At 43.8% G+C, this 142,559-nt stretch overlaps 8 protein-coding genes across 8 annotated transcripts in view; all 8 read left to right on the top strand.

Moving 5' to 3' along the window:
* Positions 1–5,322, top strand: part of LOC117044964 (vitelline membrane outer layer protein 1-like) — a 7,614-nt gene extending 2,292 nt beyond the window's left edge. The window contains exons 2-3 of the mRNA XM_033145757.1: positions 574–677; positions 5,028–5,322. Of these exons, the coding sequence (XP_033001648.1) occupies positions 574–677; positions 5,028–5,322 (399 nt within the window). The remainder of the gene's footprint in view (positions 1–573; positions 678–5,027) is intronic.
* Positions 5,323–11,896: 6,574 nt separating this feature from the next.
* LOC117045074 (vitelline membrane outer layer protein 1-like) lies at positions 11,897–14,858 on the top strand. The gene is made up of 3 exons (XM_033145856.1): positions 11,897–12,067; positions 14,098–14,198; positions 14,567–14,858. The coding sequence occupies exons 1-3, from the start codon at positions 11,897–11,899 to the stop codon at positions 14,856–14,858; spliced, it is 564 nt and encodes a 187-aa protein (XP_033001747.1).
* Positions 14,859–33,460: 18,602 nt separating this feature from the next.
* Positions 33,461–35,815, top strand: LOC117044962 (vitelline membrane outer layer protein 1-like). Its single transcript, XM_033145756.1, has 3 exons — positions 33,461–33,631; positions 34,730–34,827; positions 35,518–35,815. Exons 1-3 carry the CDS (start codon positions 33,461–33,463, stop codon positions 35,813–35,815), a joined length of 567 nt encoding a protein of 188 aa, XP_033001647.1.
* An 11,825-nt stretch (positions 35,816–47,640) lies between these two features.
* LOC117044961 (vitelline membrane outer layer protein 1-like) lies at positions 47,641–50,485 on the top strand. Its single transcript, XM_033145755.1, has 3 exons — positions 47,641–47,841; positions 48,897–48,994; positions 50,191–50,485. Exons 1-3 carry the CDS (start codon positions 47,671–47,673, stop codon positions 50,483–50,485), a joined length of 564 nt encoding a protein of 187 aa, XP_033001646.1. The 5' UTR covers positions 47,641–47,670.
* A 10,096-nt stretch (positions 50,486–60,581) lies between these two features.
* Positions 60,582–67,755, top strand: LOC117044960 (vitelline membrane outer layer protein 1-like). Its single transcript, XM_033145754.1, has 3 exons — positions 60,582–60,752; positions 65,689–65,786; positions 67,397–67,755. The coding sequence occupies exons 1-3, from the start codon at positions 60,582–60,584 to the stop codon at positions 67,689–67,691; spliced, it is 564 nt and encodes a 187-aa protein (XP_033001645.1). The 3' UTR covers positions 67,692–67,755.
* A 13,440-nt stretch (positions 67,756–81,195) lies between these two features.
* LOC117045072 (vitelline membrane outer layer protein 1-like) lies at positions 81,196–100,559 on the top strand. The gene is made up of 4 exons (XM_033145855.1): positions 81,196–81,411; positions 92,290–92,481; positions 98,348–98,442; positions 100,187–100,559. Exons 1-4 carry the CDS (start codon positions 81,196–81,198, stop codon positions 100,479–100,481), a joined length of 798 nt encoding a protein of 265 aa, XP_033001746.1. The 3' UTR covers positions 100,482–100,559.
* LOC117044959 (vitelline membrane outer layer protein 1-like) lies at positions 91,619–111,453 on the top strand. The gene is made up of 4 exons (XM_033145753.1): positions 91,619–91,751; positions 108,057–108,248; positions 109,794–109,897; positions 111,156–111,453. The coding sequence occupies exons 2-4, from the start codon at positions 108,078–108,080 to the stop codon at positions 111,451–111,453; spliced, it is 573 nt and encodes a 190-aa protein (XP_033001644.1). The 5' UTR covers positions 91,619–91,751; positions 108,057–108,077.
* Positions 111,454–112,507: 1,054 nt separating this feature from the next.
* On the top strand, positions 112,508–119,956 carry LOC117045070 (vitelline membrane outer layer protein 1-like). The gene is made up of 4 exons (XM_033145854.1): positions 112,508–112,525; positions 115,519–115,710; positions 117,748–117,851; positions 119,635–119,956. Exons 2-4 carry the CDS (start codon positions 115,540–115,542, stop codon positions 119,954–119,956), a joined length of 597 nt encoding a protein of 198 aa, XP_033001745.1. The 5' UTR covers positions 112,508–112,525; positions 115,519–115,539.
* The last annotated feature ends 22,603 nt before the right edge of the window (positions 119,957–142,559 follow it).

Here is a 142,559-nt window from a genome sequence, read left to right as displayed (position 1 = left end):
AGTACCTGTGGGCAATTGATTGCACATGACTTGAGCTAGTACTGCTCATTGTGGATCTAGCTAGGCCATTGCAAGCCCTTGCACATAGGAAATTCCCACTGAAAATGTGATACTTTGTTCGTTGTTGTTCAGTCGTTCAGTCGTGTCCGACTCTTCGTGACCCCATGGACCAGAGCACGCCAGGCACACCTATCTTTCACTGCCTCCCGCAGTTTGGCCAAACTCATGCCAGTCGCTTTGAGAACACTGTCCAACCATCTCATCCTCTGTCGTCTCCTTCTCCTTGTGCCCTCCATCTTTCCCAACATCAGGGTCTTTTCCAGGAAGTCTTCCCTTCTCATGAAGTGGCCAAAGTACTGGAGCCTCAACTTCAGGATCTGTCCTTCTAGTGAGCACTCAGGGCTGATTTCTTTAATAATGGATAGGTTTGATCTTCTTGCAGTCCATGGGACTCTCAAGAGTCTCCTCCAGCACCATAATTCATACTTTACACATGCATAAATCTTGGCAGTACTGCAGACATGGACTGGAGCATCACCTTTAATTGCAGTCTCTTTTTCTGTTCTCCACCAGGTAGATCCATACAATCCGGAAAAGTTCTGGAAAGATGATACATCTCTGAATGGTATCCGTATCCACTGCACTGATGGCAAAGCTATAGAGTCTACCAGTGGATCGTGAGTAGCACTTTTTGGTTTCTCTTCCTTTATAACTTTGTTGCTTGGAAGTTTGGGGTTGGAGCAGGAAGGGTAGTTTCACTTGCATATGGAGGGTGGGGTGGGGGAGCGCACCGCCCCGGGCACCATTTGGGGGGAAAGGGTGCCATTGCAGCTGTCCCTGGGATGCACACCATGCGCTGTGCCCTCCTGGGATGTGTGTTATGCCCCCGCAGGTGACGCGCCCTGCCCTGCACTGCTTGCCATACCCCCATGGGCGATGTGCCATGCCCCCAGGACACGCATCAGCCACGTCCCCACTTGTTCTCCGCTCCGGGGGCTGCAGCATGTTGCTCCACCACAGGGTAGTTTGAATTATTTCATGCTAGATGAAAGGCAATGGTAATTTGGACACACTCCAAAACTGTCACAGAATTTAACTAAAAAACATACATGCCTACACAAAGGTAAGTCCCGCTGAGTTTAGTTGAATTTACTGCTAGGGGTAGTGTGCCCAACTCCATCTTTGTGCTCTTGTCTCAGCGACGTCTATGCTGGTTTGGTCATGTAGACAGAATGGAAGATGGCAGGATTCCCAAAGATGTGCTCTTTGCGGAGCTGGCTTCAGGCACCAGACCTGTTGGCAGACCAACTCTGTGTTACATGGATGTTTGCGAATGTGGCCTGAAGGCTAGCAACACCAACCCCACCATGTGGGAATCCCTTGCAGATGACCACGCTGCCTGGGGGCAGAGAGTCAGTTTGTGCATCCATAGCAGTGACCAGGAAGATTTCGTACAAAGATTACCACAAAGATGAAAGGAAGATTTCGTACAAAGATTACCACAATTAAGGACAAAAGTGGACAGGACCTAACAGAAGCAGAAGACATCAAGAAGAGGTGGCAAGAATACACAGAGGAATTATACCAGAAAGATATGGAGGTCTCATACACCCCAGGTAATGTGGTTGCTGACCTTGAGCCAGACATCCTGGAGAGTGAAGTCAAATGGGCCTTAGAAAGCCTTGCTAACAACAAGGCCAGTGGAAGTGATGATATTCCAGCTGAACTACTTAAAATTTTAAAAGATGATGCTGTTAAGGTGCTACACTCAATATGCCAGCAAGTTTGGAAAACTCAGCAGTGGCCAGAGGATTGGAGAAGATCAGTCTACATCCCAATCCCAAAGAAGGGCAGTGCCAAAGAATGCTCCAACTACCGCACAATTGCACTCATTTCACACGCTAGCAAGGTTATGCTTAAAATTCTACAAGGCAGGCTTAAGCAGTATGTGGACCGAGAACTCCCAGAAGTGCAAGCTGGATTTCGAAGGGGCAGAGGAACCAGAGACCAAATTGCAAACATGCGCTGGATTATGGAGAAAGCTAGAGAGTTCCAGAGAAACATCTACTTCTGCTTCATTGACTACGCAAAAGCATTTGACTGTGTCGACCACAGCAAACTATGGCAAGTTCTTAAAGAAATGGGAGTGCTGGATCACCTCATTTGTCTCCTGAGAAATCTCTATGTGGGACAAGAAGCTACAGTTAGAACTGGATATGGAACAACTGATTGGTTCAAAATTGGGAAAGGAGTACGACAAGGCTGTATATTGTCTCCCTGCTTATTTAACTTATATGCAGAATTCATCATGCGAAAGGCTGGACTGGATGAATCCCCAACCGGAATTAAGATTGCCGGAAAAAATATCAACAACCTCAGATATGCTGATGATACTACCTTGATGGCAGAAAGTGAGGAGGAATTAAAGAACCTTTTAATGAGGGTGAAAGAGGAGAGCGCAAAATATGGTCTGAAGCTCAACATCAAAAAAAGCTAAGATCATGGCCACTGGTCCCATCACCTCCTGGCAAATAGAAGGGGAAGAAATGGAGGCAGTGAGAGATTTCACTTTCTTGGGTTCCATGATCACTGCAGATGGTGACAGCAGTCACGAAATTAGAAGACGCCTGCTTCTTGGGAGAAAAGCAATGACAAACCTAGACAGCATCTTAAAAAGCAAAGACATCACCTTGCCGACAAAGGTCTGTATAGTTAAAGCTATGGTTTTCCCAGTAGTAATGTAATAATAATAATAATAATAATAATAATAATAATAATAATATTTATTATTTGTACCCCGCCCATCTGGCTGGATTTCCCCAGCCACTCTGGGCGGCTTCCAACAGAAACCAAATACAAAAATATCAAACATTAAAAACTTTCCTAAAAAGGGCTGCCTTCAGGTTTTTTCTGAATGTCAGGTAGTTGTTTATTTCCCTGACCTGTGATGGGAGGGCGTTCCACAGGGCGGGCGCCACTACCGAGAAGGCCCTCTGCCTGGTTCCCTGTAGTTTTGCTTCTCGCAGTGAGGGAACCGACAGAAGGCCCTCGGCGCTGGATCTCAGTGTCCGGGCTGAAATATGGGGGTGGAGACGCTCCTTCAGGTATACAGGACCGAGGCCGTTTAGGGCTTTAAAGGTCAGCACCAACACTTTGAATTGTGCTCGGAAACGTACTGGGAGCCAATGTACGGAAGTGAGAGCTGGACCATCAAGAAGGCTGATCGCCGAAGAATTGATGCTTTTGAATTATGGTGCTGGAGGAGACTCTTGAGAGTCCCATGGACTGCAAGAAGATCAAACCTATCCATTCTCAAAGAAATCAGGCCTGAGTGCTCACTAGAAGGACAGATCCTGAAGTTGAGGCTCCAGTACTTTGGCCACCTCATGAGAAGAGAAGACTCCCTAGAAAAGACCCTGATGTTGGGAAAGATGGAGGGCACAAGGAGAAGGGGACGACAGAGGATGAGATGGTTGGACAGTGTTCTCGAAGCTACTAACATGAGTTTGGCCAAACTACGAGAGGCAGTGAAGGATCGGCGTGCCTGGCATGCTCTGGTCCATGGGGTCACGAAGAGTCGGACACGACTGAACGACTGAACAACAACAAAAGCAGTGACCAGAAGGGGAATGACCACTGGGAGGAGAGCAGAAAGAAGAAACACCATGGTGCATCTGCATTGCCTCAACTGGACGCCATCATCTGCCCCAGGTGCAATAAGACATATCTTGCCCCTGTCGGTCTCTACAGCCACAGCAGGCCCTGTAACCTTCCAACAGTTTCACTTCTCCCCAAAAGGCGCACTCATTCATTGTCTCCTGATGCCAACCATTAATAGTAGGGGTGGAGGAGAAATTCAGTTTGGTTCCCATTTGAAAGCGAACCTACTTTATTCATTCTTTCTGAAACAATACGCAAACCAAAACACAGCTATACTATGAATTCCACACTTCTTCAGATTTTGCAGTACAGTTCTCCAGGCAAGTAATGTGTACTGAAATGGACATACTAGGGTAGAGTGTGCATAAGGTAAAAAGGTAAAAGGTAAAGGACCCCTGGATGTTTAAGTCCAGTCAAAGGCGACTATGGGGTGCGGTGCTCATCTCGCTTTCAGGCCGAGGGAGCCAGCGTTTGTCCACAGACAGCTTTCTGGATCATGTGGCCAGCATGACTAAACTGCTTCTGGTGCAACAGAACACTGTGACAGAAACTAGAGCACATGGAAACTCCATTTATCTTCCTGCCACAGTGGTACCTACTTATCTACTTATGTACTTATCTACAGAGCAGCAGGAGCTCACCTTGTTGCACGGATTCAAACTGCCAACCTTCCGACCAGCAAGCCCAAAAGACTCAGTGGTTTAGCCCACAGTTTTATTACAATCTAGTCATATATACATAGTTTCTTAGTTAAATAAGAAGGATTGCACTAAAATGCTCACAGCTCTTTCATGACACCTTAAAAAAATAATTAAAAACTGGCATGTGAATGTGGAGAACTTAATAAAAGACTGGAAAAAATAAGAAATGGAGCGAAACCAGAACTGACAGGTTCACCTATCTCTACTTATTCCCAGGTAAATAAGTTCAGACTGAGGCTTCATAGTGCTAGTTCTGTATTGGTCTATGTTTCTGACACAATGCAGCAGAACCCCAAACATTGTTAAAATATAGAAGCGAACAGAGACAGATAAAGAGACTCAGTATAAAATGCAAATTACAAAGGAGAATGGTAAATGCCAATGCAAATGGAGACTAAATACCTGCAATAGGGAACCAATATGGGTAGTTTTGTGTTTATATCTAATCCCATAGGCCAGAAATTACTCCTCACCCCCAGAAGGCCGCAGTAAGAGAATATTGTGTGTGCATGCAGGGGAATGTTATAACAACTGAGTAGGCTATGAACTTTGCTCTAATTTGGAATCATTTCTTCAGAAGACAGATCTGTAAGTTTATGTTTCTGACAAAGGGAAGTGTGTGAACTTTAATTTGGACATTGCCCTTGTTGTCTTTTCTTTTTACAGCCTTGGAACATGGAGTGAGATTGAGAAATGCAAAAGAGGCAACCTGGTGTCCTTTTCTCTGAGTGTGGAACCACCGCAAGGGGTACTTGATGATACAGCGGCCAATAACATTAAGTTCAAGTGTGATGATGGGTCTACACTGGAGGGCAAGTCCCCAACCTGGGGGAATTTTGGCCCCTGGAGCAGCAACTGCACTATGGGCTTCATATGTGGCATCCAAACAAAGGTGGAGGAAAACCAAAATAGTACTGATATGACAGCACTTAATGATGTAAAGATGTTCTGTTGTGACTGATCTGCCACCCTGCTGCACAGCCCTCTTCCCCTGGCAGTAGAGGATGGACAGTGTGCAGTGGTGGCCTCCTGACAGCTGAACTGCTACTGGTTGCTGGAAGGGAGAGGGGCAAGGCATTGGGGAACTTGGTGTGGTGCAAACACACTGGCAGAGCCAATCCAATACTCCTGCCGGTGTGTTTCCACTGTGCCGACTGCTTCTCTTTCTGTCCTTCCTTGTAAGCAGCAGTGACTCATCTGTTGGAAGGTTCACCAATCCCCACTCCCAATCAGATAAAGGGATTGTATTTAGACAGAATTTAGCATGATTTTGGAAATCTCTGGGGTCTCTTTCAACTTTCAAGCATATTTAGGGTGATTTTTTTTTAAAAAAATCGAGCTTACTTATAATGAAGTAGTCATGCACCAGATCATAAAAACCAGCTAAGTGATTCTCTTGTTTCAATTAAGTCCTAAAATATTACACACGCTAACCCTCATGTTAGGTTTGGGGGAAATGTTTGGTTAATTCTCTGTGTCATCTGATACTTTGTTACAGTTCATTTTTTGTTGTTATATTAAAACTCTTTTTTTTAAACAAAAATTTATTGGTTTTCCACATCAAAAAAACAACAAATACAACAAAGAAACAACAAATAATAACAATCATTCAAAGAAAAAACAAATACTACAAACTACATCAGCATAATAAAAGAAAACAAATACATACCTTACACACAGGAACACCAACACTCCAACTATTAATTATAATCTTCTTTCAAATCTAATTAAGGGGGACTTCCCCCATTCTCTCTCCTGCGTTCAATTCAAATTTACTTTAGTAACTTTTCTATCTATTTTAACAATTCATTCACCAATATTCATAATTTTCATCTCAACATCTTATGTCTTTTAACTTCTAAATATAAAAATACAACTTCATATTGCAAATCTTAACTTCTTATAACCTTTTCTATCTCTTATTCCCATAAAACTGCTGCTCTTATTACTTCTAATTCATACCTTATAAAATATTAAACCGACACAATATCATAAAAACAATCCAAGTATTTCTTCTTCCAAGTCCATTTTTACTCTCTGACGTCGGGGTACCGTGATAAGCCTTCCTGATTAATCATATATATTCTTTCACCCTACCCCTCTTCTTGCCATTTTCTCTCCTCCCATCACAGTCACCCCCCAGCCTTCCCCCCAATCTTTTTCCAAACCATAATCCAGAATGTCTTCTTTTCCTTGATATCCAAAAACCAAGACATTGTCCCTAAGCATCTTTACTGAACTCTTCAAAGGAAGTAATACATCACCGCCAAGCATCTCCACTTCAGTCTTCAAATCAGATCGTAATTGTAATTCCCAAAATTGTTGTTCCTGCTTTTCTGGGCTCCCACCCCAGAAAGCCGATATAACGTCACAAAAAACAGCCCTGGACCTCTCACGTCGACAGGACTTTTCATCTTTTTGGAGTTGCGTCTTTTCCACTTCAGATAAAATCCCTGAGGATCGCTCTCTAATTGTTTCTTTAAGTTCCTTGGCAATATTCTTCAAAGCAGTTCCAATCTCAGAAAATCTTTCGGTAACATTCTGGTTCAAAAGTTCTAGTTTCAAAAGAATTGTCCTTTGTCCAAAAGTCATTGCTGGGTCAGGAGACATTATAAAAACGAAACCAAAAAAGGCAGAAGTAGGCAGGAAATAACAAAGTTCAGTACTTTTCCATCTTCAGATCTCAAATTACAGCCGCCATTTCCCCCCGATCAGAGCGCAAAAATTTTTCACTTTATATTCCACATTCTCTAAGAGGAAATACCTCAAAATTCTCAGTCCACCCCAACAGGGGTTTCTTAGCAGATCAAACACAAAATCAGCAAGAACATTTGTATCAGCCAAAAGTAGCAACAGCCAGATACAGTGTTACATTCCTCTTGTCGCAAGGGAGAGAAACGGACTTCCTTTTTGACATTTCTCCCCAACAGCCAATTAAGTCAATTTTTACTGCCAATTAAACTCCGTACTTACAGCTTACGGGTTTCTTCTTATTTTTAATCCAAATAGGCAAGAACGAGGCACTCAAATATCGGCGGTGGCCGCCGCTTGGTTTCCCCGGTTGGGGACAACCTCCACAGCCCCGCGCCGTTGCCCATTCACTCGAGCGACCCTTTTACAAGGGAAGCCCGAGAATGGGGCTGCGCAATGGGGCCTGCTGGAGAGCCCAAACCGCGGGACGCTCTTCCCGCGGCTTACCGGACCCCGCTGCGCGGTTGCGGGACTCCTGGCCCCTGGGGAAACCGGGGCTGTCTCACTGCCGAGACAACACCCGACTGCCGACATTGGCGTCCTCGCCGGAAGTCCCTGTTATATTAAAACTCAATGAAAATATTATTAAAAAGACATTCACCAGACAAATTCATTGAAAGATGGAATGAAGTTCATTTATGAATCATTGGAATACCAAATTTTGTGACGACATAAACTATATATGTTATTTTCTCTTACAGAATTCCTTTTGAATATTTCTCTCATACACACAAACACACAAGAGACATATTTCTATAATACATTCGTTGACTGCCTGCTCTGTTCTTTCACTGTTAAAAAAGAAATAAACCAAACCGAAGCATATGTTTATCTCTTACACATCCTATGGAGTAAATGTAGGTCTGTGGATTGTAACAAGTGTTTCTTGTAAAAATAAAATCTGTCTTGGGACTTTTCCTCATTTGAGCTGTAACTCACTTGGAATCCATGTTTTATCACTTTTAATTTGCCCTCATTAGCCCACACAGTCAGGTATCTGGAGTTGACGACCCAGTCAGTGAATGTGTGTCTGTGTTGTCAACCATTTCCATTGTTTTTAGGTCCCTCTGAGTTTTCGTGTTCCTGCCTCCACATCCACTGCTCTTTTTGCCTTCATATCTTCCTACCTCCAGTTGAGAATGTCCATGACCCTCCCTTAAATTTTTTTCACTGAACAAATTTGTGAACATAAGTTATTTAGGAATAGTGAGAATAATAATAGAATCATAGAGTTGGAAAGGACTATGAGAGTCATCTAGTCCCACCCCCTGCAACGCATGATGTAGGGCTCAAACTCATGGCCCTGAGATTAAGCGTCTCATGCTCTCCTCTAAGCCAGGCATGTACAACATGTCAACCATGAGCCCCCAGTCAACCGCAGTTTCTGGTCAATCGCAGGGCCTTTCTCTGCAACTTCTAATGCAGCAGCGCAGGTGCAGGAGGCAGGCTTAGCGTGGTTTTCCAGATGGGGAAGGGAGTGGCTGCTGGAGATGGAGGGAGGCACGAGGTGGAGCCGCGTGGGAAGGCTCCCTTTGACAGGGAGGGAAGGATGGCGGGAGGGGGGAGGCCAGGCACCATTGGGATCCACATCAGCTGCACTGCACCCTTTGACAGGGGGAGGAAGGAGGGAGGGCAGACATTATGGGATCCACATCAGTGCACGGCTCCGGTTGCCGGGGGGGGGGAGATATCATACGCTGGTTTGGGCGTGGGGGTAGGAAAAGCTTTGCATGGGGCAGCTCCGCAGCCCAATTGGTTTGGGGGGGGGGGAGAGAGAGAGAACACTGCTGGGGGGGGGAGAAAGGGCTGGCTTGGGGGGGAGAGCTAGGTGCCGGCCCACCCTGCACCCACCCCTGCCACCCACCCTGCATCCATCACTGCCCCCTTGGGGGAAGCAGCCAGTACCTGCTTGCCCACCATGCACCCACCCCTGGGTGGTAGATCACTGCCTGCTTCTGATAATGGATCATAGAGCAGCAAGTTGCTGAATCATGTTCTATAGCAAAGTGCACAGTGCTGGTCTTTGGCACTGATATGATGTCCTCACCCTTCCGATAGCCCTCCCCACTCCCACAGACAAATGGGTTCTGGTTGTGGAGGAACTTCCTAAAGGTTACTGGCAATGGGGGTCAAGTTGGGACAGGACAAAGAAGATTTCATTGTCTTCCCAATGCTCTGCTTTGTGATGGCTCAGAGGAGGTGTTGCTCAGGAAAGAGAGTTCCTACATGCCCTGCCCCCTTTTAATCCCCTGCTCACATTCATATTTCATCATTCAGCTTAAGGACGCCCTCATTCTGCCTGGCAGCTGAGAAACAGTAAGTAGAACTACATTGCTCTGCTCTAAGATGTTTGGTAAGGGAAGACAAGGGTTGCAACTTGGCCAGAATTACAGAGGCCTGATCAGTAGTCAGTAACCAGTGGGGATTCAGTCAGGCATTCGTGTTAGCGGTATTAGGCCCTACCTTTTTGTGAAAGGTGTACCGTGTTTTTCACAAAAGATTTCAGGGTATTTAACGATGCATTCCTTTGGAAGTGTTGCAAATCTACGGCAGCATTTCCCAACCTTATAATCTCTAGTTGTTCCTGACTACAATTTGCATCAGCTGGAACCACCACCATGTTTGCTGGCTAGAGATGATGCAGTCCAGAGCACATGTAATTCATTGGGGGGGGGGGGAGGTTGGCCTAATGGGCACTGCAAGGCTATGTCCTTTCCATGTAAAAATTGGTAGATTAGTGTTGCAGCCTCTGCTGTGCATGCAGGAGGTCCCAGGTATATCCTCCAGCATCTCCAAGTAGGGCTGGGAAGTCCCCTGTCTGAAATTTTGGAGAATAGCTCTAGTGTAGACAGAACTAAGCTAGATAACCAATGGGCTGGCTTAGGTAAAGGTAAAGGTAAAGGTAAAGGTACCCCTGACCATTAGGTCCAGTCAGGGATGACTCTGGGGCTGCGGCACTTATCTTACTCTATAGGTCGAGGGAGCTGGCATTTGTCCACAGACAGCTTCTGGGTCATGTGGCCAGCATGACTATGCCACTTCTGGCAAACCAGAGCAGTGCACGGAAACGCTGTTTACCTTCCCGCCGGAGGGGTACCTATTTATCTACTTGCACTTGACGTGCTTTCGAACTGCTAGGTGGGCAGGAGCACATCCCGTTGTGGGGATTCGAACCACCGACCTTCTGATCGGCAAACCCTAGGCTCTGTGGTTTAGACCACAGCACCACCCACATCCCTATGGCCTGGCTTAGAATAAGGCAATTCCCTGTGTTCCTAGAGCAAAGCCCCTGCTAAAGTGTATATGTCTGATGTTGGAGGTACTTAGTCCAAGCTGAATATTTTTTTTTGTAGTCATAAAATGGCTATTATAAAGAGCTCTGCCGAATAAATATATCTACTCCCTCTCTGTTGTCTATCCCTCTCCCACCAACACCAGCCTTTAGTAAGCCCAGCAGAATACTGGTGCCTGCAGAAGCTCACTGGTATCTCCCACCGTGCCCTGCAAAGCCATGGGAAAGTGGAGAGGTTCATCTCTCAGCAGCAGTTTCCAACTGTTTTTTTCAAACTGGTGCTCTGGTGTGGAATTAATAATGCTGTGAGTTTGCTATAATAAGTTCCAAGATGCTGAAGGATGGGTTGGCTACAGGGTACCTCTTCCCTGTAGAGTTGGTGGGAAGGTGATTGGCTCTGCTAAGAGCCTAAGGCATTAGGCAGAGACAGAAGTAAGGAAAACTCACCCACCTTCAGTTAGGCACAAGTCTTTAGGCTTATGCACACATTACACTGGGGAGAGGTGTATCCTTTCTCTGCACTTATACAAGCGTGTGTACACCTCAGCTACAGTGCACACAGGTACACTTACAGGAATGCACTGAGGGGACACCCCTTGAGGTGAAGAATGAGAGCAGGCTGGAGCAAGAAAGACAAATGTAGAGGAAGTACTTTCCTCTTTTTATTTATTTACTTTGGCATCTGCCAAATAAGTTGTGATGATGTCAGGTAGCTGAGTGGAGTCTCCTGTCAGTTCTATTTAAATGTTTCACCTGTCTTCAACCTAAATGATTTTACTTTCTTGAGCTGTTTGGGGCTGATTGGAAGTATGTATCTGTTTCAAGTTAAATGACAATTTGGGATTCCTTCCCTGAATGTGGCAATTTCTCCCTTCTGTTTTACACTTGAGACCGTGTGTGTGTGTGTGTGTGTGTGTGTGTGTGTAATCCCTTAAGAAAAATAAAAACAGAAATTGGAGGAGGAGTTTTAATAGGAAGGCCAAATTGCCAAGACATAGGAAATACAGGAAATACAACAACTTGGTTGTTGAATACCTTGCGACTCGAAAGTTTTGTCTCCCGAACGCCGCAAACATGGTTTGCAAACGTTGTTTGGGACCCAAATGTCTGATGGGGCTTCCGTAGCTTCCGATTGAGTGCTGCTGCAGCCAATCAGAAGCTGTGTCTTGGTTTTTAAAATTTTTGGAAGATGAACGGGCTTCCGGAACAGATTCTGTTCAAGAACCAAGGTATGGCTGTACATTTTGGCAAGGGTGAAGGGGGGTGGTGGTTAAGAAATACACGTTTTAGTTAGTTAGAAATCAAAAGGTGCAGTCAGAAAAGCCACCAACTGATTTTACTACATCAACAAAAAGTAATCACACTTCCCACCAGAGGAAAATGCAAATTTGGGACCAGAGGAAAGAGAGCCACTATTCCTAAGGAGTAGATTCTCAAGGCTGTTATTCATCCACTAAGTTTTTGCAGCCAGATCTGGTGCAGATCACTTTCCATGGACCTCCCTATCAGTGCTGTGGTCTTCCTCTTCCTCTCCTACCATCTCGGTGATGCAGAAGACCGAAAACATAGTGCAGTCCTCACTGTGACCAATGGAGGGAAGGATGGTACATGGGGGAAACCTGAATTCTGCCCCACTGGATATGCAAATGGATTCCAAATGAAGGTAAATGCCCATTATTACTCTCAATATTGACACCCTGATGCTAAGGCGTGGTCACAATATTATATAGACATAGGAAAGGCACACACAAACACCTTTATTTAGAAAGAAGGGCAGGGAAATCAGCAGACAGAATGAAAAATGCAGCCTCTATCACAGAACCCATGCAGGGTCCCAGAAACACCAAGATGCCAAATTCTGTAGCATCTAATATACAGTTCAATTTACTAATTACTGAATCCCAGGGGTGCCAACAGGATTTTCTGGGACCAACACACAGTATATGGACTGGGTCCTCTGAGGACAGATTTTCATTAAATTGGAATATGCTTTGTGTAATATGCAAATATTGTCCTCTTTTGAGGGTGGAGTAGAGTGTAACAGGTAAAACTTTTCCCCATCATTGTATTTCCATACTAGAGAAGGCATAACCTGCTGGATTCCTGCCTGTGAAACAGCAGGGAAAGGCTCAAATACCTTCCCTTCCCTGCAATATTGTACCCATGTATTTGGGAGTAGCCCCATTAAACAAAGAAAGACTTCTGAATAGACCATTATACCATTATACTAAGTTAATTATACAGTGAATTCAAACATGCCTAAGCCTCTTTGCAAAGTACAGTTGCTGTGTGTGTGGTGGGAAATAGTTCACAACCCCTCTCAATGATCCTGCAGTAGATATAACTTCCAGGGAGTACCCGATTTCAGATGAACCAACCACAAGAAAGATCTATCCTGGTCGTTGGGAAGAAAGGAAGGGCAAACGGTGGAGATTCCAAGAACCAGAAAAAGAGGCAGTAGCAGGAGAGGAATATAACAGCTCCAGACCTCCACAGGCTCTTCTCACCTGGTGTCCAAACAGCTCATGCAACAATGACAACTTTGAGTTGTTAAAGGAGGGGAGTGGGTAGGCAGAAGGGAACAAATCTCAGTGGCAGGGTATATGCTTTTCATTTGGAAGGTCTCAAGGTTAAAACCTAATGATTTCCAGATTACAAGTCTGGGAAGGGCTTTGCTTTGAGATCCTGTTGAGCTATTTCTGGTCAGAGTAGGCAGAAATGGTCTAGATCAGGGGAGGCCAACTCTCAAGAGACTGCAATCTACTTTCAGAATTTAAAACTGGCAGTGATCTACCCCTGTTTTTGGGAGATTCAGCTCAAAGTTGTAGAGCTTTTTTTTGGGGGGGGGGTTCAGCTGAAAGTTGGAGGATCTAAACAGCATCACAGACAAAGCACTGTCTTCCCTTCCAGAGATCATATAACAAGGGAGGAGGGGGTGTGGCAGGAGTCAGCAACGCTAAGGAAAGGGAGCCAGAGATCTACTGCAATCTACCAAAACCTCACGGGGATCTACCAATAGATCGTGATTGACCTGTTGGACAGCCCTGGTCTAGATGACCAAATGGTCTGACGTACTAAATCTACGTGTTGGATTTTCTCCTTTCTCTTAAATAATAAAGAGAAGTAAGAACAGGCCTGTGTGGGTTTCATTCTGAGGGCTGTTACATTTCTCATAATATTTGCCCATCTGGATTGCACCGATGTACCTGTAGGTTGTCTATGCTAGCAAATAGGAGGGGCAGATTTAGGGGAGCGTGGCTGGTTTGGTCGTACATGGTGCAGAGTTCTGGGAGTGCCTCAGAGTGTGCCGCAACTATTATTTAGAATGGAAGTCAGGAAGTGGAGGGGCGCCAAATTTTGGCATTGTACTGAAATTTGAGACCCCAAGGTCTGCCACTGCTCAATAGAAAGGCCGATTCTCCTCCCCACATTTGTTCATCTCCATCCTACTGCTGGAAAGGTTATTGTCCTTTGAGGTGAATATAAATCTCCATTTATGTCCAGTACCTGCAGGCAATTGTCTGCACATGACTTGAGCTAGAACTGCTCGTTGCTAATCTAGTTAAGTTATTGCAAGCCCTTGCACATAGAAATTTGCACTGAAAACATGTTGTTTTGCTCACACATAAATGTTGCCCGTACTGCAGATGTAGATTGCAGCACCAGTCCTCCCCCCCCCCTGTTCTCCACCAGGTTCGCAAAGATGTAAATGAAGCCTTTAGAAAAGATTTCACTCTGAAGGGCATCCGTCTTCACTGCACTGACGGCAAAACAGTAGAGTCTAAAAGTGGAAAGTGAGTAACTTTTTCCTTTCTCTTCCATTAAGAACTTGTTGCTTGGAAGTTTGGGTTAGGAGCGGGAAGGGTAGATTGAAATATTTCATGCTAGATTAAAGGCAAATGGTAATTTGGGCACACTCTGAGTTTAACAGCCCCAAAGTAAACATGCTTGCACAAAGTCCTGTGGAACGTACTTCTAGCGATGGAGGCAAAATTCAAATTGGTTGACATTTGAAGGCAATATATTTGAAGTCCTATACATCCTTTCTGAAATAAATTGGAATTATATCTCTGGAGAGACTTTAAAAATAAAAATTCATTGAGAAAGTTGCAGTATATAAATTTCTATTGAGACATTGCCATCCTTGTCCTTTTCTTTACAGGCTCGGGGAATGGACTGAGGTTCAGAGATGCCCCAATGGCAACATGGTTTCCTTTTCTTTGACTATTGAATTACCACATCCGCTAACTCCTCATGCAGTCACTAACCTCGAGGTCCTCTGCAGTGGTGGGGCTAAAGTGAAGAAAGATATCTTTAAGCACATGGAAGAGGGCCGAATGAGCAAGCACTGCCCTAGTGGCTTCATATGTGGCATCCAAACAAGGGTGGCGAATGAGAATCAAATGCTTGGTAAAGTAGAACTTCGTGATGTAAAGATGTTCTGTTGTGACTGATCTGCCACCCAGCTGCACAGCCGTCTTCTACTGGCAATAGAGGATGACAGGGTGCGGTGGTGGTGCTTACCTGGCCTCCTGACAGCTGAACTGCTGCTGCTTGCTGGAAGGGAGAGGGGCAAGGCATTGGGGAGCTTGGTGTGGTGCAAACACACTGGCAGAGCCAATCCAATACTCCTGCTGGTGTGTTTGCACTGTGCCGACTGCTTCTCTTTCTGTCCTTCCTTGTAAGCAGCAGTGACTCATCTGTTGGAAGGTTCACCGATGCCCCCTCTCCCGAATCAGATAAAAGGATTGTATTTAGACAGAATATAGCATGATTTTGGAAATCTCTGGGGTCTCTTTCAATTTTCAACTGCTACAAGCATATTTCAACTGCTGTTTTTTTAAACAACAACAACAACACAAGCTTACTTATAATGAATTAAATATGCACCAGATCATAAAATTAGCTAAATGATTCTCTTGTTTCAATTAAGTCTTAAAATATTACACACGCTAACCCTCATGTTACGTTTTGGGAAAATGTTTGGTTAATTCCCTGGGTCATCTGATACTTTGTTACAGTTCACCTTTTGTTGTTATATTAAAACTCAATGAAAATATTATTAAAAAGACATTCACCAGACCAATTTATTGAAAGATGGAATGAAGTTCATTTATGAATCATTGGAATACCAAATTTTGTGACAACATAAACTGTATATGTTATTTTCTCTTACAGAATTCCTTTTGATTATTTCTCGCATACACACAAACACACAAGAGACATATTTCTATAATACATTCGTTGACTGCCCGTTCTGTTCTCTCACTGTTAAAAAAGAAATAAACTGAAGCATATGTTTATCTCTTACACATCCTATGGAGTAAATGTAGGTCTGTGGACTGTAACAAGTGTTTCTTGTAAAAATAAAATCTGTCTTGGGACTTTTCCTCATTTGAGCTGTAACTCACTTGGAATCCATGTTTTATCACTTTTAATTTGCCCTCATTAGCCCACACAGTCAGGTATTTGGAGTTGACGACTCAGTCAGTGAATGTGTGTCTGTGTTGTCAACCATTTCCATTGTTTTTAGGTCCCTCTGAGTTTTTGTGTTCTGCCTCCACATCTGTTGAGGTTAAAAGGGCAGCACTGCTCTTTTTGCCCTCATATCTTCCTACCTCCAGTTGAGAATGTCCATGACCCTCCCTTTCCTGAACAAATTTGTGCACATAGGTTATTTAGGAATAGTGAGAATAATAATAGAATCATAGACTAATAGAGTTGGAAAGGACTATGAGAGTCATCTAGTCCCACCCCTTGCAATGCATGATGTAGGGCTCAAACCCATGGCCCTGAGATTAAGAATCTCATGCTCTCCTCTAATAATAATAATAATAATAATAATAATAATAATAATAATAATATATTATTTGTACCCTGCCCATCTGGCTGGGTTTCCCCAGCAACTCTGGGCGGCTTCCAACAAAGATTAAAATACATTAAAATGTCACAGATTAAAAACTTCCCTAATCAGGGCTGCCTTCAGGTATTTTCTGAATGTCAGGTAGTTGGTTATCTCTTTGACCTCTGATGGGAGGGCGTTCCACAGGGCGGGCGCCACTACCGAGAAGGCCCTCTGCCTGGTTTCCTGTTGCTTTGCTTCTCGCAGTGAGGGAACTGCCAGAGGGCCCTCAGCGCTGGACCTCAGTGTCCAGGCAGAACGATGGGGGTGGAGATGCTCCTTCAGGTATACAGGACCGACGCCATTTAGAGCTTCAAAGGTCAGTACCAACACTTTGAATTGTGCTCAGAAAAGTACTGGGAGCCAATGTAGAACTCTCAGGACCGGTGTTATGTGGTCCTGGTGGCCACTCCCAGTCACCAGTCTAGCTGCCGCATTCTGGATTAATTGCAGTTTCCGGGTCACCTTCAAAGGTAGCCCCACATAGAGCGCATTGCAGTAGTCCAAGCGGGAGATAACTAGAGCATTCACCACTCTGGTGAGACAGTCTGCGGGCAGGTAGGGTCTCAGCCTGCGTACCAGATGGAGCTGGTAAATAGCTGCCCTGGACACAGAATTAACCTGTGCCTTCATGGACAGCTGTGAGTCCAAAATGACTCCCAGGCAGCGCAACTGGTCCTTCAGGGGCACAGTTACCCCATTCAGGACCAGGGAGTCCCCCACCCCCGCCCACCCCCTGTCCCCCCAAAACAGTACTTCTGTCTTGTCAGGATTCAACCTTAATCCAACCACTTCCAGGCACTCACACAGGACCTTCACTGCCTTCACTGGTTCTGATTTAAAAGAGAGGTAGAGCTGTGTATCATCCCCATACTGATGAACACCCAGCCCAAACCCCCTGATTATCTCTCCCAGTGGAACCCTGAGGTGCCCCACAAGTGAGAGCCCAGTGGTCTGAACACTCATCCCCCAACACCACTTTCTGGACATGGCCCCAGAGAAAGGAGTGGAACCACTGTATAACAGTGCCCCCAGCTCCCGGCCCCTCTAGACGGTCCAGAAGTATGTTTTGATCAATGGTGTCAAAAGCCACTGAGAGATCCAGCAGAACTAGGAAACAGCTCTCACCTTTGTCCCTAGCCCACCGGAGATCATCAACCAGCACGACCAAGGCAGTTTCAGTCCCATGATCAGGCTTGAATCCTGATTGGAAGGGATCCAAATGGTCCGCATCCTCCAGGCGTGGTTGGAGTTGTTCAGCAACCACCCAGTCAATCACCTTGCCCAAGAATGGTAGATTTGAGACTGGGTGATAGTTGGCCTGTTTAATGACCGCCTCTTTCAGCGGGTCTGGGAAGACTCCCTCACAGAAGGAAGCATTCACCACCCTGCGGAGCCCATCGCCCAGCCCTTCCCAGCTTGCATTTATAAGCCAGGATGGGCAAGGATCAAGGAGACAGGTGGTCGGTTTCACTCGTCCAAGCAGCCTGTACACATCCTCAGAGGTAACAGATTGGAATTGATCCTATGAAACATGACTAGACAGGGCTCTAGCACTCTCCCGCCCCGGCCCTGCTCCCATGGTGGAGTCTACCTCCTTCCGAATCTGAGAGACTTTATCTGCAAAAAACTTTGCATTGCAGGAGATCTTGAGGTCCGTACCAGGCCACGGTGACGCAGGTGGTTCTGATAGATTGTGAACCACCTGGAAGAGTCTCCTGCTGCTGTTTTCTGCAGATACAATAGAAATGGTGAAGAAGGTCCTCTTCGCCGTCACTACCACCACATGGTAGGCTCGACATTGAACTCTAACCCGTGTCCGGTCAGATTCAGAATGAGTTATCCGCCACCGGCGCTCTAGCCGTCTCAGCGACTGTTTCATTGCCCTCAGCTCCGGGAGAAATCACGGGGCTGTCCATGCTCCATGCAATCAGAGAGGGCGCTTCGGAGCCAGACAGTCAATAGCCCTGGTTAATTCCACATTCCAGCAGGTCACCAGGGAATCAGCTGAAAGGCCATCAACATGGAATAAAACATCCCCTACCACTCTCTTGAAGCCAATTGGATCCATTAAGCAGCGGGGGTGGACCATCCGAATCGGTCCCACCTCCCGGCAGGCATGTACAACATGTCAATCATGAGCCCCCAAACGACCGGGGGTTGTTTCTGGTCAATCACAGGGCCTTTCTCTGCAACCTCAAATGCAGCAGTGCAGGTGCAGGAGGCGGGCTTAGCATGGTTTTCCTGATGGGGAAGGGAGTGGCTGCTGGAGACGGAGGGAGGCACAAGGTGGAGCTGCATGGGAAGGCTCCCGTTGACAAGGGGGCAAGGAGGGGGGAAGCCAGACACTATCGGGGTCAACATCAGCTGTGCTTCTCCCTTTGACGGGGGGAGGGAGGAGGAGGGAGGGCGGAGGGAGGGCAGACAATATGGGATCCACATCAGCTGCACGGCTCCCGTTGATTGGGGGGGGGGAGATATCGCATGCTGGTTTGGGGTGGGGGTAGGAGAAGCTTTGCATGGGACAGCTCTGCAGCCCAACTCCTTTGGAGGGGGGGAGAGAATGCTGCTTGGGGGGTGTGATGGCCTGGGACTCAGGCTCAGACTCAGATCCGGAGGAGGCTCAGTCCACATAGGATCCTCTGCCGGAGGCATCACATCAGCAGAACCTAGTCTGGGGCCTGTTACTGAAGAGCCTCAGTCTGCTCAGGTTCCCCTGCAACAAGCACCAGCTGGGCCAAGTCAGGGGCCTGAGCCTGTCCTGGCTCCAGGTGCTGAGGATACCTCATTGGTGGCAGCTGGGCCATCAGAGGCTGAGGCAGCCCCTGGGTCTAGTAACCCTCTGGGGTCTCGGACTGACCCCTCATTGACTCCTTGGACTCCGGACCAGACTTGGACCTCACCTCTTGCATTACCCTCGGGAACTAGGTGCTGGCCTGCACCCTGCACCCACCCCTGCCACCCACCCTGCATCCATCACTGCCCCCTTGCGGGAAACAGCCAGTACCCGCTTGCCCACTATGCACCCATCCCTGCCTGCTTCTGATAATGAATCATAGAGCAGGAAGTTGCCGAATCATGTTCTATAGCAAAGTGCACAGTGCTGGTCTTTGGCACTGACATGATGTCCTCACCCTTCCGATAGCCCTCCCCACTCCCACAGGCAAATGGGTTCTGGTTGTGGAGGCACTTCCTAAAGGTTACTGATAATGGAGGTCAAGTAGGGACAGGACAAAGAAGATTTCATTGTCTTCCCAATGCTCTGCTTCCCAATGCTCTGCTCAGAGGAGGTGTTGCTCAGGACAGAGAGTTCCTACATTCATTGTCCTGCCCCCTTTAAATCCCCTGCTCACATTCATATTTCATCACTCGGCTTAAGGGTGCTCTCATTCTGCCTGGCAGCTGAGAGACAGTAAGTAGAACTACATTGCTCTGCTCTAAGATGTTTGGTAAGGGAAGACAAGGGTTGCAACTTGGCCAGAATTACAGAGGCCTGATCAGTAGTCAGTAACCAGTGGGGATCCAGTCAAGCATTTGTGTTTGTGAAAAGTGTACTCTGCTTTTCACCGCCAGAGTGATACCTATTTATCTACTTGCACTTGATGTGCTTTCAAACTGCTAGGTGGGCAGGAGCTGGGACTGAACAACAGGAGCTCAACCCATTGCAGGGATTTGAACCACTGACCTTCTGATCGGCAAGCCCTAGGCCCAGTGGTTTAGACCACAACACCACCCACATCCCTATGGCCTGGCTTAGAATAAGGCAATTCCCTGTGTTCCTAGAGCAAAGCCCCTGCTAAAGTGTATATGTCTGATGTTGGAGGTACTTGGTCCAAGCTGAATATTTTTTTTTTTGTAGTCATAAAATGGCTATTATAAAGAGCTCTGCAGAAGAAATATATCTACTCCCTCTCTGTTGTCTATCCCTCTCCCACCAACACCAGCCTTTAGTAAGCCCAGCAGAATACTGGTGCCTGCAGAAGCTCACTGGTATCTCCCACCATGCCCTGCAAAGCCATGGGAAAGTGGAGACGTTCATCTCTTAGGAGCAGTTTCCAACTGTTTTTCAAACTGGTGCTCTGGTGTGGAATTAATAATGCTGTGAGTTTGCTATAATAAGTTCCAAGATGCTGAAGGATGGGTTGGCTACAGGGTACCTCTTCTCTGTAGAGTTGGTGGGAAGGTGATTGGCTCTGCTAAGAGCCTAAGGCATTAGGCAGAGACAGAAGTAAGGAAAACTCACCCACCTTCAGTTAGGCACAAGTCTTTAGGCTTATGCACACATTACACTGGGGAGAGGTGTATCCTTTTTCTGCACTAATACAAGTGCTTGTGTGAAAGAGTGTACACTGATTTGTACACCTCAGCTACAGTGCACACAGGTACACAGAATTACACTTACAGGAATGCACCAAGGGGACACCCCTTGAGGTGAAGAATGAGAGCAGGCTGGAGCAAGAAAGACAAATGTAGAGGAAGTACTTTCCTCTTTTTATTTATTTATTTTTGCTTTCTACTAGCTAGTATGAGCATCTGCCAAATAAATTGTGATGATAGCAGGTAGCTGAGTGGAGTCTCCTGTCAATTCTATTTAAATGTTACACCTGTCTTCAGCCTAAATGATTTTACTTTATTGAGCTGTTTGGGGCTGATTGGAAGTATGTATCTGTTTGAAGTTAAATGACAATTTGTGTTTCCTTCACTGGATGTGGCAATTTCTCCCTTCAGTCTAAAACCTGAGACTGTTTGTGTGCGCACGTGTGACATCCCTTAAGAAAAAGAAAAACAGAAATTGGAGGAGGAGTTTTAATAGGAAGGCCAAATTGTCAAGACATATGAAATACAACAACTTGGTTGTTGATCACCTTGCGACTGAAACGTTTTGGCTCCCGAATGCCGCATATCTGTTTTGCAAATGTTCTTTGGAACCAAAACGTCCGACAGGGCTTCCATGGCTTCTGATTGAGTGCAAGAAGCTCCTGCAGCCAATCAGAAGCTCCTGCGACGAACCTCCCTGCCAAATTCCCGTCTGTTACTAAGTGTATTACTTCTGAGGTGATCCGGGTCACTTTTTTCTATTCACCCCCATCTCGATGCCCTGAGGTCCGTCTGTGTGGATAATCCCCTTTTATTATAACTAGGGATAACTTAGTAACAGGGTTCTCTTGTCCAGCTTCTGTGGCCTGTTATATATATATATATTTATATTGCTCTGGGCTCCTGGGTTAAGGATACCTCTCAGCTGTCAGTTCCAGGGCTCTCTCTCATTAGATCCCCCACTGCGTCCTTTAGCTAAACCCTTTTAGCAACCAAGGTTTCTGCCGTTTTGCCCCTCCTGAGTGAAACTCCAAGACACAAACTATCACCCTGCAGGTCAGTTTTGTCTTTTCCCTGAGTTCACCTCCTCATGACCACCCATATATCGCTGGGCCAAATAAATGCCTCTTTTCTCTTGGCTCAACAAAAACAAGTCTTTATTTATTTCAGAACATCATGTTTCAAGTACTTCAATAGTTCATCAGCTTAGTTACATCTAAAGAATAAACTCTTTCAGTATAACCGACTGATCTTCATCCTATCCTAGCCTAACCACCACTATCCAAGCCCTACACCCCTCTTCTTCCCTGTCTCCACACACACCTTCCCTCTTCTCAACTGCCAAAATGGCTGTTCCCCACTTTTAAACTGGGGACCGCACCGCCCCCAAAGGATGAACTGCCTAGGGCCAATCTGTCACAGCTGTGTCTTAGTTTTTAATGCTTTCGGAAGTTGAATGGGCTTCGGGAACGGATTCTGTTCAAGAACCAAGGTACGGCTGTACATTTTGGCAAGGGTGAAGGGTAGGTAAGAAATGCACGTTTTAGCTAGTTAGAAATCAAAAGGTGCAGTCAGAAAAGCCATTAACTGATTTTACTACATCAACCAAAAGTAATCACACTTCCCTCCAGAGGAAAATGCAAATTTGGGACCAGAGGAAAGAGAGCCACTATTCCTAAGGAGTAGATTCTCAAGGCTGTTATTCATCCACTCAGTTTTTGCAGCTAGATCTGGTGCAGATCACTTTCCATGGACCTCCCTATCAGCGCTGTGGTCTTCCTCTTCCTCTCCTACCATCTCTGTGATGCAGAAGACCGAAAACATAATGCAGTCCTCACTGTGACCAATGGAGGGAAGGATGGTACATGGGGGAAACCTGAATTCTGTCCCACTGGATATGCAAATGGATTCCAAATGCAGGTAAATGCCTATCTATAACCTCAATTTTGACACCCTGATGTTAAGGTGTGGTCACAATATTATATAGACATAGGAAAAGCACACACAAAGACCTTTATTTAGAAAGAAGGGCAGGGAAATCAGCAGACAGAATGAAAAATGCAGCCTCTATCACAGAACCCATGCAGGGTCCCAGAAACACCAAGATACCAAGTCTGTAGCAACTAATATACAGTTCAATTTACTAATTACTGAATCCCAGGGGTGCCAGCAGGATTTTCTGGGACCAACACACAGTATATGGACTGGGTCCTCTGAGGACAGATTTTCATTAAATTGGAATATGCTTTGTGTAGTATGCAAATATTGTCCTCTTTTGAGGGTGGAGTAGAGTGTAACAGGTAAAACCTTTCCCCATCATTGTATTTCCATACTAGAGAAGGCATAACCTGCTGGATTTCTGCCTGTGAAACAACAGGGAAAGGCTCAAATACCTTCCCTTCCCTCAAGCAAGGCCTGCAATATTGTACCCATGTATTTGGGAGTAAGACCCATTAAACAAAGAAAGACTTCTGGATAGACCATTATACCATTATATTAAGTTAATTATACAGTGAATTCTTCAGACATGCCTAAGCCTCTTTGCAAAGTACAGTTGCTGTGTGTGTGGAGGGGATTATTTCACTTCTGCTCGCAATGATCCTGCAGTAGATATAACTTCCAGGGAGTACCCGATTTCAGATGAACCAACCACAAGAAAGATCCATCCTGGCCGTTGGGAAGAAAGGAAGGGCAAACGGTGGAGATTCCAATAACCAGAAAAAGAGGCAGAAGCAGGAGAGGAAAAGAACAGCTCCAGACCTCTACAGGCTCTTCTCACCTGGCGTCCAAACAGCTCATGCAACAATGACAACTTTGAGTTGTTAAAGGAGGGGAGTGGGTAGGCAGAAGGGACCAAATCTCAGTGGCAGGATATATGCTTTTCACTTGGAAGGTCTCAATGTTAAAACCTAATGATTTCCAGATTACAAGTCTGGGAAGGGCTTTGCTTTGAGATCCTGTTAAGCTATTTCTGGTCAGAGTAGGCAGAAATGGTCTAGATGACCAAATGGTCTGACATACTAAACCTACGTGTCAGATTTTCTCCCTTCTCTTAAATAATAAAGAGACGTAAGAACAGGCCTGTGTGGGTTTCATTCTGAGAGCTGTTACATTTCTCATATTATTTGCCCATCTGGATTGCACCGATGTACCTGTAGGTTGTCTATGCCAGCAAATAGCAGGGGCAGATTTAGGGGAGCGTGGCTGGTTTGGTCGTACAGGGTGCAGAGTTCTGGGAGTGCCTCAGAGTGTGCCGCAACTATTATTTAGAATGGAAGTCAGAAAGTGGAGGGGCGCCAAATTTTGGCATTGTACTGAAATTTGAGACCCCAAGGTCTGCCACTGCTCAATAGAAAGGCTGATTCCCTACCCCACATTTGTTCATCTCCATCCTACTGCTGGAAAGGTTATTGTCCTTTGAGGTGAATATAAATCCCCATTTATGTCCAGTACCTGCAGGCAATTGTCTGCACATGACTTGTGCAAGAACTGCTCATTGCTAATCTAGTTAGGTTATTGCAAGCCCTTGCACATAGAAATTTGCACTGAAAACATGTTGTTTTGCTCACACATAAATGTTGCCATTACCGCAGATGCAGATTCCAGCACCAGTCTTTTTTTTCTGTTCTCCACCAGGTTCACAAAGATGTGGAAGAAGCCTTTACAGAAGATTTCACTCTGAAGGGCATCCGTCTCCACTGCACTGACGGCAAAACAGTAGAGTCTAAAAGTGGAAAGTGAGTAGCTTTTTGCTTTCTCTTCCTTTATGAACTTGTTGCTTGGAAGTTTGGGGTAGGAGAGGGAAGTGTAGATTGGAATATTTCATGCTAATTAAAGGCAAATGGTAATTTGGGCACATTCTGAATTTAACAGCCCCAAAGTAAACATGCTTGCATAAAGTCCTGTGGAACGTACTTCTAGCAATGGAGGCAAAATTCAAATTGGTTGACATTTGAAGGTGAACCTGTTCTATACATCCTTTCTGAAATAAAGCTTTTTGCTCTAAAATGGAATTATATCTCTGGAGAGACTTTAAAAATAAAAAAATCATTGAGAAAGTTGGGATATATATATATATTTCTATTGAAACATTCCATCCTTGTCCTTTTCTTTACAGGTATGGGGAATGGACTAAGGTTCGGAAATGCCCGAAAGGCAACATGGTTTCCTATTCTTTGACTATTGAAATACCACTAGCGCTAATTCCTCATGCAGTCACTAACCTCGAGGTCCTCTGCAGTGGTGGGGATAAAGTGAAGAAAGATTTCTTTAAGTGGATGGAAGAGGGCCAAATGAGCAAGCGCTGCCCTAGAGGCTTCATATGTGGCATCCAAACAAGTTTGGCGAATGAGAATCCAGTGGTTGGTAAAGTAGAACTTCGTGATGTAAAGATGTTCTGTTGCGACTGATTTGCCACCCTGCTGCACAGCCCTCTTCCACTGGCAGTAGAGAATGGAGAGGGTGGAGTGGTAGTGCTTACCTGGCCTCCTGACAGCTGAACTGCTGCTGCTTGCTGGAAGGGAGAGGGGCAAAGCATTGGGGAGCTTGGTGTGGTGCAAACACACTGGCAGAGCCAATCCAATACTCCTGCCGGTGTGTTTGCACTGTGCTGACTGCTTCTCTTTCAGTCCTTCCTAGTAAGAAGCAGTGACTCATCTGTTGGAAGGTTCACCAATTCCCCCCCCCCATCAGAAAAAAGAATTATATTTAGACGAAATATGGCATGATTTTGGAAATCTCTGGGGTCTCTTTCAACTTTCAAGCATATTTAGGCTGCTTTTTTTTTTTTTTTAAATCAAGCTTACTTATAATGAAGTAGTCATGCACCAGATCATAAAAATCAGCTAAGTGATTCTTTTGTTTCGATTAAGTCTTAAAATATTACACACGCTAACCCTCATGATACATTTGGGGAAAATGTTTGGTTAATTCTCTGTGTCATCTGATACTTTGTTACAGTTCGCTTTTTGTTGTTATATTAAAACTCATTGAAAATATTAATAAAAAGACATTCACCGGACAAATTTATTGAACGCTGGAATGACTTTCATTTATGAATCACGGAATACCAAATTTTCTGACAACATAGACTATATATGTTATTTTCTCTTACTGAATTCCTTTTGATTATTTCTCTCATACGCAAGTACAGGAGAGACAACTTTCTATAATACTTTCATTGATTGCCTGTTCTGTTCTTTCACCAATAAAAATGAAATGAAAAAAGAATAAGTGTGTCCCTTCTTATCAGCTGTGAGAGGAGCAGGAAGAGGAGATACAGGCACCATGTGTGTCAGTGTGTGTGTGAGCAAACTAGGGGTGACAAGGTGAAACATTCACCTGTTGTGGTCACGGCAGACAGAAGTGGGTTAGGAGGAGCTGCTTCCCATAGTGCTCAGCCCTAGGAAGATGCAGAGGTCACCTGGCTAAGAGGAGGATAAATGCAGCAAGCCGGAAGTTTGCACAATCACTTACTAAAGTGAAATGAAGAGGTGGGGGAAGGGATGTTGCCAAAAGAGAACCGGGGAATGGCGAATGCCCCACTTCATAGGCCCCTGGGATGCCCTCTAAGAAACATAGGATTGCTCCCTAAAATGCACTAGTGGTTGGTTGTAAGTCACTTTGTGTTGCTCTGGGCAAACACATTTAATCAATAAAAAAGAAATCTTAATAGAAGCAGCCCCCATATTCCAGCATTAAAAAGCAACAGTTTCAATAGTGAAGCATAAGACAATATAAAGATGAATATACAACATCACTAAAAAATGCACAGCATACAACTAAAACCCTGTGAATTCAAAGGTTCAGTTTTAAAACTTTGGACAATAATGACCACAAAGTTGGCACCAGGGGAGCCTTTCCGGGGAAGGCATTTCATAACCAGGCAGACACCATCCATAAGACCCTGTATCCAGGAGCACTGGAAGAGATCCTCTGATGATGATATTGGGGTCCAGGTAAGTACACCTGGGAGGAGGTGATCCTTGAGGTAAGCTTCTCCCTGGCCTTTTAAGGAGTAGACAATAAATCACTAGTGCAATTATACTGAAATTGTCCACAAGCCCTTTAACAGTCTTGATACCCCATGTGGAACTTTCTGTACTCTTTTCAAAGTCACCCCACCTATAACTCACTGCAGTTAATCTAACAGGAAGATCATGGATAATGGACACAAGACTGCCTCCAGCCCAGTAAGGTTATAGTGATTAAGCTGATAAAAATTCATTTCCATGGATGATTCATCAGCAATTTGTTTCAATGCTTACCTTCAAACAGCAGTTAGTTTCTTTTTCTTTTTAAAATATTTTTATTCATTTTATAAGAAAAATACAAAGAAAACACATACAAAACAAACAACACACAAATTTCTTATATACTCTCAACATTTTCCCACTAACATTGTAGGGTGACTACCCCCAATCTCCTCCTTCTGAAATTCATTAAGAGGAGCGGGGAGATGGTGGAAGAGATATTGGGGTCAGGTAAGTACACCTGGGAGAAGGTGATCCTAGAGGTAAGCTGCTTCCAGGCCATTTAAGGACTTTAATGGTCAAGAGCAGTGCCTTGAGCGGGAACCAGAAATGACTAGAAGCCAGAATAGACAATAAATCACTAGTGCAATATAGTGAAATTGTCCACAAGCCCTTTAAGAGTCTTGATACCCTTTGTTGAGCTTTCTGTACTCTTTTCAAGGAAGGAAGGAATGAACTTTACAGCTTACACTTCACTTAAAGAAAATGTAATGAAAATGATGTGTAGATGGTACATTACACCAGTAAAGTTAGCAAAAATGTATGAAGTAAATAACCAATGTTGGAAATGTAAAGGAAAAGAAGGTACTTTTACCATATGTGTTGGATTTGTAAGGAGGTAAAGGCTTTCTGGGAGATGATTTACAATGAAATTTAAAAAAATGTTGAAATATACATTTGTAAAACAAACAAACCCAAAGCCTTCTTAATTGGTATTGTGGGTAGTGAAATACATAGACATGATAAGAAACTGTTTTTATATGCAACAACCACAGCAAGAATATTAGTAGCCCAAAGATGGAAGCAGCAAGAAAAACCAACGAAAGAAGACTGGCAGATGAAATTGATGGATTATGCCAAGCTGGCGAAACTAACAGGGGAAATTCAGAACCAGCAAGATTGGAGTTTCCTGAAAGACTGGAATAAATTAATGATATATTTGAAAGATACAGTAATTGTAAACAATTGACTTTGCTAGTAGGGTTGCAGGTAGTTTTGTAGGTTAACAGCATAAATTATTGCGAAAAATAATTTTAAATTTGTTAATTTAAGATAGGGATATAATGTTGTTGTTCAGTCGTTCAGTCGTGTCCGACTCTTCGTGACCCCATGGACCAGAGCACGCCAGGCACGCCTATCCTTCACTGCCTCTCGCAGTTTGGCCAAACTCATGTTAGTAGCTTCAAGAACACTGTCCAACCATCTCATCCTCTGTCGTCCCCTTCTCCTTGTGCCCTCCATCTTTCCCAACATCAGGGTCTTTTCTAGGGAGTCTTCTCTTCTCATGAGGTGGCCAAAGTACTGGAGCCTCAACTTCAGGATCTGTCCTTCTAGTGAGTACTCAGGGCTGATTTCTTTGAGAATGGATAGGTTTGATCTTCTTGCATTCCACGGGACTCTCAAGAGTCTCCTCCAGCACCATAATTCAAAAAGGGATATAATAGTAATAATTAAAATAACAAGTGCAATAATAGAGAGTAAGTTGGAAAACCATGGTGGCGCTGCGGTCTAAACCACACAACGGGGTGAGCTCCTGTTGTTTGGTCCCAGCTCCTGCCCACCTAAGCAGTTTGAAAGTAACACAAAATGCAAGTAGATAAATAGGTGCTGCTCCGGGGGGAAGGTAAACAGCATTTCCCTGTGATGCTCTGGTTCGCCAGAAGTAGCTTAGTCCTGCTGGCCACATGACCTGGAAGCTGTCTGTGTACAAACACCGGCTCCCTCGGCCTATAGAGCGAGATGAGCACCACAACCCCAGAGTCATCCGCGACTGGACCTAATGGTCAGGGGTCCCTTTACCTTTACCTTTAAGTTGGAAAAACACTAGTCGAGGAAGAGGGAAGTCTCAGGCTGTGGTGGCCAGATGTTGATTATGTTATACGAAAGTTGGATGTTACGTTCTAAACCATGTGTAAAAACCAATAAAAATCATTATATATATAAAAAAGACTACCTCCAGCCCAGTAAGGTTATAGTGTATCAGATTAAGCTGATAAAAATTCATTTCCATGGATGATTAATTTAAGCAAACAATTGGTGAAATGGACAGTTCAGCAATTTGTTTCAATGCTTACCTTCAAGCAGCAGTTAGTTTCAGCAGTTAGCTTTGGTAGTTGGATTAGCCAGTTTTCTAGAGTCAATAATCCATTTTAGAAATTAAAGGTCATGGATGTACTCGAATGTAGAACACTCCCTTGAGCAATGGGACTTCCTTCCCTCCCTTTGCATCCTCTGCAGAAGCTCAAAATGTGCTCCAAAGGGTTGGGGAACCCCCCAGAGCTGATTTTTTGGGGGTGGGGTGGGGCAGTGAGGAGCTGGCAGAGGAAGAAAAGAAATGAGAAGTCCCATTGTACAAACAGATTTCTGATGTCCATGTGAATGGATCATTGTTTCATTATCCTCCACCTTTGTTTTTACATTCCCAAACTTTTCTTCCAGAATGTCCATCCATATATTCATATTATGGGACATAGAGTGTCAGGAACTTATTTTAGCTACGTAAAAAACATGTCCCCCTCTTTATATTCAACTCTCTTGGGTGCAGGAATCTAATCCCAATTATCTACAATTTCTGTTTAACCTGCAAGAAAGAAGGGCTTTTTCGCTGGCTAGGTTCAGTTCTAATCCCTCTAACCTCCTCTGGGGTAGGTTCACAGGGACGACAGAAGGAGATAGGATCGGCCCATGTGATGCCCACCTGGTGGAAACTCTAGCTCACATGGTCCTCAAATGCAAAATGTATGATGATCTTCACCAACAATACCTAGACCAACTATGTATCCCAAAATGGAAACCAGAGATAGAGGTTATATGCTTCCTATTACAGGGGAGAGACCAGGAGCTCACCAAGAAAGTAGCTAAGTTCCTCTATTTGATCTTTTGTTGCCGAAGTACATTACAGGACCCTGCCCTTGTTGGAGACCCACAGAGGTGAAATAGATTTGGCAAGTGACTGTACTGACTTGACTATGACAGTACTGATGATATAGCGATGAGATTGTACAGGCCTGTTTATTTTGAATGTTTGTAAGTGATGCCAATAAAGGTTTTGATATTGATATATTCATATGCTCCTGTTTAGATATCAATTGCAGAGACATTTCTTCCTTCAAAGCATTCACTAAAGCTGTTGCAGCTCTTGTTGTTCTGTTGGAGTGCTTTTTACCCAGAGTAGGCACCATGTTTTTCAGGTCTGCTTCCCTGTTGGGATGTTCAGAATTCTTTGGCAATCAGCCTTCTTTATGGTCCAGCTCTCACTTAAATACATTGCTACTGAGTAAACCATAGCTTTAACTCTACAGACCTTTGTTGGCAAGGTGATGTCTCTAAGTGTCCCCTAAGTGCCTTCCATTCAAACAAATATAGTGGGCAATATTGCTTTCATTCACTGAAGTGGTGGTTGCTGACTTTCCAAACCAAAAGGCATCAAGTGTGGTCTATCTTGGCCCATTTTTATGGCTAGTAGGGATAGTCATTTCTGCATCAGGACAGGAAGCGCTTGCCTCATGCCACCATCTCCCCACTCCTCTTAAACATTATTAAAGACTTTGCAGCTCTACATTGGCCTTTCTTCCTCGTGATTGTTTGTATCCTCCAACAGGTCTTTGCAGGTCTCTAATACACCTCACAGAGTGAGGCTTCCTGCAAGAGTCTGAAGGGTACTGTGCAGCTGAGGGTGAAATTCAGCAGTTCTGGTATTCTGTGGACATATCTACACCACAAAGTTATAGCAGATTTCTGTCAGATGAACTGTCATAGCTTCATCTGAATGGTTTTGTGAACAGCAGATTGACGAGGGAACTGTAACTCTCCCTTTGAGAAAACTAATCCACACATACAGTGGAACTACAGTTATCAAGACAAAAGACACATTCTTCCCCCTCTGACACCTTCTTCTGTATGAAGGAGCGTCTCCACCCCCATCGTTCTGCCCAGTGCTGAGGGCCGTCTGATACTATTGTATTTTAATATTTTGTTGGAAGCCACCCAGAGTGGCTGGGGGATAAATAAATTATTATTATTATTATTATTATTATTATTATTATTATTATTATTATTAGTGTCACCCTCCTTCTCCCCTTTCCTGCATGCCTAGTGGTTTCCCATGAGAAGGAAACATCACCTTTGCTCGAAGTCTGAACTCCCTGCTTGAGGACTTGTGGCAATTAGGCTGAGGAACCGCATGTGGCTCTAGATTAGCAGTTTGCCCAACCCTGTTCTAAAGCAAATTGTACAGTCCTGGTCTTTGTCCCTGAAATGATGTCCTCACCCTTCTGATAGCTCTCTCCACTCCCCCTGGCAAACGGCTTCTGCTTGTGCAGGCACTTCCTAAAAGCCACTGGCAATGGGGGTGAGGTAAGCACAAGACCAGGAAAACTTCACAGCCCTCTAGGTCTACTCTGCTCCGTGATGGATCAGTGGAGCATGGGAGGTGTTGCTCAGTACAGAGAGTTCCTACATTTCATTGTCCTGAACCCTTTAAATTCCCTGTTCATATTTATGTCTCTTTACTCAGTTTATAGACTCTCTCCATCTGCTTGTTGAGTAATTAGCAGCTGAGAGACGGTAAGTAGAACTCCAAGTGAGGGCAAAGAAAGGCAAGGCTTGCAATGTAGCTAGAATGATGTAGGCCTGGTCAACTGTCAGACTTGAGTGAAGTAGAGCTGGGTGGGTTTCAGCCAAGTATTCTTGTTCTTGGTATTAGGCCCTTTTTGTGAAAAGTGTACCCGACTTTTCACACAAGTTTTCAGGGTATTTAAATATGCATTTCTTTTGAAGTGTTGCAAGTCTATAAAACAGAAATGGAGGGAGTTTGCATAGGAAAGACATTTTTTGCAAGGGCAAAGAGTGGGTAATACAGTAAATGCACTTTTTAGTTAGTTCCCCCCATAATATTTTTATTAGTTTTCACTTACAATCCAATAATAGCCTCATTATAACAATACCAGTTTATAATACAATTATTGATATCAATAATTTAAATATCGAATTATATAATTTACATAAAGTGGCCCCCCCACATGCTAGAATTGTTGGCTTGATTATTTGCTTTACTTCTGCGTTCCAAAATCTTATTAATTTTCCTTACATTCTGGTCATAATAATAATAATAATAATAATTCCTTATACAACTGCAATATTAATAATTTCTATTAGTGTTTGACACATTAAATGATTTATAAAAGTACAAGTGAGGAACTCAAACTATATCTTTGTACTTTCTGTGCGTGGCAATTATTCTGTCCGTGGTTTTTCTTCCTGTCCTTGTAAGATCTTATGTCTTCCTTTCCCCCTGCTTTTGCTGTTATCCATCATGCCTTGGACAGAACCGATATCTCATTGTTGTTCTAGAAATTTCTCTATTGCTCTGCCCTGTGCTTTGTTGTTTTGCAACTTTTAACAACAACTACAAAAGTCACTCTGTCCCAACAAATAACCTGTCTTTACCATTTTCCCTCTCAGCCCGGGAAGAAAAGTGGTCTGTCGAACTGCAGATGACTCAGTAATGAACCTTATCAGTTCCTTGGCAAATTCACAGACTCCTTTCATCCTTCCTTCCGACTGAAGATATATGAGCAATTACACTTCCAATTAAATTAAATTCCAAGTCCTCTTAGCGTTATTCAGTTCACTTTGTAAATAATAAAGGATGGGGAAGAGTTAGCTCTATGTTTCAATAGCGTAAACCTTTTGCAAAATAGACCTTCTTTCCCCTTTTCCTTTTTTTAACACACACAGTTCCATCTAATGTTATATTCCATATCTATAATCAAATTTCTTCCATCCTCTCTTGTACAAATATAATTTGAACTAACACTCAGGGGAGGGTTGCCGAATCATAAATGTATGGAATTTAAATAAAGAAGCTGTAGGCTCCCCTCCCCCCACACCATCTTTTGCACCGGATGAAGTCTTCTCTCAAGTTTAAACCTTAAAGTCCTTGTAGTTGGTTTTGTTCTGCAGTTTGTGATCTTGTCTCTTGTAGCGTGTGCCTGTACTTTAGTCCAATTAAGCTCTAATTAGTAGGAGAACCCCTGCTTCTTAATGGAGGCATTGGAGGGTTTTCAGCAGGCAAAGTGCTTTGGCACTCAGTGCCTCCCTGCTATGCGAGAGCCAGGTACTGAGATGAACTGAGAGTGAAGCCTATTTCTCCCCGTCCCTGGGGGGAATTTGCAAGGATAATTACCCCCAATCATCTTTGTTTTTCCTTCACCAACAATCTCCTGCTGTCGTGGGGTCTGCCTCCATTAAGGCAGAACAGAACCGGAAGATGCACATTTTAGTTAGTTAGCTTACACCAGCCAATTCCTGCCATCCTGCCTTGCCTTTCTGTTTGAGGAATTGATCTAGCCCCAATGTGCAGCAACTCTGAGTTGTCTATTGAAATCAGAAGTGTAGTCAGAAAAGCCATTAATTGATTTAACTCATCAACCAGAAGTGATCACATTTCACTCCGGGTGGAAACACAAGATTCAGGAATAATTTGAGCAGAGGAGGCAGAACCACAATTTCTGGGGAATTAATTCTCAAGGCTGTTATTCTTCCATTCAGTTTTTGCAGCTCAATCTGGTGCAGCCCACCTTCCATGGATCTCTCTACCACTGCTGTGATCTTCCTGTTCCTCACCTACCACCTCTGTGAGGCAGAACATCGAAGCTATAGTTCAGTCCTCACGGTGGACAATGGCGGGCAGTGGGGAAAATGGGGAAAAATTGAATTCTGTCCCAAAGGACATGCATACGGATTCTCGCTGAAGGTAAGGGCTTATCTATATCTACTTTTTGATACCCTGATCCCAAGGAGTAGTCACAATTATGTGTGTGTGTGTGTATATATACTGCTTCCCGTCTTTCTTTCTGAACCCATTGCCTGTATATTGCTGCCTGCAAGGTGCTTTGAAGTGTTGACTGCCATGCTTAAAGATTTAATATCTCTAAAAAGTCTCCATGACACTTTGTCAATCCATACTGGAGAGGCTTAGAGTGAATTGCATTTTACATAAAAGAAAACTACCATGAATCTGGATGGGCTGGAGGAAAAAAAGGACAAGGATACAGAAATGTTTGGAATGCAATGAACTGGCAGTATTGTGGTCAGGTTTATCTCCCTGAAAAGTGAGCACCCAACTGGCAAATACAGACTAAACTGCTAGTGTGGAAGAAACCCAGGTAAGTTCTGGTGCTTTCTAGGAGGGTTAGCATATATCCAGAATTTCCCTGACATGTCCAGGATTTCAACAAGTTTCCCCAAAAAAGCGCAACAACTTTTTGTGTCCAGATTCTTACTTCTTGAAATAATATGGCAAGCCGAACTTCACAAACTGGTGGAAACCTGCTGTAGAATATGAAGACATAAGAGAGGGATTGAGGGTGCCTTAGCCAGTCATTAGCAAGATCAATTTTTTCCTATTAAGTTTGCTTACTTGGGGCCCATTGGACTGGTTGCACCAAAAAGCTACTGTCTTTTGATGCAGCTGGGAATGTAAATCTCAATCCATCAACAGTAATACATGTACACAAGTAGGGGCATGTAATTATGAACATATAAGTGCTTATTCAGGTTGCAAGCTAGTACTTTGTTAAATTGAGACAGCAGACGCAGTCTGAATGCGAGTGTTGTCAGAGTCCTAGCTTGGTTAACTACAATAACAATCCCCCCTTTTGTAACATACACAATATCTTTTTTCCGTTTTGTTTTCTACATGGGTACTATTTCTTTTTTTCTTTTTTTGTGTCTGGTCTTACTCTGTGCACTTGTAAATTTGTACTTTTTATTTTTCCAATAAAGAATATAAAACAGAGTCCTAGCTTGCAAAAACAGCTTTATTGCAGTCTCTTTCTCTCTTTTCCACCAGGTACAGGAAAAACAAGGCATGACCCTTGATGATACTTCCCTCAATGGCATCCGTCTCCATTGCAGTAGTGGTGGAGTTGTACAATCTACTGTCGGATCGTAAGCTTCTTCTTGATTTTTCTCTTTGTTGCTTGGAAAGTGATGGTCTGAGGGGCTGGCTGAAATCTATTATGCTTCAGCACCAGGACAGGATAATGTCAGGGTTTATCAGTCTCATTCTTAGCTCTTGGAGTCTAAGGATACCAACTCTAGGTTGCCTTCCGAATTTTAGAGGAACCCAGGAGGAAAGAGACTGCAACAACGGTCATGAAAAGCAGAGTTCCTTCCTGATGACCACACATCCCAAGAATAGAGAGAGCAAGAGGAAACCACCATATATCCTGAGAGTGGGGAACCTCAAGTCCAGGGGTCAAATGTGGTCCCCCAGGCTTCTCTGTCTGGTCCTCATGAATATCTGTGATTGTCAGGGGTCAGGACCTCAGGCAGGAAGGAGAGGCAGGCTGAGCAAAAAGGTTATATGAAAAGGCCTAGACCTACATAGGCTGTGCCTTCCTGATAAAAAGTAGACACAATACTCAAGCTCTCCTTCCTGCCGGATGCACTGGTCTAAAAGATCAATGCCTCCACTCAACAGCTATACCTGATGAGGTCTACAAAATATGCCTTTTTTAAAAAATCTAAGGATGAAACTGCCCTCTTGACTTTTGTGAGGGAAAGGAAATAATTCCAATTTGGATAGTATTTCCAGAGAGGCAGACATTACCACATTGTCCCCCCCCTTTTTTGCAGGTTGGGAAAGTGGACAAATATTGAGGAATGCCCCAGGGGCTACCTGGTCTCCTTTGCTCTGAAAGTGGAAGCCCCACAAGGGATCAAGGATGATACGGCAGCCAACAACATCCAGTTCAACTGTGGAGATGGGACTGGATTGGAGGGCAAGTCCACTGAGTTTGGTACTTATGGCCGCTGGAGCAAGCGCTGCACCACTGGTGCCATCTGCGGGATCCAAACAAAGGTGGAGGCTTACTCTGAATCTTCATCTGATAACACAGCACTTAATGATGTCAAGTTCTTCTGCTGTGACTGAATCACCTGGGCTACATCCTGCTACAACGCAGCTGCCTGTGTTCTAATGGTTTGTTGGCATGAAACTTAACCAACAATAAATCTTAACAAAAGAGTTGTGTGTACCTTTTGGAGCTTTTTCCCTTCCTGATCTCAATTCCTTAAGCAATGTAAAAGAGGGTTCCATCCTAGAGTCGTAGTGTGATATCTTTAGCCCATTGATCTACCCAGGCCCACCGGCCTCTCAGTTTGCCCCATGAGGTTGCTTTGAACCAATCACACCCACTTGCCAATCACCAGCCATCTCAGGCACAGAGATCTCTTATGTCTGATCTAAGCACCATGTGGTAAGATTTGAGGATTTGAAGGAATCTATTCTCTCCGATCTTAGCACAAAGCAAATCAGCCAACTCCTAGGGGCCGAGGTCCCTTTGCCTTCCCCATAAAGTATTTTAGGGGGTCATGCCTCCCCCCCAGGTTGATGGGCATTGCCATTCGAATGGTGTGCATCATGTGATCAATTATGTGGGGCAGAGCTTACTTTTCTTCCCCCCATATTGTATTCAAGTTGGCACCCCTGGCACCAACCACCACCAAGAGCTCAAAGTGCAAGCAGAGTCTTATGCTGAATTTTAGCCCTCTGCTGAACAGTGCTAAGTTCAGAGATAAGCCTTGGAGCTGTTATTCGAGAGTAGAAGACAACAAGAACAAGAACAAGAACAAGAACAAGAACAAGAACAACAACAACAACAACAACAACAACAACAACAACAATTTATTATTATTTGTACCCCACCCATCTGGCTGGGTCTCCCCGGCCACTCTAGGCGGCTTCCAACCAATATTAAAATACAATACAAAGTCACAGATTAAAAACTTCCCTAAACAGAGCTGCCTTCAGGTATTTTCTAAATGTCAGGTAGTTGTTTATCTCTCTGACCCTGATGGGAGGGCGTTTCACAGGGCGGGCACCACTACCGAGAAGGCCCTCTGCTTGGTTCCCTGTAGCTTTGCTTCTCACAGTGAGGGAACCGCCATAAGGCCCTCGGCACTGGATCTCAGTGTCCGGGCTGAATGATGGGGGTGGAGACGCTCCTTCAGGTATACTGGACCGAGGCCGTTTAGGGCTTTAAAGGTCAGCACCAACACTTTGAATTGTGCTTGGAAAGTGTACTGAGAGCCAATGTAGATCTCTCAGGACCGGTATTATGTGGTCCCGGCGGCCACTCCCAATCACCAGTCCAGCTGCACATATTCCTAAATCCATTTGCACATATTCCTACTCCAGGAGTGTGGTGGTGGAGGATGCAAATGCCTTTACTCTTAAAATGCAGGCAGCATTTCACTTCCCTTCAATCTATGCACAATGAGACTGTAGCGCTGAAACCAGAGAAAGGACTCTGCTTGCTCTTGGAGAGTAAAAAACTGTTTTTCATTCTGAATGTGTGTATGTATACTTGTCTGCCTGCCTCTTTCTCTCTATGTTTGTGTGCCTGTTGATTTCATTTATTTTCTATTTCTATTTATTTATTTGGATTTTTATTCTGCTTTTGGCCCCAACCACCCATGGAAAATTGGCCACATTCCAATCTACCCCTTGGGGCGAAATGGCTTCAGTGCTCCAGTCATATAGGGATTGACAAATGGATATGTTATGTTATTTTCTTCTGAGTCCTGAAGCACAGCAATCAAAACGATGGTTAGAGAGCAGTGGAGTAGTGGATCCATGATCACATCTGAGGTCCCAAATGCTCAGGTGGCCAGAATAGAAGTTTTCCCCTCTTCCATTTGCTGCACTGGTAAACGGCTGTTGTACAGTAGCTGAGTGACCCAGACTGCCACCCTCTTTGCAGAATGTGGCAGCTTTTGATCTAGTAGATCATTGCCTGATCTGCTCCACCCAAACTTCATTCCTTTAACATCTTGGACTTCATGCTTCCTACTACTGGACACCTTTACTCCTCCAAACAGCAAATAGCAGGAATTAGGATTGCTGTTTCATTTATGATGTCACTGAGCTAGATCCGTCTCTGTATTTTTCTAAGTAGAGAAGGAATTAAAAAATGGTTTTTTTATTTTAAAAAATGTCAGTTTTAAATCCACACGTTTACATTTTGATCATGAAAACTGAGTGCATGATCAAACTTACCCAAGCACTCAGATCAAAGTATCGTGTTAGACTGGAATGCTTCATCCAGGCGTCTCATGGGGAAACAATTAATTTAAACAAAAACCAAAAAACTGAAAGAGGACAAACAGGAAAAGAAACAAATGCAGAAAGGGAAAACAACAGAGGGAGGGAGGGAGGGAGAAAGCCCCTTCTGCCCTTAGAAAGGAGGGGGGTTGCGGTTAGCAAGAGCCCTCCATGTGTGCAGGGTATGCCTGCATCCCCTGGCGCTATTGGGCGAGCTCTGGGTGCAGTGCCCAGCTGGCTGGCCAACCGGTGCAGCAGGCTAGGGCGTGCCCACTGCACTTAAGTGGGCTCGCAGCCAGAGCTCGCCCTCTGTTCCTGGGCTCCTGACCATTCCTGTTTTCCCTTCCCACCCCCCCCCCTTTTTTAGGCTAGGTTTTCCTTGACCTTGCTATGGACCACGGTTGGTCGCCGTTGAGGGTCCTGGTAGGAATTTTTCCACCTGGCAAATTGGCTCCGCCTTGTGGTTTTCGCCTACCTCGTAGCAACTCGACACAACTTTGGTTTGGCGGTTAGGCATTGGATAAGGTCAGGAAGGTTAGGAGGTGGGGGGGAGGTCGGGCCATCACCTCCCCCAAATGCTGAAGGGTACTTTGATAAAGGAGTCCGGGGGGCGTGTCCGTGTCCGGAGCCGTGGGTGGTGAGGGCCTAAGGCACACCCCATATCGGTGATCACAGGGTGAGTCCTTAGCTGATGTTCAGCAGCACGGGCTCACCCAACAGCGATTATCCCTTCCTGGACTGCCAGCACGTCGTACTGGAGTCGGATATAGTCAGTTAGATCCAATGCCTAAAGCCAATACCGCTCAACATCCGGAACCAATAAAGTTGTGGCCTTTTCTTGCCCATTTAACCTTAATTACGGTGTCTTGTGTCTTATTTATCACGGGAGGGGTCGGGATATCGACATGCAAAGAAAGAAAGAAAGAAAGAGAGAGAGAGAGAAAGAAAGAAAGAAAGAAAGAAAGAAAGAAAGAAAGAAAGAAAGAAAAGAAGGGGCCAAGGGGCCAAGCAAAATGGAGGTTAATAAAAAAGGCATTCACCAGATAAATTTATTGAAAGATGGAATGAAGTGCATTTATGAATCACCAGAACACCAAATTTTGGGACTATATAGACTATATATGTTATTTTCTCCCACAGAATTCCTTTTGATTATTTCTCTCATACGCAAGTACAGGAGAGACAACTTTCTATAATATTTTCGTTGGTTGCCTGTTCTGTTCTTTCACCGATAAAAATGAAATGAAATAAAATGAAGAATAAGTGTGCCCCTTCTTATCAGCTGTGAGAGGAGCAGGAACAGGATACACAGGCACCATGTGTGTCAGTGTGTGTGTGAGCAAACTAGGGGTGACAAGGTGAAACATTCACCTCTTGTGGTCACGGCAGACAGAAGTGGGTTAGGAGGAGCTGCTTCCCATAGTGCTCAGCCCTAGGAAGATGCAGAGGTCACCTGGCTAAGAGGAGGATAAAGCCTCAGAATGCAGCAAGACAGAAGTTTGCACAACTGCTTACTAAAGTGAAATGAAGAGGTGGGGGAAGGGATGTTGCCAAAAGAGAACCAGGGCATGGCGAATGTCCCACTTCATAAGCCCCTGGGATGCCCTCTAAGAAACATAGGATTGCTCCCTAAAATGCACTAATGGCTGGTTGTAAGTCACTTTGTGTTGCTCTGGGCAAACACATTTACTCAATAAAAAAGAAATCTTAATAGAAGCAGCCCCCACATTTCAACATTAAAAAGCAACAGTTTCAATAGTGAAGCATAAGACAATATAAAGATGAATATACAACATCACTAAAAAATGCACAGCATACAACTAAAACCCTGTGAATTCAAAGGTTCAGTTTTAAAACTTTGGACAATAATGACCACAAAGTTGGCACCAGGGGAGCCTTTCCGGGGAAGGCATTTCATAACCAGGCAGACACCATCCATAAGACCCTGTATCCGGGAGCACTGGAAGAGATCCTCTGGTGATGATATTGGGGTCCAGGTAAGTACACCTGGGAGGAGGTGATCCTTGAGGTAAGCTTCTCCCTGGTCTTTTAAGGAGTAGACAATAAATCACTAGTGCAATTATACTGAAATTGTCCAAAAGCCCTTTAACAGTCTTGATACCCCATGTGGAACTTTCTGTACTCTTTTCAAAGTCACCCCACCTATTAGTCACTGCAGTTAATCTAAAAGGAAGATCATGGATAATGGACACAAGACTACCTCCAGCCCAGTAATGTTATAGTGATTAAGCTGATAAAAATTCATTTCCATGGATGATTCATCAGCAATTTGTTTGCTTACCTTCAAACAGCAGTTAGTTTCTTTTTCTTTTTAAAATATTTTTATTCATTTTATAAGAAAAATACAAAGAAAACACATACAAAACAAACAACACACTACCCAATCTCCTCCTTCTGAAATTCATTTTCAGTCTTCATTGGCAGTTACATACTGTTAGCAATCACCCGAGATTATTTCCCTAAAACATTCTTTCTTATACAACCCACCTCCAACATCATTACCGAAAACCTCTAGCCACTTCCCTAAGGAATATAAAATCTAAACATTACAATATTTTTTTAAAAAATACACTCTAAATTTCTTCCAATCTTCCTGCACCGTTTCCTCTCCTTGGCCGCGTAGTCTCGCTGTTAGCTCAGCAAGTTCCATAAAGTCTATCATCTTCATTTGCCATTCTTCTACTCTTGGTATCTCTGGATTCTTCCAATTCTTGGCGATTAGTGTTCTTGCTGCTGTTATGGCGTACAAAAAGAAAGTAATACCCTTTTTGGGAATTTCTTCCCCTATGATTCCCAGTAGAAAGGCTTCTGGTTTCTTCATAAAGGTGTTTTTTAATACCTTTTTCATTTCATTATAAATCCTTTCCCAGAAATCCTTCATCTTGGGCCATGTCCACCACATGTGATAAGGTCCCTTCTTTCTCTTTACATTTCCAACATTTGTTATCTGGTGTATGATACATTTTTGCAAGTTTTACAGGAGTTAAGTACCATCTATACACCATTCCCATCATATTTTCCCTCAACGCTGTACATGCCGTAAACTTATAGCCTTTTTTCCCACAACCTCTCCCAATCCTTAAGCATAATATTGTGCTCCACATCCTTGCCCAATCAATCATTACTGATTTCAGTTGTTCATCTTTGAATACCACTCTTGGAATAAACTGTACACTCTAGAAAGATTTTTACTCTTTGTATCCAACAATTCCATTTTCAATCTGGATTTATCAGTCTGAAAACCTGTATTTTTGCTATCAATGCTGAACATTTTATTAATCTGATGATACTGTAACCAATCACTTAATTTATCTTTAAGTTGTTCATATGACTTTAATTTAAATTTATTATCAACTTCCAACAGCAAATCACTGTATTTCAACCACTTTGTTTCCATATTTAGCTTTTTCTGAGCCTTGGCTTCCAATGGAGAAATCCACCAAGGTGTTTTCCTATCTAACAGATCCTTATATCTAATCCAAACATTGAACAATGCTTTTCTAATAATATGATTCTTAAATCCTCTGCGGGCCTTTATCTTATCATACCATAAGTAAGCATGCCATCCAAAAACATTATCATAGCCTTCCAAGTCTAGTACATCAGTATTTTCCAGCATAAACCATAATTTTAAATCTGGCAGAGAGAAACCACCTCTTTCTTTTACATCCATTAATAATTTAAACTTAATTCTCATCCCCCCCCCCCGCCAGATAAACTTGGATAATACCTTTTGCCATTCTTTAAATCACTTAACATTATCAATGATAGGCATTACTTGGAACAAAAACAACATCTTTGGCAATCCATTCATTTTCACAGCAGAAATTCAGCCCAACAATGATAACTTTAGATTTGACCATATTTCCAATTCTCTCTTAATTTCATTCCACAACTTTTCATAATTGTCTTTATACAAATTCAGATTATTTGATGTTAAATTCACACCAAGGTACTTCACCTTTTTAGCAAAATTCAAACCAGTGGTAACCTCTAATCTAGATATCTCATCTTTTGTAAGATTTTTACACAAATCTTTGGTTTTAGTCTTATTCAATTTCAGGCCTGCAAACTGACCGAATTCTTGCATCAAATCCAGTGCTTTACTAGCACTGGTTTCTGGGTCCTGAAGTGTCAACACCAAATCATCTGCAAAGGCTGTTAACTTATGCTGTTTTGACCCTACCACAATACCTTTTACCTCATCATTCTTCCTTAACATATTCAGGAGTACCTCCAGGACAGAAATAAAAAGCAGGGGGGAAATAGGGCACCCTTGCCTGGTACCTTTTTTCAATTCTAAATTCTTCTGAAACCACATTATTAACAATAATTTTAGCTTTTTGCTCAGAATAAATCGCATCGATACCATTTAAGAAATTTTTCCCAACCTCCATATTATGCAAATTCATCTTCATAAAACTCCATCGAACGTTATCAAAGGCCTTCTCTGCATCAATAAACATTAAAATGGCTTTACAATTCTTTTTAGATTCTAGCATTTCCAAAGTATCAAGAACATTTCTAACATTATCTTTCATATGACTCCCAGGTAGAAAACCTGCCTGGTCTTGATTTATATATTCCTTCAAAACTAGCTTCAGCCTTCTTACAAAAATATTTGCAAAATTTTTGTAATCCACATTCAATAAGGAAATTGGTCGATAATTTTTCACTTGCGATCTATCTGTATCTGGTTTAGGAATCAGAGTAATAAAAGCTTCTTTCCAGGTCTCAGGTGCTTGGCACCCCCTTAATATCTTATTACACACATCCATCAGTGGTTGAATCAGCCAATCCTTCAATGTCTTGTAGTACTTGGATGTTAGCCCATCAGGTCCTGGAGCCTTCCCAATTTCTATCTGGTTTATAGCCATCTCCACCTCTTGTCTCAATATCAAGTCATTGAGTACGGTCTTTTTATCTATGGGAATTTTCTGCAAACCTTTAGAATTCAAAAACTGTTAGCTTTATTTTCTTTTTCCTTCGTATATAACTGTTTATAGTATTTCTGAAATTTTTTCCTAATCTCTGCAGGATTCTCAATGGATTTTCCATCGACCACAATATGTGTAACTGTATTTTCCTTCTGTTTCTTCTTCAGTTGTCAGGCTAACAATTTCCCACATTTATTTGCAGATTCAAAAGTCCTCTGCTTCCTCAATTTTATCTTCCATTCAATCTCCTGATTGATAATTTGCAAATAGTGGGATTGTAAAACTTTAATCTCCTTTTGAATCTGTTGATTGCCTCTAAGTTTTTTCTCTTTGTCCTTCAATTGTGACAGAATGCTTTCTTTTTTTCTCATTCTGGGCCTTCTTCTGAATTGAGTTTTGCTGAATTAGGAAGCCTCTAATAACTGCTTTACTTGCATCCCATAAAACCCTCAGATCTGTAACTGTAATTATATTTACATCAAAATAGTATTTTAGGGTCTTTTGGGCATATTTTACAATCTGTTAATTCCTAAATAAAGCATCATTCATTCTCCATCTGAAAGATCCCTGCAGAGTTAGTTTTAGTTCCAAAAAAAAAAAAAAGCATCTTTGGAAATATTTCAGCTTTTGTCAACCTTGGGACAAAGTTTTTGATGATCCAAATGTAATCTGGGCTGCTAAAGGATTGATTTGGCTCTGAAAAATATGTAAAATACGTATTTCTGTTGGATATTTTAATCTGCAAATATCCAACAAGTCCAAATTATCCACCAAGTCGAAAAAAAAGTTTTGGGTAGTCTTCCATCATTTGAGAGCTTTTGTGATCTGTCCATCAAGGTGGAGACTAATCCATTTAGATCACCCAGAAAAGCAGCAGTTACTGTAGTTTCAGCAGTTAGCTTTGGTAGTTGGATTAGCCAGTTTTCTAGAGTCAATAATCTGTTTTAGAAATTAAAGGTCATGGATGTGCTCTCACCTTTGTCCCTAGCCTGCTGGAGATCATTGACCAGTGCCACCAAGGCAATTTCAATCCCATGATGAGGCCCGAATCCCAACTGCAAGGGTTCCAAATGGTCCACTTCTTCCAGGTGTGCCTGGAGTTGTTCAGAATTCTTTGGTGATCAGCCTTCTTTATGGTCCAGCTCTCACTTAAATACATTGCTACTGAGTAAACCATAGCTTTAACTCTACAGACCTTTGTTGGCAAGGTGATGTCTCTAAGTGTCCCCTAAGTGCCTTCCATTCAAACAAATGTAGTGGGCAATATTGCTTTCATTCACTGAAGTGGTAGTTGCTGACTTTCCAAACCAAAAGGCATCAAGTGTGGTCTATCTTGGCCCATTTTTATGGCTAGTAGGGATAGTCATTTCTGCATCAGGATAGGAAACGCTTGCCTCATGCCACCATCTCCCCGCTCCTCTTAAACATTATTAAAGACTTTGCAGCTCTACATTGGCCTTTCTTCCTCGTGATTGTTTGTATCCTCCAACAGGTCTTTGCAGGACTGTAATAGACCTTACAGTGTGAGGCTTCTGTGGCGGAATAATGCCTGCTGATGATTCAGGTTCATCATGGGCTAACCTATCACTCCCATTTTAGGTAGGTGTTCCTGGGGAGGCGGAGCTAGTTGGCATTCTAAAAGGAGGGGGAACAACCGTTAAAAGGCAGTTGGGGGTTTGGCAGTTGGGGGTGGAGTTTAGAGAGAGAAAATGCGAGGTTAGGCTTTGGGGAATGGGAGAAAAGGTCATTACCATTGCTAAAGGGATGCAGGAAATATTATAACTAAGCTGAGTTACATGAGAAGAAGATTTGTACCAGTAATAACCCGAGACATCCATGTTTTCAAGTTACCTAATAAAGTTAAATGTGCTTAAACGTTCGTTGACTCTGGCAGTGTATCAGTACCTTAAGAGGTGTGACTAAGAGGAGAGAACAAAGCTTTCCTGGGGAAGAGGAAACTGTTTGCTTATTCTCCTGTCATACAGAGGGCTGGACATTGAAGCCAAGTGTGCCACTTATTTGCCTAAAGGGGAGGCAAACTGCAGTAGTTGGGAACCCTGGTAGGGAGATCCTATAGGTGGCAAAAGGTTTTCAACCGTAGAGCCCTGAGGTACCCCAGAGACAATTCCCATATGAACACTGAAAGATTCACCCTAGTTGTCAGTGAAACTTAGGGAGAGTCACTGTTGGGGAAGTATTGAAGGGGAGGGAATAGGATCCCTCACAGCTTCCTGTAAAATTCTGAAGGGTACTATGAAGCTGAGGGTGAAATTCTGCAGTTCTGGTATTCTGTGGGCATATCTACACCACAAAGTTATATCAGATCTCTACCAAGTGAACTGTCATGGCTTTACCTGAATGGTTTCGTGAACAGCAGATTGATGAGGGAACTGTAACTCTCTCTGAGAAAACTACTATCTACACAGTGTGGAGCTACAGTTATCAAGACAAAAGACACCTTCTTTCCCCTCTCTCTGACACCCTCTTCTGTGTGTGTTGCCCTCTCCCCCACCCGATTTCCTCCATGTCTAGTGGCTTCCCATGAGAAGGAAACATCACTTTTTCTGGAAGTCTGAACTCACTGCTTGAGGACTTGTGGCAATTAGGCTGAGAACCAACCCTGTTCTAAAGCAAATTGTACAGTCCTGGTCTTTGTCCCTGAAATGATGTCCTCACCCTTCTGATAGCTCTCTCCACTCCCCCTGGCAAATGGCTTCTGCTTGTGCAGGCACTTCCTAAAAGCCACTGGTAATAGAGGTGAGAAAAGCACAGGACCAGGAAGACTTCACAGCCCTCTCCATCTGCTCTGCTCCATGATGGATCAGTGGAGCATGGGAGGTGTTGCTCAGTACAGAGAGTTCCTACATTGCATTATGCTGTCCCCTTTAAATTCCCTGCTTGCGTCCATGTTTCTTCACTCAGTTTATGGACACCCTCCTTCTGCTTGTAGAGTAATTGGCAGCTGAGAGACGGTAAGTAGAACTCCTAGTGAGGGCAAAGAAAGGCAAGGCTCGCGATGTAGCCAGAATGATGTAGGCCTGATCAACTGTGAGACTTGAGTGAAGTAGACATGGGTGGGTTTCAGCCAAGTATTCTTGTTCTTGGTATTAGGTCCTTTTTGTGAAAAGTATACCCCACAGGTTTTCAGGGTATTTAAATATGCACTTCTTCTGAAGTGTTGCAAGTGTATAAAACAGAAATGGAGAGAGTTTGCATAGGAAAGACATTTTAGCAAGGGCAAAGGGTGGGTAGGAAATGCACATCTTAGTTTTTTTAAAATAATATTTTTATTAGTTTTCACTTACAATCAAATAATAGCCTCATTATAACAATACCAGTTTATAATACAATTATTAATATCAATCGTTCAAATATGGAATTATATAATTTAGATAAAGTGGACCCTCGCCTGCTAGAATTGATGGCTTGATTATTTGCTTTATTTCTGCATTCCAAAATCTTATTAATTTTCATTACATTCCGGTCATAATAATAATAATCCCTTATACAACAACTTCAGTATTAATAATTTCTATTCTTGTTGACATAATAATAATAATAATAATAATAATAATAATAATAATTCTATTATTTGTACCCTGCCCATCTGGCCGGGTCCCTCCAGCCACTCTGGGTGGCTTCCAACAAATATTAAAACACATTAAAATATCATAGATTAAAAACTTCCCTAAACAGGGCTGCCTTCAGGTATTTTCTGAATGTCAAGTAGTTGCTTATCTCTTTGACCTCTGATGGTTCCACAGGGCGGGTGCCACTACCGAGAAGGCCCTCTGCCTGGTTCCCTGTAGTTTTGCTTCTCGCAGTGAGGGAACCGACAGAAGGCCCTCGGCGCTGGATCTCAGTGTCCGGGCTGAACGATGGGGGGGGGGGAGACGCTCCTTCAGGTATACAGGACAAAGGCCGTTTAGGGCTTTAAAGGTCAACACCAACACTTTGAATTGTGCTCGGAAACGTACTGGGAGCCAATGTAGATCTCTCAGGACCGGTGTTATGTGGTCCCGGCGGCCACTCCCAGTCACCAGTCTAGCTGCCACGTTCTGGATTAATTGCAGTTTCTGGGTCACCTTCAAAGGTAGCCCCACATAGATCGCATTGCAGTAGTCCAAGCGGGAGATAACTAGAGCATGTACCACTCTGGCGAGACAGTCTGCGGACAGGTAGGGTCTCAGCAAAAGCATTGCAGGAGATCTTGGGGTCCCTTCCAGGCCCTGATGATGAAGGTGGTTCTGCTAAATTGCGAACCACCTGGAAAAGTCTCCTGCTGCTGTTTTCTGCAGATGCAATAGAGGCGGTGAAGAAAGTTTTCTTCGCCAACAATCTCCTGCTGCCATGGGGTCCGCCTCCATTGAGGCAGAACAGAACTAGAAGCTGCACATTTTAGTTAGTTGCCGGTAGCTTACACAAGCCAATTCCTGCCATCCTGCCTTGCCTTTCTGTCTGAGGAATTGATCTAGCCCCAATGTGCAGCAACTCTGAGTTATCTATTGAAATCAGAGTGTAGTCAGAAAAGCCATTAATTGATTTAACTCATCAACCAGAAGTAATCACACTTCCCTCCATGGTGGTGGAGGTGGACACACACACACAAGATTCAGGAAGATTTTGAACAAAGGAGAGAGAACCACACTTTCTGGGGAATAAATTCTTAAGGCTGTTATTCTTCCATTCAGTTTTTGCAGCTCGATCTGGTGCAGTCCACCTTCCATGGATCTCTCTACCAGTGCTGTGGTCTTCCTGTTCCTCACCTACCACCTCTGTGAGGCAGGACATCGAAACTATAATTCAATCCTCATAGTGGCCAATGGCGGGCAGTGGGGAGAATGGGGAAAAATTGAATTCTGTCCCACAGGATATGCATACGGATTCTCACTGAAGGTAAAGGCTTATCTATATCTTCTTTTTGATACCCTGATCCCAAGAAGTAGTCACAATATTCAAGTTGCTTCCCGTCTTTCTTTCTGAACCCATTGCCTGTATATTGCTGCTTGCAAGGTGCTTTGAAGTGCTGACTGCCATGCTTAAAGATTTAATAGCTCTAAAAAGTCTTCATGCCACTTTGTCAATGCATACTGGAGAGGCTTAGAGTGAATTGCATTTTACATAAAAGAAAACTACCATGAATCTGGATGGGCTGGAGGAAAAAAGGAACAAGGATACAGAAAAGTTTGGAGTGCAATGAGCTGGCAATATTGTGGTCAGGTTTATCTCCCAGAAAAGTGAGCACCCAACTGGCAAATATAGACTAAACTGCTAGTGTGGAAGAAACCCAGGTAGGTTTTCTATGTGCTTTCTAGGAGGGTTAGCAGAAATCCAGATTTTCCCTGACATGTCCAGGATTTCAACAACTTTTTTTGTCTGGATTCTTACTTCTTGAAATAATATGGCAAGCCGAACTTCACAAAATGGAGGAAACTTGCTGTAGAATATGAAGACATAATAGAGGGATTGAGGGTGCCTTTGCCAGTCATTAGCAAGATCAATTTTTTCCTATTGAGTTTGCTTACTTGGGTCTCATTGGACTGGTTGCACCAAAAAGCTACTGTCTTTTGATACAACTGAGAATGTAAATCTCAATCCATAACCAATAATACTTGTACACAAGTAGGGACATGTAATTATGAACAGATAACTGCTCATTCAGGTTCTAAGCTAGTACTTTGGAAAATTGAGACGGCAGACGCAATCTGAATGTCAGTGTTCTCAGAGTCCTAGCTTGGTTATCTACAATAACAATCCCCCCTTTTGTAACATACACAATATTTTTTCTCTTTTGTTTTCAACATGGGTACTATTTCTTTTCTTTTTTGTGTCTGGTCTTACTCTGTGCACTTGTAATTTTGTACTTTTTATTTTTCCAATAAAGAATATGAAACAGAGTCCTAGCTTGCAAAAACAGCTTTATTGCCGTCTCGTTCTCTCATTTGCAACAGTATGAGGTAGAACAAGGTGTTATCGGTGATGATACTTCCCTCAATGGCATCCGTCTCTATTGCAGTAGTGGTGCAGATGTACAATCTACCGTTGGACCGTGAGCATCTTCTTGATTTTTCTCTTTGTTGCTTGGAAAGTGATGGTGTGAGGGGCTGGCTGAAATCTATTATGCTTCAGCACCAGGACAGGATAATGTCAGGGTTTATCAGTCTCATTCTTAGCTCTTGGAGTCTAAGGATACCAACTCTAGGTTGCCTTCCAAATTTTAGAGGGACAAAAGGGGAAAGACACTGCAACAACAGAGTACAAAGGTCAGGAAAAGCAGAGTTTCTTCCTGAGTACCACACATCCCACCATAGCTGTCAACTTTTCCCTTTTTTAAAGGGAAATTCCCTTATTCCGAATAGGATTCCTCGCAAGAAAAGGGAAAAGTTGACAGCTATGCATCCCACGGAAAGAGAGAGCAAGAGGAAACCACCATCTATCCTGAGTGTGGGGAACCTCAAGCCCAGGGGACAAATGTGGTCTCCCAGGCTTCTCTGTCTGGACCTCATGAGTATCTGTGATTGTCAGTGGTCAGGATCTCAGGCAGGAAGGAGAGGTAGGCTGACAAAAAAAGCTGTACCTAGGCTGTGCCTTCCTGAGAGAAAGTAGGCACAATACTGAAGCTCTCCTTCCTGCCGGATGCACTGGCCTAAAATATCAATGCCTCTACTCAACAGCTGTTAAGCAGAGACCTTGATCCTGTGGGGTGCAGGTGCTGCTTTGCCAGTGGCTTTCTTGCAGGAAAGTCACTACCACTTAAGTGAGTGGATCCCATCCTGCATGGTGCTGGTCAATGGACTTCATGAAGGAGCAGCTCCACCACACAGAATCAGGTCATTCTGCTTAACATCTGTTAGGCAAGAGCAGCAAATCCTACATGGGACTGATGCACCCTGACCTTAAAAAAACCCCATTCTTAACAGAATATTAGGGTTTAAAACCCCTTTAAAGATTCTTTAGCTCCAACCCTAGATTGTTCCAGGGGCAGATTGGAAGGGTATGGTGTAGGTGGCCCTTGGGTGGCACAGGGCAAACCCACCTAATCCAGAGTTCACAACATATAGCCATACTTAGAAGTTGAGGTTTGGTAGACATACTATATCAGATGAGGTCTACAAAAGACGCGTTTTTAAAAAATCTAAGGAGGAAACTGCCCTCTTGACATTCATGTGGGAAAGCAAATAATTCCAATTTGGGTCATATTACCAGAGAGGCAGACATTGCCATATTGCAATTTTTTTTTGGCAGGTGGGGAGAGTGGACAGAGGTTAAGGAATGCCCCAGGAACAGCTACCTGGTTGCCTTCGCTCTGAAAGTGGAAGCCCCACAAGGGCCAGGTGATGATACGGCAGCCAACAACATCCAGTTCAACTGTGGAGATGGGACTGGACTGGAGGGCAAGTCCACCGACTTCGGTACTTATGGCCACTGGAGCAAGCGCTGCACCACTGGTGCCATCTGCGCGATCCAAACAAAGGTGGAGGCTCCAGATGAAGGTGATAGCACAGCACTTAATGATGTCAGGTTCTTCTGCTGTGACTGAATCACCTGGGCTACATCCTGCTACAACACAGCTGCCTGTGTTCTAATGGTCTGTTGGCATGAAACTTAACCAACAATAAATCTTAACAAAAGTGTTGTGTGTTCCTTTTCGAGCTTTGTCTCTTCCTGATCTCAATTCCTTAAGCCTGCATGAATTGGTTTTGGATAGGAGGCCAATGCAATGTTAAAGAGGGTACCATCCTAGAGCTGTAGTGTGATATCTTTAGGCCATTGATCTACCCAGGCCCACCAGCCTCTCAGTTTGTCCCATGAGGTTGCTTTGAACCAATCACACCCACTTGCCAATCACCAGCCATCTCAGGCACAGAGATCCCTTATGTCTGATCTAAGCACCATGTGGCAAGATTTGAGGATTTGAAGGAATCTATTCTCTCCAATCTTAGCACTGAGCATAGCAGCCAACTCCTAGGGGCCGAGGTCCCTTCGCGTTCCCCATAAACTATTTGAGGGGGTCACTCCCCCCCCCCCCAAGTTGATGTGCATTGCCATTTGAATGGTGTGCATCATGTGATCAATTATGTGGGGCGGAGCTTACCTGCCTCCCCCCATATTGTATTCAAGTCAGCACCCCTGGCACCAAGCACCACCAAGATCTGAATGTGGAAGCTGAGTCTTATCCTGAATTTTAGCACTCCGCCCAACATTGCTAAGCTGAGAGGTAAGCCTCGGGCTGTTATTTGGGAGTAGACGGCAACATTTGCACATATTCCTACTCCAGGAGTCTGGTGGTGGAGGATGCAAATGCCTTTACTCTTAAAGTGCAGGCAACATTTCACTTACCTTCAATCTATGCACAATGAGACTGTAGCGCTGAAACCAGAGAAAAGACTCTGCTTGCTCTTGGAGAGTGAAAAACTGTTTTTCATTCTTAAAGGTTTGGGAAAGGGATCTCTGGCTTTCTGAATGTGTGTGTGTGTATACTTGTCTGCCTGCCTCTTTCTCTCTATGTTTGTGTGCCTGTTGATTTCATTTATTTTCTATTTCTATTTATTTATTTGGATTTTTATTCTGCTTTTGTCCCCATCCACCAATGGAAAATTGGCCACATTCCAATCTACCCCTTGGGGCGAAATGGCTTCCCTGCTCCTGTCATATAGGGATTGACGAATGGATATGTTATGTTATTTTCTTCTGAGTCCTGAAGCACAGCAATCAAAACGATGGTTAGAGAGCAGTGGAGTAGTGGATCCATGATCACATCTGTGGTCGCAAATGCTCAGGTGGCCAGAATAGAAGCCCCCCCCTTCCGTTTGCTGCACTGGTAAACAGCTGTTGTAGCTGAGTGACCCAGACTTCCATCCTCTTTGCAGAATGTGGCAGCTTTGGATCTAGTGGATCATTGCCTGCTCTGCTCCACCCCAACCCCATTCCTTTAACATCTTGAACTTCATTATACTTGGACATCCTACTACTGGACACCTTTACGCCTCCAAACAGCAAATAGCAGGAGTTAGGATTGCTCTTTCATTTATGATGCCACTGAGCTGGATCCATCTCTGGATTTTTCTAAGTAGAGAAGGAATTGATTTTTTTTTTAAAATGTCAGTTTTAAATTCAGACATTTACATTTTGATCATGAAAACTGAGTGCATGATCAAACCTACCCAAGCACTCAGATCAAAGTATCGTGTTAGACCGGAATGCTTCATATAGGCGTCTCATGGGGAAACCATTAAAATATTTTTAACAGGAAAGAGGACACAAACAGGAAGAGACACAAGATCAGAAAGGGAAAACAACAGAGGGAGGGAGAAAGAAAGAGAGAAAAGAAAGAAAGAGAGAAAAGAAAGAAAGAAAGAAAGAAAGAAAGAAAGAAAGAAAGAAAGAAAGAAAGAAAGAAGAAAGGAAAGGAAAGGAAAGGAAAGGAAAGGAAAGGAAAGGAAAGGAAAGGAAAGGAAGTTCGGAAAATGAGAAGGACAGAAGCAAGGGGTGAAGCAAAGTGGAGGTTAATAAAAAAAGACATTCACCAGACAAATTTATTAAAAGATGGAATGAAGTTCATTTATGAATCACCAGAATACCAAATTTTCTGACAACATAGATGTTGTTGTTGTTGTTGTTGTTGCTGTTGTTGTTGTTGTTGTTCAGTCGTTCAGTCGTGTCCGACTCTTCATGACCGCATGGACCAGAGCACACCAGGCACGCCTATCTTTCACTGCCTCCCGCAGTTTGGCCAAACTCATGCCAGTCGCTTTGAGAACACTGTCCAATCATCTCGTCCTCGGTCGCCACCTTCTCCTTGTGCCCTCCATCTTCCCCAACATCAGGGTCTTTTCCAGGGAGTCTTCTCTTCTCATGAGGTGGCCAAAGTACTGGAGCCTCAGCTTCAGGATCTGTCCTTCTAGTGAACACTCAGGGCTGATTTCTTTAAGGATGGATAAAATTGATCTTTTTGCAGTCCATGGGGCTCTCGAGAGTCTCCTCCAGCACCATAATTCAAAAGCATCAATTCTTCGGCAATCAGTCTTCTTTATGGTCCAGCTCTCACTTCCATACATTACTACTGGGAAAACCATAGCTTTAACTATACGGACCTTTGTCGGCAAGGTGATGTCTCTGCTTTTTAAGATGCTGTCTCGGTTTCTCATTGCTTTCCTCCCAAGAAGCAGGTGTCTTTTAATTTAGTGACTGCTGTCACCATCTGCAGTGATCATGGAGCCCAAGAAAGTAAAATCTCTCACTACCTCCATTTCTTCCCCTTCTATTTGCCAGGAGGTGATGGGACCAGTGGCCATAATCTTAGTTTTTTTGATGTTGAGCTTCAGACCATATTATGCGCTCTCCTCTTTCACCCTCATTAAAAGGTTCTTCAATTCCTCCTCAATTTCTGCCATCAAGGTTGTGTCATCAGCATATCTGAGGTTGTTGATATTTCTTCCGGCAATCTTAATTCCGGCTTGGGATTCATCCAGTCCAGCCTTTCGCACGATGAATTCTGCATATAAGTTAAATAAGCAGGGAGACAATATACAGCCTTGTCGTACTCCAAGATAGACTATATATGTTATTTTCTCTTACTAAATTCCTTTTGATTATTTCTCTCATACGCGAATACAGGAGAGACATCTTTTCATAATACTTTCGTTGATTGCCTGTTCTGTTCTTTCACCAATAAAAATGAAATGAAAAAAGAATAAGTGTGTCCCTTCTTATCAGCTGTGAGAGGAGCAGGAAGAGGAGATACAGGCACCATGTGTGTCAGTGTGTGTGTGAGCAAACTAGGGGTGACAAGGTGAAACATTCACCTCTTGTGGTCGTGGCAGACAGAAGTGGGTTAGGAGGAGCTGCTTCCCATAGTGCTCAGCCCTAGGAAGATGCAGAGGTCACCTGGCTAAGAGGAGGATAAAGCCTCAGAATGCAGCAAGCCGGAAGTTTGCACAATCACTTACTAAAGTGAAATGAAGAGGTGGGGGAAGGGATGTTGCCAAAGAAGAACCGGGGCATGGCGAATGCCCCACTTCATAGGCCCCTGGGATGCCCTCTAAGAAACATGGGGTTGCTCCCTAAAATGCACTAATGGCTGGTTGTAAGTCACTTTGTGTTGCTCTGGGCAAACACATTTAATCAATAAAAAAGAAATCTCAATGGAAGCAGCCACCGCATTCCAGAGTTAAAAACAACAGTTTCAATAGTGAAGCCTAAGACAATATAAAGATGAATATACAACATCACTAAAAAAAATATACAGCACACATCTAAAACCTTGTGAATTCAAGGGTTCTGTTTTAAAACTTTGGACAATAAAGACCACAAAGATGGCACCAGGGGAGCCTTTCCAGGGAAGGCATTTCATAACCAGGCAGACACCACCCATAAGACCCTGTATCCAGGAGCACTGGAAGAGATCCTCTGATGATGATATTGGGGTCCAGGTAAGTACACCTGGGAGGAGGTGATCCTTGAGGTAAGCTTCTCCCCGGCCATTTAAGGAGGAGACAATAAATCACTAGTGCAATATAGTGAAATTGTCCAAAAGCCCTTTAAGAGTCTGGATACCGCATGTGGAACTTTCTGTACTCTTTTCAAAGTCACCCCACCTATAAGTCACTGCAGTTAATCTAAAAGGAAGATCATGGATAATGGACACAAGACTACCTTCAGCCCAGTAAGGTTATAGTGTATCAGATTATGCTGATAAATATTCATTTCCATGGATGATTCATCAGCAATTTGTTTCAATGCTTACCTTCAAGCAACAGTTAGTTTTAGCAGTTAGCTTTGGTAGTTGGATTACAGTCAATAATCTGTTTTAAAAAATTAAAGGTCATGGATGTAGAACACTCCCTTGAGCAATAGACTTCCTTTTCTCCCTTTGCATCCTCTGCAGAACCTCAAAATGTGCTCCAAAGCATGGGGAACCCTCCAGAGCAGATTTTTAGAGGAGGAGCTTGTAAAGGAAGAAAAGAAATGAGAAGTCCCATTGTACAAACAGATTTCTGATGTCCATGTGAATTGATCATTGTTTCACGATCCTCCACCTTTGTTTTTAAATTCCCAAACTCTGCTTCCAAAATGTCCATCCATATATTCATATGCTCCTGTTTAGACATCAATTGCAGAGACATTTCTTCTTACAAATCATTCACTATGGCTGTTGAAGCTCTTGTTGTTGTTCGTTGGAGTGCTTTTCATTCAAAGTAGTCACCATGTTTTTCAAGTTTTTCAGGTCTGCTTCCTTGTCGGGATGTGTCCCTAAGTGCCTTCCATTTAAATAAGTGTTGTTGTTGTTGTTTAGTCATGTCCAACTCTTTGTGACCCCATGGACCAGAGCACGCCAGGCACTCCTGTCTTCCACTGCCTCCCGCAGTTTGGTCAAACTCATGTTAGTAGCTTCAAGAACACTGTCCAACCATCTCGTCCTCTGTTGTCCTCTTCTCCTTGTGCCCTCAGTCTTTCCCAACACCAGGGTGTTTTCCAGGGAGACTTCTCTTCTCATGAGGTGGCCAAAATATTGGAGCCTCAGCTTCAGGATCTGTCCTTGCAGTGAGCACTTCCAGTGAGCATCCTCGGGACCAGCACAGGGGGCTTGCGGGGGAGAGAGCTGCTTTGGGGGGAAAGAGAAAGTGCTGGCTTGGGGGGGAGAGCTAGGTGCCTGCCCACCACACACCCACCCCTGCCACCCACCCTGCATCCATCACTGCCCCCTTGGGGGAAGCAGCCAGTACCCACTTGTCCCCTATGCACCCATCCCTGGGTGGTAGATCACTGCCTGCTTCTGATAATGGATCATAGAGCAGCAAGTTGCCGAATCGTGTTCTATAGCGAAGTGCACAGTACTGGTCTTTGGCACTGATAGGATGTCCTCACCCTTCTGATAGTCCTCCCTACTCCTACAGGCAAATGGGTTCTGGTTGTGGAGGCACTTCCTTAAGAAATGGGGGTCAAGTTGGGACAGGACAAATAAGATTTCATTGTCTTCCCAATGCTCTGCTCAGAGGAGGTGTTGTTCAGGACAGAGAGTTCCTACACTTTATTGTCCTGCCCCCTTTAAATCCCCTGCTCACATTCATATTTCATCACTCGGCTTAAGGACGCCCTCATTCTGCCTGGCAGCTGAGAGACAGTAAGTAGAACGAGATTGCTCTGCTCTAAGAAGTTTGGTAAGGGAAGACAAGGGTTACAACTTGGCCAGAATTACAGAGGCCTGATCAGTAGTCAGTAACCAGTGGGGACCCAGTCAAGCATTCGTGTTAGCGGTATTAGGCCCTACCTTTTTTGTGAAAGGTGTACCATGTTTTTCACAAAAGATTTCAGGGTATTTAACGATGCATTCCTTTGGAAGTGTTGCAAATCTACGGCAGCATTTCCCAACCTTATGATCTCTAGATGTTCCTGACTACAATTCCCATCAGCTGGAACCACCACCATGTGTGCTGGCTGGAGATGATGCAGTCCAGAGCACATGTAATTCATTGGGGGGGGGGGGAAGGTTGGCCTAATGGGCACTGCAAGGCTATGTCCTTTCCATGTAAAAATTGGTAGATTAGTGTTGCAGCCTCTGCTGTGCATGCAGGAGGTCCCAGGTATATCCTCCAGCATCTCCAAGTAAGGCTGGGAAGTCCCCTGTCTGAAACTTTGGAGAGTAGCTCTAGTGTAGACAGAACTAAGCTAGATAACCAATGGGCTGGCTTAGGTAAAGGTAAAGGTAAAGGTACCCCTGACCATTAGGTCCAGTCGCCGTTGACTCTGGGGTTTCACTGCTCATCTCGCTCTATAAGCTGATGGTGGCGGCATTTGTCCACAGACAGCTTCCGGGTCATGTGGCCAGCATGACTATGCTACTTCTGGCAAACCAGAGCAGTGCATGGAAACGCCGTTTACCTTCCCACTGGAGCGGTACCAATTTATCTACTTGCACTTGACATGCTTTCAAACTGCTAGGTGGGCAGGAGCTGGGACCGAACAACAGGAACTCACCCCATTGCGGGGATTTGAACCACTGACCTTCTGATTAGCAAGCCCCAGACTCAGTGGTTTAGACCACAGCACCATGGCCTGGCTTAGAATTAGGCAATTCCCTGTGTTCCTAGAGCAAAGCCCCTGCTAAAGTGAATATCTCTGATGTTGGAGGCACTTAGTCCAAGCTGAATACTTCTTTTTGTAGGCATAAAATGGCTATTATAAAGAGCTCTGCAGAAGAAATATATCTACTCCCTCTCTGTTGTCTATCCCTCTCCCACCAACACCAGCCTTTAGTAAGCCCAGCAGAATACTGGTGCCTGCAGAAGCTCACTGGTATCTCCCACCATGCCCTGCAAAGCCATGGGAAAGTGGAGAGGTTCATCTCTCAGCAGCAGTTTCCAACTGTTTTTTCAAACTGGTGCTCTGGTGTGGAATTAATAATGCTGTGAGTTTGCTATAATAAGTTCCAAGATGCTTAAGGATGGGTTGGCTACAGGGTACCTCTTCCCTGTAGAGTTGGTGGGAACGTGATTGGCTCTGCTAAGAGCCTAAGGCATTAGGCAGAGACAGAAGTAAGGAAAACTCACCCACCTTCAGTTAGGCACAAGTCTTTAGGCTTATGCACACATTACTCTGGGAAGAGGTATGTCCTTTCTCTGCACTTATACATGCATGTGTGTGAAAGAGTGTACATTGATTGATGTGTATACCTCAGCTACAGTGCACACAGGTACACAGAATTACACTTACAGGAATGCACCAAGGGGACACCCCTTGAGGTAAAAAATGAGAGCAGGCTGGAGCAAGAAAGACAAATGTAGAGGAAGTACTTTCCTCTTTTTATTTATTTTTGCTTTCTACTTGCTAGTATGTTGTTGTTGTTGCTGTTGTTGTTGTTGTTGTTGTTGTTGTTGTTGTTGTTTAGTCATTTAGTCGTGTCCCACTCTTCGTGACCCCATGGACCAGAACATGCCAGGCACTCCTGTCTTCCACAGCCTCCTACAGTTTGGTCAGACTCATGTTGGTAGCTTTGAGAACACTGTCCAACCATCTCGTCCTCTTTCGTCCCCTTCTCCTTGTGCCCTCCATCTTTCCCAACATCAGGTTTTTTTTTCCAGGGAGTCTTCTCTTCTCATGATGTGGCCACAGTATTGAAGCTTCAAGATCTGTCCTTCCAGTGAGCACTCAGGGCTGATTTCCTTAGGAATGGATAGGTTTGATCTTCCTGCAGTCCATGGGACTCTCAAGAGTCTCCTCCAGAACCACATTTCAAAAGCATCATTTATTTATTTATTTTTAATATTTTATTTGTTGAATATAAGAACAATATATAATCAAATACAAGCAATCAAATACAGTGTTCCCCTACCCCCCCCCAAAAAAAACAGCCCCAACTACGTCCAAGTAATATTTATTTATTTATACCCCGGCCATCTGGCTGGGTTTCCCAGCCACTCTGGGCGGCTTCCAACAAAATATTAAATACAATAGCCGTCTTGGTTGCCGCTCCCAGTCACCAGTCTAGCTGCCGCATTCTGGATTAGTTGTAGTTTCTGGGTCACCTTCAAAGTAGCCCCCCCATAGAGCACATTGCAGTAGTCTAAGCGAGAGATAACTAGAGCATGTACCACCACTCTAGTGAGCGGTAGAGTGTACCTGCGTACCAAATGGAGCTGGTAGACAGCTGCCCTGGACACACAATTGACCTGCGCCTCCATGGACAGCTGTGAGTCCAAAATGACTCCCAGGCTGCGCACCTAGTCCTTCAGGGGCACAGTTACCCCATCCAGGACCAGAGAGTCCTCCACACCTGTGCGCCTCCTGTTCCCCAAAGCAGTATGTCTGTTTTGTCAGGATTCAACCTCAATCTGTTAGCCACCATCCATCCTCCAACCACCTTCAGACACTCACACAGGACCTTCACCGCCTTCACTGTTTCTGATTTGAAAGAGAGGTAGAGCTGGGTATCATCTGCCTACTGATGAACACCCAGCCCAAACTCCCTGATGATCTCTCCCAGCATGTATATGTTGAAAAGCATGGGGGAGGGGACAGAACTCTGAGGCACCCCACAAGTGAGAGCCCAGGGGCCTGAACACTTATCTCGAACCACCACTTTCTGAACATGGCCCAGAAGGAAGGAGAGGAACCACTGTATAACAGTGCCCCCAGCTCCCAGCCCCTCAAGACTGCACAGAAGGATGTTATGGTGGATGGCATCAAAAGCTGCTGAGAGATCCATCAGAACTAGGAAACAGCTCTCACCTTTGTCCCTAGCCCACTGGAGATCATCAACCAGTGTGACCAAGGCAATTTCAGTCCCATGATGAGGTCTGAATCCAGACTCATAGGGATCCAAATGGTGCGCTACTTCCAGGTGTGCCTGGAGTTGTTCAGAATTTTTTGGCGATCAGCCTTCTTTATGGTCAGCTCTAATTTACATACATGTAATCCCTTATACAACAACTGCATTATTAATAATTTCTGTTCTTGTTGACACATTAAATGATTTACAAAAGTACAAGTGAGGAACTCAAACTACAGTGGTACCTTGGGTTACATACACTTCAGGTTACGTACGCTTCAGGTTACAGACTCCACTAACCCAGAAATAACGCTTCAGGTTAAGAACTGGGCTTCAGGATAAGAACAGAAATCGTGCTCTAGCGGTTCAGCGGCAGTGGGAGGTCCCATTAACTAAAGTGGTGCTTTAGGTTAAGAACAGTTTCAGGTTAAGAACGGACCTCCGGAACGAATTAAGTTCTTAACCCGAAGTACCACTGAATATCTTAGTTCTTCCTGTGTGTGGCAATTATTCTGTCCATGGTTTCCCCCCCTTTCCTTGTAAGATCTTACGTCTTTCCTTCCCCCGGTTGTCACTGTTATTTATCATGCCTTGGGCGGAGCTGATATCCCATTGTTGTTCTAGAAATTTCTCTATTGCTCTGTCCTGTGCTTCATTGCTTTGCAACTTTAACAACAACTGCAAAAGTCACTCTGTCCCAATAAATAACCTGTCTTATCATTTTTCCTCTCAGCCTGGGAAGAAGAGTGGTCTGTTGAACTGCAGATGACTCAGTTTGTGATCTCACCTTTCCTAGCATGCACTTGTACTTTAGTCCAGTTCAGCTCTGATTAACAGGAGAACCTCTGCTTCTTAATGGCAGCATTGGAGGGTTTGGGGCAGTCAAAGTGCTTTTGCACTCAGCACCTCCCTGCTGGAGCGAGAGCCCAGGTAAAGAAATGACCTGTGAGTGAAGCCTATTTCTCCCTGTCCCTGGGGGGAATTTGCAAGGATAATTACCCTCAATCATCTTTTCCTTCACCCACAATCTCCTGCTGTCGTGGGGTCTGCCTACATTAAGGCAAAACAGAACCGGAAGCTGCACATTTTAGTTAGTTAGCTTACATCACCCAATTCCTGCCACCCTGCCTTGACTTTCTGTTTCAGGAATTGATCTAGACCCAATGTCCAGCAACTCTGAGTTGTCTATTGAAATCAGAAGTGTAGTCAGAAAAGCCATTAATTGATTTAACTCACCAACCAGAAATAATCACACTTCAGGAAGATTTTGAGCAAAGGAGAGAGAACCACACTTTCTGGGGAATAAATTCTTAAAGCTGTTATTCTTCCACTCAGTTTTTGCAGCTTGATCTGGTGCAGTCTACCTTCCATGGATCTCTCCACTGGTGCAGTGGTCTTCCTGTTCCTCACCTGCCATCTCTGTGAGGCAGAAGACCGAAAGTATAATTCAGTCCTCACGGTGGACAATGGCGGGCAGTGGGGTGAATGGGGAAAAATTGAATTCTGTCCCAAAGGACACGCAAACGGATTCTCAGTGAAGGTAAAGTCTTATCTATATCTTCTTTTTGATACACTGATCCCAAGGAGTAGTCACAATTATATATATCTATATCTATCTATATCTATCTATATCTATATCTATATCTATATCTATATCTATATCTATATCTAGTTGCTTCCCGTCTTTCTTTCTGAACCCCTTGCCTGTATATTGCTGCCTGCAAGGTGCTTTGAAGTGTTGACTGCCATGCTTAAAGATTTAATAGCTCTAAAAAGTCTCCATGCCACTTTGTCAATCCATACTGGAGAGGCTTAGAGTGAATTGCATTTTACATAAAAGAAAACTACCATGAATCTGGATGGGCTGGAAGGAAAAAAGGACAAGGATACAGAAATGTTTGGAATGCAATGAACTGGCAATATTGTGGTCAGGTTTATCTCCCTGAAATGTGAGCGTCCAACTGGCAAATACAGACTTTTAGTGTGGAAGCAACCCAGGTATGTTCTGGTGCTTTCTAGGAGGGTTAGCATTAGGTCCAGATTTTCCCTGACATGTCCAGGATTTCAACAACTTTCCCCAAAAAAGCTCAACAACTTTTTGTGTCCGGATTCTTACTTCTTGAAATAATATGGCAAGCCGAACTTCACAAATTGATGCAGCTGGGAATGTAAATCTCAATCCATGACCAGTAATACATGTACACAAGTAGGGACATGTAATTATGAACAGATAACTGCTCATTCAGGTTCTAAGCTAGTACTTTGGAAAATTGAGACTGCAGATGCAGTCTGAATGTGAGTGTTCTCGACTTCCGGCGAGGACGCCATTGCGGGCGGTCGTGGGTCGTTTCGGCAGCGAAACGACCCAGGCCGGCCCGGGGGTAGGAGCCCCGCTACCGCACAGCGGGGCTCCGCTAAACCGCAGGTCGAGCGTCCCGCGGCATGGGCTCTCCAGCGAGCCCACTATGGCGCTGAACCCTTCTCCCGTTCCCCTTGTAAAGGGGGAGCGGGAGTGAAGGGACAACAGCGCCGGGCTGTGGAGGCATGCCCCAACCGGGCCGGTGAAGCGGTGGCCGCCGCCTGCAATGAGCGAGATCGTTCTACCTGATTCCGAAGGAAAAAAGAAGAAACCCGCAGGCCGTGAGTACCGGATTAATTGGACCTAAATTTCCTGACATTTGGCGCTCCGGGAGGTACGTTAAAAAGGAAGCCCGTTCCTCCCTTTGTTTAAAGAAGAAATAACTGTTTCTGACTGTGACTGCTGCTGCAGTAGTGGATACAAAGTTTCGATGCAGTGTTTTTTTTGATAAGTGAGACTGGCTGAATCCCTTTTAGGGGAGCTAAATTGGTGGAAATATTTCTTCTTGAAGTTGTTGGAATGCAATCTTTTCACCCTGACTCCAGGGAAAATGGCTGCGGAAACTTATGATTAAAGATGGAAAAATACTGAAACCTGATACCCTATGCCCACTTCTACCATGTTTGGTTTCGTTTTCAAGTTGGCTTTAGATTCAGGACTGACTCACGAACAAAGGATTATTCTTTTGAACTTGGAATTGCTAAATCAGAAATTAAACCTGTTGAACCAGGATGTCGAAGAAAAGTTATATCCCACAGGAAAGACTCTTGAGAATCTTGTTAAACTGGAAGAAAACCTTGGTAGGGAACTTAAGGAAATTTTTGAAATGCAAAGTACAGTGTCTATGCAACTCCGAGAAGATGGAAAATCCTGTTGGGGTGAGAGACCCAGGATTAGAAGACAATTTATATCCAATTTCTGGGGTGAGAGCCCAGAAGTGATGGGAAGAAGATTTGTGAATTTACGATCAGAAGATGATTGGAACTTTGAAATGGAGATAATAATAATAATAATAATATTTATTATTTGTACCCCGCCCATCTGGCTGGATTTCCCCAGCCACTCTGGGCGGCTTCCAACAGAAATCAAATACAAAAATATCAAACATTAAAAACTTCCCTAAAAAGGGCTGCCTTCAGGTTTTTTCTGAATGTCAGGTAGTTGTTTATTTCCCTGACCTGTGATGGGAGGGCGTTCCACAGGGCGGGCGCCACTACTGAGAAGGCCCTCTGCCTGGTTCCCTGTAGTTTTGCTTCTCGCAGTGAGGCCCTCGGCGCTGGATCTCAGTGTCCGGGCTGAATGATGGGGGTGGAGACGCTCCTTCAGGTATACAGGACCGAGGCCGTTTAGGGCTTTAAAGGTCAGCACCAACACTTTGAATTGTGCTCGGAAACGTACTGGGAGCCAATGCAGATCTCTCAGGACCGGTGTTATGTGGTCCCGGCGGCCACTCCCAGTCACCAGTCTAGCTGCCGCATTTTGGATTAATTGCAGTTTCCGGGTCACCTTCAAAGGTAGCCCCACATAGAGCGCATTGCAGTAGTCCAAGCAGGAGATAACCAGAGCATGCACCACTCTGGCGAGACAGTCCGCGGGCAGGTAGGGTCTCAGCCTGCGTACCAGGTGGAGCTGGTAGACAGCTGCCCTGGATACAGAATTAACCTGCGCTTCCATGGACAGCTGTGAGTCCAAAATGACTCCCAGGCTGCGCACCTGGTCCTTCAGGGGCACAGTTACCCCATTCAGGACCAGGGAATCCTCCACACCTGCCCTCCTCCTGTCCCCCCAAAACAGTACTTCTGTCTTGTCGGGATTCAACCTCAATCTGTTAGCTGCCATCCATCCTCCAACAGCCTCCAGGCACTCACACAGGACCTTCACGGCCTTCACTGGTTCTGATTTGAAAGAGAGGTAGAGCTGGGTATCATCCGCATACTGATGAACACCCAGCCCAAACCCCCTGATGATCTCTCCCAGCGGCTTCATATAGATATTAAAAAGCATGGGGGAGAGGACAGAACCCTGAGGCACCCCACAAGTGAGAGCCCAGGGGTCTGAACACTCATCCCCCACCACCACTTTCTGAACACGGCCCAGGAGGAAGGAGCGGAACCACTGTATAACAGTGCCTCCAGCTCCCAACCCCTCTAGCCGGTCTAGAAGGATGTTATGGTCGATGGTGTCAAAGGCCGCTGAGAGATCCAGCAGAACTAGGAAACAGCTCTCACCTTTGTCCCTAGCCCGCCGGAGATCATCGACCAGCGCGACCAAGGCGGTTTCAGTCCCATGGTGAGGCCTGAATCCCGATTGGAAGGGATCCAAATGGTCCGCTTCTTCCAGGCGTGCCTGGAGTTGTTCAGCAACCACCCGCTCAATCACCTTGCCCAAGAATGGTAGATTTGAGACTGGGCGATAGTTGGCCATATTGGCCGGGTCTAAAGATGTTTTTTTAAGAAGCGGTTTAATGACCGCCTCTTTCAGCGGGGCTGGGAAAGCTCCCTCACAGAGGGAAGCATTCACCACCCCGCGCAGTTTCACTCGTCCAAGCAGCCTGTCCACATCCTCGGAGGTAACAGACTGAAATTGATCCCACGCAACTGGACTAGACAGGACTCTGGCACTCTCCCGCCCTGGCCCTGCTCCCACGGTGGAGTCTATCTCTTTCCGAATCTGAGCGATTTTATCTGCAAAAAACTTTGCAAACGCATTGCAGGAGATCTTGGGGTCCCTACCAGGCCCCGATGACGAAGGTGGCTCCGATAGATTCCGAACCACCTGAAAGAGTCTCCTGCTGCTATTTTCCGCAGATGCAATAGAGGCGGTGAAGAAAGTCTTCTTCGCCGTCGCTATCGCCACTTGGTAGGCTCGACGTTGAGCTCTAACCTGTGTCCGGTCGGATTCAGAATGGGTTTTCTGCCACCGGCGCTCTAGCCGTCTCAACGATTGTTTCCTCGCCCTCAGCTCCGGGGAAAACCACGGGGCTGTCCGGGCTCCATGCAACCGGAGAGGGCGCTTCGGAGCCAAACAGTCAATAGCCCAGGTTAGCTCCACATTCCAGCGGGCCACCAGGGAATCGGCTGAAAGGCCATCAACATGGGATAAAGTATCCCCTACCACTCTCTGGAAACCGTTTGGATCCATTAAGTGGCGGGGGCGGACCATCCGAATTGGTCCCACCTCCCTGCAGAGGGGAAGGGTTGCGGAGAAGTCCAGATGCTGGAAGGTGATGATTTGTGTATCCTGAAGCTCCCTGCAGGGATATATATGGACTGCGTCTGGAACTGTGGATTTATAGAAAAAGAGGGCATTCTGGACAATGGTGTTGGAGTGAGATGGAGAAATGTCTGGGGGGAGACCCCGAGATGGCGAAGGAAAATGGTCAGAAAAGGGATAGGGTGAAATATCTAAAATATAACTAGGATGGTTTATTATGGTACCCTGAAGTCAGTGTGTTAAGAATTTAAGATTTTGAACTAGTGAAGAGATAAGTTAATTTTTTATTAGCAGCAGTTTAAGTGAAATAAGATGTATGATGTGAGTTAAGAAGTAATAGGTTAGTTTGAAGTAAAATTAAATATTAAGAACTATGTTTAGATTTTTTGGATAATTTAAATTTTAAAGATGAGAAGTTATTAAAGTAAATTAGAAGTGGAACCAAAGGAGAGAAAACGGGGGAAGTCACCCAGTACAGATTCAAACAAGAATTATTATTTTTTGTTTTAAACAAGAAAAAGAATTATTGGTGTTTTAGTGGTGGTTTGTATTTGTTTTTCATTATGTTTTGATTGTTGTGTTTGTGTTGTTGTATGTGTTTTGTTGTTCTTTGTTTTGAATAAAACCAATAAAATTCTTATTAAAAAAAATGAATGTGAGTGTTCTCAGTGTCCTAGCTTGGTTAACTACAATAACAATCCCCCCTTTTGTAACACACACAATATATTTTTTCCGTTTTGTTTTCTACATGGGTACTATTTCTTTTTTCTTTTCTTTTTTGTGTGTGGTCTTACTCTGTGCACTTGTAATTTGGTACTTTTTATTTTTCCAATAAAGAACATAAAACAGAGTCCTAGCTTGCAAAAACAGCTTTATTGCAGTCTCGTTCTCTCATTTGCACCAGTTTCAGGTAGAACAAGGTATAACCGGTGATGATACTGGCCTCAATGGCATCCATCTCCATTGCAGTAGTGGTGGAGTTGTACAATCTACCGTTGGACCGTAAGCATCTTGATTTTTCTCTTTGTTGCTTGGAAAGTGATGGTGTGAGGGGTTGGCTGAAATCTATTATGTTCATAGAATCATAGAATCATAGAGTTGGAAGAGACCCCACAAGGGCCATCCAGTCCAACCCCCTGCCAAGCAGGAAACACCACCAAAGCATTCCTGACAGATGGCCGTCAAGCCTCTGCTTAAAGACCTCCAAAGAAGGAGACTCCACCACACTCCTTGGCAGCAAATTCCACTGTCGAACAGCTCTTACTGTCAGGAAGTTCTTCCTAATGTTTAGGTGGAATCTTCTTTCTTGTAGTTTGAAAGAACTACAAAAGTTTGAAAGAACCCAGGACAGGATAATGTCAGGGTCTATCTGCCTCATTCTTAGCTCTTGGAGTCTAAGCGTACCAACTCTAGGTTGCATTCCAAATCTGAGAGGGACCCAAGAGGAAAGAGACTGCAACAACAGAGTACAAAGGTCAGGAAAAGCAGAGTTTATTTCTGAGGACCACACATCCCATGAAAAGAGAGAGAAAGAAGAAACCACCATATATACTGAGAGTGGGGAACCTCAAGTCCAGGGGTCAAATTTGGTCCCCAAGGCTTCTCTGTCTGGTCCTCATGAGTATCTGTGATTGTCAGGGGTCAGGACCTCAGGCAGGAAGGAGAGGCAGGCTGAGCAAAAAAGCTGAATGAAAAGGCCTAGACCTATCTAGGCTGTGCCTTCCTGAGAGAAAGTAGGCACAATAATGAAGCTCTCCTTCCTGCTGGATGCACTAGCCTAAAAGAAGGGTTTGGATTGGATATCCCGCTTTATCACTACCCTAAGGAGTCTCAAAGCGGCTAACATTCTCCTTTCCCTTCCTCCCCCACAACAAACACTGTGAGGTAAATGAGGCTGAGAGACTTCAAAGAAGTGTGACTAGCCCAAGGTCACACAGCAGCTGCATCTGGAGGAGCAGAGAAGCAAACCCGGTTCACCAGATTATGAGTCTACTGCTCTTAACCACACTGGCTCTCCACTCTACAGCTGTTAAGCAGAGACCTTGATCCTGTGGGGTGCAGGTGCTGCTTTGCCAGTGGCTTTCTTGCAGGAAAGTCACTACCACTTAAGTGAGTGGATCCCATCCTGCATGGTGCTGGTCAATGGACTTCATGAAGGAGCAGCTCCACCACACAGAATCAGGTCATTCTGCTTAACATCTGTTAGGCAAGAGCAGCAAATCCTACGTGGGACCGATGCACCCTGACCTTAAAAAAATCCCATTCTTAACAGAATATTAGGGTTTAAAACCCCTTTAAAGACTATTTAGCTCCATCCCTAGATTGTTCCAGGGGCAGATGGCGAGGGTATGGTGTGAGTGGCCCTTGGGTGGCACAGGGCAAACCCACCTAATCCAGAGTTCACAACGTATAGCCATACTTAGAAGTTGAGGTTTGGTAGACATACTATACTGGATGAGGTCCACAAAAGACATCTTAAAAAAAAAATCTAAGGAGGAAACATAGATTTGTGGGAAAGCAAATAATTCCAATTTGGGTCATATTTCCAGAGAGGCAGACATTGCCTTATTATTATTATTATTATTATTATTATTATTATTATTATTTTGCAGGTTTGGAGGATCGGTTACGGTTGAAAAATGCCCCAGGAACAGCTACCTGGTTGCCTTCGCTCTGAAAGTGGAAGCCCCACAAGGGCCAGGTGATGATACGGCAGCCAACAACATCCAGTTCAGCTGCTCAGATGGGACTAGACTGGAGGGCTATGCCAACGACGTCGGTACTTATGGCCAGTGGAGCAAGCGCTGCACCACTGGTGCCATCTGCGGGATCCAAACAAAGGTGGAGCCTATAGTTTCAGTTGATAGCACAGCACTTAATGATGTCAAGTTCTTCTGCTGTGACTGAATCACCTGGGCTTCATCCTGCTACAACACAGCTGCCTGTGTTCTAATGGTCTGTTGGCATGAAACTTAACCAACAATAAATCTTAACAAAAGAGTTGTGTGTACCTTTTGGAGCTTTGTCCCTTCCTGATCTCAATTCCTTAAGCCTGCATGAATTTGTTTTGGATAGGAGGCCAATGCAATGTTAAAGAGGGTACCATCCTAGAGCTGTAGTGTGATATCTTTAGCCCATTGATCTAGCCAGGCCCACCAGCCTCTCAGTTTGTCCCATGAGGTTGCTTTGAACCAATCACACCCACTTGCCAATCACCAGCCATCTCAGGCACAGAGATCCCTTATGTCTGATCTAAGCACCATGTGGTAAGATTTGAGGATTTGAAGGGATCTATTCTCTCCGATCTTAGCACCAAGCATAGCAGCCAACTCCTAGGGGCCAAGGTCCCTTCGCCTTCCCCAAGTTGATGGGCATTGCCATACGAATGGTGCTTTATCTAGCTGGGTAGTGAGACTCCTGTTCCACACATAAAAGTATAAGTGAAGGTTGAGTCCTGCCTCCCAGATTATGATTGTGAAGACTAGGGTTTGCTCCCCTGATTTTATGAGGAATCCCTGACTTGCAGGCCACAGCCAGATTTCATCTGACTCTCCCAGCCCATGAACTGTTCAGCAGGGGAGCTGTTAAGAGGGAAAAGCGTGTAGGTATTTTGCAAAGAATGCTATTGCAGTTCCTTCCTCTGCAAGCAGTTCTGTTACAAGAAAGTCAGAACAGAAGGGGAAATGCCTAAGCCAAGAGGTAGACTTGTGTTCCTTGCAAATGTGCACAAGGACAAGGACCTGGATTGAAAGTGATTTGCCACAACTCCGGATCAAGAGAAAACGAACTGCTACCAGGGATGTCTACTGCTGACAGTTTGAGTTGGAAGAAGCCACTTTAAGGTCTGAGGAGAAGAACTGTAGCAAATGGGGACCATGGGGGGGGCAGAGGGCTATGGAAATAAAACAGTATGAATAATTTTCTATTTCCTTTTCAGAAACCTAACCCCTGAATAAATTTCAAATGCTGAACTGCAAGAAAACGTAATTCACATTGCACTGTTGTTGTTGTTGTTGTTGTTTTAGCATCTTAGAATAAATCATGGTATTTTGTAACGTGTGATATTCTGGACACAGAACTGTTACAAGTCTGAACCAGGGCCGGATTTATGTATAGGCTAAGTAGGCTGAAGCCTAGGGCCTCTAAATCTAGGGAGCCTCACCAGCCAGCCCACTCCCCAGCACCGCAGTCTCCCCTCTCCCAAAGTTGCAAACCCAAGACTTCATGCGAGGGCAGGGCAACTCGGGCCCAGCAACTATGAGACTCAGGGAAAGCCAGTGGAGCCCAATTTGAAGCTCTGGACCCTCAACTTGGAATAATAGAGATATAAATAAAATCCATCTAGATTGGCCTGGTGTGGGGGCCCCTTAGGAGCAGCCCACGGGGCCCAATTTGGTCCAATTCCTCCAATTGCCTTAATGGCTTACTGTATTTGATGGTTGTAGTTTACTTCTTAATATGTATTTTAAAACTGACTTTTTAAATGACTACATAAAGTAGATTCTAAATCTGCCACACTGTCAAGTAATCATGGTCCTATTATTTACACTTCCCAGGCAATATAATTTGTAAACTCAAGGTGGTGTTTTTTTTAAAAGAATAACATTACAACTTCATTTTCCTAAAAATTAATGCTTATTCCACACAAGGTTTACAAAGTTCAGTTATTGCAAAAGTTTTTCAGTGTTAATTTTATGCATTTTTTTAAAAAATCACCATGGTATTTAACAATAACATCTTATGCCCTTTAGAGGAGAAATTGAGAATTGCAGAATTTTAAATACCCATCACCATCCTTGGCTTCACTCAACCACAACCAGGGAGTGTCGCGGGCCCTTCGCCCTGTACAGCCCACCCCCGGACGTTTTACGGTCTATGAGTGCTGCACCAACGACAAACGGTCCCCAGCTGCAGCCCTTCAGACTACTAGCTGGATCCTGCTTACTTCAGTCACCACAGACGAGGATATTGTGAACTAAAAAGTTGTTTATTGAGTACAAAGCTTGTGGTTGCTGATAAATAAAAGGTTGTTCAAGAAGCTTATAACAGTTGTCCTATACCGGCCTAATACCTCTAAATGTTACCGGCCTATTACCTCTAATAGTTAACTAAATATCAATAACAACACGTTTCACAATCTCTTTATCCTCTCTGCTAACTTCCACCTCAGACTCTTAAGCTCCCAGCTCTATCTCCGGACTCACACTGCTCAACTAACTCTCCCACTTCCACCAACTAACTCTCACTTCTCCCTCCAGCTCTAACTTCAACTCTAACTCCAACTAACTACTGACTGCCCACTGGGAGGGGTGTTTTATACCCAGGCTAAGCCCGCCCCTGAGGGTTCTAACTGTCAGAACATTTAACCCCTACCTGGCATGAGGCTAGTTCTCCACATACCTCCCTCCTTTTTAGGTTTGTATCAGAGGAGTTACTCGCCAAAGTATCCCTCTGATACAAACAACAGTTTAAAACATCAATATAAACATTTTATAACTCTTACCTATTTTTTCCCCTAACTATGGCATAATCAGTTACATCTTCAGTAAAAGTACATATAGTTGTGAACATTATATACAATAGTTCATGCAGCATTAGGCCTTTATTGCAAGAAAAGCCGTAACTGTCCATTTTAACCTTTGTCTTTGGGTCTTCGTGATAAGGCGTCTGCGATGATGTTTAGGATCCTTTCACGCTCCTTATCGTCCTTAACCGTCACAAGAAGTATCTTTCTCTGGGCACCAGTCTTTTCTCTGCCATATGTGATGGGATGTAAGCTGTCTTCCTTGGCCAGATGACACAGTCCCATTCCGATCCCTGCACTCGAGGCGTCTGTAACGATTGTGGATCCCAAGCTGGGTAGAGTCCTTGTTTCTCAGGGTCAAAAGCTCTCTTAGATCAACCTCTCCCTCCTTCAGGATCTCTGTTAAATGTTTAAGCTCGCGGACTTGTACACACATCTCCAGGTCATCATAAGCTGCATAAACACTGGTTGTCTGGCTTTTAAATGCACTGGGAACTATTTTCAGAAGTTTGTGGATATCTTCTTTTTTAGTCAGCTTGCTGAAGCTTTCTAGACAAGCGTGATCACTTAATAAAAGTAGGCTAAAAAGCTCTGATTGCTTATTGCTCATAGCAATCTCCCTTGTTGTCAGTTCATCTTTGGTCTGTATTGATTTATCAGATCCCACTTCGAGCAATTTGAAGACCACTTTTTTATGCCTTTGACGTGGTAGCCCTGTTAACGCTGTGTAACCACATTCATTTTGGACATTTATTTGTGTTGCATGAGCAGCAGGGTACCCATCCTCCCACCACACAATCTCTAGTGTAGGAAACACGTTCACTTTCATAGAAAGTCGATGGGACCCCATGCCAGCTATAACTTCCAGTACGTCTTTCTTTCTATCTTTCCAACTGATGAGTGGTTTATCATAAATTTGACTAGTTGTTCTAACTGATCTCACAGATAGGTCACTGGTCACATTGCAGGTAGACACTCCTTTACCAATATCACAGGCTTTTTCAACAACGTGACTACTGTAGTCTAGATTGGGTTCATGGTTTAGGGACTTGATTGGGTTTATCATATTCACATGCATGACCCGCCTCCCTTCACCGTATTGAATTATATCGTTTACATCATTCATTTTTGAAATGATCTTAAAAGGACCTTCCCAGGTCAGTTGTAACCTGTCCCCTTTTACTGGTCTGATTAACAAAATATCCTGTCCTGGCTCAAAAGATCTCTTACGTGCTTTTTTGTCATACCAAACTTTCTGTTTGTGTTGAGCAACCTTGCAATGTTCTCCTGCCAGTTCTAGTGATCGTTTGAGAGTGTGTTGCAATTTAAAAAGGTAGTCAACTACATTCTCAGAATCCCCAACCGGCCGTCCTTCCCAATTAAATCTTAATAAATCTAGGGGACCCTTGATTTTTCTTCCAAACAATAATTCAAAGGGACTACTGGTGATATGTTTTATCCCACACCTCTCCCACAAACACTGCATAAGTTTAGAGGTAAATGAAGCTCCAAGGTCTGTCACAATCTGTTCTGCAAACCCTAGCCGACACATATAACTTATTAGAGCTGAAGCCACTGTTTCAGTCTCTATGTTTCGCAACGGTATCGCTTCCGGATATTTCGTCGCAAAATCCACAATAGTCAACAAATTGTGATGTCCCCTGCGACTGGCTTTTGGCAGTCGTCCCATTACATCTATTGCTAAACGTTGGAAGGGTTGTGATATTATGGGCAAGGGGCATAATTGTGCTTTCGTTTTATCTTGCCCATGTCCTTGTAATTGGCAAGTATGGCACGTTCGACAAAATAACTTTATTTGCTTGCCCATCCCAGGCCAAAAGAAATTTTGGGACACCCTTTGTTTGGTTCTGGTGATTCCCAAGTGACCTCCAAATATACTGCCATGTGCATGTTGGATTATTTTGTTTCTAAATTCAGTAGGTACTATCAGTTGCCTGTGGATTTCATTACCCCCTCTATTAGGCTTTAAAAGAATCTCTCTGTATAGCAACCCATTATTGACTATAAACCGCTCAGGGCTTTCCGGGGTTAATACTGTATTCAAGGCTGTGGCTTGAAAATATTTCTGTAAATCTGTATCTAGTTTCTGCTTGGCTGCAAAACTAGCTGCTTGACTATTTGTAACTGGCATTATACTTGTATCTTGTGTCAGTTCAACAATTGTATCAGGCCTTTCCTCCTGAGGTAACTGTCGCAGTTTTTGTGCCCTAGTAATCACAAATGCACTCTGTACATGGTCAAGTAGATCCCACCCAATTAACATTGGAGCTGGGATTTCTGGTGAAACTGCTACTTGCCATTCTCCAGACCATTGTTTGTATGTCAGATTAACTAGTGCTACTGGCAAGGTTTCCGGCTGTTTTGATATTCCTTTTAAACTGATTGTTTTGCCTTTAATAAAGTCTTCTGGCTTTAGTAAATCAGGATGTATAATACTAATTTGAGACCCTGTGTCTTTTAAGCCTTTATATTGTTTACCATTCACCCAAATTTCTTCTCCTGTTTTGTGTAATAACATGTCATCTTGTTGAATTATATAGCACCTCACAACTTGGGCCTCGGGTAACTCGTCAGGCTCTGCTCTAGACTGGGCCTCGGTTGCCTTGGCAACCATGTTGGCAGTTGACTCTGTCTCCACAGTTTGGACACAATATGTCTGCTTCTGAGGGATAGTATTTGCACTCCTAGTTCTGAGTTCAGTTCTACAGTCGACTTGTCTATGGCCTTTTCGTCCACATTGCCAGCAGGTTAAGTCTGGCCTTTTACCCTCACCATATTTATTTATTTTTCCCTCAGTCAACCCCGTTGTTATAGGCGTGTTATGGGGAGCATTTGCATTGGCGGGAAAAATTTTCTTGGCAGTTTCTGTGGTAAATTTTGTGGGCTGTTGCGTTTTCTTAAACTTATTTGTTTCCCAATGTTTGTCCTTATATTTTGGGGCATCATAAGCATGTTCTCGGATTTCATTTATTTCATCTGCCAGATTAGCAGCTTCCAGGATGGTTTTAGGGCGTCTTTCTTTAATTAAATACTTCAGATGACTATTAATCGTGTCATAAAATTGTTCTAATGCGATCACCTCTTTTATTTTTGCCACAGAATCGGCACCCTCCTGTTCTAGCCACTTGTTTAAATAGTTTGTAGTTTTAGCTCCTAATTGAGCGAACGTTTCCTCACGCAATTTTTTTATTGTTCTAAACTTTTGTCTCAGTTGCTCTGCAGTAATTCCGAATCTGACATAAACCAACTGTTTAAATGCTTCAAAATCTTTAGATTGATCAGATGGCATTTGAGAATAAATCTCTGTTAATGTCCCACTAATACGCGCTCTCAGTATTTGCATTTTTTCCTCATCTTTTACTTCAAAATCTTCGCAAGCCCTCTCAAAAGAAATGATAAACGCTTCAGGGTCGTCTTTATCTCTGAAGTCAGGGAATCTTTTTAAATCCACCCTGCTAGGATTTTGTGTGGAACTATTGCTGTTGTTTCTATTATCTACAGCTGATAATTCAAGTCTTTTCATTTCTAATAAATATTCTCTTTCCTCCCTTTCTCTTTCTCTCTCAATAGCTAAGGTCATTTCTTTCTCTTTCAGTTCTCTCTCTTTTGCCTCTCTCTCTCTCTCTCTTTCAATATTTAATTCTCTCTCTTTTGCCTCAGCTTGTAATTTTTTCTCTCTTTCCTCAGCTTGCAATCTCATTTCTAATTCCTTCAGTTTATATTCTTGTTCTAACTTCCATTTCTCAAATTCCTCTGAGGCTTTAAAACTCGTCCCCTCAGCAGGATTTTTGTTAACTGTTTCAGTACTGGTTTCTTCCATCTGGGAAACCCCATTTTCGTCTTCAGAGCTTTCTACTTGTGAGTCCCTAAGAGCTGTTTTTGTCTTCCTAGGTGGCATTTTCTATTTATTTGGTGGTATTATTTCTGTACTTAAATCAAGGATGTTTCAGTTAAACTATTTCTTCAGGCTCGGTTTCCACAGCTTAGGTCCAAAGTCACGCCTAAAGTTACCTCAGTGCACTTTGTTCAGCGTACTTTTCCGACCTCTCACTATAAACCTTTCTGCCTGAAATAGTTTTAAACGCAAAGTATCTTTGTAATTCTCTCACAATCTCACAGTCTTAGGCGCTATCACACCACACCCTAGGGCCAGGTAATTCCTCTCTGAATTCCCCTTCTCCCTTTCCAGGTGTATGCGATCCCCCTTCCTGACTAGATTGTAGAGTCTCACAGAAGTTTGCTTAAATCCTCTTTAAGCCTCACACTTCACACAATGCGTCACCCTTAAATCTTTCTTGTACCTTGGCACTTCTTGCCAACACTTTAGATCTTTGATCTCAACGTGACCACCACTTTATGTCTATCTTTCGTCCCGACGCTGCCACCACTTTAATGTCGCGGGCCCTTCGCCCTGTACAGCCCACCCCCGGACGTTTTACGGTCTATGAGTGCTGCACCAACGACAAACGGTCCCCAGCTGCAGCCCTTCAGACTACTAGCTGGATCCTGCTTACTTCAGTCACCACAGATGAGGATATTGTGAACTAAAAAGTTGTTTATTGAGTACAAAGCTTGTGGTTGCTGATAAATAAAAGGTTGTTCAAGAAGCTTATAACAGTTGTCCTATACCGGCCTAATACCTCTAAATGTTACCGGCCTATTACCTCTAATAGTTAACTAAATATCAATAACAACACGTTTCACAATCTCTTTATCCTCTCTGCTAACTTCCACCTCAGACTCTTAAGCTCCCAGCTCTATCTCCGGACTCACACTGCTCAACTAACTCTCCCACTTCCACCAACTAACTCTCACTTCTCCCTCCAGCTCTAACTTCAACTCTAACTCCAACTAACTACTGACTGCCCACTGGGAGGGGTGTTTTATACCCAGGCTAAGCCCGCCCCTGAGGGTTCTAACTGTCAGAACATTTAACCCCTACCTGGCATGAGGCTAGTTCTCCACAGGGAGCAGCAAGGCTTAATAGAGTGGGGCCATGGTCAGATCTGATACTGTCAAATGAAGAAAGTGGGGCCAGTTCAGCCCTTCCCAGTCCTTTGAACACCATTTCACCATTCCACCATCATTCCATGATCACCATCACTCAATGCTGGAGAAATGCATCAGGACTGTGTGGAGGGACACCTATAGCTAATCCACACACTCCTGTCTGGCCCCCAGGGGGTGTTTTAATTAAAGCATACACAGTAAGCATGCAAGCAACTAACTAACTAACTAACTAACTAAGAAACTTGTGTGCTTCATTCCTGAATTTCAGCTTTCCAGACAGGAGGAAACATGCTGCAGGATTGGGACAAGTCTCAGTACTGTGACCATGACCGCCTGGTTGCCTTTGCTTTGAGTGTGGAACCTCTCAAGGATGGGGTGGATAATACAGCAGCCAACAATGTCTACTTCAAATGTGAAAACGGGAGAGAAATGTTAGGTAATGGAATATACTGGGGTTATTATGCCAGCGTTAGCACCTGCTTTTCTGGTGCCATATGTGGGCTGCAGACAAGAGTACAGCCTGATCAAGGAGAAGGTGATGATACAGCACTTAATGGTGTTAAGTTTTATTGCTGTAGATGAAGCATGTTGCAATAGTTTGCTGACCTGGATTTTATCCACAATTAAATGCTAAACAAATATGAGTGTGTGTCTTTTTTTGAGACCAGTTCCTCCATTCCAGATAGGAGACCAACAAAAGAATAAAATGGAAGAGCGACAAGTGCATAACCACATAGAAGTCTTCACCCATCCAGTGTCATGCAAATACTTTGGACTACATCTCCCATTAGCCATTGCCAGCACAGCTTTAAAAGGAATCTGGGAGTTCCTTCTACACTGCATGGATAAGAAACTTCCTGAATCGTTTTGGAGGCTTTTAAAAAGTCTTTCCTGATGCATGTGTGGCTGCATTTAATTTCTTCACAGCATTTGTGAATCATAGCTGTGACTTCACTCATTTGCTGAAAACACTAAATAGTAGGAGAAGACTCTTGCCTCCCTTTTGTGTAGAATGGGGACTCCATATTTTCATTCATAACTCTCATTCTACAAGGTCTAGAGACTTTGTGGTTACTTTAAAACAGAAGCTCAGTGTCTAGGCCTAGAATCCGTGGAGGGGGCAAACACTTACCAATGGACAAGGACTAAAAACGAAAAGCTAAAAAATCAGTCTAAAGCTAAAAAATCAGTGTGGAAGAGGAAGTAGAGGCTGCTGCTCCCTGTAAGACTAACTGCTGCCACGATTCCAAAGATGATCTAGAAAATATTCCAGCAATTGATGTGCATCTGGAGCCAGCGACCTGAAGTGCTCCATCTGAAAACAGGACAGGGCATCAGCAATGTGGTTAGAGGCACCAGGGAGAAAGCCGGCAGAGAATACAATGCTAAACCCTAAGCAGCACAACACAAAGGAGTGCAATAGGGCAGAAACTGCTGGAGCATGAAGACTGTTCAGACAAAACACTCGCCACAGCTTGGTTATTGGACCAGAAGCAGACCCGGCGGTCCCTAAACTCCTGAGTCCAGATGTGCACTGCTACTACAATGGGGAAAAACCTCAAGAAAGGTTAAGTCAGCCATGGCTTTGCACACCAACGGCCTTGAAAATAAAGGCCAAAGCCCAAGGACCCAGCCGGATTGGAATGAACCTGAAAATCACACTGACGGTTCAAAGTGCCCTGCCACAGGAACACACTGTTGAACTCCCTGAGGAATTCCAACCACAAGCAAAGATCCGCTTTTACCTCACCCGTTAATCGGACATGATGATGCGGGGACGCCAAACCAGCTAAAAGCCTGGGCTAGGCAAGAGCAAAATGGGCGACCAGGAGCAATCACCCTACATGCTAAATTTAGGTGGCTCAGCAAAGACTGGATTTGACGCAAGGTCACCTTCCTTAGGGGAAGCAGATCCTCTATGACCTTCCTCAAGGCTAACAACTTCTCATCCAGCAAGTGAGATGTTTGAGCAACTGTATCCAACTGTATGCCTAAATAGGTCAACACAGTGGTAGGACCTTCCATTTTTTTCCACCGCCAAGGGAACACCCAGTTCGTTGGCCAGGGAATAAAATGATTCAAGCATGACTACATAGTAACTGGAATCATGACTTCCAGCCAGCAAAAAATCATCAAAATAATTGGACATGCCCCTAAGGCAGGTCTTGGCCCAAAGGGCCCAATCAATAAACGTACTAAAGGACTCAAAAACTGCACATGCTATAGAACAGTCCATAGGCATGGCCTTATCTATGTAATAGGCACCATCCAATTGGAATTTGCTGCCAAGGAGTGTGGTGGAGTCTCCTTCTTTGGAGGTCTTTAAGCGGAGGCTTGACAGCCATCTGTCAGGAATGCTTTGGTGGTGTTTCCTGTTTGGCAGGGGGTTGGACTAGATGGCCCTTGTGGTCTCTTCCAACTCTATGATTCTCTGATTCTATGGAACCTTAGCCACTGAAAGTCTTGAGGGTAGACAGACAGCAACCTAAATGCTGCTTCAACATCACATTTTGCCAATAAAGCACCCTTTCCAAACTGACAAATAAGCTTTATGGCCTCGTCCAAGGATGCATATTTGACAGAACAAAGTTCCTGAGAGATTGCGTCATTAACACAAGTCCCTTTAGGGTGAGACAAATTATGGATGGATAAGGCGAAATTTGCCTGGGGCCTTTGTAGACACGATCCCCAAAGGACATAAGTGCAGATTAGGAAAAGGGGGAGAGGCAAATGGGTCTGCCATGTGCCTTAAAGCAAGCTCCTTTCCCACCTTTCCGCCTGCCACATCAGGCATGTCCCTAACAGATTTCTGATTTGCAGGATTCTGAGCTACTAGTGGGAATGCTACAGGAATCCTAAAACCAAAAGAAAAGCCTTCCCATAAATAAACAGCAGCCGACTTATCCAGATAATGCTGCAGCCAGACCTTTAAAGCTAACAACTTAATCAGAGTGTAGGCCAGCGACAAAGAAGTGCTACTTGCTGTCCCCTTGGGGCTTTGCTGGGAGCCTCCTTTTGCACCAAGAAAGGGCTGCCTGCCCCTAATGCAAGAGGTCACAGTTGTTGTTGTTGTTCAGTCGTTCAGTCGTGTCCGACTCTTCGTGACCCCTTGGACCAGAGCACGCCAGGCACGCCTATCCTTCACTGCCTCCCGCAGTTTGGCCAAACTCATGTTAGTAGCTTCGAGAATACTGTCCAACCATCTCATCCTTTGTCGTCCCCTTCTCCTTGTGCCCTCCATCTTTCCCAACATCAGGGTCTTTTCCAGGGAGTCTTCTCTTCTCATGAGGTGGCCAAAGTACTGGAGCCTCAACTTCAGGATCTGTCCTTCTAGTGAGCACTCAGGGCCGATTTCCTTGAGAATGGATAGGTTTGATCTTCTTGCAGTCCATGGGACTCTCAAGAGTCTCCTCCAGCACCATAATTCAAAAGCATCAATTCTTCGGCGATCAGCCTTCTTGATGGTCCAGCTCTCACTTCCGTACATTACTACTGGGAAAACCATAGCTTTAACTATACGGACCTTTGTTGGCAAGGTGATGTCTTTGCTTTTTAAGATGCTGTCTAGGTTTGTCATTGCTTTTCTCCCAAGAAGCAGGCGTCTTCTAATTTCGTGACTGCTGTCACCATCTGCAGTGATCATGGAACCCAAGAAAGTGAAATCTCTCACTGCCTCCATTTCTTCCCCTTCTATTTGCCAGGAGGTGATGGGACCAGTGGCCATGATCTTAGTTTTTTTGATGTTGAGCTTCAGACCATATTTTGCGCTCTCCTCTTTTACCCTCATTAAAAGGTTCTTCAATTCCTCCTCACTTTCTGCCATCAAGGTTGTATCATCAGCATATCTGAGGTTGTTGATATTTTTTCCGGCAATCTTAATTCCGGTTTGGGATTCATCCAGCCCAGCCTTTCGCATGATGAATTCTGCATATAAGTTAAATAAGCCGGGAGACAATATACAGCCTTGTCGTACTCCTTTCCCAATTTTGAACCAATCAGTTATTCCATATCCAGTTCTAACTGTAGCTTCTTGTCCCAAATAGAGTTTTCTCAGGAGACAGATGAGGTGATCCGGCACTCCCATTTCTTTAAGAACTTTCCATAGTTTGCTGTGGTCGACACAGTCAAATGCTTTTGCATAATCAATGAAGCAGAAGTAGATGTTTTTCTGGAACTCTCTAGCTTTCTCCATAATCCAGAGAGGTCACAGGGTGACCCCCAAAACATCTATCACACATGTGAGGGAAGCAGCAGGGCTGATGCTGGCAAGAGCCCTTATTAAATTCCCAACAGACAGGCCTCCATGTAGACTTTTCTACATCCTGCTTAAATTTCTGCTGCTCAGGGAATTTCCTTTTGAAGTGAGGAGCCACATAAGTGGCCCACACATCGAGATATTTACGATCCCAACAGGCCGTGGGAATCTTGGTTGCGCGACGCCTAAAATATTCATCATAATTAATAGCAGCCGCCCCCCCCCAGCCACCATGCAAGCATTGCGAACAAGGTATTGTAGCATTCTCTTAGGGTAGGCCGCAGCTATAATACCAGCAAAAACTTGAAAACCAGCCAGCCAGTGCTCAAAGTTTTTTCCCCCAGCCTTGGCAGAGCCTGTTTTCCCTTTCACAAAACTACCTGACTTATCCAGCTAACCTGGCCAGTCGCCGGGGGGGGGGCGGAACCAACTGAAAAATATCCATGTAGTGTCCATTCAAAATTCTGGACCTAATTCTGGTGGAAAGATGGCAACCGGGGATAATATCCCTGGTCGAGTTGGTGGAGACTTTAATGTCCTTAACCAAAACACCATGCTTCACTTCCAAGGCTGCACCATACCTAGCTCTATGATAATTGGCCCTGCGATCCCAAGCCCTCTTTGGGAAACCAGGGCTGATTCTCTCTGGCCCCAATAAAGGGCCATATTGGCTTCCACATCATCATTGGAGCTTGTGGAAAAAGTACCTGAAGATGATGTGGTATCCCTGTCCTTGCTCCTCTTGCCCCTCCAACAAGAATGGCACCTCCGGTGGCGTTTTCTGGCCCTGGAAGGCACACGAGGAACTGGAAGCTCATCCTCCTCAGAGATGGCCGCACAAGGAGCCTGGTGTGAAGGCACTGTCATAATCTGTGAGGAACTAGAGATATGTGAGAGACTCACACCTCATTCAATACCAAAGGACACAACCCCCGACTCAACGGGGGCCCCCAGACAAAGAACAAGACTCCCAACCCTTGTGAAAGGCTGGACCGAAGCATCCAAACTCCTGGGGTGCACCTGCGTCAAAGTAGGGATGGGAATCCTGCAAGATTGTGACTCATTAAATAAGGCCCCAGAAGGATCAAACCCTTCATCTTCCCCACTAGAGTCAGAAGGCCCAATAATTGAAGATGAGGATGGGCCTGGGTGAGTCACAGAAGGGGCACCAAGATGCTGCAAAAGGCCATTAAGTTCAGCTGAGAAGCGCAACGTGGCGCAGGGATCACCAGCCTGACCTGACATGATGGACTCATGGTGCTCAGGGATCAAGGGAGGCTGTGATGAGCGGAGTGACTGGGATGGCCCCTTATTAGCCTCTTAGGAGGAAGGACCACACCCTGCTCTACAGGATTCCTTTTTGGATGCATTATTGAAAATAGGCCTGCAGGAGGCAGCCCAAGCCTTAAAGCAAAGGGTTAAAAAAGGACAAAGCACCCAGGTCCCACTCCTACACAAAGGGTATAAGGAAACACTGACTAGGCTGTAAAACAAAATGGTACTCCTGCAAAACACTGAAGGGCCACACACACAAGATGACGACCAGCAAGAAGGCAGCAAAATGGTGCTCATGCCAAAATGCTGGAGGGAAACTGCCCAAAATGGTGACCAAAAAGAGCCAAGGCCCACCGAGGCGCTCCTGCTATAAAGGGTGTGAGGGGCACACCCTGAATGGCAATCAGCCCAACCAAAAGGCAGAAGCGATTAAGGATACTGCCAAGACTACCAGCATAGGAGGGAAACCAGATGACAAAGGGGAAATGAAAGCTATGAAAGAAGCCACCCCAAACAACCCCAGGTTGGCTGGGACGAATGCAGTAAGTCCCACAGGTAAGCCAAAGCTTTAAAGCTAACAAATAAGGCCGCTGCAGGTTGTACATAAACATAAAGAGAAGCAACACAGAGATCCTAGAGAAAAAATGCCATGATGAGGCAAGCCCCACCGGGAGCGGGGGGGTGGGGGGGTGGGGAGCGAAAGTAGCCAAATTAAGGGAATTACACTAAATAGGGGAAAGGAGAAAGAAGAGGGTAAAATTAGATTTCAACTGACAAATGGGAGAGCTCTCCATTGAAAAGGCTTCTCACTGGATTCTTAGCGCTCCGACAGCTTCGGGTGATCTGCTGTGCAAGGTGTTAAGAGGAAGCTCAACGTAATGTGCAGCAGTATATATAGGTCCCCCGATTGTTCATTCTCAGAACCCCATTGGCCAGAATCATCCCAGCAACCAGGGGACCCAATCGGGTAGTTGTGGCTATCCAAACGTTTCCACCCACAACAGTGAGGCCAGTCTTGGTGATCTCACCGCAACACATGCCCTCCGTGAAGAGGACCCAATTTATTGATTTTTCAAACTGAAACAGAATTATATAACACTAACAGCAATCTCATTTTTAATGCTGTTATAAGTAAAAAGCTGTATAGTATGTCATCAAATCCAGCTGGTGCCAGTGGCCTGACCTTGGATGTTTTCAAGACACTATGTTTTGCCTTGGTAGAGAAGAACATGTTTGTGATTCAGAGGCTGTGATATGAGCACAGCTCAATAAGTCTTTGTCTTTTCTGCCAATACCACAGTAACCTATGCAGTTCTCCCACTTGTGATGACCATTCCCAACTCTGACACTGAAATCTCCCAGCAGGAATAGGAGGGAACCTTTGGACAGCTTGGTCTAGTTCCTAGTAGAAACGGTGCTTGGTTTTTATGTTAGAGCAAAGAAGTTAAATAAAGTTAGGTAACATATGATTTATAATGTTTCACATTAAATTAAAAATATTTCATCTTCATTAAATAGAAAAGGGATTTGTTCAGACTCATCGAGAAATCTATCAATTCATTTCCACAGAAAATTATTTTTTAGCAAGAAAAAAAAACACTAGCAGACAATTTCAGCCATTACTTTCAGCAGTTAACTTCAAAAGTCTCTTTCAGCCATTAGTTCCACCAGTTAGATCCAGCCATTAAGTAGCTGTAGTTAGTTTCACCAGCTATTAGTTTCATCAGTTCATTTCATCAGTTCGTTTCAACCATTAGTTTCACCAATTAGTTCCAGCCATTAATTGGCTGTAGTTAGTTGCAGCCATTGGTTTCACCAGTTAGTTCCAGCCATGAATTGGCTGTTGTTAGTTTCAGCTATTAATTTCACCAGTTATTTTCAAGAAGTCATGGCACCGGGAGGTACAGTGGTACCTTGGTTTAAGAACAGTTTAGTTTATGAACAACTTGGATTAAGAACACTGCAAACCTGGAAGTAGGTGTTTTGGTTTGTGAACTTTGCCTTGGAAGCATTACATGTTCCGCTTCCTGTTGAGTGCATTGAATTTGTAAATTGAGTCCCCTGCTGCTATTAGAAAGCACACCTTGGTTTCAGAACGCTTTGGTTTAAGAATGGACTTCTGGAACAGATTAAGTTCATAAACCGAGGTACCACTGTATTAGTGTCAGCACGTATACAGTCTGGCACTTGTTTTCAAGAAGTCAATTTCAAGGATCCATTGCAGCAATGAATAAGTAGAGAATCCAGAGTCAATTAAAGCAGAGTCAGCTTTGGAGGGGCCTTTGGCATCATGTTAATGTGCTCATCCCAACCACCACTGCTTGTGGCAACCATGGCAGGCATCATCTGCTTTCTCTATTGGTTTCCAGGGACATCACTCACTACCCCCTAAAACTAACTCCTAGACCTTAAGTGGACAATAGGTGGGAGTTAAGCTTGGTATTCATCATGGTTGCCACCCAGTCTGCCATTTTAAGTTGCCTAAATTGTAATGTCTTAGCAGATAGAGCTATGAAATCAATACATAGGTCTGTGAATATTAAGGGTAACTTAAAACAGCAGGCTGGGTGGCCATCACAGGATATTTAACAACATTATTTAACACTGAGGTCCAGCTCCGAGGACCTTCTGGTGGTTCCCTCACTGTGAGAAGTGAGATTACAGGGAACCAGGCAGAGGGCTTTCTCATTAGTGACACCCACCCTGTGGAATGCGTTCCCATCAGATGTCAAGGAAATAAACAACTATATGACTTTTAGAAGATATCTGAAGGCAGTCCTGTTTAGGGATGTTTTCAATGTTTAAAGTTCTATTCTGTTTTTAATGTTCTGTTGAAAGCCGCTCAGAGTGGCTGGGGAAACCCAGCCAGATGGGCGAGGAAGCAAGCAAGCAAGCAAACAAATAATGTTCCAGTATTGTGGGAGAACTACATACCAAGCACAATAGAGTTTTATAAAGGCTGTGATTATTTTTTGATCCATTCCCTTATGATCCCATGCATGGAATCAGCCTTTTATGCAGGAGATATATGCGGAGTTGATATTTTAGTTCAACTATCCACCATGATCCCAAGATCTCTTCCATCATGAGTCAGTGCCTGTTTTTTTTTACTAATATCCGCTGATATAAACTCCTTTCCCAATCTTTAATTTTTAAGAATTCTTCCATTTTTTTGCAGCATGTGTTTCTTGTAAACAAATTATGTCCAAATTCTGTTTCATTAATATATGCTCAGTTTTATTCCTCTTACTTTTATTTTTTAAACCATTTACATTCCATGATAGTACTTTGAAACCCATGGCTGTAAACAATTAAATATAGTCTTAACTACTTTTCTTAAATTTATTTCCCTTCTTCTTCTCCAGCCAGTGGTGTGTCCTCTTCTTTCTTCCCCAGAGGTGCACAATACTCTCATTCTGAAGACCACATCAGGTATCACATTTTATCCCCACAATTCCTCCTTTCAAGGAATCATTCTACTTAAACATAATACTTTGCTAATTTGAGTTTTATTCCTAAATGCATTAATATTTTTTCATGCACATTTCTATACATTAATGATACACAAGGTCCTATCAGAGATAGGCAGAGCAGCCTTAATGAAGGGTCAGGGAGGGTAACAGAGAGGACATTATGCACCATCCTAACCCTCTGGCATCTATATCAGAAAGGGGGTAGAATTGCAGCCATGGTTTATTAGAAGTATATATAACTTGAAGTTATATTTCGTGGAAGACAAAAACGTGAAAGAAATTTAGGTAACAGTTTATATAATATGGTTAGTAACTTTTCTAATAAAATTGAAAATATTTTATCTTCATTAAGGAAACAGTGCTTTCTTCAGGCTCATCAATAAATCCATCAATTCCCTTCCACGGAAAAATAATTTTAGGGAAAAAACATCTATGAATTTCAGCAATTAGTTTCAGCCAGTGGTTTCACCAGCTAGTTTTAGCTATTAGTTCCAGCTAAGCATTTCACCAGTAAGTTCCAGACATTAATTGTCTGTAGTTAGTTTCTGCCTTTAGTTTCACCAGTTAGTTTCAAAAAGTCATGGAACCAGGAGGTTTCAGATCCTAGTGGCAGCAGTAATACATTCTTGAAGTTGCTTTTGAAAGGCAATTTCAAGAATTTGTTTCAGCAATAAATAAGTAGAGAATCCAGAGTCAATTAAAGCAGGGTCGGACTTCCGGCGAGGACGCCATTGCAGGCGGTCGTGGGTCATTTTGGCAGCGAAACGACCCAGGCCAGCTCAGGGGTAGGAGCCCCGCTACCGCACAGCGGGGCTCCGTTAAACCGCGGGTCGAGCGTCCCGTGGCATGGGCTCTCCAGCGAGCCCACTATGGCGCTGAACCCTTCTCCCGTTCCCCTTGTAAAAGGGGCGCGGGAGTGAAGGGACAACGGCGCCAGGCTGAGGAGGCATGCCCCAACCGGGCTGGTGAAGTGGCAGCCGCCGCCTGCACTGAGCGAGTTCGTTCTACCTGATTCCGAAGAAAAAAAGAAGAAACCCGCAGGCTGTGAGTACGGAAATAATTGGACTTAAATTCTTTGACATTTGGCGCTCCGGGAGGTACGTTAAAAAGGAAGCCCGTTCCTCCCTTTGTTTAAAGAAGAAAATAACTGTTTCTGACTGTGACTGCTGCTGCAGTAGTGGATACAAAGTTTCGATGGAGTGTTTCTTTTGACAAGTGAGACTGGCTGAATCCCTTTTAGGGGAACTAAGTTGGTGGAAATATTTCTTCTTGAAGTTGTTGGAATGCAATCTTTTCACCCTGACTCCGGGGAAAATGGCTGCTGAAACATACGGTTAAAGATGGAAAAATACTGAAACCTGATACCCTATGCCCATCTCTACCATGTTTGGTTTCGTTTTTAAATTGGCTCTAGACTCAGGACTGACCCACGAACAAAGGATTATTCTTTTGAAGTTAGAATTTTTAAATCAGAAATTAAATCTGTTGAACCAGGATGTCGAGGAAAAGTTATATCCCACAGGAAAGACTGTAGAGAATTTTGTTAAACTGGAAGAAAACCTCGGTAGGGAACTTAAGGAAATTTTTGAAAAGCAAAGTACAGTGTCTATGCAACTCCGAGAAGATGAAAAATCCTGTTGGGGTGAGAGACCCAGGATTAGAAGACAATTTATATCCAATTTCTGGGGTGAGAGCCCAGAAATGATGGGAAGATTTGTGAATCTACAATCAGAAGATGATTGGAACTTTGAAATGGAGATGCTGGAAGGTGATGATTTGTGTATCCCGAAGTTCCCTGCAAGGACATTTATGGACTGCGTCTGGACCTGTGGATTTATAGAAAAAGAGGACATTCTGGACAATGGTGTTGGAGGGAGATGGAGAAATGTCTGGGGGGAGACCCCGAGATGGAGAAGGAAAATGGTCAGAAAAGGGATAGGGTGAAATATTTAAAATATAATTAGGATGGTTTATTATGGTACCCTGAAGTCAGTGTGTTAAGAATTTAAGATTTTGAACTAGCGAAGAGATATGTTAATTTTCTTTATTAGCAGCAGTTTATGTGAAATAAGATGTATGATGTGAGTTAAGAAGTAATAGCTTAGTTTGAAGTAAAAATAATTATTAAGAAGTATGTCTAGAATTTTTGGATGATTTAAACTTTAGAGATGAGAAGTTATTAAAGTAAATTAGAAGTGGAACCAAAGGAGAGAAAACGGGGGAAGTCACCCAGTACAGATTCAAACAAGAATTTTTTTTTTTGTTTGTTTTAAACAAGAAAAAGAATTATTGGTGTTTTAGTGGTGGTTTGTATTGTTTTTTATTGTGCTTTGATTGTTGTGTTTGTGTTGTTGTATGTGTTTTGTTGTTCTTTGTTTTGTAAAAAAACCCAATAAAATTCTTATTAAAAAAAAGCAGGGTCAGCACCAGATTTGGAGGGGCCATTGGCATCGTGTCAGTGTGCTCCTCCCAATCAGCTGTTTTTGGCAACCCATGGCAGACACCACCTGCTTTCTCTGTTGGTTTCCAGGGACTTCATTCACTACCCTCTAAAAGCTCCTGGACTAAATTGAATGGTGGTGCTTTTGAAAGGGAGTTAAGCTTGGTATCCATCATGGTTGCCACCCAGCCTGCCATCTTAAGCTACCTAAAATGTATTGCCGTAGTGCACAGATTTATGAAATCAATACATTTCATAGGTCTCTGTGCTGTGCCATTACATTAAGGGTAAATGGAAATGGCAGGCTAGGCGACGGCTACTTACTCTTTAAAACCATGAGATTCACCCCCAGGTTCCAGTATTATGAGAGAGGTAAAATAACACATCTCCACACCATGCATACTTCTAAAAAATCTCAAACCCCCCCCATATCAAAACATTTTTCCTCATGGGAAGTTGCTTCAGCCTCATGATCATTTTGATTGCCTATTTCTGCACCTTTTCCAGTTCTATACCATCTTTTTTGAAATGTAGCAACCAGAACGATATACAGTACTCCAAGCACAATAGATACCCACAGAGGCTTTGTGATATACCCCCCTCCAGTTTCCTAATGATCCCCAGCATGGAATCTGCCTTTTATACAGGCAATACATGTGGAGTTGATATTTTAGTTCAGTTATCCACCATGATCCCAAGATCTCTTCCATCATGAGTCGGTGCCATTTAAGACATCATTTGGAATCACCCCTCCCAATATGCTCCCAATATGTATCACATTACATTGAATCATATTTGCTGTTTTGTTGCAGGCTCAATTGAAGGTGCTCACATAAATCCCCAAATGACTTAGGCTCCCAAATATCTAAGAGAGCACCTCTTTATCTATAGACACTCTCAGATGTCAAGATCAGTAGAGGGGCACTTCCACTGCCTTCCACTGCCTTCTGATGTTTGGGATGGTGGTGACCCTGGAGATGGCATTCTCTGTAGCAGCTCCTTCCTAGGTTATGGAATTCTCTCCCCGGGGAGTGTGTTTGGCACCTTCACTGTAGTTTTCACCATATACTGAAGACACTCCTCTTCACGCTGGACTGTGACACCCCAGATATATACAGTGGTGCCTCGCAAGACGAAAATGATTCGTTCTGTGAGTGCTGTCGTATAGCGAATTTTCCGTCTTGCGAAGCACCAACGGGAGAATAGCGGTTTGACGAAAAAAATTCTTTTCGTCTTGCGAGGCAAGCCCATAGGAAAATTTGTCTTGCGAGACAGCCTTTCGCTAGCGAATGCCTTTCGTCTAATGAGTTTTTCGTCTAGCGGGGCACCACTGTATTTTGAGGACTCACCCTATTCCTGTGACTGTTTAATACTGCATTTTAAATGTGCAAAACACACAACTATGTATCAAAATCTACACTTTTCTGAATTTGTTGGTGCATTTGTGTGGCCAGATGGAGTCCCCCCAAACCCCAGGCAGCCCCTGAGGGAAATAACGACACATGACAACGTTCTTATGGGATTAAATTGGCCACAACTTTATTAATATTCAGGTGTAGGGAGACCTTGGCTCAGGCATTGGGCGTTTATCCTTCCCAGTCCCCCAGCTGGGGTTCTGGGTAATATCAGGGTTATCCAGCATGTGTGGGGAGTGGGCTAACTCTGGAGAACATATGTTCAAGCAGATAGCCCACCCCCCCGTTCGCCGCCGCTGGAGGGAGAGGGCAATGACGACCCCTGGGCGTATGAGCCAATGCCTGCCCCTGAGACCCCTTTAACGGGAACCCTGTTATTGCCACCTCAATGGTGGCGGAGGTCGCCGCCCCACGCCCCCCCATTTTGTAGATGACTAAAGGATTCCGCCCAAGGCCTGCAACCGGCAAAGTTGTGATGAATTGCTACGGGAAAGGCGAAACCTGCCAATGCAGGGAAAGTCCTTTCCGGCCCTTCAACAGCGACCTTGTCATAGCAGCGCATGCGTGGCTGTGGAAATAAAATGGTTAACCTGCATAGTAAACGTCAAATGAGGGAGTGGTGGGTGGGGAAGCTCTGAACCCAATGGTCGCTTCCCAGGTATGGCTCAACTCCTATTGTGTGTACTGACTAATCCCTCCTTCTACCTGGCCAATCCCCCCAGCAACACCTCCCCAGCCGGGATTGGGCGGCTACTTGAGTGGGTGGAGACCACAGGTATCCAACCTGGGAAGGTGGTGCCAGACCCAACTGCCAGGAACTGCACCGTGATCCCAGGAGGCTACTCACGACCATGCAAAATGTGCACCCATTTGATGCAGGGAGCAGTCATTCTTCAACCAAACCATGTTTACAAAAATGCATATATTAGGGGAAAGTGGGCTTTTTTTAAAACAAACAAACAAACAAACAAACAATTTTATTGATTTTTCAAACTTATTCAGAATTGCATAACACCAACAAGAAATAAGACTCTCTCCCACCTTCTCCTTAAGTGTGTAAAGGTAAAAGTAAAGGTACCCCTGACCATTAGGTCCAGTTGCGAACTACTCTGGGGTTGCGGCGCTCATCTTGCTCTATAGGCCAAGGGAGCTGGCGTTTGTCCGCAGACAGCTTCCAGGTCATGTGGCCAGCATGACTAAGTCGCTTCTGCCAAACCAGAGCAGTGCACCGAAATGCCGTTTACCTTCCCGCCACAGCGGTACCTATTTATCTACTTGCACTTTGACGTGCTTTTGAACTGCTAGGTGGGCAGGAGCTGGGACCGAACAACGGGAGCTCACCCCGTCACAGGGATTCAAACTGCCGACTTTCTGATCAGCAAAGCCCTAGGCTCAGTTGTTTAGACCACATTGCCACCCGCACCCTCTTAAGTGTGTATTTGCCTGTAATTAAGTTATAACTTCTGTCTAGCCCTTGAGCATTTCATTCATTCTTAGAGGGATGCTTATACCAACAATGTATGATCTTCAGCGCATTTTCCCAATTTTAATGGCAATTAATCTGAAAGGTACACCTCTCCACATTCCCCCCCACATTTGATCATCTAAACTTTCATTAGGATTTTCCTCCCATCTCGTTTTTAATGCTGCTTTAAGTAAAAAGTTGTAATATGCCGTCACACTAAGCTGGTGCCAGTGGCCTGACCTTGGATGTTTTGCCTTGGTAGAGAAGAACATGTTCATGATTCAGAGGTTTTGATATGAGCACAGCTCAAGAAATCTTTTTCTGTTCTGCCAGTTCCACAGTAGCCTATGCAGTTGTCCCATGTGTGATGATCATTTCAAACTCTGGCACTGAAATCTCCAAGCAGGAACAGGTGGGAACTAGCTTGGTCTAGTTCCTTGTGGAAACAGTGCTTGGTTTTTATGTTAGAGCAAAAAAGTTAAATACAGTTAGGTAACAGTTAAATATAATACGATTATTAATGTTTCAAATAAAATAAAATATATTTTATCTTCATTAAAAAGGGGGGGGTTGTTCAGAATCATCAGTAAATCCATCAATTCATTTCCACAGAAAATTATTTTTTAGCAAAATAATGTATCAGACAATCTCAGCCATTAGTTTCAGCAGTTAGCTTTAGAAGTCTGTTTTGGCCATTAGTTTCACCAGTTAGATCCAGCCATTAAGTAGCTGTAGTTAGTTTCACCAGCTAGTTTCATCAGTTAGTTCCAGCCATTAAATGGCTGTGGTTAGTTCCAGCCATTAGTTTCACCAGTTAGTTTCAAGACGTCATGGCACTGGGATGTTTCAGATACAGTTGTACCTTGGTTCTCGAATGCCTTGGTACTCATACGTTTTGGCTCCTGAACAGCAAAAACCTGGAAGTAAGTGTTCCGGTTTCCGAACGTTTTTTGGAAGCCAAACGTTTGATGGGGCTTTTGCTTGAGTGCAGGAAACTCCTGCAGCCAATTGGAAGCCACGTCTTGATTTTTGAATGTTTACAGAAGTCAAATGGACTTCCAGAACAGATTACGTTCAAGAACCAAGATACGACTGTACTAGTGTTAGCAGTTATACATTCTGTCCCTTGCCTTCAAAAAGTCAATTTCAAGGATCTGTTTCAGCAATGAATAAGTAGAGAATCCAGAGTCAATTAAAGCAGAGTCAGCACCAGCTTTGGAGGGGCCATTGGCATCACGTTACTGTGCTCATCCCAACCAGCCCTGCTTGTGGCAACCATGGCAGGCACCATCTGCTTTCTATATTGGTTTCCAGGGACATCACTCACTACCCTCTAAAACAAACTCCTAGATCTTGAGTGGACAATAGTTGGGAGCTAAGCTTGGTATTCATCATGGTTGCCACCCAGCCTGCCATTTTAAGTTGCCTAAATTGTAATGCCTTAGACCACCGATGTATGAAATCAATACATTGCATAGGTCTGTGAGCTGTATCATTACATCAAGGGTAATTTAGAATAGCAGGCTCAGTGGCTACCACATGCTACAGTCATACCTTGGTTCCTGAATGCCTTGGTATTCATCCATTTGGCTTCCGATGCCACAAGACACTCCTATTCACACTGGCCTTTGACACCCCAGATATATATTTTCAGGACTCACCCTATTCCTGTGATTGGTTTATTATTGCATTTTAAATTTAGCCAGGGATCTTATGGTTGCTGATGTTATTATTATTATTTTAGTGCCTTGGAGAAAGGCATGAGCTTCACAATGTTCAGTTCTCTCTAGTCATGGACCAGCAGAGCATGGCAGTTGCTGGTCAGGAGGACAACTCCCTCATCTCATTTTCCTGTCCCTGGTTGCTGCCCTGCCCACATTAATATACACAGCTCAGCTCAAAGTCTTCCCCACATAGTGCAGTGAGACACTGCATGAAGCAGCTTGCTGAAGGGAGAGAGGAGGGCAAGGGCTGCCTCCTGTACATAATTGTAGAAGCTTGGGCAGTGGCCAGAACTGAATGAGATAAAGCTAGAAAACAAACAACAACAATAATAAATAAATTCCAGCTGTGCTGTTATTCCCAAAAGGTGAGTAGTAATAAATAACAACAACAACAACAATATTGACAGGGTCTTTTCTTTGCTGGCTCCACCCAACGGTGACTAACCTTCAGGCATCTTGAAAGGCATTCAAGACTTATGCGATAAAAGTAGGATTGTAGAGTCTTTTTATTTTTATTTTTGTTACTCTATTCTGTTTTAGGTTTTAGTAATAAACCTGTAGGTTTATATCGCTGAGTCACTTTGGATAAACTGTTGTTAACAATGTTTAGGAATTCCTGAGAAGGAATAATAATTACTCAGAGTTAGGTAAAATCCACCCATTATTGTTCTATCATTCACTTTTTCTAAAAGCATTTCCTGGTTGCCTAGTGAATTTTGTCCTGGTCCCAGCCCAAATAACTCCTCAGTTTCACATATGAATCAAACTATGATTAGAAAAGCCAAACACTAAATCTGTTGTATCAGCCAAAAAGCAACCACATATTGCGAAAAACAGGATTCAGGGATTTGGGGTTCAAAATTCTCATGGCTGTTATTTCCCCACTTGTGCTTTTGTTGCTAGATCTGCGGTGAGCTACCTTCCATGGACTTCTCTATAGGTACTGCGCTCTTCTTGATCTTCTCCAGCTACTTCTCGGATGCAGTAACCCGAAATTATACCACTGAACTCTCAGTGCCAAATGGAAACCCGTGGGGTATCTGGGGAGACATAGATTTCTGTGACAAAGGATATGCAGATGGATTCTCATTGAGGGTAGGTACCTTCTTGTGTCCTTCTTTTCAGGCACCTTGGTGCCAAGTAGCTGTGACAATAAGTATCAACGGACAGTGTCCTGGGGCTGCTCTGCTCACCTGAACTCAATCCGTAATGGTTGGGTCTCTTCCACAGATGCAAGACAACTCTGGAAGTAAAAACAAAATAGAAAATTCTTTCCAGTAGCAGCTTAGAAACCACCTGAGTTTGTTCTTGGTATGAGCTTTCGTGTGCATGCACACTTCTTCAGATACACTGAAACAGAAGTAATTAACACAGGTTTATTGCTCAAAACACACAAATCACTCTGGAGCTCAGTCACTCAGCATCTGCTTCCAAATTAGCTGTTGCCAAGTCTGAGTTCGGCCCCTCCCTTTTCCCACATTTAGAGCCCCACTTTCACTTCCTTTCCCATTCACGCCTCTCATTAATTCATGTGAGCCTATGCATCATGGGATGGGCTATTTCTGGTGGCCCTCCCTCTGAGTCCGAGCTTAAACTGTCAGTCTGTGTCTTCCCCCTTGAACTCCCCCCTTCCTTCTCCTTGTTCTCGGAGCTCAGGCTTCTACTGCAACTAGGCTGCTCCTCCCTCATTCCACATTCCTGCCTAATTACCTCCTCTTGTCTCTCCATGCTCTCCCCCCCTGTCAGCAAAGGGACGCAGCTGACACCATCTGACTGAGTTGCTTGGTGGTGAGGTCATTATTGTTAGGATTTTTGCTACACCACTCTGCTCTAGCAGTGCTAGTGTGTGTTATTATGATTTGTGTATAATCATGTGAGTGTATGAGAAGCTTGAGAAAGGAAGTCTGTTTTTACCTCTTCCTTCTGAGTGTTGTTGGGTGTTGGTTTCACTTTTGAGTGATTGTGCAATTCTGTACTCATGTTCAGAGAGCACAGATGTACTGATGAAGCTCTGTAAATATGGACTTGTAAATAAAGTAGTTTAGAACCATGGATGAGTCCTTTCTTCTTGCTAAGATATGCTAGAAGGGAGCGTGCTCCTCTCAAGGGAGAAGAGTTGCTTATTCCTGGCTGCTCTGGTCTGAAGATTGATGCCAGCCAGAGTGAGAGCCCAGGGACACGCTCTGAAGACTTGGGAAGTTCACAGCCTTCCCTGAGCATTTTTCCCAACAAGTGGTAGCAGAGGATGGTTTTGATCCATCGACCTCTGATGCTTTGAGATGAAGCACAGCGCATCTGGTTTGGTGGAGCTGCTGTTTTGCTGTGAGGTGAGGAGCCGCATTCCAGCCGGACATACGGAAGCTGAATGGCTGCACGCACGGGACTGAGTGAGTACCCGTTTGATTTATTGAGGCCATAAACCTCAGAGAAGCAGGTCTTAATTGCCCAAAAGCCTGCTTGAAGATTTACAGCTAGCTGTTAAGAAGTAGCTGTTTAGAAGGAGCTAAAAGCTGTTGGCAAGACGCAAACTCCAAGATGGATTCCAAACAAGGAGTTGAGCTTTTAAGTCGTACCCCCCCCCCTGGCAGGACCAAAATTATGCCGGGTGGGCTCTCAAGATGGAAGCCGTATTAGTGCGTCAGAGAATTTTTGATGTCATCGAAAATGCCATTCCACCTGCTCCGGGGAGATTGTGGAATGACAGGGACAGACAGGCAAAAGCAGCAATTACCCTGTGCATCTCAGATGAGCAATTAGTGCACATTCAGGGTTTACCCCACGTGAGAGATATGTGGGAGGTGCTACGCAATATTCATATGCGAGAAACCGCCGGAACTGCTTTGCTGTTTTTCCAAAGGCTCAGTAATTTACGGCTACGGGAAGGAGAGGATCTGCAAAAGCACTTGACGCAAATGAAGTTTTTGTGAAGTGAGTTAGTCCAAAGGAATTTCCCACTGCCAGAGCCTGTGTTTTGTTTCATGATGATTAATAGTCTGGATCAGAGATTCAAGACTGTTGCTTCCCAACGTAGTTCATTGCCTGCTGCTGACCTTACAGTGCCTAGAATTTGTGCAACGCTTCTTAATGAGGCTGATCGGTTGCAAGCACTCGCCGCTAGTGAACAGGGGGAGAGTGGAGCTTCTAGAGCACCCCCCACAGCTTGCTCAAGAAAAGCAGGCAGTTGCTCTTAAAGCCATACGGTGCCACAGATGCGGAACTCTAGGCCACCTGCGAAAGAATTGCAGAAAGGGGAGGAATCCCAAGGGAGCCACGGTGAGCTCACAAAAGGGAGGGGCCAGTTGCAAAGAGCGTGCAAAGCCCCAGTCCAAACAGTCACTTGATTTGATTACACCGGGAACGTCGTCATCGACTTGGCATGCCTTTGTAATCAACATGGGAACCACTGTGCATCTGACTGGACGTAAGGGATTGTTTTCAACCTTTGAGGAGCAACATCACACCGTCAAGCAAGTGGATGGACAGCATCTGGAAGCCACTGGGTTTGGAACTGTGTTTCTCAAGAGCTCCAAACCATGATTAACAATGTTTATTTTGTTCCAGGATTGGCTTACAACCTGTTGAGTGTGAATCAGCTGGTGGAACAGGGGTTTGAGATTACCTGCCACAAGGAGAGAAGTGTGATCTCCAGAGATGGAATTCCTTTTCTGTTTGCCTACAAGAAAGATGGACTGTACTTGCTTTCTTTTGATAGTACTGATTGTAAGGATTGTGCTAATGTGTCTTGTATTGCAGGTGTGGAATTGACAGGCAAGAAGCCTAACAAGGTCACCAAAGTTTTCCAGTGAGTGTATGCTGATGTGGTTGGTCCTCTACCACCTTCTAGAGGAAAAGTCAAGTACTACCTGATAATGGTTTTTTGTTTTTCTCAGTATGCTTGGGTGTATATGTTACAGAGAACGCAGCAGACTTTAACAAAATTCAGATAATTTTGTGAGAAGGTACAGTTGGTTCATGATGCTAATGTTGAATGTCTTTTCACTGAAGAAAAGCCAGTTTTTGTTTCACAGGATTTTTTGGATTGTTGGAAAGCCTTCAAACCAACTTAGCACACAAATGGAGTCCAGCAAGTTTCTGCTGCGCACGTACCTGCTGTACGTTCTCACTTGCTTCTCCTGTGCCATCCGCAGAATATCTTCTTGCGCAACGGTGTGTGTGCATGCCAGCAATTACAGACGACAGAGTCCAGCTTCTTTTCCTAATCTAGAATCTTTATTTACAAGGCATAAATTACATCCCTGGAGAGACGCAAGACATTTTCGCCTTCTCCCTTCTCCGGTCAAAAACGAAAGGAAAGTTACAGTATCACATTACGCAGGAAAGATACAGTATCACATTACGCAGTCTTCCGGCAATAGGAAAACTGGATGTGCGGGGTGACCAGGTTGAGCTTGTTAACTCTGAAAGCTCCAAACCTCTACAGGATTTCCTAGGTGAACAAGAGATTGAGCACAAAGTTGCTGTCTCAGAAGCTTCATGGAACAAGTGTGTGTGTTTCCGGGTAAACGCTGAATTGCAAAAAGGCATGAAAGCACAACTACTAAGTGCAGGTTTGCCCCAGGAGTTTTGGGCTGAGTCTTTGAACGCCTTTTTGTACACATGGTGTAGAAAGGTTTCCACAGGTATGGATTGTTCTCCTTTTGAGAAGCTCTTCCAGAGAAAACCTTCTGTCACGCACTTAATGGTTTTCAGGTCTGACATGTGCGTGGAGACACCACAAGGTGCAAAGGGTACACGGGGCATTTTCATGGGTTATGAGAAAGGTCAGTACAGAGTTTTATTGCCTGAGTCTGACACAGTGATTCTTACTAGGGAGGTAGAATGCACTGCAAGACAGGAGAGAGAAATTCTCCACAGTTATCCCATCAATGCCAACACAGATGTAGATTCTGACATTGAGAGTGACACTCGAAGCACCACGGAGAGTTCTAGTACAGGAGACACAGTTATTGAGAGAGGTACACAGGCAATGTCCAGGCCATCATCATCTGAGGCTGAACTGGAATTGCTATAGCCACTGTTTACTGTTGGTTGTAGTTCTCTCAAAAGTCACAAGGAAGAACTAGCCAGCAAGGAAGATCTGCACCTGATACATAGATCTGAGAGAGTCACAAAGGCTTACCACTCAAGAGATACTTTCGGGAGTTTGCAAACACTGCTGTTGCAAATATAGCTGTGTTATGCAGCTCAAACCAGGTTTCAGAACCTGAGGTCCTGAGTGAGGTACAAGGTTTGTCCACAGGAGAGACAAAACGACACCTGAAAGTTGCAAGAGTTAACACTGTTTCCTCAGACCAAGGTGGAGCAAAAGTTCTAGTCCCATGGAAGGAAGGTAACCAGAGATTTGAACTGGTCAGTCCAGTTGCAGGTAGTTCCAAAGGTGGAACTGGTACAACAGGGAAATACTATGTGTATGACAACTGTTTGTTTATGTCACTGGATGTTGTCTTTGCTTTCACAGCTTTGGTTTCCCAAAATGGGGGAGGATGTTAGGATTTTTGCTACACCAAGCTGCTCTAGCAGTGCTAGTATGTATTATTATGATTTGTGTATAATCATGGGAGTGTCTGAGAAGCGTGAGAAAGGAAGTCCGTTTTCATGTCTTCCTTCTGAGTGCTGTTGGATGTTGGTTTCACTTTTGAGTGATTGTGCAGTTCTGTAAATATGGACTTGTAAATAAAGTAGTTTAGAACTATGGATGTGTCCTTTCTTCTTCCTAATATGCTGTATGCTAGAAGGGAGCGTGCTCCTCTCAATGGAGAAGAGTTGCTTATTCCTGGCTGCTCTGGTCTGAAGATTGATGCCAGCCTAAGTGAGAGCCTCAGGACACGCTCCGGAGACTTGGGAAATTCACAGCCTCCCCTGAGCATTTTCCCCAACAGTTATGATGCAAATGTACTGGTGGCACACCTAAGGCCCTTCAGCATCTGTGGTTCTTCTTCATGTGCCTTCTCCACAAGATGTCCAGAGAACTGGCCTTTTATGTGGTGTCTCCTCACTTGTGGAATGATCTCCCCAGAGAGGCTTGCCTGGCACCACCGTTACATATATTTGGGTGCATGGCAAAAGCATTCCTCTTCTCTCGGTCCTTTGGCTAATTAAACTGTTTTTGTTTGTTATTGTGGTGTGCATTTTTGTTTTTTTTACATTGTAATCCACCCCATGATCTTTTAGTTCACCTTCAAGTTCCTTCTCTTACATGTGTTGTTTACACTTTGGACCCTTTGGGCAATTGAGCTTAAATATCATAATTTTTTTTTAATTAAAGATTTTCTTGGTTTACAAAGGTGTGTGCAATGTCTCTCATATTTTTCCATGTAACATTTTTACAGATCAATTTTGGTTGTTGAGACATTAGGGAGAGAAGGGGGAAAGAGGTGGGTGGGATGGGTGGGGAGGGTGGGGGTGGGGTGGGGAGGCGATGTTTCTATTTTCCTTAATATATGTAGGATTTGGTGTCAGCCAACCACAAATGAACAAGCACACCCTACGCCAATTGCGACCTCTCACCGCCAAAGAAACACAAGCGAACAACACAAACGACGTTAAATATCATAATTTTGAGGGGAAAGAAATCAAACAATTTGCCTTCTACTGTGTGTAGAATAACGGTCCCTTAGTCTTCTTAAGTAAATCTTATGCTTCAACACAACAGCTTGTTACATTCTGGAGGCTTTTTTATTTTTTTATTTTTGGCCAAGGACAAACTTGAATTGAACAGTGAACTGAAATTGTTCAATTTGTAAAGGGGCAAACGCGAACTGGAGTTAGTTCCTTTTTGGGCATGTCAGACGAGATCCTTTTCGAATCAAACTATCCAAGTTCTATACAATACTGTCAAGTTCAGCCTGCCAATCTAATGTGTGTGAAATTCCTCCTGAAAATGCTGTGCTTTGCTCTTAAATGTAGTCTTATTGCAGCCACAGCTTTTCTTCTCCCCCAGGTACAACTAAAGGATGAATACCTAGATGATACATCTATGAATGCCATCCGCCTCCATTGCACGGATGGATCAATAATTCAATCTACTGTTGGAGCGTGAGTAGCTTTAAATATTCCATTCCTTGGCTTTGTTGTTAGCAAGAAGTATGGAACCAAATGTGGCAACTTCTCGCCCTTTCCCTGAGTTCTTGAGGAGGATAAATATTGAATTATGGTGACTTATTCATGGGCTGCCAAACAAGAGTGCATCAACAACACAACAGGGAGGGTTGTGATAAAACAGCGAAATGCAATGTAGCAAAAGATAGTATTACTAGGGCAATTGTTACACAGCTGGAAATCTAAACAACCATGAAAGTAACAGGAGTAATATTTTTCTTAATGAACATTCATATATTTGACTCTTGATAGCAGAAGAATCCACTCATAAATCAACAGTTGCTCAACATTCAGATGTAGTTCCAGTATACATCACATTTCCTTCCCCAGGAATTTATCATCGAGCTAATAAAATTAAAGGACCAGCCCGCAAATTCAGCTGAACACAATTAAATAAATCCTGCATATTCTATTGTTGAATTCAGACCACATGGGGCCAAGGTATTCAGTTTATAAATACACCCCCATTCCATTTGTGAAAGCAACCTGGTCCTGAGTGCAGGCACAATGAGACAACTGGGAAGTCCACCCTTTCTAAGGCAGGCTTCTTCAGGCTCGTGTTCTCCTGATCTTTTGGACTACAATTCCCATAAGCACAGGCCAACACATGGAGGTAACAGGAGCTTTAGTCCACCATATCAGGAAAACACCAGGTAGAGGGAAGCTGGTCTAAAGCACTGATGAGCTGACATTTTGGTCTGGAAACCAAGCCTTATGAGGAATTCTTGAAGGAGCTGGGTATATTTCGCCTGGAAAAGAGGAGGCTTAGAGGAGATATCTCAAGGGTTGTTACAAGGAAGAAGGAACAAGCTTGTTTTTTCCTGATCTGGAGGGTACCTCTTGAGCCAATGGTTTCAAGTTACACGAAAGGAGATTCCGACTAAACATACGAAAAAACTTTCTGACAATAAGAGCTGTTCGACAGTGGAATGGTCTCCCTTGGGAGGTTGTGGACTCTCCTTCCTTGGAGGTTTTAAAGCAGAGGTTGGCTGGCCATCTGCCATGGATGCTATAGCTGAGATTCCTGCATTGCAGGAGGTTGGACTAGATGACCCTTGAGGGTCCTTCCAACTCTACAATTTGATGTTTCTCTCTTGGAGCACTAAGTTTTATCTCTATTTTCCCAAGGGACAGCAAAGAGGCAGTCAGTAGAAGAGAAAACTGGAGAGAGTAGCCAAAAAGGATTAAAGAATTAATTTCCATGCAGTTTCCAACTACCCCAACCCACATTTCTGGGTTTCCCCCACCACAGAGCCAGCTATTGTAAGATGCATTTCAGATCAGTATTCAACAAGGAAGCTTGGAGATGTCTCTTCTATCCCCTTCTTTCTTATTCTGGTGATAATATGTATTGGGATTTGCTTTTTTAAAACCTTAATTTTTTTAAAAAAACAAAATAATAATACAAATAAAAGTGTGCACCCCGCCACCGAGACCATTCTTTACAGGTATTATCCTACTTTCCAAAAACTTAACAATTCTTGAGATGGTTTGACCCCTTTTTTGTTATAACAATACAAATTCCACTAATACCTTCTATATTTCCTCAAAGTCAAAGCTCCCAGGATTCTTTGGGGGAAGCCATGAGCTTCAAATGTATGAGGAATGGCCTTGAATGTATGATGCAGACGTGACTTGAGCAAGCATTTCTTCAGAGTATTAACACCGCTATCTTTGTCAGGTGGGGGAAGTGGACAAAGGCTGAGATGTGCGCTGAAGGCCGTCTTATCTCATTTTCTCTGAGAGTAGTAGAACCACTAGGACCTGTTACGGATGACACATCTGCTGACAATATCAAGTTCACCTGTGAAAATGGGGATGTCCTGACAGGCTATTCAACTGACTGGGGTACGTATGGCCCATGGAGTGCACCCTGTGCTAAAGGCGCCATATGTGGAGTGCAGACAAGAATTGACAGCGAGAAGTCAGGCGACATGACAGGACTTAACGATGTGAAGTTCTACTGCTGCGACTGAACCATGTGGGTTTCTCCCAACAATATCTCAGTTCCATGTGCCTCAATGGCTCCATGATGTGAGACTTAATAATAAATGTATCCCCAATGAAGAGTTCTGGGTGTCTTTTTTGGCGTTCTGTGCCTTAAATCTTCATGTATGGCTTGTTAGCAAAGCCATTTAAATCTTGGTAACGCTTTATTGAGGAAGCAGAACAAATCATTGTATAACTTGAGGAGAAAGGAACAGAGAGGCTTTTGTCTTTCTTAGGCCAGGCACTGGACATAGCAGGAGGGCTATCAGCTACACATAACAGGGGGAAACTCCCTGAGATCTACACAGCCAATCAAAGCACTCGCTACCACAGTGAGCGTCGTGCCACTTTGCTTGGTTGTTAAGCAAAACCTCAGCCACCCCTCCTGGTTTGCTGACTTACTAATAACAGAATGAATGCTGAAGCCACACACAGAACAATCTCTGCTGTGGCAATTCCATCATGGCTGCTGGATAGGAGGCCAACCATAGGATTGGAGAGAGGACAGAGAAGGATGAATGTGTGAGGAGAGAAGAATGCAAGAAGAGGCCCACTGGATCATATGAAAGGTCTATCTGGGCAAGCATCCTGTTTCTCCGAGTGACTACCCAGATGCCTTTTGAAGCCCAGAAATTGGCAGTGAGTGAACAGTCCCAATGTTGTTCCATGGCAGCTGATGTTCTGATAGGGCTGTCATACTGTACGTCCATAATTTCCCAGACTGAGCAGGATTCATCCGTTGAAAATGGCATCCACGGGGCAGGATTTTCTAAAAGCAGATTATCATTTTTTGAAATATGGCAAACCATATTTTCAGAGGTGAAAAGGGGGTGGAAAGGCAAAATCCCCACTTACACGTTTCCTGAACCCCAATGTAAGTGACCTCCACAGAGGAGCCACAGAAAGATTGTGGCTGGCCAAGGGAGCCATGGACTCACAAAAGTTGAAAACCACAGCAGTAGACAAAGCTAACACTGCTTATTCAGGCTCAAACCAGTGAGTATGGAACATTCTTGCATTAAACACTTGCTTTACCAACACAAACTTTGGCATTATGGGAGTCCTAGCTTGCAGCAGCAGGTTGTTTGCAACCTCTTTTTTTCTGTTCGCCATCAGCTGCAGAAACCTCAAGGTACATGAGGATGATACAGTTCTCAACCGTATCCGTCTCCATTGCACTAATGGTGCAATAATTGAGTCTACATCAGGACCAATAGTATTCTTTAGATTTCTGCCCTACAATGACCTTGTAGTTTTCAGGTGAAGGGCTGCCTAAAATGTGTTATGAATTATTTTTGCCCCCAAAACAGCTACGGAAGCCACTCTCGGTAATTCCCGACTTCATAGGAGGAACCCAAGTCTCATTCAACAAACAGTTAACAAATATATTGTATAATCTTCCAGCAAACTATTGCAAAAAGCACAGCTAGTGAGGAGTCACAACACAATTCCACCAGCGCAGAGTGGCAGCTTGGTCTTGAGGGTTTCCTGAGTCAATCCCATAATGCAATTGGGTTTCCAGCATGAGAACTATAGGAAAAATGGTAGCTATTTAACAGGGATTACCGTTTTGACAGTTCAGAGGTAATTTTTTTCTAGTAAGCTGTATATACATATTGTGATATAAATAAAAACATAAAAAAACAAATTAGTAGTTAGTTTTCTTAGAGTAGCTCTGACGAAGTTAAACCTTGCCTTCCAAGGCCCACACATCTCGGACCCATTCATTTCATGAAAGTCCATTCTAATTCATCAAATGCCTTTTCTGTGTCAGCAAGGAATGGAATAGCAATTTTGTTTCTTAGTAATAGTTATACCAAGTATTCTCCTTAGAGTATCCTGAAGAAATCTCTCTTTAATGAAACTGATCAGTATGCATACATTCAGACAATCCCCTTTCTAACACATTCAGCAAAAAAGAATGTCAAAATCTTAGAGTCAATTTAGAAGAGATATTGTTATAGGGTAGCTAACCAATGACAAATCTTTATTTGAGTTTGATATCAAGAGTTTTTAATTGAGTTAACACTCATACTCTATTAAAATCAGGAGGAAGATACCTGAACTCTCAGGGAATCGCTGAGATTTCCAAGAGTACAAAGTATCTTTTAAACTAAAAAACAACAACCCTAAGGTAATCAAACTCACCAGCAAAGAACAATAAAATGAGAATTGAAGGCGCTCTGTAGCAGGGGTCAGCAAACCTTTTCAGCAGGGGGCCAGTCCACTGTCCCTCAGACCTTGGGGGGGTGGTGGACTATATTTTTTTTGGGGGGGAATGAACAAATTCGTATGCCCCACAAATAACCCAGAGATGAATTTTAAATAAAAGGACACATTCTACTCATGTAAAAAGACGCTGATTCCTGGACCGTCCACGGGCCAGATTAGAAGGCGATTGGGCTGGATCTGACCCCTGGGCCTTAGTTTGCCTACCAATGCTCTGTAGCCATGAAATGTTAAGTACTGGATTGAAAATAAAATGGAAAACTGTGGAGGGTGGCTGAGATGGTTAAAATTCCTTAACAAGAGCTGCAGTTTTATTGCAACATTTTATTGCAACATTGTGTATAGATCTACTCTCTCTCTCTCTCTCTCTCTCTCTCTCTCTCTCTCTCTGGTCAGCTACTAGTTTTTCTGGAGAGCCTCCAATACAAAAAAGTGTATGTGTTGATTTTGTTGTGATATTATTACAAGCCGAGCTGCAAACGCTGCAGCAGTGAGGCCAACATGACTATTGTGTCTGTTTTTATTCTGTGGGAAAGCTACCAGTCCTACCAGCTTTCCACACACACACGTGATGTTTTGTACTGTATTATTGTATTTTATTTTCAGTTCTGGCTCAAGAGATGCTGGACATTTTATGCTCAGCTCTGACTATCTGAGCTGGCACGCAGAGACATATTCTGCATTTTACCTACAATGAAGTAGTTTTAGCCTAAATGGCTTGTTCAACTGACAGGCTATTCAACTGACTGGGGTACGTATGGCTCATGGAGTGCACCCTGTGCTAAAGGCGCCATATGTGGAATGCAGACAAGAATTGACAGTGAGTATTCACGCGACATGACAGGACTTAATGATGTGAAGTTCTACTGCTGCGACTGAACCATGTGGGTTTCTCCCAACAATATCTCAGTTCCCTGTGCCTCAATGGCTCCACGACGTGAAACTTAATAATAAATGTATCCCCAATGAAGAGTTCTGGGTGTCGTTTTTGGCGTTCTGTGCCTTAAATCTTCATGTATGGCTTGTTAGCAAAGCCATTTAAATATTGGTAACACTTTATTGAGGAAGTGGCATAAAACATTGTATAACTTGAGGAGAAAGCAACAGAGAGGCGTTTGTTTTTCTTAGGTCAGGCACCGGACATAGTAGGAAGGCTATCAACTATATCTTACAGGGGGAAACTCCCTGAGATCTACACAGCCAATCAGAGCAGTCGTTGTTAAGCAAAACCTCAGCCACCCCTCCTGGTTTGCTGACTTACTAATAACAGAATGAATGCTAAAGTCACACAGAGAACAATCTCTGCTGTGGCAATTCCACCATGGTTGCTGGATAGGAGGCCAACCATAGGATTGGAGAGAGGACAGAGAAGGATGAATGGACACAGAAGAATGCAAGAAGAGGCCCGCAGGGTCATACAAAAGTTGACTACCCAGATGCCTTTCTTGTGTTCAGAAAGGGATTAACAATTCTGTGCCGCTGCCCCGTAAAAAAGGTCAACAACTTTTTGAAATATGGCAATCCTAGTTCAGAGGCGAAAAGGGGGGTGGAACGGGAAAATTCCCATTTACACGTGTCCTGAACCCCAATGTAAGTGGTTTCCACAGAGGAGCCACAGAAAGAATGTGGCTGTTCAAGGGAGCCATGGCCTCAAAAAGGTTGTAAAGCACTACAGTAGACAAAGAGGTGTGTGTGTGTGTGTGTGTGTGTGTGTGTGTGTGTGTAAAAACTAGCCTACAAAGGTAACATGTGCCTTTCTTTTTTCTTTTCTTTTTTTGCTATACCTTCTTTTGCCCGCCCACCTTGGCAAGTGGCCCTCCAGCTGAAAGGGGCTATAAAGCCCTGCTGTAAAGCACGGTAGACAATGCTGGTCTTTGGTGCTCGACGTAACACCACCATCCCACCTTAAAACATGTCCTTTCGCTTCAGACAGCCATGCCCACCCCACTCCAAATGCCAATGGACTCCTTGGTCTGGCTGCACTTCTGAAAGGCAACTAGTAGTGGGAGTGCAGTAGGCACAGATCAAAGGTAGGTTTTCATCTGCTCTGCTCAGCTAAGGAGCATGACAGCATGGCAGGTGAAGGACAGACGACATGTCCTTCCCATTGACCTGCCCCCTTTTCACTCCTGGGTCGATATTCACATTTCACTGCTCCCTCTCTTTCTGGCTGCAGGATATTTGGCAGCTTTGCCATAAGACGGTAAGTAGAATTGCATGGTTCTGCTCTCTCTGGGGAGGAGGCAGGGCGAGGGCTACAATGACAATTGTTTAACTGGGTTTCATAACCATCTATTATATTCCTGTATCCAACCTGACCTGGGACATTGCTATTAGTATTATCTATTTTTAATTTATTACCTACCATAAGGTCACAGGGCAGGTTACAGCAATTTGAAAAGACGGCATTAAGATCAGATGAAAACAAATATAAATAGTTCCAGTTACAGGTGGGTAGCCGTGTTGGTCTGCCATAGTCAAAACAAAATCGAAAATTCTTTCTAGTAGCACCTTAGAGACCAACTGAGTTTGTTCCTGGTATGAGCTTTCGTGTGCATGCACACTTCTTCAGATACCTTGGTATCTGAAGAAGTGTGCATGCACACGAAAGCTCATACCAGGAACAAACTCAGTTGGTCTCTAAGGTGCTACTAGAAATATAAATAGGTTCAAGTTCAGCATATGAGAAGCGATATAATGAATGTTCCAGATACATCTCTGTGGGAAAGGGTGGTACAGAAATCTTATATTCTAACTGTAGGGGGGGGGGATGAATAGATAACTAAATGGAACCTAGCCAGAATTATACAAGTGGTGGAAATCCACCAGTGGTCTTTCAATATGTTTATTTGACTTTATTTTTCTCCTACACATTTAGAATGGCCTGAAGCCATTGGAGTGGTTTGCAATGTGATAAAAATGAGATAAAATCCAAACAGTGCAAGCTCTAAAAGCCATAAAAATGTTTGAAACAAAATCCAAAACAAATGAACAAATGAATCTGTTTCTACAGAAGGGAAGCCCCATGTAAGAGTGTAATTAATATTCTATAAATAACTTTCCTCAAGGGAAGCTGTCAGGGGACTGCCCAACCCGGAAGGCAATGGGTTGCCAGGGCTTTATCGGTATCGCGAGCCCCTATCCCAGATGCTGAGCAACTCATCTTCATCTAGTGAGGGAAGCAGTGATCCCTCTAGTGGGGAGGGGGAGATGGGAGCAGGAAATAGGAGTCAGGGCTCTGACAGGGATAGAGAGCCCTGCATCAGGCAGAACCGAGAGGAGAAGACCCTTTCCATCTCCCCATCTGCGCAGGGAGGAAAGACGCAGAGGGGGTAGGCGGGGGTTCCGCATCCCGCGCCTTTTATGCTGGGCAAAGAACCGGAACGGGGCATTCCCGGACTCTGCCGAAGGATGAGCTGGGCGTCTTTTTCTTAGCTGCACTGTATATATTTGCTCAATAAAGAAACTTAGTTTCAGAAGTTTCTGCATCAGCCTGGTTACTCATGAGCAGCCACTGAAAATCTTACAAAATCCTTCCTGAACAAAAACGTATTCAAGTTGGCAATGTAAGCATAATGAAGCTATTTGCGTCTATTTATTTATAAGGTAGGGGGCACTTTTCAAAGACTTTATCAGAAGCCTCATTTCCCCCACCACCACCACCACCACCCAGTTGGGTGGGAGAAGGTAAATCCAAAAGGGTTTGCCCATTCAGAGTAGGGGCATTTCCAATCTGCTTAGAATCAGAGGCATTCTGCACAAGATATATTTCATTCATAGCGCCTATAGGAGGGCTATAGAGATTAAGTCATTCATCATTTTAACAATGGTGTCACATGTTGTCAGTCATATGCCCATATCAGCAGTCTGGAACTTCTGAAGTGGGCCCAAGGGCAGCCCTACATACAGCACATTGCAGTAATCCTGCATCACATGGTCTTCGGTGGTCAAGCTATCCCTATATTGCTGGTTTATAGCCGAGAATGATCAGCTGAGGGATGCTTGTGGTTAGCTAGTGGTTATCAACCTACTTATGTGCAGTATTACAAAAAAGAGCACCTAGCTATTCCGTTATTGCGCCCTAACCTAGGTTTTAGGGGCCATTTAGCTCCTAGCTTTCATAGATCAGTTTCTAACGCTGCTTGTGTGGTAACATACCCTTATGAGCAGCAATATAAAATTGTCCTAATATCAAATTTGGGTAGGCCACAAGTGCAGTTCCTGGTAATTAAGGCTGCAAAATCGAACAACGACAACAACCACCCTGCTTCTTTGATTAGGCAGAACAGAACCCAGTGTTCCCTGTTATGAGACTTGCAGTGACCCTTTCTGATGTGGCTTCTACTAATTGGGGTTGTAAATCTTCTGAGGAGCATGGAACATTTCAGGAACATAAAAGCCTAAGGCAGGGGGCAGTTGATGCTCAGGAGGACAACACCCTCATCTCATTTTCCTGCCTCTGGTTGCTGCCCTGCTCATATTAATATACACAGCTCAGCTCAAAGTCTTTCCCACATAGGATAATTGACTGCAGTGAGACACTGCATGGAGCAGCTTGCTGAAGAGAGAAAGGAGGGCAAGGGCTTCCTCCTGTCCATAATTATAGAAGCTTGGGCAGTGGCCGGAACCGAATGAGATAAAGCTAGAAAACAAAGAATAACAATTAATAAATTCCAACTGTGCTGTTAATCCCAAAAGGTGAGTGGAAAAAAAATAGAATCATCATTTATTATCATACAGGGGGGTCTTTTCTGTGCTGGCTCCACCCATTTCAAATTTCTTCCTAGTAGGGTGACTAACCTTCAGGCATCTTGAAAGGCATACAAGACTCATATGGTTGGATTGGCCTTCCCACTCACAGGATGGAAGTTGTGCTTTTTGGGTTGCCGAGTCTTTCATTTATTTATTTTTGTGACTCTACTCTGTTTTAGGTTTTAGTAATAAACTTGTAGGTTTTTATTGCTGTGAGTCACTTTGGACAGGATTTGGCTGGAAAAGCAGCATATAAATAATATAAAATAAACAATATGAATCAAACCTTTGTTTCCTGAGAACCAACAATAATTACTCAGAGTTAGGTAAAATACATCCATTACTGTTCTATCATTCACTTTTTCTAAAAAGCATTTCCTGGTTGCCTGGTAAGCCTTGCCCTGGTCCCAGCCCAAATAACTCCTGGGTTGCTCATAGGAATCAAACTAGAATTAGAAAAGCCAGCCAGTGATTCGGCTGTATCAGCCAAAGCAACCACACATTCTGAAAAACGGGATTCAGGGATTTGGAGGTCAAAATTCTCATGCCTATTATTTTTCCACTTATGCTTTTGCTGCTAGATCTGCAGTGAGCTACCTTCCATGGACCTCTCTATAGGTACTGCGCTCTTCTTGATCTTCTCCAGCTACCTCTCGGATGCAAAAACCCAAAACTATACCACTGAACTTTCAGTGCCAAATGGAGGGCCATGGGGTGAATGGGGACCCATAGAATTCTGTCGCAAAGGGCATGCAAATGGATTCACATTGAAGGTAGATACCTCCTTGTGTCCTCCTTTTCAGGCACCTTGGTGCCAAGTAGCTATGACAATAAGTATCAACGGACAGTGTCCTGGGGCTGCTCTGCTCACCTGACCTCCATCTGACTAAGTTGCTTGGTGGTGGGGTTGTTATGATGCAAACGTACTGGTGGAACACTAGGGTCCTTCAGCATTTGGGGCTCTTCTTAGTGAGCCTTCATTGTGAGAGGTCTGGAGGGCAGCAACACAAGAATGGGCCTTTTTTGTGGTGGCTCCTTACTTGTGGAATGCTTTCCCCAGGGACGTTTGCCTGGTGCTGCTCTTACATATCTTTAGGTGCCTGGCAAAAGCATTCCTTTTCTCCCAGGCCTTTGGCTAATTATACCGTTGGGGGGCATGGTTTTTGTTTGTTATCATGGCATGCATTCCTGTGTTTTTACATTGTAACCCACCCAGTGATTTTCAGATGAAGGGTAGTATAGAAATTTAATACATCATGATGATATTGGACCATGCCAATTATACCTGAACATAGTTCCCATAATTTCTGGGTGAGCGGAACATGAATTCAGTTCATTTTGAGGCAGAACTTTGAATGATTTCTAGTTCATCTTCAAGTTCCTTCTCTTACATGTGTTATTTACACCTTAGACCCCTTGGGCATTAAACTTAAAGATCATATTTTTGAGGGGAAAGAAATCAAACAATTTTGAGGGGAAAGAAATCAAACAATTCTGCTGTGTGTGGAATGATGGTTCCATAGTCTTCTTAAGTAAATTTTATGCATCAGTATAACAGATGTGACATTCTGGAGACTGAAATATTTTCTGCCAAGGACAAACTTGAATTGAACTGTGAACTAAAATAGTTCATGTTGTAAAGGGGCAAACATGAATTTTGGGGCATGTCAAACGAGATCCTTTTTGAGTCAAACTTTCCAAGCTCTGTACAATACTGTCAAATTCAGCCTGCCAATCTAGTGTGTGTGAAATTCCTCCTGAAAATGCAGTGCTTTGCTGCATAAGGGTTTTTATCATAGGAAAGGAAATCAGGCCTGAACAACTTAACCTGCAGAAAAACATTTTTTTTTTTTTTGAAAAAATCCCTTACTTGCGGGGTCAGAATTTCACCAAAAACCTGACATTCTCCAAATCACTCAAACATGATGCCAAACTGTTGCCACAAGCCCCCTGGAAGATTTCGCTGTGAAAATAGCGAATGCAGAGCCAGTGTGGTGTAGTGGTTAAGAGCGGTAGACTCGTAATCTGGGGAACCGGGTTCGTGTCTCCACTCCTCCACATGCAACTGCTGGGTGACCTTGGGCTAGTCACACTTCTTTGAAGTCTCTCAGCCCCACTAACCTCACAGAGTTTTTGTTGTGGGGGAGAAAGGGAAAGGAGAATGTTAGCCGCTTTGAGACTCCTTCGGGTAGTGAAAAGCGGGATATCAAATCCAAACTCTCCTTCTTCTTCTTCTTCTTCTTCTTCTTCTTCTTCTTCTTCTTCTTCTTCTTCTTAAATGTGGTCTTATTTCAGCCACAGCTTCTCTTCTCCCCCAGGTAGACCCATGGGAACGTTTTTCAATATTTAAAGATGAAACATCTCTGAATGGCATCTGCCTCTCTTGCACGGATGGCTCAGAAATTCAATCTTCTGTTGGACCGTGAGTAGCTTTAAATATTCCATTCCTTGGCATTGTTGTTAGAAAGAAATATGGAACCAAATGTGGCAGCTTCTTCCCCTTTCCCTGAGTTCTTGAGGAGGATACATCTTGGATTATGGTGATTTATTAATGGGCTTCCAAACCTGAGTGCATCAAGAACACAACAGGGAGGGTTGTGATAAAATAGCAAAATGCAAGGTAGAAAAAGGTAGTATTACTAGGGCAAAAGTTACACAGCTGGAAATCTATACAACCATGAAAGTAACAGGAGTAATCTTTTTCATAATGAACATTCATATATTTGACCCTTGATAGCAGAAGAATCCACTCATAAATCAACAGTTGCTCAACGTTCGGATGTAGTTCCAGTATACATCACATTTCCTTCCCCAGGAATTAATCATCGAGTTAACAAAATTCAATAAAACAAAATTCCAGTCTTCATCTATTTCCATGTGAGGTGAATAAAATGTGAAGAGAAGACATACATGCAGCATTACCTGTGTAATAAAATGTAGACCGTATTAGTTTGGAACAAGGGTAAAAAATGACAAAATAACTCATCTAATCACAGAAGGATATAAAATTGATATCACCCACTGTTGCTGATATGAAAGGTCTTATAAAATGTACCTGTCCCTGTGTGCATTTTTCCTGAAGGAAGAACAGAAAAGAGGCAGACTGCCTTCTGTTAGTTAGCCTTCCTTAAGGAACATGGACAGGCCTCACAAATATAAAGGTAAAGTAAGGACCAGCCTGCAAACTCAGCTAAACACAATTAAATAAATCCTGCAAATTTTATTGTAGAATTCAGACCACATGGGGCCAGTGTATTCAGTTTATAAATACACCTCCATTCCATTTGTGAAAGCAACCTGGTCCTGAGTGCAGGCACGATGAGACAACTGGGAAGTCCACCGTTTCTAAGGCAGGCTTCTTCAGGCTCATGTTCTCCTGATCTTTTGGACTACAGTTCCCATAAGCACAGGCCAACACATGGAGGTAACAGGAGCTTTTGTCCACCACACCTGAAAGACATCAGGTAGAGGGAAGCCCTGATTGAGATGGCTTGACCCCTTTCTGTTTTAACAATACAAATTCCACAAATACCTTCTATATTTCCTCAAAGTCAAAGCTCCCAGGATTTTTGGGGTAAGCCATGTGCTTCAAATGTGTGCTGAATGGGCATTGAATGTATGGTGAAGACATGACTTGAGCAAACATTCCTTCTGAGTATTAACACCACTGTCTTTGTCAGGTGGGGAAAGTGGACAAAGACTGAGACTTGTCCTGAGGGCGGTCTAATCTCATTTTCTCTGAGAGTACAAGAAAAACGAAGATTTCTTTTGGATAACACAGCAGCTGATAATATCAGGTTCAGCTGTGAAAATGGGGGTGTCCTGACAGGCCGTTCAAATAACTGGGGTACTTTTGGCCCATGGAGTGCACCGTGTCCTGAAGGTGCCATATGTGGAATTCGGACCAAATTACAACCTGAGATGAAAAAAGGCGACAACACAGCACTAAACGATGTGAAGTTCTACTGCTGCAACTGAACCATGTGGGTTTCTCCCAACACTATCTCAGTTCCCTGTGCCTCAATGGCTCCATGACGTGAAACTTAATAATAAATGTATCCCCAATGAAGAGTTCTGGGTGTCCTTTTTTTGATGCACTGTGCCTTAGATCTTCATGTATGGCTTGTTAGCAAAGCCATCTAAGTATTGGTAACACTTTATTGAGGAAGCGGCACAAAACATTGTATAACTTGAGGAGAAAGCCACAGATAGGCTTTGGTTTTTCTTAGGTCAGGCACCGGACATTACACGGGGAAACGCCCTCAGATCTACACAACCAATCAGAGCACTCGCTACCTCGGTGAGCATCGTTCCACTTTGCTTGGTTGTTAAGCAAAACCTCAGCCACCCCTCCTGGTTTGCTGACTTACTAATAACAGAATGAATGTTAAAGTCACACAGAGAACAATATCTGCTGTGGCAATTCCATCATGGCTGCTGGATAGGAGGCCAACCATAGGATTGCAGAGAGGAAAGAGAATGTAAGAAGAGGCCCGCAGGGTCATATGAAAGGTGGCTACCCAGATGCCTTTCTTAGCCTAATCCTAGTTCAGAGGCGAAAAGGGGGTGGAATGGGAAAATACCCATTTACACGTGTCCTGAACCCCAATGTAAGTGGTTCCACAGAGGAGCCACAGAAAGAATGTGGCTGGTCAAGGGAGCCATGGCCTCAAAAAGGTTGTAAAGCACTACAGTAGACAAAGAGGTGTGTGTGTGTGTGTGTGTGTGTGTGTGTGTGTGTGTGTAAAAACTAGCCTACAAAGGTAACATTTGCCTTTCTTTCTTTCTTTCTTTTTTGCTATACCTCCTTTTGCCCGCCCGCCTTGGCAAGTGGCCCTCCAGCTGAAAGGGGCTCCAGAGCCCTGCTGTAAAGCACGGTAGACAATGCTGGTCTTTGGTGCTCAATGTAACACCACCATCCCACCTTAAAACATGTCCTTTCGCTTCAGACAGCCATGCCCACCCCACTCCAAATGCCAATGGACTCCTTGGTCTGGCTGCACTTCTGAAAGGCAACTGGTAGTGGGAGTGCAGTAGGCACAGATCAAAGGTAGGTTTTCATCTGCTCTGCTCAGCTAAGGAGCATGACAGCATGGCAGGTGAAGGACAGACGACATGTCCTTCCCATTGCCCTGCCCCCTTTTCACTCCTGGGTCGATATTCACATTTCACTGCTCCCTCTCTTTCTGGCTGCAGGATATTTGGCAGCTTTGCCATAAGACGGTAAGTAGAATTGCATGGTTCTGCTCTCTCTGGGGAGAAGGCAGGGCGAGGGCTATAATGACAATTTTTTAACTGGGTTTCATAACCATCTATTATATTCCTGTATCCAACCTGACCTGGGACATTGCTATTTGTTGTTCAGTCGTTCAGTCGTGTCCGACTCTTTGTGACCCCATGGACCAGAGCATGCCAGGCACGCCTATCCTTCACTGCCTCTCGCAGTTTGGCAGTTTGCTATTAGTATTGCTATTAGTATTATCTATTTTTAATTTCTTACCTACCATAAGGTCACAGGGCAGGTTACAGCAATTTGAAAATACGGCATTAAGATCAGCTGAAAACAAATATAAATAGGTTCAAGTTCAGCATATGAGAAGCGATATAATGAATGTTCCAGACACATCTCTGTGGTAAAGGGTGGTACAGAAATCTTATATTCTAACTGCATGGGGGAAAATGAATAGATAACTAAATGGAACCCAGCCAGAATTCTACAAGTGGTGGAAATCCACCAGTGGTCTTTCAATATGTTTATTTGACTTTATTTTTCTCCTGCACATTTAGAATGGCCTGAAGCCATTGGAGCGGTTTGCAATGTGATAAAAATGAGATAAAATCCAAACAGTGCAAGCTCTAAAAGCCATAAAACTGTTTTAAACAAAATCCAGAACAAATGAATCTGTTTCTACAGAAGGGAAGCCCCATGTAAGAGTGTAATTAATATTCTATAAATAACTTTCCTCAAGGAAAGCCTTCCTGAACAAAAAGGTATTCAAATTGGCAATGTAAGCATAATGAAGCTATTTACGTCTATTTATTTATAAGGTAGGGGGCACTTTTCAAAGACTTTATCAGACGCCTCATCCCCCCCCCTCCAGTTGGGTGGGAGAAGGTAAATCCAAAAGGGTTTGCCCATTCAGAGTAGGGGCATTTCCAATCTGCTTAGAATCAAAGGCATTCTGCACAAGATATACTGGTATTTCATTCACAGTGCCTATAGGAGGACTATAGAGATTAAGCCATTCATCATTTTAACAATGGTGTCACATGTTGTCAGTCATATGCCCATATCAGCAGTCTGGAACTTCTGAACTGGGCCCAAGGGCATCCCTACATCCAGCATCACATGGACTTCGGTGGTCAAGCTATCCCTATATTGCTGGTTTATAGCCGAGAATGATCAGCTGAGGGATGCTAGTGTTTAGCTAGTGGTTATCAACCTACTTGTGTGCAGTATTACAAAAAAGAGCACCTAGATATTCCGTTATTGCACCCTAACCTAGGTTTTAGGGGCCATTTAGCTCCTAGTTTTCATAGATCAGTTTCTAACACTGCTTGTGTGGTAACATACCCTGATGAGCAGCAATATAAAATTGTCCTAATATCAAATTTGGGGAGGCCACAAGTGCAGTTTCTGGTAATTAAGGCTGCAAAAGCGAACAACGACAACAACTACCCTGCTTCTTTGATTAGGCGGAACAGAACCCAGTGTTCCCTGTTATGAGACTTGTAGTGACCCTTTATGATCTGGCTTCTACTAATTGGGGTTGTAAATCTTCGGAGGAACATGGAACATTTCTGTAACATAAAACCCGGGGGGGGGGGTGCACTGGAACATAGCAAACAAGTGACTAAGGTGGAGCTTTCTGAATCTCTTTTGGTGAAAATTGAAGTACCTAGAGCAGATTGTCCCCTGCCCTCACCAACCTTTTTGGGCTCATGAACATATTTGGAATTTTGAGATGGTGTCATGGGCACTTTCACAAAATGGGTGCTGTGTGGGTGGATGTAATGAAACCAAATAAGAACTCTGGCCAAAGTTTTAACAAAAAAACATGCGTTTACTCATAAGTAATTCCAAACGTATTATCAATTCTGTAAAGAATTACAGTCTTAATGGGTGGATGTGGCAAGCCCCCAAATAATAGTCTGGGCAATTACTAAAGTTACTCTTGCAACAGGCTACTTTTTTTTTTTTAGCAGAAAAGCAAACTATTCAGACTAAAATACAGGTAACCTGCTCAGACACCTGGGCAGAAGGCCAAGGTGGGATCTGAGGCTCAAAGCACAAAGTCTCTCCGCCAATCTTTTTCTCTCTGTTTGGCAGCCAACCCACCCATGGATGGCTGAAGACATCTTGCCACTCGCAAATGGACAAAGCGGGGTACAATGCCAGTGCCAGACAGCCAACCCTTTTGAAATTGTCCTCATCAGGGACTGATTACTGGAGACCTTTCTCACTCTCCATAGGCCATTTTTGACAGGAAGTTGTCACCTCATGATGTCTGGGGACTGATAAACCACCCTGCCTAACTCTCAAAAATGGCCTGCAGAGGGTGGGGCAGTTTTGGATCAGGGTCTCATGCTGAAGAAAAGGTCCCCCACCCTTGTTCTGAAGGATAAAACAGAAATGCCCTGCAGTGGCAGATGGAGTGGTAGATGAGTCACTGCTGCTTACTAGAAGCAGGAGGAAGAGGGAAGAGGGAGGAGGGAGAGTGGTACAGTTCAAATGGACTGACAAGGAGCACAAGATTAGCTCTGCTGGAGGGTTTGCACTGCACCATCTTCCCTGCTGCCTGACTCTTCTTCCTCCTGATAAGCAGCAGCGACCCATCTGCAAGGAGGTCAGCAAAGCTTCTGTGTCCCAGCATGCTTCCGTCTGCTGATGCCCATAATGTGCACATGGTGACTATGTCACTGATAGTAAAGACCAATTATTGCCTGGCATGCTTGATACTAGGTTCATGAAGACACCCTGCCCAAATTCTCAGACTACATGTTCTCATGGCTACCTTTCTTCAACCATGTTTCCACATCTAGGACAAAGGAGGACTCCTCAATATGGATGTTTCCATCACTGCTGTGGTCTTCCCAATCATTTCCTGCTACCTCTGGGAAGTAGAGGCCCGCGGTTACGACTCCATCATCTCCGTGCCAAACGGAGCGCCATGGGGTCTTTGGGGTGGGAAAGAATTTTGTTCCTTTGGTTTTGCTTCTGGTTTCTCGCTGAAGGTAAAACTTGACTTTTTATCCTGCTTTCCAGACAACCTCACAATTGGTTATCTCTGATGTTTCTGCCCACAAAGTTATATTCATCTCCAGGAAAGCATCTTGGTGTGAACCAGAAAACAGGCCCAGAATTGGCAAAACACTAATCAACAATGCAAACTTACATTGGCTGCATGCTACTTTAAGCTGCATGGCTTTTGTCAGTGCATCATTGGAACTGTAGTTTGTGAAGGACCCTCCAAGTGTCCCTATTTTCCAGGGAAAGTCCTCGATTTACAGAAGCTGTCCCAGTTTCTGACTTGATCCCAGAATGTCCCACATTTCCTTAGGATGCCCCTATTTTCATCAGAGAAATGCTGGAGAATATAGAACATCACATGTTACCTGCCCCAGGTCAGTTCTCCCGTGACTGGCAAGATCTGTCCAGAGTGTCAGACAGGAGACTCTTCCAGGCTCAAGATGCCAATGACTGAATCTGAGCTACAGCCCATCCCAGGTGCCATCTGGTAGTGGCAGGAAGAACTTTGTGAAATTGTGTTCATTTAGGAATGGCAAGCAGGGCCAGCCCTATCACTAGGCAAATCGAGGCTGTTGCCAGTACAGTCAGTCCTTGATTTTCAGAAAGAAGCATCAGCTAGCAAGGAAGTCCAAGGTGAAATCACTTCAGATTCCCCAAGTCCAATAAACTCAAAACATACCAGGCTCCTAGACCAGCATATAAAACAGTCAAAGGGTGGGGAGCATTACAATGATCATTTACTAAAATGGCCTTATTTCAATGTGCTGGCATCAACCCTGTTCTTCAGCTCAGTTCTGATTCTTCTTAGAATCTTTCCCCCTCAGAATTGCTCACAATCCTTTCTTACGTAACACCGGTCCTGAAAGACCTACATTGGCTCCCAGTACGTTTCCAGGCACAATTCAAAGTGTTGGTGCTGACCTTTAAAGTCCTAAATGGCCTCGGCTCAGTATACCTGAAGGTGCGTCTCCACCCCCATTGTTCTGCCCGGACACTGGGGTCCAGTGCCGAGGGCCTTCTGGCAGTTCCCTCGCTGCGAGAAGCCAAGTTACAGGGAACCAGGCAGAGGGCCTTCTTGGTAGTGGCACCCGCCCTGTGGAACGCACTCCCACCAGATGTCAAAGAGAAAAACAACTATCAGACTTTTAGAAGACATCTGAAGGCAGCCCTGTTTAGGGAAGCTTTTAATATTGGATGAAACATTGTATTTTAATATTCTGCTGGAAGCTGTCCAGAGTAGCTGGGGAAATCCAGCCAAATGGGCAGGGTATAAATTAATAATAATAATAATAATAATAATAATAATAATAATAATAATAATTGTTGTTGTTGTTGTTGTTGTTATTATTATTATTATTATTATTATTATTATTATTATTATTATTATTATTATTATTATCTGTCTTGTAAAACATTTTTCTATGGGAGTCCTGGGAGTCTCTCTAACCTGTTCAGGGCTGTTCTAGACCTATAGGCTACTATAATACAGAGTTCAGTTTGTGAGCCCAAAATTTCTTTTAAGTTTCTTAGTATTTCAGGCTTACATGACTTTATTTACATGACACACTTCGACTTTATTTCTTTAACAAGCCTATTTCACTCAATCCTCTTCCTTTGGGGGGTTATTTACCAATGCATCTCTCAAATAAATGAGGTGCTTGAGGGAACTTTTTGTTCACTCTGAGTTTCCCCCCTTCCTGATTATATTCAATTCCCCACCATGTTGGCAGCTCAAGTGAGTGCCAAAGGAGATGGCTGTTTTTTCTTCTTCTTATGTTGGCATCCATTTTGAATTTCCCGAAATTCAAAAAGACACCTCAAACCCGGACTTTCTGAGGAGAATAAATCGCAACAGTGGGTGCTCAGATTCTCACCGTGCCCAACAAAATTAATCTCGCCTTCAAAATATGGCTGAAACAAAGCAGACAATTTTGGCGTGGGTGAAATGGCTGAGAAAGGGTTCATCTGCACAGCCTCATGATCCTTACTTTATGACAGTCTCTCTTCCTCTTTGACACCAGGTGGAACCATATCAAGGAGGTGGAAAGAAAGGCGATGATACAGCCCTAAATGGCGTCCGATTGTTCTGCAATGATGATTCATATATTTCGTCTGCTGTTGGGAAGTGAGCATCTCTTTTTCTTTTTCTTTTTTTGAGCTGTCACCATACTTTAGGCTTTCCCCCTGTGCCAACCTTGTTATTTAGGGTTTTTTTAATTATATAAAAGTTGCTCCCTCTTCGCTTTTTATTTTAGTAGCAGTGGGAATGAGGGTTCATAAATTCTGTGGCTAGTAGATGACAAGTCCACTTCCTCTGCCTATGTGTGGGTGACTACACGCTAGTCACCAACCACAGGGTTGCGATACCTGGACAAAGCCAACATTTGGAAGTTGCCTTAGGATCAATCAACAAGTGGGGGACACCTTGGCCTCTGTTCTTCTTAGGTCCAAAATAACTGATCTGGCCATGACCTAGCAAACCAGAAATAACTTCACCTCACATTCCTCTCTTATTGAGATTTACACCCAGAAGCGGCTTGACTGGTGCGATGGAGATACAATCCCATCTTCCAGGCAGGTGTGTTGCTGCCTCTCACCAGGAAGGAGAGAGGAAGACGGGTGAGGAGGCGGGGACAATGGCATGGTGCAGTCGTGCTACTAGGAGTCCCAGACTGTTGTGCCGTGGCAACTTCCATTCTGCCTTGACCCAACTCTCTCCCGTACTGCGACTCCGCTGCTTCCAGTTACATCTTCAGAAAAGCAGAAAGAAAACAGCCCCATAACGTATGCAGTGGCTCAGATAACTCTTTGTACTCAGTAGTGTGCATGAATAACATGGCCTTGGACAAAGTTAAATTAAAAAAAACTTAGCTTTCACTCAAGGGTGGTTTTTTGTTTTTTGTTTGTAAAGCAGCAGTTTTAAGGATTCATTGTGAAGATATTCATAGGAAAAACCTCCCCCGTTTGTTTTAGAAAAGTGGGGACAAATAACCCAGGAGAAAATGAAAATATAGGAAAATGCATCCAGGCTAACCTAGCCTAGATTATTTTCCTACTAAAAGAATTCTGAATCTGAGTCACACACCCCCCCCCCAGCCTATGTTTTAGGCTGAACCGCTAAACCGCTCTGTATAAAAGGAAGCTCTTTTGTTTCCGCATTCATTGAAATGGGAAATATAAAAACGGCTATAGCTTTGTCCCCTTTTGGACAAGTGGATGAAATACTCATGCACAAAAGGGTTTATTAAGCCTGCCAAATTACAGATTAATAGATTCAAGGCCTTGGGGGGCCAGGTAATAGGGACAAGTAATAGGGATTTGTTTTCCTTTTTAACCAAAGAGAAACAGAGATATTACATTGGAAAACATAAAGCTATACAGAAAAGTACAGAAACGGATGGACATAAAACTTTGTGGAGGCTCTCATCTGACTTGGTGTGGTGGTATTGACCTTGTGCTTTGACTCAAGAGGAAGGTGATATCCCCCTGCCCCAAAAAATTGCTTCAGTTTTCCCTGGTCTTGATCTGCTGTTCTTCATTTGTATGTTCTCATTAATTACATTTGAGGTATCAGGAATTTGGGAGAACATTCAACATCCCATGAGCAATGGGACCTCCCCTTCTTCTTCTTCTTCCTCCTCCTCCTCCTGCAGCCCCTTCCAACTCTCTAGAGCAGATCTGAGGGGATGAGGAATGGGTGGGTAGGTACAGACAGAGGAAACGGAAGGGAAGTCTATTCCACTGGAACAGCTGATATAAAAATCGGAATATATTTCTCTTTTTTAATATATATATATATTTAATTAATTTTCGATTCTGCATTTCAAAATACACATTTCACGAACTTTAAAATTAAAAATAAATAAATCTGAATATATTTCTCAAGCCAACTTTGTCATCTTTGGCAGATGGGGAGCATGGTCTGAGATTCAGTATTGCCCTGTACCATCCAAGCTTATGGCCTTCTCTCTGAGAGTGGAAGTACCTCAAGGATTTGGAGATGACACTGCAGCCAACAACATCAAGTTCATGTGTAGTGATGACTCCGAGCTAATAGGCAACTCGCATGAATGGGGAACCTTCGGCCCATGGAGTGCTCCCTGCCCCATCGGTTCCTACATATGTGGCATCCAGACAAAGGTAGACCTTCCGCAAGGGTACGAAGATGACACAGCACTTAATGACATTAGGTTCTATTGCTGTAAAGGAAATATGGGCTTCTTTCGTTAACATTCCTGCAGATTTGCTAGCTTATGAATTTGTCCTCTATTAAACCTTACCTTTAACTGGAGAGCTGTGTCTTTTTAATAAAAAATAAAAAATCTGATGCACTAGACTGAATTTTTCAGCCCTCTGATGGGAGGAGAACCTAAGGAGGGCAGAGACATAAAAGGAGGGCAGAAATATATAGGCGCTGATTGTCAGATTTGGAGACAGCGGGGAAGTCATGCTCTTTAGCCCCTCAGGGATGTACAGCCCTAGTCAGATCATAGGTATACAGATAATAATAATAATAATAATAATAATAATAATAATAATAATAATAATAATTTATTTATACCCCGCCCTTCCCAGCCAAAAACCAGGCTCGGGGCAGCTAACACTAATTAAAATCACAGCAAGAACATAAAAACAATCAATTTAAAATACAGATTAAAATACAAATTTAAAAATTCAAAATTAAAACTGCAGTCTCATTTAGCAATGCATTGGATACAACCCTATTTTTAATATATGTTGCCTTTCGCAGAGATCTATGTTCAAGATCATAGCAATTAGCCCATGTTGTTTTATAATGAGTTTGTTCAAACCATCAATTCCTTTAATAAAATATTGTGTGGTTGGCAGGGAGAGGAGTGATACTCCTCACTTGCCGATGCTGATAATAAGTTCTCCCCCCCCCCTTTTTGATGATAGTTTATAATTAACTAAAATGCATCATGGCTTTAATTAGTTAATGAAGCGTGGGTGGGAATATGGTATCATTTTTTATCATTTAAATTCAAATGAAGGAGAATGTGTATTAAAGCCTGAATGGTATGTAACAGATATTATTAGGCATTTCGCTAGGTTTTACTTAGGACTAGATGAATAAGTGTTGAAATTGTAGCAAATTCCAAATATTATTGAAACTGACATCCAGCTGCAATAATATGTTGGAATGCATTTCATGAAAAATAGGCTTCTTTGTTGCTGGGTTATAAAGCTAAAAAATAATGATTTAAGCACAAGCAAAACCTTATTTTCCAGAGTATCCTGTGTATTACTGTATGCAATGTTAATAAAACGTTATCATTGGGGGTAGATACTTTGACCTAAAAATAGAAAGAATTGTATTTTCAAAACTTCAAAGCTTTCCCTGCTTAGGATATTTTTTTCTTATACAGCTACAATTTCATCCTGTCTTGCAACTTCATTTCTTCCCTCCCCAAAATGTATGGTCTCTGCTTTTCTAAAGTTCCTTGACCTTTCTTTCTTTCTTTCTTTCATTTAGTTTGAAAGAATTATTTATAAAAATCTTGTGCAATTGTTGGGTTGCAGGCTTTCATACAGGTTTCTTGTTCCCATTTCCCTCCCCTTTTGTACTTTTAACCTTTTTTGCACTGTTACAACTTTCTCTGTTTTTATTAAATAGAGAGCCCACCCCGTAGGCTTTACCTCAGTTGCACGTGACTTGCAAGTAAATATCCCTGCATACTGGGGGGAAAGGGCTCCAATTCCATAATTGTTATGCTAAAGAATACAGTGTTTGATTTCCATATTCTATTCCACCCTGTGTGGCTGTCGTGGTGTACGCACAGACTGATGATGTCATCAGTGGTGGCCAACCACTCATCTGTGGCATCTCCCACATCTCCAGAGCCTAAAGCTCTGGGCAGGTAGGGTCATTCCACCTTCATTACCTTCTATGGCATCCCAAATCCACTTTGTAGAAACAAATAACACCCATATCTTGTATACTATGGTGTAGAAGAACAGACATGGGACTGTGTGTGTCAGAAATGTAGCAACAAGTTTATTGTACAGCCACTGGCCAGGTGAAGGCGCAAGTGGGAGAGTTCGTGCTTTTTATACTGAAGGTTCAGTCCCTGGCATCTCCTTTGCTTGGAATCCCTGGGCAGCTGCTGCCAGTTGGCACAGACAATACTCAGCAAGATGGACCAACAGTATGAATTCTTGTAAGGCAGCTTCTTGCATTCCTGCAAGATGGGCTGTCCATGGGTCTTTGCCCAGCCATGTTTGACGATTTCATCAATATTGGCTTCATCCACTACCTTTCATCCTTTGGGAGTCTATCCATTAGTAAAATGGTTTCTGAGATGAGTGTCCCTCAAGTCTCCACTGGTTGTTCATAGATGCACATCCTGGGACTGGCACAGAGGCCTGAAGGCTTTATGAAAACCTCATTCTGAGCCGCTGAATGCTGTGTCCTTGAAAATTCTTTCACATAAAGTGCTTTTTTCTGTTGGCAATAACTGGTGTGCAGTATGTGTCTGTTCTTTTGGTGCTCTCACTGGCTCAGCATCTCTGTGTTTTCCATAGCGATAGAACAATTCTAAGAACACTCACCTTGTACCCCCAAGGTACATTCCTTTACCTACAGGCAGCAGGGGTTGATATTACCCATCTTCTTCCCTTCACCATCACATCCATTGGAAAAGGCCTGGTGTTCCCTGGATGTGGAGAGAGTAAGATTATTGGCATAGCAAAGAGAGAGGTGCAGAATAATCCCGTTTCTCAAAGAGCCAACCCAAGATGGTCCACTAAAAGTTGCTTTAATTGTTGCGAAAACATATATGATGCCATAACAAGAAATTAAGTAAATTTGAAATAAAACTGCTGATTACAACAAGAGAAAGCAGCACAATATGTGATTCTCCCAAAAGCACAATTTCAAGAGCAATTTCCAAAGGAAGAAAAAGGGTTTGTATTCTACTTGGGTAATTATTGCTTATTCTCACCCTTACGCTAGCACAGCAGCCCTTGTACCAGCAGTCAGAGAATGCTGAATATCTTTCATATCTTCTTTCTGGTTACCATAAAAAGTGTGCTAACTTAGCCATAGCTGCAAAGTCCTATCCTTTTAAAGTTTAGGTGTCAAATACAATTTTCAATATTCAGCATACAGGATTCTAGCTACAACAAGCTTCCAAGAAATAAGTACCTTGTGTTCTGGCCTAATTGTTCCCAGTTTAAGTACCAAAGTAATTATCATAGATATTAATCATTCATGTTGCAGAGGAGTACTCTATTTGGGGGGACATTCCTTTACATATGAAAGGGACACATAACAGTCCTTTTCTCTCTCCCAACTCCTAGGGGAAATTAGCCTACCAAGGAGAGCAATAAGTGGAAATAACCAACCAAGGGTGGTACTATTTTTCTAGAAAGCTCACCATGAACGCCTCCCTTGTTCTCTTATAATGGCAATGGTGCCCCCCTGGGAGGGCTGGAATTGAGTTCCAGCTGGAAAAAAAGCCCTGACCAAGAGACTTGTGGTACAGACAGATGGATGAAGGCAGCCTGTGGCTTTCTCTGCTGGTTGGTGGGATAGTCTTCACCAGCCTCCATCAAGTTACCGGGCAGTGAGTATAATGTATAGCCAGGCTCTTGGCATTACACTTACTTGGCATTCCACTTCCCCATATGTTTGGCTGGCATCAGGATGGTGTGTTTCAATCAGTTTTGTTCTCAAAATAAATATGGAAGCTTCCTGATAAAGATGGCAATGAAGGCCAGCGCTTACCAAGGAAGGAATGTTCTCAAAACAGGAACATAATGCTGTTTGGAAAACCCTGTTCAGCGAGTGGGGTGGGAAAGATGTGCAAAAGCACATGGAACACAGTGTACCTTGACATACCCAGGATGCCATTCCAATATTTCCCCCTTTGGTGGTGGTGGGGAGTGATCTATGGCTTTGTTTCTCCCCCTCCCCTCCACCCTACATTTATATGCAACTGCCAGGCTTCAGGGAATCTAATCCCCCCCCCCACGGCGGGCAACCAAGAATTAGATAAACAAGAAAAGTTCGTACCAAGTTTTTTATTTAATATTCACAGAGAGAGGCTTTGAAAAGCGCCTCTCTTGCAGTAATGGTGTTGCTCTGAGTAAAGGGCACCCCTTCCATCTCTCCTATTATACGTCATCCCTGTGTTGGCTGATCTGTGCATTCTGCCTCTGAGCTTTCTGTTCTCTGACTTTCAATGCCTTCCGTGTTCTGGGAGAGGGAGGTGGGGTCTGGAATGCTTTCTAAAGACACTGAGTCTGCCAGCTGTCTCTCTCCTGGTGCTTCCTCTTCTTCCTGCTCCTCTCCCAATATTTCCCAGCTTCTCCCCTCTGCAACCTCTGAGCTGTGTCCTTCCGCAAACCACTGTTCTAAATCTATACTGTCTCCCTCTTTTCTTGCAGGTTCAGGCTGAGGAGGCAGTATCCACCATTCCTCCCCCTCCTCTGCCCAGTCCCTGACAGCAACCTTTCTGCCAATGCATTTGGGGTGGTTTCCTATTCAAAATAATACCCAACCAGTCTTGGGAAGTGGTGGCTCATCCCTTTCTTTGCCCACCCCCACTTCCCATATAGGACTGCTATGCCTGACAATAGCCTATGTCCTTTCACCCAGCATAATTGAGGATAGGGTTGCATTGCTTGACTTTAGTAAGTCCGTACTTAAACACACACACACACACACACACACACACACACACACTTTTGTGATAGAAATTGTCTGCCAGTCCTGCCTAGGTTACACACGCAGCCATGCCAAAAGGAAAAAGGGAAAAAAGTCCCATTTCTTTTTAATATGAATATAGACTGGGTAATTTTTGGCATGGTTGAAGCTGCTGTTAAGAACTTCAGCCATTTGATGGGGGGCAATTGTGATTCTATCTCGAGACCTTTTGTGTTCTGCTGTACTCCTTTGTATCATACTGTAACATCTTGTACTGCTTCATGATTAATTTGTAACTTTTCATAGATTGATTAAGATCGGGGGGGGGTGGTGGTTTATGAATAAAGCACATGCAGAAACTGGTCCTAGGACAACATCCTGTACAAATACAACACAATGGATGTACTGTGAGTACAGTAAGAAGGGAACTGGGGAAAGCTCCGCTGTGTTAGTTTTCGGTGTAAGCTTCTGTGCTGTACCCATCTCTGTTATTGCTCTTTGTTAAAACTGGTTTGTTATGTGAGGTCAGAAGCAAATGAAATGCAAAAAAAGCAAACAGGGTTAATTAACCCACAAAACAGTTGTTGACAACACATACAAGCTGGTGTTGGTTAAAGCTTATGCCGTAGTCAATTAAGCAGACTCAATAAAGCACAATGAAGTTGTTTTTAGTCTCAGCCTGAGTCATAGCTGTCAACTTTCCCCTTTTTTTGCGAGGAATCCTGTTCGGAATGAGGGAATTTCCCTTTAAAAAAAAGGAAAAAGTTGGCAGCTATGGCCTGAGTGGGCTTCCACATGTTTTTTTGCAGCAAGAAACTAAGAGAGCCGCCCCTCTGGAAATTATTCAAACATATTTGTAAGCCACTCTGGAGATCTAAACAGTGCAGAGGCAGGGTGCAACTTTGTTAAAGAAACACGCAAAAGCCAAACACAGGAATGCTCGAAGCACAATGATGGTTGTGCAAGTCCTGCTCCCAACATGCTCACATATGTTGCCCCCTCACCCCAGTCCCTGACCTTCACTTTGTTGGGCAGGAAAAAAAGTATGCAAGGGACATCTGCTGATGTTAGCTTTATCAGGCTCCCTGATTGCACAGAGAATTCTCCTCACATACATGCTAATCTTCTCTGGACAGCACAAAGAAGGTTGGGGACTGAGGGTATGTTGGCCTCAGCGACACCGGGAGTTTGACTTGAGTGCATGCCCCTGTTGCTGCTTTGAGCTTTTGTGTATTCAGGTGAATGCCTGAACAGTGCCTTTAGGTTCTGGAGAATCCTTCAGTCCTTCAATGCTCTGCATAAATTTGTCTGATTTCATTTTAACTAGCTGAACCTCTGGCAGTCTGTTCCACTTGTTATTCGTTGGTGAAGAACTGCTTGCTTTTGATTGCCCCATACCTACTTCCAGTCAAGAGCCTGAACTCCTTATCGACAAATCCTTATCAAGGCAGAGGCAAGAGAATGCACACAGTGCAAAATGTTATAAACTTCTATCATAAACACCCCCGGTCTTCCCGCCTCCGAAGCTAAATGCCTCGGATGAAAAACGCTCCAGCTCTTGATTATTTAAGTTGTTCCTTTCTGCACTTTTTCCCAGTCCTGTGCTGACTGACCAGGGTTGCACACCATGGAGTTATATAAAACCATCATTATATTGGCCATTCCATTTTCAATCCCTCTCCTAATAATACCCAGCATGGAGTTCGCCTTCTTCACTGTCGCAGTACAACTAAGCAGATATCTTCACTGACTGAGCTATCCATCTTGACCCCAAGATCTATTTCGGTCAGTCTGCATCAATTTATATACCCATCAGTGTAATGTGAAGTTAATACTTTTGCCCTAATGTGTCATCTGCAAAGCTGGCTACCTTGCGCGTGCGTGCATGCACTCGCGCGCGCGCGCGCACACGACTCCAGATGACTTGTGACTAAATTGAGTATCACTGTTCACAATAGAAATCATTGGGAGTGGGAGTCTCATTATTACTTCTTTCCATTGCAAAAACCATCCATTTATTTTCACTCTGTGTGTTCTGTTCTTCTACTACTGAAGAAGTGTGCATGCACATGAAAGCTCATACCAAGAACAAACTTAGTTGGTCTCTAAGGTGCTACTGGAAGAATTTTTTTATTTTTTATTTTTGTTTTGACTATGGCAGACCAACACGGCTACCTACCTGTAACTGTTCTTCTACTAGTTGTTGATCCATAAGAACAGAAGAACTGGCTGGATCAGGCCAGTGGCCCACCTAGTTCAACATCCTTTTCTCACAGTGGTCAGTCAGGTGCCTTTGAGAAGCCTGCATGTAGCACCTGGAAGTAACAGCATTCTCTCCTCCTGCAGCTTCCAGCAAGTGGCACTCAGAATCTTAGCGCCCCTAGCAGTGCAGGTAGAATGTGGGTATCAGGGTTAGTACCCACTGATAGTCTTATCATCCATGAATTATGATAACCTATGAAGACCAGAGTTCATAGGATCAGAATTAAGAGTTGGAAATGACCCCAAGCATCATCTAGTCCAACACTTTACAATGCAGGAATCTCAGCTAAAGCAACCATGACAGGTGGTCATCCAACCTCTGCTTAAAAACCTCCAGTAAAGGAGAACCTACCTCCTCTCGAGGGAGTCCCTAACACTGTTGAACAGCTCTTACTATCAGAAAGTTTTTTCCCCTGATGCTTCGTTGGAATCTCCTTTGTTGGAACTTGAAGCCATTGGATTGAGTCTTGCCCTCCAGAGCAGTAGGAAAGAAGCTTGTTTGGTTAAAAGCAAGTTGGTTAAATGCTTTTAGAAATTCCAAGTATACAATGTCTGTTGCAGGGTTGGGGAACTAGGTGCAGCTGGCAAGCCATGACATTACCTCTCCCCCCCCCCAATGTGGGCCAAATGTGGCAGGTGGGCAGATTATCTACATGTTAATACTCTCAAAAATTTCCAAAGATTTCCAATTCTATGATTCCCTTTGCAGAAGTTAGGATTATTCTCCTTCAGCAAGTATTCTCCAATATTTAACCATTCTAGTTTCAGTAGCACCTTAGAGACCAACTAAGTTTATTCTTGGTATAAACTTTTGTGTGCATGCACACTTCTTCAGATACAGATAAGTGTCTGATACAGATACAGATAAGTGTTCTTCAGATAAGTGTGCATGCACACGGAAGTTTATACCAAGAACAAACTTTGTGTGTGTGTGTGTGTGTGTGTGTATCTCGCTTGGATCTCTTATTAGTGATTTGATGTTAGGTTGGCTACTTTCTAGTCTTCCAATACAGGTGCTGGAATTAGTGATCACTTGCATATTTTTTTCTTAGAAGATCAATATTCTTACATTTCAGTAATTTCAGAACTCTCGATTATCTAGACACAGTGATGCCAATTTTTAAATTTGCAATTTCCCCTAAAATTTCAGATTCAACAGAAGTGACTTCATCGTGCTTACTTGATTGGTTTCTTCCAGTCTCCTCTTAGAAACTTAGTGATTGAGGCATAAGCATCTGTCCAACATCTGCTGTGAAGACTGATGCAAATAATTTGTTCAACAACTTTCCAGTTGCCCAATCCTGCGTCAGTAACCCTTGGACAGCTTTAAAAGGGGATTAGACATATTTGTGGAGGATAAAGCTGTCAGTGGCTGCTGGCCGTAATGATTATATTTCTCCAGTGTCTCTGATATACTAGTTGATGACTCTAATAAGCTGGAGAGTGCTATTGTGTTCATGCCCCATTTCTGGTTGGCAACTTGGGGAGCAGAACACTGGTCTAGATTATAGGCTTTTGGTCTGATCCAGCAAGACTCTCCTTATGTCATCTACAGATCCAACAGTCCTGTCTCCCCCCACTCACAGCAAATTTCCCGCTTCTGATATGATGAATGGATATGGCTTTCATTGGCTACAGGCCACAATGGCTATGTTCTGCCTTCACTGTTGGAGACACTCTGCTTCTAGACACCAGTCCCTGAGAAACTGAAATGGGGAGAACACTGTTGCTTCCTGGCTTCCCATTGGCATTTAGTTCGCCACTGTGAGAAGATGATGTTAGATTAAATGGGCCTTCAGCCTGATCCAACAAGGCTTTTCATACCTTCACGTTCTTATCGCTTGCGTCAAGATCTTTAGCGATATGTTCCTCATTTTCTTTTTATTGCATCCTATTATGTGGTTTGCATTTGTTTTGCCTGAATTTGAGGTCTTTCACATTTTCCTCCTTTGAAAAGTACTTAAATGTTCTTGCCTTCTTGCCTTTTATAGTTTCCTTGACTTTCCTTGTTAACCACAGGAGCAGCCTCTTGGATGCCACCAGAGGTCATTGTCAAGTGTCTGCTGTCAGCTTCACAGAAGAGCGTAGGGCTTTGAGAGGGCTGGGAATAGCGCTTCACTGAAGGGGGAACCTTATTTGTGTTGAATCCAACCCAAATGGCGTATCACGCATTTGAAGGATTGTGCCCAGATGATAATGTCATCACTCTTTCATCTGTGCATAATTTTGCCTGGTAGAAGGGGTGTCAAGTGCTGAATGGCCCGTGGTCTCCTCAACTAAGGGCCAAATTAAATATGGTGAGCCCTCACTTGCTGCTTTTTAAGTTAGCAGCAGCCATCGAATCCCAAGTCAGCCCTGCTGCTGCCACAAGACAGCACCAGGCCAGATCTGGACTCCATCATTGCACTGGCTCCTGGCTGGCACAGCAAGTTTCCTGTCCCACCAATCTTCTAAATCTGGCTGCTGTGCATGAAAAGCCATACTGGACACACTCTCTCTCTCTCTCTCTCTCTCTCTCTCTCTCTCCTCTCTCTCTTTGTAAAAAAAAAAAAGACCAGTAGCACCTTAGAGACCAACTAAGTTTGTTCTGGGTATAAGCTTTTGTGTGCATGCACACTTCTTCAGGGGTGTGTGTGAGAGGGGGGGGGATTCCTCCCTAACTCTTCAACTTGAACAGAACATTCATTCTGCTGAGTTGAACTAAACCACAACAAGAAGAGTTAATCTAGATGTGAATTTCCTTAATTCTATATTATACCACATGCCCTGCCAAATTATCTGGAATTTCCCTAGTATAACTGCGCTGAACCTCCCCAGCTGTGTGTAATCGCTGCATGTAACAGCTTGATATTAGAAGTGTCCATAGGTTATTACTGTTCAGTTGTTTTGCTCCAATGCTTTACAGGCTGCAAATAATAAAATAAACCCCCTGCTTTTCAGAGGTTGTGTTTTCCAGTTTATAGCCTTTGGGCTTTACAAACTAAATGGCTTCTCAAAATATCGGGCATAAAAATACACTTCTGTGTCATTGCTGTTCATACAGTTTTTGTGTTCAGCTTTCTTGCTGTACTTGCCAGGCTTTCTTCTCTTAGACCTGACTTTTTTTCTCTTTCAACAGAGAAGTTCCTCTCAAGCGACATCTTCAGGTCATCTTTGACCTTTTCAGGATTGGGGATGAATTTGATTCAGTTCACATTTAAAGGTGAATCTACCCAGTTTGCACTTTCCAACAGGATATAAGAACTGAAACACGGCCATCCTTTGAAATTTACACTTCTCTGAATTTTGCAATGCGGATCCCCAGCCGGGGAATGTGCACCCAGCCAAATAATGTGAAACTAGGGGGAAATGCTTTGCAAAATTGTATATACTGCATGCAAACATGTACATACAAACATGTGTATATTAGGAGAAATCTGCTGATGAACTTTCACAAAGGACTTCCGTGCATTAACAGGCAAACAAGCAGAGGGCCTTCTCGGTAGTGGCGCCAGCCCTGTGGAACGCGCTCCCCACCAGATGTCAAGGAAATACACAACTCTCTGCCTTTAGGTACATCTGAAGGCAGACCTGTTTAGGGAAGTTTTTAATGTTTGGTGTTTTATCGTGTTTTTAATATTCTGTTGGAAGCTGCCCAGAGTGGATGGGGAAACCCAGCCAAATGGGCAGGATATAAATAAATAAATCATCATCATCATCACCACACACACACTAACAACTGTGCTGTTGATCAGCTGCCAGTCCACACACAAGATATTATGGTTAATATATAAAGCCCTGAGCAACTCAGGACTAGGTTACCTGAAAGACAGACAGCCCCTGAATAGACCTGTAAGTTCACTGAAATCATCTGGAGAAATTATACTCATGGCACTACACCCCACAGAATATTTTAATATTGTAATTGGCATTTTCTGCTATCGCCCCTGTGCTGTGGAATGCTGTTCCCTATGCCATACATGAAGCAGCAATGATCAGTTGCTTCAGATGGGTCCACACAACTCTGCCTAACATACACATGTTTGCAAGCAATTCCCCCCCCCCCCAACATAATGCATCTTTTCATGAACATATGCATTTTATGCACTTCCCCTTAATACAGTGCTTTTTTTTCTTTAAAAATGTTTAGGGGTACTCCCATTTTGACTCAAGAAAACCACCATTTTATACTTCAAATCGGGGGGAAATAAATACAGTGGTACCTTGGGTTACAAACACCTCTCCGCTAACCCAGAAATAGTACCTCGGGTTAAGAACTTTACCTCAGGATGAGAACAGAAATCGTGCGCCGGTGGCACAGCGGCAGCAGGAGGCCCCATTAGCTAAAGTGGTACCTCAAGTTAAGAACTGTTTCAGGTTAAGAACGGACCTCCGGAACGAATTAAGTTCATAACCAGAGGTACCACTGTACAAAGATTCACAAAATGTTTAGGGGTATGCGTGCCCCAGTGTCCCCCTAGAAAAAAGCACTGCCTTAATATATGCATTTTTGTTCGGAGAGCTGCATCACAAAATTCCGAGGAGTGTGACTCTCAAAGGATAGCTGTGGTTGGTTCAAGTATTGGTATTGCTTTGAGACCTGTGAATTAGGTAGCTTCTCACTTAAATACAAACAAAATTCAATTCCTTCCCCGTCTTTACGTAGGAATAATCCCCACTGAGTGTTGTGGGATTTACTTCTAAATAATCATGCATAGGGTTTTGCTGTTTATTTACCATACTCTCCCACCCGGCCACACAGAATAATATGTATTTTATTAAATATACTCAACTAGCATAACCTGATACCTCTAATTTTGCAATGTACATGGCTTACAGTGATTTAATATCAAAGGGGGATAAGCTTATCTCTCCATGGCCCCCCGTCCCCCATTCCCAGTATTCTGCAAGGCTATTTTACTAATTAACCCCTCTCGCCCCTCAAGTCTGGTAAGTGTGCAGCACGTACAATTTTATTTATTTAATTTCACCACATCACCACTTGAGACTACATTTGGAGATACAAAGATGTTTGCGGCTTCAGTGAGTTACAGCTTTTTATAGCTCTGTCAAGCCCTGCACAGAATGCTTAAAGAACTCTGATATATTCATTTCTATTTCTTCACAGGGGGGAGAAGAAGAAGAAGAAGAAGAAGAAGAAGAAGAAGAAGAAGAGACACTTCAGATCCCCAAGCTCATATATTTAGTATTAAGAGGCCCACAGAGGCCTTGTCTGTTTGCCAGTGAAAACACATTTTTCTGGGCTTGCTGCAAATCAAGCTTTGATCGTGATTGTTGGCCTGTTAGTTTCTCAGGGAAGATTATACTTAGCATTTGGAAGTAATATAATGGCTGCATTCAGATGTAATTCTAAGCTATGGCTCAGGGCAGGGATGGGGAACTTGATCCAGCTTATGTCTCCCACAGGCCAGCTTTGACAGGTGGGTGGATTTGCCCAACTGACAATCACCTGATGATGATGAAGATAATAATTTATTTCTACCCTGCCCATCCGGCTGGGTTTCCCCAGCCACTCTGGGTGGCTCCCAACAGAATTAAAAGCACAATAAAACACCAAACATTAAAAACTACCCTAAACAGGGCTGCCTTCAGATGTCTTCTAAAAGTCAGATAGTTGTTTATTTCCTTGACATCTGATGGGGGGGTGTTCTACAGGGCAGGCCCCACTACCGAGAAGGCCCTGTAGAGGAAATGCGGAAGACCATTGTAATTTCGAGGAGTTAGGAGGCATGTCTCTTTCCCTTTTACATCCCCTGCTGATTTATGATAGTATAATTTGTTTTTCACACACCTGTGTCAGGAGTTTCGTGGGTCTCCTGTGCTCTAAGTGCTGATTGGCTAGTGGGGAGGATACCCAGTTACAGTGAGTGGGAGACTCTCAGCTGCTCCGCATTAGTCTCACCCGGTGTCCTGGGCTGACTCAAAGTTGGCTATAAAAGCTGCAGGCTGAAGGAGCTCACTGAGCTTCTTCACAGATTGAGGTACCTGATGTTGTGAAACTGACGGCCAGGGTCTCTCTTGCTGCTGTACCTGGGGCTCAAGGCAGCTGAAGGGAAGATTGTGTGTAACTCCTGTCTGGTATGTTATAATTTGTGTTTTGTAGGCATGCTGTTATTTGTCGACCTTATGCAAATAAAGCATTGCTTTTCCTTCATCCACTGGTGTGTTATTGACTCCAGATCCAGAAAGAACCCTGCCCTTGGCAGAACAGGCCCTCTGTCTGGTTCCCTGTAACCTCACTTCTCACAATGAGGGAACCACCAGAAGGCCCTCAGAGCTGGATCTCAGTGTCTGGGCAGAACGATGGGGTTGAAGATGCTTCTTCAGGTATACTGGGCCAAGGCTGTTTAGGCATATAATGATATAACGATGACATCTGATGAATCATTTCTGCCTGTGTGGTTTCAACATCAAATCATGCAGGCAGCAGTGCAGCTCATGGTTAAATTCTCTTCTCACCAACCACAAGCTGTAACCAAGGTTTCTTTTTGACTACAGCATGTTTGGGTAGTTCTGGTAAACCTATTTTGTCTTATCGTGTGGCGTGAGCCAGGCCTTAGACATCAGGTCAAGGTTTGTGGGTTCTCACTTCCTTTACACATTGACGAAAGTTCTCCTCTGGTTTCTGTACTTATTTTCTCTCCTGCAGCCTGTGCATGATACTGAAAAATGAGGAGAAATTGAGTATCGGGACTGTCAGACATTTTTTAAAATTCCGTTGTTATTTTCACTGGGCAATTCCCATTGTGGGCTCCTATATTAGGCCCAGCTGTTATAAGAAGATTCTTGTTTATTGAATTTGTATACTGCCCTTGTATGCCATAGATCTCAGGGTGGTTTAAAACATAAAATTGCAATATTTAAAAAGTACAAAATACATAATAAAAATAAGAACATAAACAACCAATAATCCCCCCACAACACATGTTATTATTGCGGATGGGTTATTTAAAAATGTTTATTTGGTTAGTATTATGCCTCTGAGCCAGCTTCCATGCTGAATTTCTCCAATTCTTAAACCCTAAGGACAGTAAGAGAAGAATACACCAGACCACATTTTCAGTGAATTAATTAATGGGCCATTTGTGTGAGTAGGATCTGCGATTTATTCTGAGTCCTGGATAACTAATGCAGAACTCTAAGGGAGCAGAAAAGGAGTGGGGGAACACTGTGGCAAGTATAATTTTAGAATGTGCTTTTTTAGCTAGGTTACACTGCATACGTCATCCCTATGTGGCAAACTCTGTTAAGTAACAGGCGTGTTACTCTCTATGTCAGGATAAAAATGGTTTGACAATTTGTGGTCTCTCTCTCCTCCCTCCCTCCCCACCCACCCACCTTGGCTCTGCAGAGACCTTATGAATGATATTAGAGGCAAGATTTAGTTTTGTTTCTATGGAAACCATTGTGTGTGTGTGTGTGTGTGTGTGTGTGTGTGTGTGTGTAAAATAAAGCCTGCTTAACAGGAGAAATTGTGACACAGTAGCACTTTAGAAGCGAGGCGCTTGCAAAATGCATCATTGATAAATTTTCCACTGATTTTCAGTGTGTAGCTGAGACGCTTTATGCTGAGAATGCAAGGAGATAATTAGTCTCCATTACATCAATGCTGAGAAATTGCAGCTCATTCTGCCCTGCCAAATCCCCACACATGATTCAGTTCTATGGGGACTTGGAAGCATTTTTCCGCCGTTTATGCCTGAAGGAGTACTTCCAACACACACAAGAACAAGACAAAGAACAAACAACATCTTCACAACACAACATCTCTCAACCTACTGTGGAACATCCACCACCCTCCAAACACATTAATGAACAGAACATTGACCACCAACCACCACCGAAAAAATGTTACACTAAAAGGGACTCCACATGGACCCCTCCTGATGGACGCAATACCACACTAGATCTGTACATCGATTGCTTCCGCCGCAGAATCCAAACGGATGTGACCAGAAAACACCACCGCTTACAACAAAATCTAAACCATGCTGAAAGGAGAGCCATAGATAATCTCAGGAACAACCCAGACATTATAATTAAAGAGGCGGACAAGGGTGGAGCTGTTGTCATCATGAACAAAACTGATTACATCCAGGAGGCTCACAGACAACTTTCCAATACCACCTTCTACATAAAATTGGACTCAGACCCCACAGAATAATACAAAAAAAGAACTGAACAAGATTGTTAAGGAGCTACCCCCACACATCCAAGAACAGATCCTCATGAACACACCAGCAGGACCTGGACCAGGAACTTTCTATCTTCTTCCTAAAATACACAAACCAGGAAATCCAGGACACCCCATCATCTCAGGTATTGGCACCGTTTACAGTGGGGGTTTCCGGTTATATGGACTCTGTTCTGAAACCATATGCCATCAGTGCTCCCAGCTACGTAGGGAAGTTTTTAAACTGTGATATTTTAAATGTATTTTAATGTTTGGTGGAAGCCGCCCAGAGTGGCTGGGGAGACCCAGTCAGATGGGCGGGGTACAAATAATAAATTATTATTATTATTATTATTATTATTATACGTACGTGACACCACAGATTTTCTGAGAAAAATACAATCTTTGAATAACCTGCCTAACAATACTATTCTAGTCACTATGGATGTGGAATCTCTGTATACCGGGGGTCTGCAACCCGCGGCTCCGGAGCCGCATGCGGCTCTTTTGCACCTTTGCTGCGGCTCCGGGCAGGGCCGGTGCGTTTAGCGCCGAAATGTAGGGGGCGCTGCGCCGCGCTGCTGGCCCGCCTGTGCCCACCCACTTCTCTACCTTGCCGGTGGCTGTGCTGCTCATGTGTGCCTCGTTTCGTGCCAGCACAGGCGCAGCAGCAGACCGCAGCAGCTTCCCTCCTTGGCGCCTGTCCCGGCGCTTGTGTTTGGCTGCTGCTTGTGGAGCTGCTGGCTGCTGCGATTCGACGAGGTGCGACGACTCGACGAGGTAAGGAGGCAGCTGCGGGCTGGGCCAGGGGCGGCGGGCGAGGGGGAAGCCCTCTTTTTAAAAAGTGGAAGGGCCCGGCTCCAGGACACGTGGCAGTCTGGGAAGGAAAAGGAAGCCCAGCTGTTCAGCTAAGGGCAGCCCAATAGGATGAGATGGGCGCGGGAAAAAGCTCAGGGGACGACCGGTCCCGGGCTCTGTTTCGGGGGCACGCAGGAGACTTCCCTTAAGCAGCGTGGCGAAAGGGGCCCGAGCACGGGCATACCGGCGGGGGGGGGGGGGGCCGGAGGGGGCAGCGCCCCCCCTAGAAGCCCCCTGCCCCCCTAGAAGCGGGAGTCCCATGGACTGAAAGAAGGGTTTTATCCATTCTGAAGGAATGTTTTCCCGCGCCTGCAAGGGGGACGTGATCAGCCCCCTGCTTCAGCCCCTCTCAGCTGCCTTGCCCAGCCCCTCTGCTGGCCAATAGTGATTGGGGCAGTGTGCATGCTGTGTGCTTTTGCATAAGTTTGCTAAACTTTTAGGGTTGCATTTGTGCTGTTCATGGGGCGGAAGTATTCTGGGGGGTTGGATTTCCCCTTCTAGATTTGCCCCTGTAATACAGTGCTTGTTGTTTGGCTGGGGGGGGGGAGCGTTTCGTGATATTTTACCATTTTGCCTTCATTACCTGCTCTTCATTACCTGTCTAAATTGTGCTATGAGCTTCTGGGTGTTTATATTTTTGTGGGCCGCAATGGTTTTGCGGCTCCCAGGTTTTTTTCTCTTCGGAAACGGGTCCAAGTGGCTCTTTTTGTCTTAAAGGTTGCAGACCCCTGCTGTATACCAACATCCTACACAACAATGGTTTACAAGCTATAAGGAACACCATTTCAGATAAAACCACAGCGGACTTTGTTACGAAACTCTGTCATTTTGTCCTTACCCACAACAACTTCAAATTTGGTGAGGATCTGTTCCTTCAGATCAGCAGCACAGCAATGGGCACCCGCATGGCCCCACAGTATGCCAACATCTTCATGGCAGATTTAGAACAACGTTTCCTAAACTCCTACCCACTCAAACCTCTCTTGTACCTGCGTTACATTGACGATATTTTTATTATCTGGACACATGGTCAACAGACCCTGGACACCTTCCACCAGACATTCAATGACTTTCACCCCACCATCAACCTAACAATGAACCAATCTATGCAAGAAATACACTTTTTGGACACTACTATAAAAATACAGGATGGACACATAGACACCACCTTATACCGTAAACCAACTGACCGACAAACATATCTACATGCTTCTAGCTACCACCCCAAACATACCAAAAAATCCATTGTATATAGCCAGGCCCTACGTTACAGCCGCATCTGTTCCAACTCTACAGACTGAGACTCTCACCTAAGAGATCTACAGCAAACCTTTTTAGAACTAAAATATCCACCTGATGAAGTTAAACAACAGATCAACAGAGCCAGACTGATACCCAGAGAAAGCTTGCTGCAAGACAGACCCAAAAAAGAAAATAACAGAACACCACTAGTAATCACATACAACTCCCAAATTAAAACAGTACAACACATCATCAGAGATCTACAACCTCTCCTAGACAATGACAGTTCTCTTTCTCAAGCTCTGGGAGGAAGACCCTTCATCGCCTACAGACAGCCACCCAATCTCAAACAGCTCCTCACCCACAATAATACAACAACAGGACTCAACATGGACACTGGTACCAGAGCCTGCAATAAACCCAGATGCCAACTTTGCTGTCACATAAACCCGGACAACACCATTACTGGTCCCAACAACGTCAAACATACCATCTCAGGACTATTTAATTGCTCATCTTCCAACATTGTGTATGCAATCAAATGCCAACAGTGCCCTTCAGCTCTCTATATTGGACAAACAGGCCAAACCCCACGCCAAAGGATAAATGGACATAAATCTGATATCAGGAATCACAAGACAGAGAAACCAGTAGGAGAACAATCTCCCAGGACATTCTATAAAAGATCTCAAAGTAGCTGTCTTAATACAAAGGAATTTCAGAAATAGACTGGAAAGAGAAGTGGCTGAATTGCAACTAATCACCAAACTTAAAACCATGGAGAAACCTGGTTTGAACAAAGACATTGGATTCTTATCTCATTATACATAACAAAGCTATCTTTAGCCATCTCACCCCTTGCCTTTCCCTGCAAGACTAATTGCAGCCGTTAAGAGTCGTCAACAGGTTTTCCACACCTATCAACTGATCACCCATTCCCACCACCCTTCTGAGTAATACCCCTCCCCACTCCCTCACTATATTTAAGGATCTGGTGAGTTCTGTTTCAGTGTATCTGAAGAAGTATGCATGCACACGAAAGCTTATACCAAGAACAAACTCAGTTGGTCTCTAAGGTGCTACTGGAAAGAATTTTCTATTTTGTTTCATTTACCAAAGACGCGCTGCGCCAGCGGCAGCGCTTGTCATTCACAACAGTGCCGTGCATGCGAAATTAACTCTTACATTGAAATGTTATGTTACGTACTGTATTGATCTGCTATGCGGCAGCAGGGTCAGCGGCACCTTTGACACAACTGATGTTTCTCCTAAGTAGGCACATAAGCAATGCTTATAAGTTTACGTGTGGTGGTGTTGTATACTTAAGAGTATTGTGTAAATAAATGAGCAAATGAAAAAGTTTGTTTCTTTTTCCTCCCTTTTGTAAACGAGATAAGGCGTAAGCAATGGTGTCTGACATAAGCATAATAAAAGTTAATTTGGGGGCTAAACTAAATTTGGGGCGCTGGGCGGATCTTTGCACCCTGAAGGTGCATATGCTAAAGACTGCCCTGCTGGTAAACTCTGAGGGTCCCATTACGTTACAAACTCTGGCATATAAATCAGACTGAAGTCTGTGGACAGGACACAATACATTACTGAAGCAGTGTGAATAATTTGAGAATGATTATTTACCACACAAGCAGAAGGGTTGGATTGCTATTTATCTAATTAATGCAAGGTGATATTTATTTTTGGGCAAAAGGGATGTTCCTGCCTTCACAAACTGACATTGCCAATTTCGTGGTTTAAATGGGAATGGTGCCTTCCTCTCGGTGTTTCAGTACCATAAAATATTTGAGACCCATTAACGTTGATTTATTCCCACCCAGGCTGGCTGTTCCTTAGCATATGCAAATGGCATGGCATCATTCATTTCCCATAGGAGTCAGCTCTGCTGTCTAATTACGCTACCTGCCAAAATGTTTTCCAAACACACTTAACCTCCTCCCCCCCCCACCAACCAACTTTTACATCAAGATTTTTCTCCTCCTTCTGAGACCATGAATATTCCTCCCAGCTACTAAGCCTATGAATAATTCCTTTTCTTCTCTGCATGTTGTTGTTACCTGCCAGGTATTCACGGATCATAATTATGTGCTCTCAAGCCTCCGCTGCTTAAATATTGCCCACTCAGTCTCTGCCTTTAAAATAACTTTCTCTTTAATTTGCCCATTAATTTAAGCAAAAGCTAAGGGGAAGGTGCTCTCCCCAGCACCATTATGGAGGCCATGTTTATGGAGCACTTTGATCAGTGCTAAGGGTGAGATTCACCTAATGATCGTTGTCAGTGAAAGCCCTGGAAAAGGACTTTGGCTTGGCTTTTCGCTCTCTGCTCCTCTCATCATCACCACCACCACCCTGAAATTGGCAGGGGTGTGTGTGGCAGAAGACCTCCAAGAATAGCCTGCAGGGAAGGGAGGGGAGGGGAGGAGAGGAGAGGAGGAGAAGAGAAGACATTGTTGCTTACATCCATAGCTGGTAGGCTTGGACATAGTAACTGAAAGCGGAGAGACTTTATGAATACAACTCCCCATTTTCATAAGCAATTTCTGAGGCTTGCCTCCTTTGTTTCTGTAGTTTGTAAGTAGAGCTTCCCGCCCTCCTTTCCCCTCATGTGACAAGCATCTGTGGAATATGGTTTGGTCAGTCACTCAGTTGGTCAGTCAGTCAGACTCCAGTTGGCCACTCCTGATCGATCAGCTGGCTGGTTGGTCACTGGGTCACTCTCCATCACTTGGTTGCTTCCTCTCACTATGTCTACAGTCCAGTGCTATTTTTTCTGGGGGGACGCAGAGGTACGCATACCCCTAAACATTTTGTGAATCTAACGGGAGAAGAAACTAAAATCTTTAAAATTTATAGTTTTTTCTCTAGCACGGCGAATCATCAGTTCCATTGCTACTCCCGATGGCGGCCTCATTTCCTGTCATGGTGTTTCCTGAATATCAGACGGAAGTGAGCATTTAATGTGGAAGTTACTGTGAGCTGTCAGCTGTGTGCTATGAGGTAATGCATGTTCTTTGTACTTTTGTCCATTTGCTGTATTTATTTTTTCCGATTTGAACTATAAAATGGTGATTTTTTTTCTTGAGTCAAAATGAAAAAAGTACTGTCTCTGTCTCTCCTCAAAAAGATTCTCTCGCTAAAAGCCTTTGGCAGGTCCTCCAGAATGAAACTTGTCACAATGCAGTTTATGTCACCGTTACTTTAGCAACCTTGACCAACAGAAGTTGTTCCATATCAGCTCAGTTTTTATGGTCCTTAACCTGTTAAGCCTATTGTGTATTACATGTGCATTTTCAGAGGTCTACAAATATTGTACAGTATTCTTGTAAAAGCAAGAATAAAAACAACCTAAGTGCTCACCAACAGTATGTACAAAAGAGCAAATCCAATTTTGTTGCTGCCCACACTAACCTTTGGTAAAGGCCTTTGCTACAGCCGGGCAATGTGTTTTGCTCAGAGGTGCCACCCTTTCAACTAACCAAGGAAGCTTTTGAGTGGGTGCCTTTCATGCAAGGAATAAAACCAGGAAGCTTGGTAGTTTGGTCTCTCCAGGTTGACATATGCCTTCCGAATGGCCAAGGACAGTGGCAGACTTGGGTACTATGGCTCCCTGTGGAAGCCCAAAATTTGGCACCCTCTCCCAGCCCTTGCACTGCCATTCCAGGGGTGGGTAAGGAGGAGACTAAGCTTATCATATCAAGCCCACCAGATGTTTTGGACTGCAACTCTCATCACCCCTGACAGTTCATAGAATCATAGAATAACAGAGTTGGAAGGAACTGGATCTAGTCCCACCTCTTGCAATGCAAGAATTTCAAATAAAGTAGACCATGCTGGCCGGGGCTGATGGGAAAGGTCCAAAACATCTTTTTTATTATCAAAACATTTATAATTTAAAACATTTTATAATGTTTTAAACTGAACCTGTTTCCAGAATTTCTTAACTGTTTTATAGTGCTTTTCTTTTTAAAATGAGGATTTGCTTACCTCCCTGGGTTCCTCTGGGAGGAACGACGGGGTGTAAATTCAATAATTAAATAATGACAGGTTGAGAAAGGCAGTGACTCTCTAGGGTTTCAGACAGGGCTCTCTTCCGTGAGGTGCCTGGGATTGGATCTGGGACCGTCTTCATACCAGGCATGTGCTCTGTCACTGAGCTGCAGTACTTGTTTACCTTTATTTTCAGTTTAGATAGGCCATCATGGCTTCTTGGATGCATAAGTGGCCAAATATAAGCTAAGCACAAGAACAGCAGCAACAACAAAGCAGCCAGCAGACTGTGTCCCTTGAGGACCCAACCTCATTTAAACTTCTGGGCTCCCATGAAAGCTGTGGAGACTACCGCTATGATCTGAAGCGTGTTTTCTTGGGAATAATTCCCACCAAACTAATAGGACCTACTTCTGAGTCAGTGTGTTCAGGATCTGTGAAAAGCCGAGATTTCAAGCACAAGCTGAGGACTGAGTGGTCCAAAAACACGAAAGAAGCCAATAAAGCACAAGTAAATTAAAGAAGCAATTATGTAAATGCCAATGCAATCGCATCCTGGACCAGATGGAATCATTGCCGAGTTTTATAAGAAAACATTAGTCGTCGTTGCAGGTAAATTAACTTCTCTTTTTAATGAGTCTGAGAGAGCAAGGAGACACAGAGAACAACAAAGGAGGCAGATATGGTAATACAAGAGAAAGTGAGTCCCTGATGAGAGAGGGGTTGGAGCTCAGGGACAGAGCACAAGTTCTGCATGCAGAAGGTCACAGGCTCACTTTGCATCTCCAGGTGGGGCTGGAGAAAAATCCTGCCTGAAAGATTGGAAGGCTGCTGCCAGTCAGGCAATAGACAATACGGAGCTTGCTGGACCAATGGCCCCAAAATGGTATAAGGCAACTGCTTGTGATTTGTAGGTTATATGTTATTTTGTTGTTGTTGTTGTTTTGTTGTTGTACTACCCTTCCAAGTGGTTCTCCCTTCTTTGAACTCATGTGGCTTGCTCATGAGCACAGTATTTTTCTTTCACAAAAGAAAATACAGCACAAAATCAGGGAGCTATAGCCCTTTGTACACACCCCTGCAGTCCCAGTCCAGATTAGCCCCCAGCCCTACCATTTGCATAGGCGAGGGACGACTCTCATGGGAGGTTCCCCAGCATTCAGATTGAGGGCAACATGCTGGCTCTTAAGATGTTTTATGGAAATAGCCAGATAGGATTTTCAACTGATTTCTTTTTTAAGGCAAGGGGAAAATAAAGTTTTGGACTTGGTGAGGCAGCTTGTTTTGGGTTTAGATTTTCATAGGTTGTTGGAGGTGATTAATACCCAGAGAACACCCCCTTTCTGCCTGACCTTCAAGGTCAATAACTTCCTGCCACTGTATATAGGCAAAAACCTACTTATCTAAAGTGTCGTGGAGTAATCAATATGGAATAGTTTCCCTTCCACATTTACATTAGGGCTGTTCAGAGGGGTTTCCCTTGGAATCCCTGGAACCCGGTGGAGGAAAATGTTTGCAGCATCCTATCCTCACCCAGTAACTATGGATTGTTGGTTAGGATTGCTCCGTAAGTGGCTGTGCAGAGTGATTTGAAAAGTGCTTCCAGGATGCCTTTTAAATGTTATAAAGCA

The sequence above is a fragment of the Lacerta agilis genome, chromosome 4, assembly GCF_009819535.1.
Source record: "Lacerta agilis isolate rLacAgi1 chromosome 4, rLacAgi1.pri, whole genome shotgun sequence".
In the NCBI taxonomy this organism is placed as follows: domain Eukaryota; kingdom Metazoa; phylum Chordata; class Lepidosauria; order Squamata; family Lacertidae; genus Lacerta; species Lacerta agilis.
This window is presented reverse-complemented; position numbering and strand designations above follow the sequence as displayed.

Excerpts from the sequence above, each read along its gene's own strand:
- LOC117045074 (XM_033145856.1), top strand. The coding sequence starts at position 11,897 with ATGGACCTCCCTATCAGTGCTGTGGTCTTCCTCTTCCTCTCCTACCAT. Across the intron at positions 12,068-14,097 it reads CAAATGGATTCCAAATGAAG|GTTCGCAAAGATGTAAATGA; the intron begins GTAAATGCCCAT and ends GTTCTCCACCAG. Across the intron at positions 14,199-14,566 it reads GTAGAGTCTAAAAGTGGAAA|GCTCGGGGAATGGACTGAGG; the intron begins GTGAGTAACTTT and ends TTTTCTTTACAG.
- LOC117044962 (XM_033145756.1), top strand. The coding sequence starts at position 33,461 with ATGGATCTCTCTACCACTGCTGTGATCTTCCTGTTCCTCACCTACCAC. Across the intron at positions 33,632-34,729 it reads CATACGGATTCTCGCTGAAG|GTACAGGAAAAACAAGGCAT; the intron begins GTAAGGGCTTAT and ends CTTTTCCACCAG. Across the intron at positions 34,828-35,517 it reads GTACAATCTACTGTCGGATC|GTTGGGAAAGTGGACAAATA; the intron begins GTAAGCTTCTTC and ends CCTTTTTTGCAG.
- LOC117044961 (XM_033145755.1), top strand. The coding sequence starts at position 47,671 with ATGGATCTCTCTACCAGTGCTGTGGTCTTCCTGTTCCTCACCTACCAC. Across the intron at positions 47,842-48,896 it reads CATACGGATTCTCACTGAAG|TATGAGGTAGAACAAGGTGT; the intron begins GTAAAGGCTTAT and ends CATTTGCAACAG. Across the intron at positions 48,995-50,190 it reads GTACAATCTACCGTTGGACC|GTGGGGAGAGTGGACAGAGG; the intron begins GTGAGCATCTTC and ends TTTTTTTGGCAG.
- LOC117044960 (XM_033145754.1), top strand. The coding sequence starts at position 60,582 with ATGGATCTCTCCACTGGTGCAGTGGTCTTCCTGTTCCTCACCTGCCAT. Across the intron at positions 60,753-65,688 it reads CAAACGGATTCTCAGTGAAG|TTTCAGGTAGAACAAGGTAT; the intron begins GTAAAGTCTTAT and ends CATTTGCACCAG. Across the intron at positions 65,787-67,396 it reads GTACAATCTACCGTTGGACC|GTTTGGAGGATCGGTTACGG; the intron begins GTAAGCATCTTG and ends ATTATTTTGCAG.
- LOC117045072 (XM_033145855.1), top strand. The coding sequence starts at position 81,196 with ATGGTGACCAAAAAGAGCCAAGGCCCACCGAGGCGCTCCTGCTATAAA. Across the intron at positions 81,412-92,289 it reads GGTTGGCTGGGACGAATGCA|ATCTGCGGTGAGCTACCTTC; the intron begins GTAAGTCCCACA and ends TTTTGTTGCTAG. Across the intron at positions 98,443-100,186 it reads ATTCAATCTACTGTTGGAGC|GTGGGGGAAGTGGACAAAGG; the intron begins GTGAGTAGCTTT and ends TATCTTTGTCAG.
- LOC117044959 (XM_033145753.1), top strand. The coding sequence starts at position 108,078 with ATGGACCTCTCTATAGGTACTGCGCTCTTCTTGATCTTCTCCAGCTAC. Across the intron at positions 108,249-109,793 it reads CAAATGGATTCACATTGAAG|GTAGACCCATGGGAACGTTT; the intron begins GTAGATACCTCC and ends CTTCTCCCCCAG. Across the intron at positions 109,898-111,155 it reads ATTCAATCTTCTGTTGGACC|GTGGGGAAAGTGGACAAAGA; the intron begins GTGAGTAGCTTT and ends TGTCTTTGTCAG.
- LOC117045070 (XM_033145854.1), top strand. The coding sequence starts at position 115,540 with ATGGATGTTTCCATCACTGCTGTGGTCTTCCCAATCATTTCCTGCTAC. Across the intron at positions 115,711-117,747 it reads CTTCTGGTTTCTCGCTGAAG|GTGGAACCATATCAAGGAGG; the intron begins GTAAAACTTGAC and ends CTTTGACACCAG. Across the intron at positions 117,852-119,634 it reads ATTTCGTCTGCTGTTGGGAA|ATGGGGAGCATGGTCTGAGA; the intron begins GTGAGCATCTCT and ends CATCTTTGGCAG.